General features: G+C 36.7%; 2 protein-coding genes across 2 annotated transcripts; both read right to left on the bottom strand.

Annotated features, from left to right (window-relative positions):
• Positions 1–5,065: 5,065 nt before the first annotated feature.
• Positions 5,066–12,281, bottom strand: LOC129281621 (gastrin/cholecystokinin type B receptor-like). Its single transcript, XM_064095818.1, has 3 exons — positions 10,809–12,281; positions 8,709–8,835; positions 5,066–7,955 (listed from the first exon to the last, which is right to left on the bottom strand). The coding sequence occupies exons 1-3, from the start codon at positions 11,406–11,408 to the stop codon at positions 7,528–7,530; spliced, it is 1,155 nt and encodes a 384-aa protein (XP_063951888.1). The 5' UTR covers positions 11,409–12,281; the 3' UTR covers positions 5,066–7,527.
• A 28,137-nt stretch (positions 12,282–40,418) lies between these two features.
• Positions 40,419–108,413, bottom strand: LOC129281662 (dynein axonemal heavy chain 10-like). The gene is made up of 71 exons (XM_064115260.1): positions 108,057–108,413; positions 105,795–105,926; positions 105,145–105,314; positions 103,862–104,086; positions 102,495–103,336; positions 102,105–102,303; positions 101,834–101,950; positions 100,896–101,144; positions 99,269–99,445; positions 98,425–98,629; positions 97,432–97,559; positions 96,737–96,823; positions 95,728–95,841; positions 95,150–95,293; positions 94,339–94,527; positions 93,373–93,533; positions 92,149–92,343; positions 89,857–89,983; positions 89,136–89,300; positions 88,435–88,710; positions 87,572–87,674; positions 86,553–86,731; positions 84,248–84,459; positions 83,662–83,818; positions 83,053–83,286; positions 82,362–82,484; positions 81,739–81,972; positions 81,040–81,263; positions 80,234–80,503; positions 79,454–79,637; positions 78,654–78,788; positions 77,978–78,130; positions 77,133–77,321; positions 76,304–76,450; positions 75,595–75,786; positions 74,887–75,005; positions 74,249–74,543; positions 73,487–73,744; positions 72,809–73,075; positions 72,404–72,619; positions 66,481–66,768; positions 65,515–65,706; positions 65,052–65,258; positions 64,477–64,641; positions 63,966–64,095; positions 63,196–63,387; positions 62,486–62,574; positions 61,897–62,139; positions 61,214–61,411; positions 60,275–60,508; positions 59,445–59,542; positions 58,752–58,917; positions 57,549–57,701; positions 56,263–56,480; positions 55,558–55,779; positions 53,664–53,811; positions 53,200–53,335; positions 52,226–52,380; positions 51,022–51,240; positions 50,268–50,541; positions 49,580–49,836; positions 48,766–49,104; positions 48,217–48,417; positions 47,609–47,914; positions 47,066–47,237; positions 46,222–46,353; positions 45,508–45,719; positions 44,817–44,984; positions 43,971–44,151; positions 43,119–43,264; positions 40,419–42,418 (listed from the first exon to the last, which is right to left on the bottom strand). The coding sequence occupies exons 1-71, from the start codon at positions 108,271–108,273 to the stop codon at positions 42,272–42,274; spliced, it is 13,998 nt and encodes a 4,665-aa protein (XP_063971330.1). The 5' UTR covers positions 108,274–108,413; the 3' UTR covers positions 40,419–42,271.
• Between the last annotated feature and the right edge of the window lie 35,766 nt (positions 108,414–144,179).

Below are 144,179 nucleotides of genomic sequence, written 5' to 3'. Positions count from 1 at the left end.
TGATGAAACGCTCCCCTGGTCCCTCAAATTTTAGGCTCATTACGTCACTAATAATTAGGAGAAAAAGAAGAGAGCTTGCAGTTTTCTGTGATTTTGAATAAAAGTGCATATTAATGAAGTAATTCTAGACCCCCAACAATTTCATAAAGCCATATAGAATAATGGAATGATTAGGAGAAAAATCGTGAAAAACTCCCCCGGTTGTCTCGAAAAGGTGCGTTATTTTTACTCCCTCCCTCAACCCACCCTTTCGAGAAAAGCTCCCCCGGTTTTCTCGAAAGGGTGTGGCTACCCCCGCTCCGCGAACGCAGACGATCGTAACAAGCCGGATCTTATAACTAAACCTGAAAGAAAAGTGTCAAATGTGGATAAATGTCTGGGGCTCAAAGTCGGAGACTTATTCATCGAGCCATATCACCAGGGGGGGGGGGGCATTTCATAAAGCTGTTCGTAAGTTAAGAGCGACTTTAAGAACGACTGGTGAACCTTTGTTATGCGCTAAACCATCTCCAATGGTGTATCCCCGCTCTGCGAACGCAGACGATCGTAACAAGCCATAAGATTCAGCGCTTATTTGGTAACAAAGCGTTGTCTGGTAACAAAGCGTTGTCTTTTTTTTTGTGCAAGGGGGAAGGGGGGGGGGTGGGGGAGTATGTCATCCAGATTTGACACAGGAGGTGATAAAATGGTAATAAACATAATCCACCACACTCTAAACAAATATTGGGTAAAAAATGTTCCATGAGGGTAATTATGTGTCCAACCAACATTGGGCATTTCTTTGGGGCATTTTTGTTTATCCAGTGTGATGAAAAAAATTGCCCATTCTAAAGTAACTGCTGCTTATTTTTTTTTAACCTTACTGGACAATATGCTTCCCGCATTGGATAAAATACTGCCCCAAATTGGTTGGACATAGTTTTATCACGGTTTTATCAAGCGCTACCCTTGAGGTGGTATGGTAGGCGTACACTAGTCTTGATGTTGGAATTGATAACACTAACCATAAAATGTTTCATTCCTTTTTATCATCAGATGGTGGGTGGAAGAAGAATTCATCCAAGAGCAGATCCAATCGATACATCGATGAAGGGTGTCGAGCATCGAGTGTTTATCCATTATCATCGTATTCATTCCACCGATTGCGTGCTCGAAACCTCGCATCGACATTATAAAAGGTGGGAGAGAAAGGATAAGATTGAGTTTGTGAGAGGAGGGGAGGGGGTAATGAGGGAGGGGATGAAAAGCAAGGGAGAGAGAGAGAGAGAGACGGGGGTTAAGGTAGAAAGATGGAGATGGATGTCATGTGTGTGTGTGTGTGTGCGAGTGTGTGTGTGTGTATGAGAGAAGGGGAAAGAGAGAGTGAGGGAAAGAGAGAGGATGTGTGCGGATGTGTGGGTGTGTATGTGTAGTTTGCTATTATATTTTATAAACAGTGCGTATAAAAAAGGGACAGTTTTTTAAAGTCTATCAAGATTTTGTTTCAAATTATAAAATGTATATTTTGATGTCAACAGATGCTCTAAAGTCTTATCTTTCTAATGCAATAACAGAAAAATAAGTTTCATTCATGCTTGAGCGCACACGGAACGTTTTTGCTAGGGATTCAAAAAAAGACTTGCGCCAAATGGAAGAAAATGAGAAAATATTAACGTTCAAACATTTTGCTAATCAGCAGACTTCTAATAAGCTTTTCATTATCTCTGCTAAATTATTTTCGAATTATGTTTTCAAAATACATTTACAGGTGAGCATTAATATACTTATATAGAAATTGTTTCGTATTTTCATTTAACTATGTTATCTTTTAATATTCTTTCATAATTAAAAAAAAAAAAAAACTTGTTTGTCAACCCAAGGAAGGGGATTTGCATTATCAATGGAGAGCTAGAAATTTATTCAAATCCTTTCATTGTGTGCTACAAAGGTTATGGTGCATTTGAAAGACATTAACCTTTTCGTGTAAGAATTGATATTGTCCTGTCAAGCACCATGGCCCTGGGAAGCGGGGGAGCTGGGGGGGGGGGGGGGGCGATGCGTGTTTTATTAATCATAGGCAGCACCCCCTGAAAAAACTGCTACGTATGTTAAAAAGAATATTGAACAAAACATTTACCTTGATTTTTCTAGCATAAAGTCTGTTTTCCTTGCTTGTCAAATTTCTCCTAATCGAAAGGAGTTTAATTTCTTAGTGAATTTTTAGCGTGTTAAATTTAAACCAGCACTCCCTGTAAAAAAAAATGTTCCCAACACCCTGTTAAGCACACAATTTAACTTGTTCAAGGAACGATGTCCCCTTGACAATAGGATTTGTGTCTTTCAAAGGCACCACAACCTTTGTTTTACACAGTAAAAGGATTTGAATAAATTACAAGCTCGTCTATAATACTAGTAAAGCAAATCTTCTGGCTTGGGTTGACATTTTTTCTTCTTACTTATGAAGGAATGCTAAAAGATATCATAGGTAAATGAAAATACAAAACAATTGGTATATTAGAATAATGCTCAGTTGTAAATGGATTTTGAACGCAGGAATTCGAAAATTATAGCAAAGATAATCAAAAGCTTAAGAGTAAGTCTGCTGATTAGCAAGATGTTAGATCGTCATTATTTCCTCATGATCTGCCATTTGGCGCAAGCCTTTTTTTGAACCCTATCAAAAACGTACTGTGTGCGCTCAAGCATGAATGAAACTTATTTTTTTTAAGTGCATTTGAAAGATCAGACTTTAGAGCATCTATTAACATCAAAATATACATATCATGATTTGAATTTTTTTTTTGGACTTTTCAAAACTGTCCCGTTTTTTTTATACGCACTGTATTGAGAGATGAATACTGTTAACCACTCATGTTTATTGTTAATATCTGCTGATGAAATCAGTAAAAAAAAATTGAGAAATATACTGTGAAGGGCTCGATCCTACGCCACTAATACTACCATTGAGCATTGTATTTCATGTACACTGGTCTTTAATTTATCAAACATCAAAGAAACGGAAAATGCATTCTCTATGCTATCATGCACACATGTTATTGAAAAAAAAGATTTTGTGCAGGTGTGAGAGAGTGAGTAATTGTGGGTGAGAGAAGGGGAGAGGGAAAGAAAATGCGATAGGATGAGAGGAAAAAAAAGAGAAGAAAGAATGAACAAAAAGAAGACTGGCAGACAGAAAGAACGAGAGGAGGGAGGGAGAGAGAGAGAGAAAAAAAGGGGAGGAGATTCAACCGTCAGTCGTTGGAACAAACAATATAATATGCAGGCTTGTTTGAACAACATGTTTGTAGCAAATTGCAATACTTTTACTTTCTATGATGAGCACGTAGAATATTCCGAGCAAATAGGGTAGAAGTCAAATCAATAAAATATACCTCACCAAGATATTGTTGTGTTTCTTACGTGATCTTTTGAGTCACACGCGCTCCTGGAATGTTTTTGTTTTGATCTGTTTTTTTTTCATCGGTATAGTTAAATGGCCGAAAGGTTTTTCTGAACTTACAGTGTGTCAACATTTCCACTATTAATATACAATAGCAGTTTCATGCCATGAAGGTCACAAGATGCACAGACGAATATTCTTATCAGAATTGTTGGGTGGTTTGATAATTTTTGTTGCCAAGATCAGATTTAGCTCGTTCAGTCTTGTCACCGCAACCGTGAAGTGTAAGACGGTGAAAGGTTGATTTGACATTTGTATAGGCTTGTGGTGTATCCGAGGTTGTTTCTTTAGCCACTTTAGGAGAAGGGGGTAGACGGGAAGGGATCGCAATCACAATTAGTCTTTGAATATCAAATTGTTCATTTTTATGTGTACAATAATTATTTACAAATTAATAACACAATTCATTGTTTTACATGCAATGCACAAATGAAGATATTCATAAACAATATTGACAATCTCTTCGCTGAAGTTATTTTTTTTTATATAAAGATAGAAACAAAATATAATTGCTTTGAAAAATTAATTTGAATGTCTTTCATACTTCATACAAATAGAAAATGAGACGTTAACAAAAAGCAAAACTAAATACACAAAATTAGCGTCACGTGATTGAACCATTGATATAAAAAAATAGACTTATAAAGACATGATATATATGTGTATTATGGCAATTAAGGAATACGTTAACAAATTATGACTAAAAAATAAATAAGAGAAAGAAGCAGACACTGGGTGGAAAGCCTAAAATAAAGCTTACCTATTAAATATCTTAAGAAACACGTCATATCATTTTTTTTTCATTCATGTTGTACATTATCTCATTCAAATAGACAATTCAAAGCAGGAGAGTAAAATAAAGTACTTCATGGAGAAAGAATCAACATGTCTTCCGTCCATCCGTTTGGATTATTCGTTACCGAAAAGACATACAGATTACATATTATAATCATCAAAATGTGGATCCCTATAAGACAAAAGAACTGACAATAATTATATACACACATCAAACATTTGGTATTCTGTTTTGGTGACATGCAACATAGGCCAACATCAACCGACAATTGAAAGTTATCCGCTGTGCTTTATCAAAAATTGTTTCATATCTAAGTTAGAAAGTAATGACGTACCTTTCCTCCACTCATCTCTCGTTCCGTATACTCGTTCTCACTAGTCCTGTTGTCTTGCACCGCCACACCTCCCGCTATCTCACCTTTCCTCCTCTCTTCTCCTGCTACCTAATCCCCCTTTTCTTTACCTTGTTCGTCCGCGTTTTTCTAACCGCTGAAAGGGGCGGCGCTACATGAATGCATGCGACAAAGACCCTCGTGATTTTTTAGTGATTGAAAAGGGATCGTAAAAGAAGAAAAATTGGTAGTAAGAAAAAAGAAAAAAAGGAGGAAATATAAAAAAGAGACGGATTTGTTGTGCAAATTTCCTTTATTCAAGAAAAATCAAATTCGCCTTTGTTCATATGACAACCGTGTCTGGCACCGCCCTGATCATGCTGATCAATGATTTTTTTTCACACGGAACACCTTCCTATGTCACTACCCCCCTTATTAATTACTTTCCATTTTCTACCCATTTTTCTCATTCCACACCCCCCCCCTTTCTCTCTTCTAAAGCTCAATAGCGAATGACGTGTTGTTGCAGCTCAGTACATAATTTCCTTTCCAGAATATTCCTAGCTAGCCAGTCAAAAGAACCCGCAAATTAATTTTATTTCAATAAACTTTATTACGTTATGGGTAATAAGATGTTCACAGTGCTTCCTCGAATAAAAAAAAGTACCATGCGTGATGAAATTGTGTGCTCACTAGCGTACCTACGGGGGGGCAGAGGGGACAGTCTGCCCCCCTGACGAGCCACAACCCATGCAAAGGACGTATCCCTGCCCCCCTGACGAGCTTGAAGACCTTTATTGCCCCCCTGACGACCTTGAAGCTCTTTTTTTTTCTTGTCAAATTTTTTGGCGGACGGTTTTGCCCCCCTGTGAAAAATCCTAGGTACGCCACTGTGTGTGCTTCAAGTATGGACAAACTTGCAATGAATGATTGATCGAAAATTAGGGATACAAAATGATAGTCACTGTGATATTATGGTTTTTTTATGTGATCATCAATCATGATTGTGCAACAATCGATTTGACGTGTAACTGTATAACGACTCTATTACAGAAGGTTTGAACGCGAGCAGACCACCTCTTAAACAACTTCAAATTAAATGTATAAAATATATTACGTCCTTTCTTATATAAATAAAAATATACAGTATTTACATTCTACTATTTTTTATTATCATTTTTTTTTTGGGGGGGGGGGGGAAGAGATTGTGAAACACAGGGGACTGTTGCTTTAACAGTTGTATTTAAGCGCAACTCAGAAAGCAAGTCAAACATGAACGATTCTGATTGGTTGAAAAGTAAATTGCGTTTGATTACAGATCAGTTCGCATTGGGCCCCCGGTGAAACTTTTTTTTTTTTTTTTTTTTTTTTGGGGGGGGAGGTCTCGTTTGTATTCAATACACTAACTGGCATTATTCCAATAAACATTGCGTGAACAACACTGTAAACTGGTGGTGTACGTAGTGACCATAATACATGTACAAGGTAAGAATGTAAAAAGTCGGGTGATTTCCCAAGTCATGATAATACACTTTTACAAAAATAATTATGTACAATGAACATCGTGATACCCCTTATTTTTTGCATCATTTTGTCAATACGAATAAATAATATAGACATACATAACCAATGTTCGACTATGTGCACAAGATCTTTCTATTCTTTGATTTTAGTGGCTAATAGGGTGTTAGACTACACTGTACATAATAGTATCTATACATTCGAATAATGATTGAAAAAATGAAGTAAAAAATAAATGCATGCAATTTGTAAATCGAGCAATAAATCAAAATGTAGCTTTAACAAAAAATCCCCGATGATTCGGTTCAGATTTGAAGTCATATTTCGTGACCAGATAATGGAACGTTTAAGCCTAAACAGACCGGGCGTAAAAAACACCCTATGAGGATTTTTTTTGGCTTATTGGTGGTAGTTTCGGTGGGGGGGGGGGGGGGGCACTGACATAAGAAGGCCATCGTCATTGTCGTACAGGGACATTCAACATGGACCTTAAAAATAATTCAGAGTCTCGCTCAGACAACCATGAAGTATTTTTTTTTACCCACTAATGAATCAAAATATTCCAGGCTATTCCAGTGTATCCAGTGTTGAAAATTGCACCCCCCTGATTTTGGCAAATTAGATACCCTTTTCACTAGCTGTACGTGGGTACATCGCTCAGCCGCTAAAATTCACCGTTTCACGTGCTTTCGTGTAGTTACGAGAGTGTTACCTACTTTGTAGTGGGTGCCCCTGGTCGGATGACGTTTGCCTTGACTCAATCACAGCCGGGTCTTTAACTGATTGTCAATATGGTGGGTTTTTTAACCACTACGAAGACGCTTTTTGGAACGCAGAGAACGTAGGGTATTGTCAAAAGCCCTTCATGACAAAGCAGCCTTTGTCTAAAACCTGTGAATATAAAAAAAGCAGTGTCGTCATGGACTCAGGACAATACGACATAGTTGCAATTTATCGTCAGCTCCGAATCTTAGGACGATCTGCTGTCCCGGTTCACCAATTTCCGGCAAAGACCTCTCAGCCATCGTGATTTGACGAGCATTATCAAACAAAATGTCAACGTTCCAGAAAGCGTCTGCGTAATAGTTGCGGAAACTTGCTAATAATAGGTCACTGAAAAACACTTCTGGAAAATGATCATGATGCATGAAGGCATAGGTTAGCAAAAAAATGTTGAACTTTTTAATTTTAAAGTTATAAATGAAAAAACAACCAAGAAAATAAAAATGAAAATTTGTGCAGAAATTGTCAGGTTATCTGTTATTAAAATATTTACTGAATGATGTTTCCCACGACTTTATAATTCACTTTGTAGGAGAACCAAACTATTCTTGGCTTTATTTTTTTTTTAATATAAAATAACAGACACATGTGACAAGTGGGACCTTGTAGCTCAGATCAATATTAACTTATGCCTTTAATTTTTTTCGGATTGCGCATTCACGAGTTGCTCGAGTTGAATGCTACTCGAGAGCTCGCCGTATTTTGAGTTGTGACAGCGGTCTTATCGGTGCTTCCCGCAGTCCCGGTTTCAACAACTTCATCAGCCGGCCGGACTCGGTTAGCAAACCGTCGAACCGCCTTCTCGCATCCCGCCGCCTTGGCGATGCCGTGTCTGAACTCCTTGTTCTTGAACACGTAGATGAAAGGATTCATGCACGAGTTGCAGATGGCAAGGATGACGGAGAAGTGGTAATACCAGGAGGCGAAGTCGACGTTGGCACCGAGGTTGAAAGCTAAGAAGATGAACTGGTTTGGCGCCCAGCAGATCATGAAGGTGACTACGACGACGAGAAGCATTCGCTGAACGTCTTGTGCGATCTTGAGTTGCCAAGCTTCCTTTTGTTTAAGACCGTTGCCATCGTTACCTACATAAAACAAATGCAGTGTGATATTATTTTTATTAGGCTTGTTAGATGAAGACGATGGAGACAATGATTATGATGATGATCATGTTGATCACAGGGTGATGATGATGATGACTCTGATGATGATTCTGATGATGATGACTCTGATGATGATGATGATGTTATTGTTGTTGTTGTTGTTGATGATGATGATGATTATTATGATAATGTTGATGACAGTGACTTTGATGATGATAATGATTATCACTTTAATGATGTTGATGACGGTGACGACGATGATGGTAATGATGCTGATGATCATGATCACGGATATCATGATGACAATGATGATGTTGATGACGATGGTGGTATTACTTTTGATGGTGATGAATATGATGAAGATAATGACAGTCAGTTATGATGATGATGATGATGAATATATAACGGTAATGATGAATGATTTGATTTACTGCTGTGTGAGCCTCTTATTCTTTTGAAATTAAAGATTATCACTATTCGTAAAAGCGATGATGGTTATTATGACGGTGATGTCGACTATAGGTCCTACTGTAATGTTGTTTATTTTGCATACATCTAATGTTGCTGCTGCTGCTGCTGATGATGATGATAATGATGATGATGCTCATGATAATGATGATGGTGTTGGTGATAATGACTACTATCATCATAAAACTTGTGATGATAATGGTGATGAGGCTTATCATAATGATGGTGATGATGAATATCTATGAACAGTCATGTGATTATTTTTACCTTGAAACATATTTCCGTCCAGGGCTTTAGCTTGCTGTCTCAGCGATCGTATCATCTTTGCGTGGCAAAACAGGTTCAGTGTAATGGGAATGAAGTAGATCAATAAGAAGATATATACTCCTATCACCTGTTATGAGAGAGAGAGAGAGAGAGAGAGAGAGTGAGAGAGAGAGAGAGAATAGGTTGATGGAGATATAGTAATGACAATAATAATAACACTACTACTACTACTACTACTACTACTACTATACTACTACTGTTACTGCTAAATAATAATGATAATAATGACACTAATATACTAATAATAATAGTAATGATAATAATAATAACAATAATAATCCGATTATTATATAACACTAAATACATCGGAAAGACGTCTTTAAGCATTTTACAGATATATCATTTTACAGAAAAAAATACATTCAGGACTATGTATGTGGAAAGTCTCGTACCAACAAAAAAAATCCTGAAGCAATAGTTTATGTCAAATGTTTTAGATGGGTTACGATTAGGCATTTTGTATAATAAAATCCACAGCATATAGACATGCACAATAGCAAAAGTGACTACTTTCCTCGAATAAAAAAAATCAATCATTGATGAATTCTCTGAATTAGTTAACATTTTAAAAGAAATTTTAAGATTGCTAAATCTTTATATTCATACCATTTTTAAAGATCGATATGATTTTTTAAAAATCTCACAAGGTTGTTGATATTTTCCTGTAAGGTGCATTTGTTAATCCACGGTAGAAACAAAAATGATTTTCGTATTTTTTTTTCTTAGTATCAATACCTATGATTGGAAATCAAGATGTAAATTGGATTTACATCCTTTAATCATATCTAATGAATAAACGAGAAAATTTTCCAGAAACTCGAATACTGATCTATCGAGGCGATATATTGAAATTGAACGTCGTCAATTACAATAGTTTGCTTTAAAATAAGGATGATGAATGATGAATGAGATTATTATCAGAATTTTGAATAACATGATAATTATCACCATCATCGGCATCACAGAATTTCCCAGAAAAAAACAGAAACCGAGAATAATCGAAGTGTTATCACATAACTGAATCAAAAATATGATTTGACACACCACTTTAAAGCTTAGAGTATCCCCGTTCTGCAGGTGTTACTAATGAATGAGTAAAAAATAATTTAAAGAAAAGCTACCAAACAGTTGTTGGGTGGGTAAAATCTGAATTTCAAGAAGATAATGTTTTGAAAGTTCAATATCTGCTCTATAAATACATCGGCGTCGTCTCCAAGCTAGTTCGATATGGGACGAGATCTGGGGCCTGTCATACAAAGCTCAGTAGTCTTCATAGAAATGTATATTTACGATTGATTTGCATTGACTACAATGTACAATCAATCGTTAATATCAAGCGTATACGATTTATCGCTAAACTTTGTTTTACAGGATCCAGGACTGAAGACGAATAGGCCTATGTGACGTCATTTTTCTACCCATTGATATATGATCATTATTGAGTTAAACAACCCAGAACTCTCATGTTTTCCGTCTTTCTTCCCATTTCTTGTCCCCTTTTCTCCCTTTTTAGGAATGGTTTAGATCCCCCTACTCCCTGTGGCGCCTCTCCTGTAAAATAATACCTCAAAGAAAATAATCATGAACTAACAATGCTCTGGGGGCCGTTTCATAAAGTTGTTTGTAAATTAAGAGCGACTTTAAGCACGACTGGTGAACCTTTCTTACACACTAAACCATCGCTGATTCAATATACCATTTACCACAAGAAAGGATCACCAGTCATTCTTAAAGTCGCTCTTAACTTACGAACAGCTTTATGAAACACCCACCAGGTTATTTTTGAACCTGCATTTATAAAAATACATATTTTGATTATAGGAACGTGTTTTCACTGATTGCCTACACCAAAGACTTATAGCTGATAATCAACAAACGGAGTTGGTGAAGTCCGTCAGCTAATCTAGTATTTCCTTTTAATATAAGGAAACTATAGAATGTAATCATTGATTTTCAAAACAGAACCGAACTTTGTGTCCCTTGGTAATTTTCTCTGCTCGAGTTATCATTATCAAAACCAGAATATATGCAATCTCTAACCTTTTTAAGAGAATCAGTTGGGTAGGGCACGAAATGGCATGCCCCATCCTCGAAATCGTAGACGTAGAAGAAAAACGAGTTAGATATCGCCCCCACCAACCAGCATCCGATCATGATGACGATGGAATACTTGAAGGAGAAAGTTGTCTTGTACTTAATGGGGTGAACGATGGCGAAGTAGCGCTCGAGAGTGATTGAGACAAGACTGTACACGGAGGCAAACACGGTGACCCACATAAGGTATTTAGAGACATAGAATCGGCACATGAGCTCCCCGGCAAACCCCTCAGGGATGGGTGGCGTGAACGGGAAAAGATGGAATGGTATCACCCAAAATGACGTCATAAAATCGGTCACGGCGAGATGGACGATGAATTGGCTCGTGCGGGTACGCAACGACGGGACGCGCAAGAGGACGAAGCAGACGAGCGCGTTGCCGCTCATCCCAATGATGGCGATAAGACCGTATATGGAACGTACTAAAGAGCTGTTTTCAATGCGACTCACAGACCAACCTTCGACGTCATCGAAAGAACTTTCTCCGTCCGGTGACGATGTCGTAGTCATGGCATTAATCTCGTTCTCTAGATCGGACTCCATTTTCTCAACATTTGCGTTTTCACATTCAATTAAGCAGATCGAGTTTCGCTATAATTTCCTAACATCATACTTTTCGCAGATGTAATTTGGTCTCTGTACTTCCGTTAGAAGTTTTGCAATTATCATGTGTGCACTTGACGTGAAATATGATTAGTTTCATTTGGCATGTCAACAAGTTAGAAACAGAATCATCGCTTCAGTATTTAAAGACAATATATTTGTGCTCATCAACTTCAATTAAAGGGGGAAGATAAGGAGCTAGGTAGAAGAAAGGAGAGAGAAAGTTTTTTTTTTTTAATACCACTGATAACCCTACAAAAAGCATTAAACCTTCAAATTGTCAGTTTATATGCGATTTCGAGACACGTAAGCGAGATGATAGACGTTGAACATAATATTATTAGAGTGAGACTGGGGCATATTACCAGGGTGAGTTACATCCAAACTGAAGACTCAATCGTCATCTCTAGCATTTAACCACCGAATCAACGTCTATCAATTCTATTTTCTACTTGTTGATGATAAAAGGAGCTGATAATGCACTTGAACAATGATGCAATGCTCATGTAAGGAAATTTTCTTCCCCTTATAGGCTTTCGTGTAAGCAATTAAATGAATACATGCGAATGGCCGAACAAGAAAAATAACGAAAATTTCGTTTTGAAAAGGCTTTGTGGACTTGGATATAAGTAGTCCGTATTATTTTAATGACAACGTCTGGCCTTGACACTGTGTATATCTCTCTATGCGACTGAATCCACGCTATATACAGTCAAAACGATGTCTTGATTCCGAAGACAATACCTTAGATAATTGAGATATGGATCTAAGTTGCATTCATTTCGCGGTAGCGTTATCCAGAACTGACCTGCAGGCAGAAAAAGATACAAAAAGACAGGAAAAGAAAAGATTAGGAGCGTGTTCATACATTCAGACAATATAATAGTTCATAGATTGTTTATAGATGGTATTATAGCTTATTTGCTGCTTGCTGAACTCAGTAAAAATGATGTTTAACTGTTTATACAATGCTGTTTACATATGAATCTTACCATTGCCGTACGCAGCAGGGGGCAGTTGCCCCCCCCCCCCCGAAATTTTGAAAAAACTGACATTTTTACTGAAAATTTTCACAAAGTTCACCAAATGTATGCAAGAAATTTTTCAATTACATTTGAGAAAAGGGCAAAAGCGCCCCAATGACAAGCTCGGTCGCTACGCTTCCTAAGCTTTTGATTTTTTTTTCTCAAAAAAGTTAATTCACAGTTTAAACAAAATTGAAAGGTATATTCGCCTCGGGTATTCGCCGTGCAGAAATTGTTTAATATCTAAGTTAGATCGTCATTTTTGTACGTTTAAAAACGAAACAACGTATTCTAAGAATACATCCCTGAATTAATGATAAATAGAAGAGGGAATGCTCAACTAACTACAGGCATGGCATTATCTGAAGAGAAAAAGCTAGAGACTTACTCAACTGACGCCAAAATCTACCAATGATGCGTTTTAATACCATCTTATATGCAGAACTAAAGAGCACGGAATCAACGGAAAAGTGGTAGATAAAACTGCCATACTTTGGCAAAAGGAAGCAAGTTACAAAAGTATACTTTGTTTTAAATTAATGAAAAATATGTGTTCGTCATTTACATAGACGTCAATGCAATTTAATAGCATATTTTTTTCAATATCTTTCCATAGAACGATAATTTCTTCCCCAAATTTTGCCTGAACTCAAATTTGACTGATGTCACTTGCTTCCTTTTGCCAAAGTTGGGCAGAAAAGTGGGGCGCTATAACTTAAGATAACTATTTTGAATTGGAACAAAAGTTAATTAGTTAATTCATTAAAAATGTAACACTGTGTCCCTAATGTCCTTTATATAGGTAAATTATGAGTAGTAAAGATAAATTAAAGTCAATCTATAGCAATGTCTATAGAATGATTATAATTGAGTGGGTAGGAACAGATTGTACTCAGTGAAACATTGCCACCACCCTTCCTACTTCGGAATTGTTGAAAACATGTTCCAGAAATGATAGTGGGGGGGGGGGGGGGTTAACAAGCCACTATGCCTATAATGCAAATATCACCTTCACGAAAATGATACTCCTACTTCCCCCTTTCATTTCGTTTTTTTTTTTTATTCCCAATTCATTTTTGTTTACAATGCCGAAATGCATGTGCAGTGCCTAATATTATTCCACACCGAAATGCATGCAGGAAAGCATGCTCCCGATCAAAATGCACGGATCAACCATCGCTACAGAAATGATCCCTTTGATAAGATAAAGATCAATATGTGTATTATTGTGTTTATATGTTCCGCAGGTGCAGGTGTTTTGATACTTCTGTCGCTTTTTTTTAATGTCACTTCTGAATTAGGCCTATAAACGATCGATTTATTTTGAACCATCTTAACTTTGAGGGAACATTGAATATCATGAATATGAGATATCATTGTGATACCACTGTCATCTCGAATCTTTACAGAAAATTTAATCGCTCTCAATTTTTTTTACTCGGTCGGTAGAGCGAGGGTTTTTGCAAGCCGCAACACGTTCCTCGGAGAGGATTTTACGCATTCGGTCCTCTGATTGCTTGCATGTGAACATGCTTTCTTAGCAGGTTAAACAAAATCATAAAATCATGATTTGTAAAGTTTGACGAGTTATTAGCACTCCATGCCAAAGCAAAGACATTATAACAATAATAATGATAATGATAATAATAATAACAACAACAATAATAAAAGTAATAATGATGATGATGATAATGATAATAACAATAACGTTTTATTTACCCAGGGTAGCCACTTCAGTTAGGAAACTGCTCTACCAGCGGGCCCTGCATAACATAATATGTTATTATTACCCTTCTCCAATCTACATGCTGAGCGCCTAGCAAGAAGGCAGAAGGTCCCATTCTTCGAACCCACGACCTCCCGTTCATGAGGCGGACGCTCTACCACTGAGCCACCATGCCCGGTCAATAATGATAATCATAATAATATTAATATTTATAATAATGATAATAATAATAATGATAAGGAAATTAATACACAAAACAAAAACTAGAAAAAGGATGGCATAAACTATCATCACAAAAAAAAGAGATAACAGTAAACGGACAAGTCCTACCTCTTTTTTAAAAAGGTATGGGTTGATTTTTTACCCCCTGAACCAATCCAATTCAAACCATTCAAAACTCATGGCATCCTTTAAAAAAATCCATCACAGCAAAAAATAAATGAGCAACAGTATTGATTTACGATTTCTTGATTTTACCAAACACTATAAAACATAATTATGCTCATATGCCAAAACTGACATCACCGAAAGAAAAAAAACTGAAAGAACGTATATCTTTAGAGTCCCTACAGACTTATGATACATTTACTGTTGCCATGGTAATAACAAATTGCACCCTAAAAAAAGTAAACCATGTTTATTCGATAAATTACATCCATAAGAAATAATGATGTACCTTTTCACAGAGTATAGCACTCATCTTGATAAAAAAAATATTTTCATTATTTGCAATTTGTGTAAACATGGGGAAATAATTTTTTTTTAACCAGCTATAACCTCATTTGCGCATGGTCTGGCATAAGAATGGTGGATGAACTTTCAGATTTTACACTCGACTACTTCACAGCCCCTATACGTTTACTTCAATTTTACTGCAATTACATTCCTTAATGTCAACAATGCTTAATAAAAAGGAAATTGAACTTTGGATTGAAATAAACCTACAGTACATGGGAATAAACAATATGTATTCAAAATCACATTTACTCCCAATAACGTGCATAAAGCTGAATTCATGTTGTAACTCTAAATGCCATCGATCGTTAACGTCTATCGTTGATTTTGTTTCCCCAAACTGTATGCTCCACACCCTAAATTATCCCCATCTTACTGTGCAAATAATTATGATAGTCTGTCAATAACCGATATATTTAATTTGTAGCTCTCTGGCTAGTGAAGCATAAAAAACATTTGTTTGCCGCAACCGAGGAAGAAATTTATTTTACAGGTTTGATATGAAAGATCTTCTGAATCTATTTTCACCTTGAGACAGAGGGTTATTCAGGCACAAAATTAGTGTTATTTGCTGTCAACGATATCATATACAGTACAATTTGCAATTTTTAACTTCAGATTTAGGCCTGTTAAAAATATATATATATAGGCAGTGGCGTACCTGGCATATTTCGTCAGGGGGGCAAGTGACAAGAATGAGCAAGGTGGGGGGGGGGGTAGTAGGCATGGACGTATATAGGCACAATTTTTTTCATAATAATTGCCCAAATATCAACTTCACAATTTTTAATTTTCGAGCGAACAAAGCGAGCAAACATTTTTTTCAATTTAGCCTTTTTACATGATGTGAAACCTGCAGAAATTATACATTCGGTCATAAAATTACCAATACACGAGGATATTTGGGCACCTCGCAGTACTCGTTGCCTGCATTTTGCAGCCCACTCCCCCCATACACCTTTGGATGTGTAGGTCTGGAAGCGGCACTGAAGGTGGGAAAGGTTACCCAGGGGCTGCCCAATAAAACAGTTGGGATCTTGCTACTACTGATATTTGCTATCGGGCGATTGCACTTTATTGTCGAAATTAATTCTTTTTTTTTGTATATCATTCCAGAAATGAAATGTATTGGATCGTGATCGATATATTTCTAATCAAGTGGTATATTGCAATGTTTATATTAAAATACTTCTTTAATTCCTCTTTGAAGGTGTTTACGTTATGTTCCCAATTCTGCTGATTTGGAGACTTTATAATAAAGGTATTTGACATTGAAATAAGTTAGAAATGATAATATAAAAATGATAATTGCGAGCGCGAAGTGTGTAGGTTATTTGACAATAAGGACTAACTTGACTGAACCATAAATGTTAAGCATGGTAATTCAACATGTTCAAGGAGAAATAAAACTTTGTTTCACAAGGACAATGAGGAGAAATAAGAATATTTCATATAATAAAATACAAAAGAAATAGTGAGAGAGTGATGTCATCAGTTCCCTCATTTTCGTACCGACCGGGATGTGCATATAACTGTTTTATAAAATTAAGCGAAACTTTAAAATATCATAACTTTCATATTTTAAACTGGGCGTTGTTGCGTGCGCCTATAATCCAAGCTATGTGGGGAAGTTACAAATTGATGCAGAGGTTTGAGGTTCGAGCCCTGGTCACGTCTTTCGGATGGTGACGTTAAAGGTCGGTCCCAGACGTAAATAATCATATCTGATTGATACACGTCTGACAAAACTCAAATACACACACACACACATTTTACATCCGATTTTGATGAAATTTTCAGTGTTATGCTTGTTGGATTTTTCACTTTTTATTCAAATCAATTTTTTTGGGGTGGACTTGTCCTTTAATTATGAACAGGATGGAATTTTATGCGTTTGCGAAGCTAGAACTGAAATTTTTGATATTCCGACATAATAACTTATATTCCGGCCTATAAGAACTGGATATTATAAGCACTTTTTGTAACCGTGCACAAATTGGTTTCTAACTAATCAATTGACGCGAGCGCAAATTGTGAGCTGAAAATTTTTGATATTTTAACCTGAAAACTAGACATTTATTTTAGGTATCCAACTAAAAAATTGATGCGAGCGCTTAGCGCGAGCGAAATTTTTATTGTTTTAATTGCATTACCTAAAAGTTGTTCTGTACCTTTTTCCTGTCCCTAATCAGCCCAGTCCGTACTCACTATCGGTACAGAGAGCTCTAAAAGTCGCATTGCGTAAAAATCACAATTTACCGATAAAAGTGTACAGTTTAATTGACATTTACCGACAAAGATGGTTGAACTAAAAAAACGATTCAGTTGGAACAGCCCCGTGTGCCCGACAGTTTACATTTTTTTCCGACAGTCTGCAGTCCAGTTTTTGTTTTCCCTTTCTCTTAAACTCTTTCTTCTTTTTCCCCTTCCCCCTTTTTTCTCCCTTTCCTTTTTCCTCTTTTCTTTCCCTTTTTTCACTTCCTTTTTTTTGCTTGTGACTCGTCAGGGGGGGGGGGGGCAGTCTGCCCCCTGCCCCCCCCCTTAGGTACGCTAGTGTATATAGGGTCGGTCGAAATATGATTTTGTGTGGCAAAGTTGACTGAAAACAAAAGTTGGCAAGTTTTACGACGGTCGGTCGAGAAACGGCAAATTTGTATTTTATTAGGCCTGATATGCAACAAAATATAGAGATGATTTGCTCAACAAACAAAAGCAGGAATAAAGTAAGAGCTTTAGCTCTATGTCTCTACACTCAAGGCTGTGTATATACTGAGTCCCGGGGGGGGGGGGAGGGGGGGGGATACGCAAATGTGCGAAAACATATTAAAGCAGTGAGAGCGAAGCTACCTATTACAAAGGCAAGTGTATTATCTCTTTTATTTGCATTTGAAGATTGAAAATGTAGATATTGGTGGTGCAGTTTGGTGAAGATTTGCAAGACAAATTACGTATACTTTTTTGGGGGGGGGGGGGAGGGAAGAGCGCTGTGATTACGATCGAAAGTAAATCTTCACCTATTTCCACGACATATCACATTAGGAGATTGAGTATAAGACCTTCGATGCGTTTCAAGATTTCACAACGATATATCACATCTGATATTGATCTGAAATGTTGGAGCAAATATGAAAAATATCATTCGGAATTCGCCCCTAATGCATTCTATTCATAAATCTATTCATGAGAAAATGCGTGGGTATACGATTTCAGTTGGAAGGTGGACGATGTGATCGTTGCTATCTGATTGTGCGTGCCCAGAGGCGATGTTGTAGGGTGAGAAGGCAGGGGCTGACAAAATGAATAGGAAGAAAAGTGAAAAGAAAGAAATGGGGTCGTTTTTAAGCCATCTTGAGCACCCCCATTTTCAAAGTACCCTTGGCCGCCCTACTGTGTAGAAGGGGGTATCAATACCCATGATACCGTATCATCATGATAATGGAACAACGTCCTTCGTCTGTTTAACCTCACATTATTGCACGTGTTCGGGTAAATGCTCAGAATATATTTTATTTGTAATGGGAGTCGGCTCAGAAATAAAAGCCCGAAACTCATTATCAACTGACATAAAATTCAGCACCCGAGGCGGATATTGTGGTCTTTAATATGAATCTTCTCTGAACACGCATCATATACAATGAACATTTCTTCTTAAATTAGATTATGAAATCAAATACATTTAAAAAGTATGTATTCTGTAATATGGCCTATAGAAAATGAATATAGTGGAGCACTCAAATTCTAACAAAATCAACACAATGAAATATATTTTACTGGTAAAAAAATTGCTGATTGTCGTCGGGTAGAGTGTTACCAATGTGAATTGACATCAGTACCAAATTAAATTGCTACTAATATCTATATTTATATTTTGGAAGGGATGGGCGCCTACGGAGCCTTTAAAGTGCCATCGACTTGACGACTTGGCGAGATACTTTATCTTGCCATGTCGACATAAAAACCTTATTATGTCGACATGGCGAGATACGTTATCTTGCCAAATTGACTTATAAAAAAGTTATATGTCAACTTGGCGAGATATTTGGACTCTCGCCGGGCCTTGAACACTTCATATCTTGCCATGTTGACATATAACGTTATATAAGTCAACCAAGTTGAACTTGGCAAGATACCGTATCTCGCCATGTCGACATATAACTTTTTTTATAAGTCGACTTGGCGAAATAACGTATCTCGCCATGTCGACATAATAAGGTTATTATGTCGATATGGCAAGATAAAGTATCTCGCCAAGTCGTCAAGTCGATGGCACTTTAAAGGCTCCGTATTAGGCGCCAGACAATATTATTTATCAACACATTCATAATAAGTTCATTTTTATTTCGTTGGAAGATAAATAAAATTCTGCTTCATGCAGTACAATGACAATGATTACCATCTTCATCATTGTTATAGATAAATATATACATTAATTTATTCGCCGTTTGAAATTTGTGAATATAGTCAATTCACTTTTAATAATCATACTGTAGGTCTTTTCATACTTGTCAACATATTCCCTTTATCTTCCGACATGGAAAGATTTAAGAAATGTGTTAATACATATCAAATTAGTTTGATGTAAGAACTTTCTATTACTTTTTACGATGCGTTGTAACGTCAGATCCAAAAGATGACATATCAGTTTGAATATAAATGAATGAAAGTCAATGATTTCTAATAAGAAATAAAAAGGTCAAAATAATATACCAGTGCACCAATAACTATCAACCGCGTAAAAGATAATAGTTCACATTTCGCCGTTTTGCTGTAGATTGATTGATATTTTTCTCTAGCTTTTCGCGATATTGATTAAAAATTATTAAACTAATCATAGCAACATACAGGACTATTGAAATCAATTGAAACTATAAACGCGCTTATTGTTGATAACATTTAAAAAAAAACAATGCCAAATTAAATGTTGCATGAATAATACAGAGAGCTGATTTAGTGAAATTAAAGATACATCAGGACAAGGACTGCTGTCAACATTTTGTTAGAAGATTTTCAGATAAGTCAGACCAAGAATGTATGTATATGGTCAAAAATACATTCAACTTCATCTTTAACGTTGAAAACTGCATGCCTATTTCTTCATAATTTTTGGTAATGTAATTAGTTGACTAGTATCGGCTGAGACCGCTTTTAATATAGCTAAATGACTAAACAAGAAGGTCATGCAAAACAATTCATGCTTAAGGCTAATGTCGTGTCGTTTGAGAAATATGATGTCCTTGCATCATGTTTAATTTTGCGTATTGTGCGAATGAAGTTTAGCTGATCATATATACTTATTATGTTTGAGTGTAATATGTTGCTAGCAGCTATTCACTGCTTGTATCGAGAAGGAAGCACCAATCCCGATATGAGAATATAAAAGGTTGGTTTCCTGAATGTGCTGTCTTCTATAAAGGGCTTTCCCGCCAAATATCCAACCGAGAATAAATAAAAGGTGAAAAGAAAACACACCAACAACTCGATCAGAAGTAATAAAAATATATCAAGACAGTTATAAGGGCTTAGGGAAAATTTACAACGAAGATCAACCAAAGTCCCTTTTCTATTTAATATTATAGCCGTGATTTGTTATCAAACATTGAAATGAAATATAAAATATGAATCGGTATTACCTGAATCCCTTTCCAACGCCTCGGTGAAATGAAAGCTCGGGGAAGGGGATATCGACTTCATTTGTCATTTCTTAGATATTTTGCGAAGAGGTAAAATTAGTCACGCTTGCGAACATGAGGTGTTATTTGAAAACAAATAATGAGGAGATTAACTTTATAGATAGCTTTAGTTTCGTAAGGTATAAAGAATTATTTTTTGTAAAATTATAATTTACATTTAAATGTCAATTTATTTCTTCTTTTAAATAACATCTAATCTTTGAAAAATGAGCTGCATCGAATGAATTAAAAAGAGGTTGCCGTATTACGAGGAATTGTATAATAAAGGTCGAGTCCACCCCTTCGACAATTTTGTTTGTATTAAATAGTTTTTATTGACAACTTCAATTCATATACATAAGAAAATATATATAACAAATAGAAGTTTGATGTCTTTACAAATTGATAAATACCTTGACAACTTATAAATTTAACATCATTTTTTTTCTTAAATGTTTCACTAAAACACAATGTCAGACATCTTCTAATACATTATTATAAATAACATTGATAATAATAATATGCATTAAGAATAAACTTCTACAATAAATTCAAAAGAGATTTTCCAAATACACAAAAATAATTTTTTTGTTTTTCTTTCTTTTCTTTTTTTCTTCATTAGTGATTTGAATCGATAGAGAAAAATCAAACAAGCATAACGCTGCAAATTTCATCAAAATCGGATGTAAATGTGTGTGTATTTGAGTTTTGTCAGACGTGGATCAATCAGATATGATTATTTACGTCTGGGACCGACCTTTAACGTCACCATCCGAAAGACGTGACCGGGGCTCGAACCTCGAACCTCTGCATCAATTTGTAACTTCCCACATAGCTTGGATTACAGGCGCACGCCACAACGCCCAGTCGGATGTAAAATAAGAAAGTTATGACATTTCTAAGTTTCACTTATTTTCATAAAACAGTTATATGCACAACTTAGTAATGTGGAAATGAGAGAGTCGATGATGTCCATCACACACGGTATCATTTATTTTATTGTTTGAATTAAACGATTTTTCATGTTTACAGATTTGACAGTAAGGATCAACCTGACTTAATCATAAACTGTTCATAAACTGCTAAAATAATGGTAATTCTACATGTTCAGGTAGGAATTAAATTTTGTTTCACATGACTATGAGAAGAAAATTATATATTTTTTATATATTTTATATGATAAAATACAAATTAAAGAAATAGTGAGTAGGTGACGTCATCAGTCTGCTCATTTGCATACCGACCAGGATGTGCATGTAACTGTTTTGTGAAATCAAGCGAAACTTTAAAATGTCACAACTTTCTTATCTTACATCCGATTTTGATGAAATTTTCTGTGTTATGATTGTTGGATTTTCTTCCTTTTATTCAAATAAACTGTTTGTTCGGGTGAACTTGTCCTTTAAGAATGAATGGTCTATTTTTTTTGTAATTTCATCAATCAGCTCGATCGACCTTGAAATTTTGTTTTTGTTTGTGAGGGAAAGTTGTTTCCTTGGAAGTTATCATATCAAAACTTTTACGTTTTCTCGTCCATTTAATCAGGGGTGGCCAATTTAGGTAATACAGGTCTATAAGGATCGAAAAGGTAATTGCTGTTGACTGTAGATGCAAAGTACACGGGGGGGGGGGGTAAGACGCCCTAAAAGTGACGTCATTTTCTATAGAATGACAGGGATAAAATAGAAGTTCCATGACATTTGCTCCGGCGACAATTGCTCCGCTCTAAATTCCACGCAATAATCGAATGACCCACTTCAACCCTTGGTTTAACACTGTACTATACCCTACCCTAAACCTAACATAACACCCTATAGCAACGAAATTAAACCCAGAGCAATTGTCGCAGAAGCAAATGTCATGTCACCAAAACGGTTTCATTTTTTTTTTCAATTTCAATTTCAATTCAACGTGATTCAGATTTTACTTTTCAATATCCTTATTTTTTTTCCTTCTCCGTTTCTCTCTACTCAAAATTCATGGGGAGTGGTAAGCACCCCAGCTGTCCCTAGTATCACTTCCCCTGACGTGCTGTAAGCGAATTGATAGGATTCTCACAGATTCAGGATTGTGTGGATTAGGAGATTTTTCAAAGTGTCCTGGGTTCTCAAATATTTGATGTCAAATTTATCATTGTGTTTTTTTTACAGTTTCAATCTATATCACTAAGAAATAAATGTCGGGGTAGAAAAGAGTAGGCCTACAGATGTCCTATTAATTCTTTTATAAGAATACAGCGCCACGGGTGCTGCAACAAAACTTTACATTGCTTGACTTCATACTTTCAATATGAAATTTCATAAAAATTTTGAGCGAAAGTATGTCGCGCCACTCTCGCTAAAAAGCAGTCACTAATTAAAATTGATATTTTCCACTTTCACTTGTTTATTGCATTGGGAAGCGAAAGTGCTTTTTAAAATCATTTCATCATATCCTTGGAAGGTAATCGAGTTTAAATGAAATTTAGCATTTTTACACTCCCATGTCTCACAGCAAACAAACTGCATATACCTAGTATAATCTGTCGTGATTAACATGTAGAAACACTATGTATTTTCAATTCAATTCTTTATTCCATTTCCATTCAAAACATAATACAAAGTAATACAAATCAAGTACAATTTTACAGATGAGCATTCTTACTTCGTAAAACAAAAAACAGTATAGTATTGGGCATAAATGGAAATGAATAAGTGTATAGAAGGGGGCTGGAAAAGAGGAAGCAGACGGTTGAATGGAGGTGAAGGTGGTGGTGGTCTGGTGATGATATTAATGATGACAATGATAGTGATATAAAAGGTGATGGTGATGATGATTATAATAATGATGACGATGCTAATGATGATGACTGTATTGATGATGGTGATGATGATGATGGTGGTGGTGGTGATGATGGTGGTGGTGCTGATTATCATTATGATGATGAAGATCTCTCCCATTATATCTGACATTATTCATTAATTTCTTTCTAGATAAGTGTTACATGATAGACAATACACCGAGCCCTTTATTCAGCTAAGAATGTGCATTTTGTCTGTCTGTTACAATCGTGGTATCAAAGATTTGAATATTTTATCTCACTTTACTTTATACCTTATTGTTGGTATATGTTTTATTCGAAAATATTTTGTAGGGAGACTTATTTAGGTGTTGTTTATAATAACACTGAGATGGTATAATAACCTAATCTATGTAATTAACATTTAATCATGAAAATATCTGACAATTTCTGTTTCTGTTTATGGTAAATCCCGTATAGGAACTCGGCAGGACAGCATTTTTGCTGGTAAACGCCAAGCTGGTATATAAAACCAATTACCTATCATGCCTATAGGAAACATTTCACGTCTCGGTTAATCAGTCATAGCGGCTGACCTTATAGACGACAGATATTACTCTCGGTCCTTTTAATCAAAGTGGAGACAATGGCAGAGTGGTGATTCGAACTCACAACCTTGCGATTATGAGTCCAATGCTCTAACCACTGGACCACACAATTTCAATTTATTTGGATAATAATTGCAAAAGAAAACCAGAAGATACTCAAGCGTCATTTTTATCTTGTTTCTCACCCTTCCGTGCCGGTGAATATTTCTTTGATTTGTATATGAATAGGAAGCCATGGCAACCAAATTCATGTAAAGACCTACCTCACAATTTAGTGACACCCTTATTCCAGTCAGAATAGTGTCTGTCACGATGGGGCTTAACAATCAGATTAAAAGAAATATATGTCAGGGACAATCTGAAACCCGTTTCATATAGCCTTGTTTCTATAACAATTTAACTATCAGCCAATACAATACAACATTTCAGTAGCTTTACATGGTTATTGCAAATTTGATATAATAATAAGTTTCGTGAAACGGGCTCATCTCTATTCAGGAAAAAAAAGGAGTAAGCGTTGTTCGTTTGCGATCACCATGCTCAATTAGCTCATTATCTAAACTCTAATTCAATAATCTACATGTACGCACAGAGGCGTCGATCCTGGGGGGCAGGGGGGGCGATCGCCCCACCAATGAAAATATTGGGGGGGCAAACATATCATTTTGCCCCCCCCCCCAATAAATCCGGATATGAATTAAAAAAAAAACAAGATTGTAATGTTCAGCAAGCGAGATTGAGATACACAACTCGTTCTTTATTTAAAATCGTGCTCAAAATGTCCGCTTTTCAGATTGGAATATAAAAATTTTCAGCTCGCGCTTCGCGCTCGCATCATTTCTGTAGCAAAAACCCATACTTTTCATGATTAAATTGGTGAATGTAAATGTCCCATTTTCAGTTCTAAGCCTCAAAAGAACTGCTTCAATTTGCAATCATCTTTTCTTGGATATATAGCTTGTTCTTTATCAAAAACGTCCAGTAAACTGTCATTTTTTCAGATCGAAATATCAAAATTTTCAGCTCGCGCTTCGCGCTCGCATCTATTCTCTTTTAGATACAAATCTTAATCATTGGTACCAAAAATGCTTAGAATATCAAGTTTTCAGCTCAGAATATAAAGAAATTTGAGCTCACTCTCGGCACTCGTACTATCTGTGTAGTGAGATACGTGTCTGTGTCTCATGAGTCATACATATATTTAGATATATACATATATATATATATATGTGTGGGTGTGTGTGTGTGTGTACATAATATATATATATATATATATATATATGTACGTGTGTGTGTGTGTGTGTGTGTGTGGGTGGGCGTTTTGTACGATCGAGCGCCTTTGGAACGTTAATGATTTCGCCCCCCCCCCCAATCTGAAAAATGGATCGACGCCCCTGTGTACGCATATACGACACCCTGATGGAAGCAACGAGTGAACGACATGGTGCGGAAACATAGCCATTTTAAATTCACACAAAATAACACACGTTCCTCCTTCTGCTCTCAGTTCTTCTCAAGATAATGAAATCAATAATGATTTCTCCATTTTCCCTGTTACTTATCCAAAGCGAATGTGTATAATGAGGAGATGTTAATTGCTTATTCCATAAAGTTCTGTTTAATTAATCGCTGAATTCTGTGTTGATTAGTTGTCTACTTGAAATAGATCTAGAGAGTAGACCAAGTCTCTACTATTAATGAAATGTATTTTGTACAGATCTGCATTTACTAAGTCTAGATCTATAAAATTGTAAGTACTGTGTTAGATTGTGATTCAGATCTAGTAGGTCATTTAAATTTATTATTAATTACTGTGATACATTGCAATTGTTCCAACTTTAGATTGTTGGACATCTTGTTTGATCATTGCTCAAGGACTATAGTTCTGTGTTCCAATTATTACCAATTTGAAATGACATTCATTTATTATGGCGCACTCTCTTGTACATAATTATCTTTTCCCTTGCACCAGTTATTTGTAACTACATGTATCTACTTATAGCACGCTTATAAATTACAACAATATTCCACGCAAGTCTTAACATAGTTATTAATAATGGTTAAATACCCATGTTCTATTTGCAGTAAGTCGGTAAAAAAGAACAAAGGACATTATTATTTACTGGATATTCCCAATGGGTGCATATATATTGTGGAAAGGTCCAGAAAAAGACTAATGATTCAGATGTACTCTTTGAACACTGGCTCTGCCCTACGTGCTTGATGCAACAGCTACCCTTTGGAATAATGTAGATGAAGTAAAAGGAAATCTTGACATCAAAATAAAATGCAGTGAGATGTTAGCAAGTACATGTATTAAAGGTGAGTGGAATATATAGCAATTTCAAATTAAACACAATTATAGGCATCAAACGTGCTCATCTCAATGTAAGGAGTCTAGTAAATAAGGTTGCTGATGTACAAAATTTGCTTAGTAATAATTACTATCAGAATAAATTTAAGAACTGTGGTAATATTAGAAGAATTTGAGAGTTCTTCCAAAACTTATACCAACGAAAAATAAGGAAGAAATAATGATATCAAACTTACAATGGAAAATGAAGAGATATACCTACCAAACAATTAGCTATTGTTTTAAACAAAGCCTTTAATGAGATTGCAGACTCCTTCGGATAATACATCAGCTGATGCATTAAGTTGTCTGAAAACATTAAATTTACCCGAATGTGAATTTAAACTCAGTGAAATAAAAAAAGATTACGTTTTTAAGGCATTGTCAAACATTGATTATTCAAAGGCTATTGGAGTAGATGGCATACAACCCAAGCTTTTTAAACTGGCTGCTCCTTTTTTTGTAGAACAATTGGTTATACAATATGACATTGCGAACACGTACTATTCCAAGAGATAAAGACGGCAAGAATTACTCCAATAAATAAAGGAGGATCGGATCATAGGATGTCGATAATTTTTGACCGATATCTGTTCTACCGGCCTTGTCTAAAATATAAAGAGCAATCCACAATCAACTTTATGAATACTTGAATTAACACAAACTGCTTAAACGAATTCCACTTCAGTTTTTAGACCTTTGCATTCTACTACTACTACTACATGTCTAACTGAAATTACATACTATTTGTTTGATAAAATGGATCAGGGGCGAATGGTCGGATGTATTTTTCTAAAGCGTTTGATGTATACCACACAATATCATTCTTGGAAAACTGAAGTATTATGGAATTAAGGGTAACTATTATGATTGGATGGAAGCATATTTAACAGACAGGAGACAGTTTGTCGTAGTAAATAATTATTGTATCAGTGAAAGTGTAAAAATTAGATCAGGCGTCCGTAAGGGATCCATATTGGGTCCATTAATATTTCGTATTTTTTAAATATCAATAATATATGTAACTTGAATTTGAATGTTAATTCAAAAATTTGTATTCATGCAGATGATACTGCTCTTGTCTGTCATTATGTAATATCTAAGGAGGTTAAAAAAAAATCTGCAAAGTGATTTTGATGTTATGTTATCTGTAAATGGCTATACCTTAACGGTGTGCATTTGCATTAAAAAAGTCGTGGCTTTTGGTCATAGGAAAAGATTGAAAAATTATGCTTTAATGATAAAATATAGAAATGAACCCAAAGAAAATGTGAATATAATCAAATACTTGGGTATATCATTTGACTCTGGTATGACGTGGGAGAACATGCATGTATTTAATATCATTGTTAAAATATCTCGTACGATAGGTTTTATAAAGAAAATCAACAATTTCTTCCGCCTATAGGATTCTTAAGAATTTATATTTTGACATGATTTTACCTTACATTGATTACTGTTGTACATCTTGGGGAAGCTGTGCAAAAAACCAACGAAAATAAGATACAAAAACTGACGAATAAGTATGCCCGAATAATGTTAAATCAGGACTATCTTACTCCCCAACATGAATTGTTGTCTACACTAAAATGGCAAACAGTGGAGGAACGTATCAAATATCAATATTGTGTTCTTGCTTTAAAAATACACAACGATTTAGCCCCAGTCTGTTTGGGACCACTTATCTGCAAACGTAATGTAACTTACAGAACATGATATTCTGAACAATGTCCCATGCAGGGAGCCTTTGGAAAGCAGTTTTGCATAACTGAACAGACCTACTCTACAGTGTAAAATAAAGAAAATAAATGAATAAATAAATAAATAAATTTATTAATTAATTGATCTAAAAAATGAATAAAAGTATACGGATTTTCATTGGGAGAGATGGTCTGTGGCATCAGTCATCATATTAATATATTATCGTCCAATTTATACTGTATATCTATAAATCATTCATAATTTGGCACAATATCAACAAATTAAGCTAAATTATTCAGGTGTTTGTTTCAATATCATGCGGTATCAAATTACCCGCTCCCTTCCCTATCAATAGCTGCATTGCAATCCCAATTTTAACGAGTAAGATGCATGGCATCTAAATAGATGAACGATTTTCACAACTTTATTACTCTAGTTTGAATAATAAATGAAGATTAAGGTATCATACACTAATTGTTAATATGGTATGTACTTTTCTTTTTAGGGAGATGAGAAGGAAACTTGCAGAATCTTATCTTATACTTTCATAATCAATATTATGAACAGCACACATCAATTCAACAGCGGAGGAACCATTATCCAAATTAGCCTAATAGTCATACTAGGTTAATAAAAGAAACCAACGAGAGATTCCGACTTGGTTATGTATACTTCATCGTCCTCAAATTAATTACTCTGTCTTCCCCCCAAAAAACAACAACAAAACAATAACAACAAATAAACCATATGCCTAAAGCCATTGAAAGGTTGAAATCCTATTTGTTATAATGGCGAGTGCTTTTCTACTTGAATATTGCGATAACATCTTGTCTAAAATATGAAAAAACAGCCTATGTAATCATATCTATATCCCGAAATGTATTGGCGTTGGGGTTAATGACATGAAGCCTCATGAAACTCCTCTGTGGTTGTATGAAGATTCGTATGCAGGTTTATATTATAATCTGTGCAGGTTCATAATATAATGCTCTATGAAGATTGTTGGTGATGATGATGATGAATGATGATGAGGATGATGATGATGATAGTGGTGGTGATGATGGTAATGATGATGGTGGTGATGACGACGACAACGAATGTTGTGATAGGCTTTATGATGATGAGGATAAGGATGAAAATGATGATGATGATGATGGTGGTGGTGGTGGTGGTGATGATGATAATGATGACGATGATTGACGTATAGCACCATGGTCCCATATTTGTTTTAAAACATTCACCGGCGTAAATATAGGAAAATGTGACTTGTGAGTGAAGCTCGATAATCCATAAAAATTCATATAATGATTTATGTCTGATTAGTGAACACTTAAGTGAGCTCTTTCTGGTACTAGACTAGACCCATTCTGGAAAAAGAGGCCTATATAAACTTTAAGAAGCATTTTGGGGTAAAAGTTGGGAACCGGACCATTTCACACAATTCAAATATGCTGAATCTGATTAGATCGGTTCCCAAGCTAATTTCTCATGTTTTGACCACCTAATGTGCATAAACAAAATGGCTGCCAAATTGACAATTCAGAATATTATGTCGACAATGTTCTTTAATTATATTCACTTTCACAGACATGAATACTACAAAATCCTGCATACATACGTGTACCTTTCGGGAAAACTTGTTATTTTTGTTTGCGGCTAATTAATCATGCAAATTTATGCATATTTTGGATCATTATGCTATAATTTGATAATTTCAGCTCAAATGTCTATATTTTGGTAAAAATAGCATTAACATCATTATAAATAATTGTACGGCCCTTAGAATATAATATCACAGTGAATAATATTGTATTTTATTGTTTTTGAATTTCTTATGTATTTCTTTGTATTTTGTACATTTTGTTTTGTACGTGTTTTATTATGGGATCTGACAAATTATTGATTATCAATGGCAGACAATAATTAGCTTCAGTGATTTAATTATGTAATCACTTTTTACATTTTTTATTCGCATACATACATGGGCATAAAAAAGATGCACCCACTCCCACACCCACATCTGCATACAAAGGTAAACTCCTGCACGGAGGGCTTCTCATTTAAAAGCACACTGATGGAGATCCAACGAATTTCATGAACCTATTTCTATTCAAGCGAATGTCACTATTAATTGCTTAAATTTTTATTATAAAATGGTATCTTGAATTATGATATCAATCAATTCATTCATATTTACAATTTTAGATGATGAATTATTAAATTTGAATCATAACGGTACTGTAATTCAGTTGCATTTAATATCATTTGGAGTAGTTATGTTCCCGACCAACAGAATCTGATCACATATACATATATATATATATTTAATGTGTTTTTCTTCAGCAAAATGAAGTGAAAACAATCTGCTGAAAATGAAATGACCTGTGTTTTTCTCCATTACGCTTGTCAAATTATCCCAATTTTGAAAAAAATTCTCAGAACTGAACCCACATATAATCCATCTAATTTCTCATTTTGCCTATCAATTAGACCTTTTTTCGTGTTTTAAAAGCCAGACTGTGTTATTCTAAAGTTTCACAACGAATAAGTCACTGCATATCCTTTTAATAACATTTTTTTAATTGGACTTCATTAACGGATTACATGTGCATCTCCATAATATATATTTTCCAATGCAGTACTACACCTGTCCTACCAAGGATTGCCGCTTCATCCAACTTAGAGGCATCCAGCTTCCCCCAGCTTGATATACACCTTTACCTTCGGGGTGTTGAATGATCAATGTCAGTTATCATCGATTTGGTGTTCCATTGGATGGCTTGATTGATAGGGCAGCCTCATATTATAAAAGTCATCTCTTATTGTTGAAATCAAACCAAATTAGTTATTAGTACAAGTATTCTGCGGAGGCAGTTCGTATCGAAGTCATCGTGTTTGTGTTCTTGAGATATGTCCGATTCTCATGTCACAGATCCATAGAGAAAACCCAAACCTTTGTCTTGAGAGAGAATCTGCTGCCTACCCAGATCTTTTTTCAGGTGTTAAAATGCTCGGAGTGCACTTTTTCAATACCGCAGTGAATTGTGTTATGTGTTCTAGGCCATTTATCGAACTTCTAATATTCACACATCTTCATATCTTCATAAGATAGACTATTTCAAATTGATAACGAAGATATCTTTCAGAGGATGGTGGGTTCCTGGCATGTTTGGCGTTCATGTAGGTGATTATTAATCCACTTCTTTTGATCGGTAGTAAACCCAACAGCATCCAATATCTTACTTAGCTCTGGTAGGCTGCATGCGAGTCTGAGATATCACCATCAAAGTCTAGGTCGAGAATTTCTTCGATTGTAGAGCCAGGATTTATCTTTCTGTGAGGAAAGCAGTTGCCTAAGTTATGTTTGACTTGTCAACCGGTTTTTATACCAGTGAACATGTCATTCTTCTTGGGAGACTTACAATCTGTTTTGGAATTGATGATTCTGCACTCCAATGGCAGGTTTCCTCTTACCTTGCCAACAGAGCTGTATGAAACTCCATTCATCACTGGCATGCAATCTCCTGTGACTACCCTTTGATATGGAGTTCCTTGGGAGTCTGTACTTGTTCCTTGTTCTTCAAACTGTACATCACTCCTCTTGGCTCTATAATGTGGCAACATGGTCTTGGTATACACTTCTATGCTGATTATATCCAGCTGTATACCTCACTTTTGATCCAAAAGTTAAAGATACAGAGGTTCGTGCAGCTGCTGTTGTTTGTGCTGCCATTGAGGATTCGATGATGGATGAAGGTCAACTTCCTGGAGCTCAACAATAAAAAGCGAAGTATCATGTTCTGTCATCTCCATATATGCGTAATTACTATGACTACAACTCAAGTCTCAATTGGTGAGGAAGCTATATATCTCCAGTATGCAAGGCTAGATCTCTTGGCGTAGTCTTTGATAGAACAATGAGCATGAAGAAACACACATCACATGTCTGCCAATCTGCATATTACCTGCTCCACAGAATTGCTGAGATCAGACATTGTCTTACATGAGGTGGTGCGAAAATATCATCCATGACCGGATAACCTCTAAACTGGACTTCTGCAACTGTCTCCATGCTGGTTTACCTTCAATAGGCACCTCTAGCACTTTTTAACCATAGGACACACTGTGAAAATTTGTTCTGCATTGGGCAGTGACTGGGCTGAAAACCTTCTTGTTTTGCCCATGTTTTAACCACGGAGCTAATCTGTGTTTAGCCCCTTGTTTTTTATCATTTCCTCTTCTGTATTCAGTATCGTTCGTCGAAGAATCTTCCAAGGCAAGGATTGGATAGAAGCTGTGGTTTTCAGTTATCACTTAGATAGTTGACTTGAGGAAAATGTATCGTTGCCAAATAAATAAATCGGTAATGACCAATAAAAAATAGTAAGTAATCCAGTAATACAGACCCTTTACATTTATTATAAATTGTTCTTTGGTTAACTGCCATGATTGCAGTTCTGATGGAGCTGAATCAAACATATAATTTTGCTACAATGATGTTAACAATGTACTGATACTTATATCCGATTGATAAACTACACTGCGTAAATCATACATTTAACTGATTATTAGATCCGTTATAAAACATTTTAATATATCTATTTCAAGAAATTTAAGTTCAGCCTGATTACAGGTTTTCCAACTTCTAAACTCTCTTTCCTTACGGTTTCATTGAATTTGGTAATTGTCATGATTATAGGATCAGCATCAATTTTTTTTTATTGGGCATGTCTACTATACCTTGCAAGTATATTAATTTATATATACAGGTGTGGGTGTGGGAGCATGTGTGTGTATTTGTTTCTGAGTACAATGAACAGTTGTGGCAAAAGAAGTTTATCAAATGATTAAATCATTGAAGCTTAATATTTGTCTGCCATTGATATTAGTTTTTTTAAGATCTCACATCAAACATATACAAAGCAAATGGCAGAAAATTCAAGAACACAAAAGAAACATCAAAGAACAATAAAAGACATATAAAAATTGACTTGAGTATTATATTTAAGGGACAAACAATTATCATAATGACAACAAATGATATTTTACCCAAAATAATAAACATTTTAGGTGTAATTATCAAATTATAGCATAATATTGCAAAATATGCATAAATTTGCATAATCAATGAGCCACAAACAGAAATAACAAATTTTCCCGAATGGTACATGTTAAGTATGCAGGATTTTGCAGTATCCATATTGGTGAAAGCGAATATTATAAAAAAAATATTGCAGAAATAAGATTATAAATTGTCAATTTGGCAGCCATTTTGTTTATGCAAATTAGGTGGTCAAAACATGAAAAATTGGCTTGGGAACCGGTCTCATCAGATTCAGTACATTCAAATTAGGTGAACTAGACCGGTTCCCAACTTTTACCCCAAAATGCTCCTTGAACTCAAGTTCTCCCCATATTGGTCTTGTCTATACCACATTCTCACATTTACGCCCACTCCATAGAATTCAAAATACTGCTGCAAGGCTTGTTACTCTTTCAAAAAATCTGAACATGTTACAACTATTCTAAAATCACTTCATTGGCTTCCACTACGCTAGCGCATCATTTTCAAAGTTCTTCTTATGACATATAAAATAATCAATGGCCTAACTCCTGAATAACTCTCTAACCTCACCCCCTTCCGCTCTTCGAGCTCAACCTTACAGCTAAATAACTTAAGGACCACGTACAAATACCATTTATGGTTTTTGTTTCAATCCAGTGGATTGAATTACCATATTATATCCACAATGCCAACTACCTTGATAATAAAGCAATTTAAGACCTGGCTAAAGACCCACTTTTTTCAATGTGTAGATATCAGTTGTGGGTCTGTCTATATGATTATGGAGGTGCACATCTTAGTAACGTTTCGTTTGTTTCTTTAAATTTTGTTTTGAATTCATTGAGACGACTTTTTATTTCCCCCGGTAATTGAATTGATAGGCAGATAACTGAGCGCTTAGAAACGTCTGTATTAAGCGCCCTACAAATTATTATCATCATTCTTTAAACAATAATTTTTGAAAAGCAACACAAATACCAGTGTACGGCACGAATTTACCATGTTTAACGTTTGGTGTTTCACTGTGATGCGAACCAATCAGATAACACAAAGCAGAAACTGAATCCCGATAGTAAATAAATAACACCCTACTACTAGTTTCCGAAAAATCTAAGTAATTTACTTAGGATTTCCCAAAACCGGAATTCGTTAAAAGTAGATGACATACCTCATTCGCTTATGCTCTGCCTTATTAAAAAAATGACAAATTTAATCGCAAAGTTATATGCCTAGAATGTCTGTATTCAGCACGAAATTGAAATAGGTCGCGCTAGAAGTATATACAATATAACAATATCATTCGAGATAAAAGGAAAATAGTTGAACTTTGATAAAATACATAACCATGTGAAAGACATCATTTAAAAAAGACAATTGTGTCAGAAAAAAAAAATCCAGTTTGATCTCAAGATCACTTTGACGGAGTAGTATAGGATGCTGTAAAAACAAACATTTAGTTTTGAATAGTTTTCTTCGTATTTTTTTTTTAAAGATCGAGTTTAATATCATGACTAAAATAAAGACGGTTATGATAAAGTCCGACCCACGATACCGACTTCAAATTGACCGATGAAATACCAATCGAAATAATTTAATTTTCCTTTTTGTTTGATGTTTGCTTTTTTTCTTTCTCTGCATTGCTTGTTTATTTGTTTTGGTGTTTTTTTCACTGTTGCTGTTTGGGTGTTTATGTGTATGGTGTGGCGTTTCCTGTCCTTCAGGTTTATACATTTTTTTTTACTTAATTTAATTCATTATGTATAAGGTAGACGAGTTTCATGACACAAATCAATTTGATTTAAAATATAGATAATTATTATTAACGATGTTTACTGATGTATATATTCTTGCAGATAATTTTTTTTATCAAGTGAAATGAATGATGAAACAACTATGTATATTTTAGGTGTGCACTTGTTTAATATATAACAAGTGCACACCTAAGTTATTTGGAATCGGTTTCGTTGGTGTGACTAGCTTTCAAACGAATAATATGCAACCGTTGCCATCAGTAAAGAGTACATAAAATTACAAACAAAATTGGACAGAAACACTTCGCTACACATGAAATGGAATGGTGAAACAAGAAATTAAATTACGTTTAAAGAAAAAAATATATACTTACTAATTTCACACTCCAAACTACATAAGCACCAAACAAGAAAATCACACTTGGCGCGAAAAAAAATGTGTACGTCATCGATGAGGCAGAAACGCTCCCGAGAGAGTGAATGAAATCGACAGAATAATTTGGGATTGGCCTTTATACTCGCTGCCAAAATATGACACCCGATTCGCGCGTCGCGGCTTCTCGTGTCTGCGAAACGGACATGCGCCCTATATCTCTGCCTTTCTTTCTTTCTTTTTTTTTCGCTCTCTCTCTCCGCCTATTCAGACTTTGTATATAAAATTGGTGCCGTCCTTGTAAGTTTGACATTTACAAAACGTATCTATTTTGTAAGGGGACATCAATTATGGAATTGTAATAATTTTTTTTTCTTCTTGAATAGGGGGGGGGGGGGTAAGAGTATATCTAAATGAGTAGATAATGAGGAAGAGATAGAATTAAAATTTAAAGAAAGGGCGGGAAATGGGGGAAAACAGAGAACAAGATAAAGTGGAGGAGAACGAAGACGGTTGAGATTGGAATACCCGATAATTTCTCTTTAGAATCGGAAAATAAAGAATAGTGAGGAGGAAGAATGAAAGGGGAAAAGGAAAATTGAAAGTTTGAAAAAAAGAGCAATGTTAAGAAAAGGAGGAGAAAAATGAAGGAGGGTGAAGATAATGCATGTTAATCAAATGTTGCATTTTAATCATAATCTGTAAATTGTTTTAATATCAAAATGTATATTGAAACAACTATTTATCTACTTACCTACCAATTTCCAATATATTATTCATAACTGAAGTATTTCTTATGGAGTTTAATTGTATATTTATATATGTATGCATATGTTTGTTGTGTTTATCATTTGAAAATGGAAATAAATGAATTGAAGCTTGAATCTTAAAAGGGAAGATATTAAAGACACCCCTACCGGCCATGCTTTTACACTGCTAGCACGAAACCATGGAGCTACATAATTTCAACCGTTATCCTTTAACTTCCATATAAATGAAATGAATCAATTTCAGGAACAAAATATTGGTAAAGAAAATCAGAAAATCGATTATCCTTCTGAGAATTTATATTGGTTGACTTATAGTATTTCTAGATTTATTCATCACATTTTCCATTAAAAAAACATCTGTCCTAAACGTTCAGCGTTCGTTAGCCTTTCTTTGATACCCCCCCCCCCAAATAAAAAACACACACACAAAGAACGGTTTTGTAAAGTGTTACATTTCAAGAGAGAATGTACAATTAGATAAGATATGTAACCAAACATAATTCAGGTTTGGGCTGTGCTCTGAATGAAGGCAGTACTATAATATATAATTGAGAAATTCGAGAGATGCGGCACATATCTGACGTCACACCGTGATCATTATTATATTTAATTACATGTGTAGTATCAGCATCCATTAAAGGCCAAGTCCACCTCAGAAAAATGTTGATTTTAATAAATAGAAAAAAATCAAACTAGCATAATGTTGAAAATTTCATCAATATCGGATGTAAAATAAGGAAGTTATGACATTTTAAAGTTTCGCTTATTTTTCACAAAGCAGTTATATGCACAGCTCAATGACATGCAAATGAGAGAGTCGATGATGTCCCTCACTCGCTATTTCTCTTGTTTTTTTATTGTTTGAAATATAGAATATTTCAATTTTTACAGATTTGATAATAAGGACCAACTTGACTGAACCATAAAATGTTAAGGCAACGGCAATTCCACGTGTTCAGGGAGGAATGAAACTTTTGTTTCAAGGACAATGAGGAGAAAATGGGAATAAATCATATTTCATATAATGAAATACAAAAGAAATAGTGAGTGAGTGATGTCATCAGTCCCCTCATTTGCATATTGACCAGGATGTGCATAGAACTGTTTTGTGAAATTAAGCAAAACTTTAAAATGTCATAACTTTCTTATTTTACATCCGATTTTGATGAAATTTTCAGTGTTGTGCTCGTTGGATTTTCCTCTTTACATTCAAATCAACTTTTCGTTGGGGTGGACTTGTCCTTTAACCATGGTAGGATGGCGTCTGCCCGGACACACTTACATTCACAATAATGACCTCTTCACAGTAATGTACTTTTTATAGGCTTATCACTAGTTAAAGAGATGGATAGAAAGATTTTGAACATTTATAAATGGACATTACTTCACAGGGCTTATATACTACTGAAATGGTATCATGATGTATAGAGGTTTATTCCTGTAGGAGTGTGTTATTCCTGTTGTATCTGAATAAAGTGATAAAAGTAAAGCATTCTTAGAACACAAACACACCCACACAAGCAATCAAACAAAAATATCTCATATGCAAATAAATTCGTTTTTATTTGTGCATATTTTAATGCAATCACTTAAAATTTCACAGATCTAAATTTAATAAAAATCAAGGGGAATACAATTCATTGAAAATTCTATTTGAACAATAAGCACTTCGGTGAATAACAACATTAATTTCATATTTGCAAAAAATATATCATCTTTCAACTTTGAATATTGAAGGTATCAGACCTGTTTTAGAAAGAACTCACAATTATGATAACTTTGCCTTTACTTGCAACTGCTATGGTAACAGGGGCTGACAGCCAATCGAAATGAAACATTTTATGGTATTCATCACAATGGCAAAGTTACTAATATCAAGTGTTTGTGAAACGGGCTCCTTTAGGACAAGAAATAATCAGCCCTCGATCAGGCGCCAAACACTCGGCGATTTCAAGTAGGCCTATGGAGTAGGTGCTATTGTTAGGAGCTGGTTGGACTAAAAATGAAATCTAAAAGAGGCTTTATTGAGAAAAAGAAAAAAAATAGTTATACTTTTAAAAACTCAACACCCAGTGGTGTTAAAGAAATAACACCTTTGTATGTTGTTGCTGGTGTCTGCATTGCCCTAACACCAACACCAGTGTCCAAATTCAAACTTGAAATCACAAAGTGGAGTGGAGCACATTGATAATTTGTTATTGAATTGATAAAAAAATGATGCATATACATGACTTGCTGGTCATTTTTTAATATCAATTTTTCTGATAAAAACCTTCATTACACAAATGAGGGCCTTGAATATGAATGAATGTGATTGTTAGGGACTAATGATACCTGCATTTTTGTCATTGGTCATACCAAGAAACATCATGAATAACAGATGTAGAAATTATGCGGCTAATGAACTAGTCTTGTCTCAATATCATTTTCATTGTGCATGTCTTTGTGTGATAGGTCATAGTCACACAAAAAGTACATCAGTGCCTGATAATTTCATAAGTTAATACAAAACAAACTTTTCTGATTATAACCGCAGGACGTGCCAAAGTTCTTCCAACAATTAAGGTCTTTGAACTAATGAATAATGAGCTTACACGTATTAGGTTTAATGACCAGCTAACCAATGTCTCAGCTTAACAAAAAAACACAGAGACAAATCAGATAATCACATCCCGTAATTTTCCCCTCATAACTAGGTAGTTACGAGCATATGTCACGGTAACAAATTATCCTCAGTGGCTCTTTTCTACTGGCCTTTTAAGAAAGCCAGCTTCATCTGCTCTAAAGACAGGTAAAAATTTCAAATTGTATCACCAAGGGGAAATTAACTTTTGACAATGCAATTTTGTAATCGCGACATCCCTGTGAAAGGACATAATTGTAGAAAAAAAAAAGAAGGTAAAGATTTTATCCTCGTTATAAGAGCATTATTACGGAGGCAGATCTTGCGGCTAATGAGTGTATTCAACACTAATTATCTGTGATATAGACAAGCATGTCATGATGTCCTTGTAATGGGCATACATTGTAAAATCAAACAAGATCAGTTGTTTTATCACACAGAGGGTGGGGGAGTTAGAAAGAGAGAGAGAGTGAAACAGACAGAGGGAGAAAGAAAGTCTAGAAAATAAATGATATCAATAGAAAACAAAGACTAATAGAAAGAGTGAGAAAGAGAAGAAAGTTTGTTTACAGACAGCACAGGCCTCACATTTCATATATACAATAATTTATTTCAAAGAATTGACAGCAATCATACAATTCATAAATCTGGCCCCCGTCTTATAAAGATTTACAATAGACCCAATCAACTACACCTATGGAGAGCCAGCAACATCAACATTTAAAATACATGTTTATTCAAAATATTTTCTAGCTATGTTGTATATTCATACATTCATAGTTTTCTTAAACATTCGGTCTGTTTTTCTCTCTTTTTTTTTCCAAAGAACCTTGTAAAAATGTCCTGAAAAAAAATTGACACTGGTGGATTTCTACATACTGGAGGTTGATTGGATCGATCATAACTCTTTATAAGACAGGGCCCAGGGCAACTTTGTGAATAAGATAATAACTTTTAAAGGGATACTCCAGGCTGAAAATATTCATATCTCAATAAACAGAGTAAAATTCACAAAGCAAAATGCTGAAAATATGATCAAAATCGGATAACAAATAACAAAGTTATTGAATTTTAAAGATTTGCATTATTTCGGTGAAACAGTTCTAGGCATGTCTTCATGAATATTCAATGAGCAAACTGATGATGTCATATCCCCACTTCTTCTTTTGTATTTTATTGTATGAAATAAGGTTTATTCAAAAAATTTCTACCAAGACCTAAACAATTGGATTCATTATGGATTGACAACTGATTAAGTGCATTAGTTATTTATTGCCGAAAATTATTTCATCATAATGGAGACACATCATTTACACATGTATGAAAAAATTATGATTTCATGTAATAACATAAGAAAAAGGAAAGTGGGGATGTGACATCATCAGCCAACCTAATGAATATTCATCATGATGTGCATATAACTTTTTTTCACAAAATATTGCTAAACTTTTAATTTCAATAACTTCGTTATTTGTTATCCGATTTTGATGAAATCATGATTTTCAGTATTTTGCCCTGTGAATTTTACTCAATTTATTTAGCCCGGAGTATCCCTTTAAGTGGTAGAAGACATACAGACGAAAGTATGAATAATTGTAGATGCTATTAAACTTTGCATAGCGGTCAAAGAAGGCTTCAATAGATTTGGGAAGTGGCTCTTTGTAAGAACATAATGTGAGAAATTATCATCAATGTAATGATAAATTAAAGGTGTTCTATAAATTCATTTTTTTCATACGATACACAAGAAATTGAAAGATATCACACAAATGTTCAAGGCAGTCTGCTAGAAATTTTAATTTCAAATGGAAGGAAGTCAGGAATAACCTATAAATATACAATTTCATGCAGAATTACTCAACCCCCTTACGTTTTTTGGACAAAGTAATCTTGTAAAATGAGTAATATTTGCATTAATAATAAATTCAAGTGGTTACAGATTTATTACTTTTCATACCAGAGCACAAGTCAACATTTTTTATTCATTGTCCAACAACTCTTGCATCTTTCAGGTTGCAAATTGAAGACCAAAATGTGAGGATGTTGAATAATTGTGGATGAAATGTAAATGCAAAAAATACCAATCAAGAAAGTGAAATATATCATTACAAATCTTCAAGGTAGTCAGCATAAAATCATGAATAGATAGAATTTAATATCTCATAACCAATATACATGAATATAAAGATAAATCGAACAAGAAATGGGAATGTATCAATGAGATATTCAAAGCCGTCATTCTCAAAATGTCCATATGAAAACAAATAATACAGAATCATTGCAATTATGAGTCTAGTTGAGCCAATTGTGAAGTACTATGTAACTGCAACAAAAATGCACTTTTCCAAATACTCAATATATTGGATTAGAGGATATGAAGAAATTAATTGGGAAAAAAAAATATATATATACATGTATATAGAAATATCTTCATAAAACAATAAAAACTGCATAGCAAGTGTGAAATATCAATCCAATTGGTATTAAGCATCTCAAGGTGAAGGTATGTAATATTCATTTGGATGGATGGATAATAAGATTAACCATGTGATATATATACGCCAGTATCACAATCATAATAGAGTCACTCTCAAACAAGCAATTGTAAATATATCAATATTTGAATATCAAGGTTGTTGTTGGATGGAATCGATTATCCTCATGGACGGAATATATACACATGAAATATGCATAAGTTTGGTACACATGTTATGAAATTCAGAGGCAGAGATATAAATATCCATATATTTTCAATAAATTTTTCATAATGTACATATAAAATTCATTTTCAAAATAGATTTATGCAATATAATGAATATAATTAAATGTTATGCAGATGAATGTACTTCTGAGAAGTTTAAATCACGGCACCATATAAGCTATAAACAAGAATGGAATTGCGAACGTCACAGTATCGCTTGGCAAACATTTAAATGGTGAACTGTGGAAAGTATTCATCTAAACACGAGGATCATAAAAGAGCTAATCATATTAGGTTTTTAATCTCATCTGAACATAATAAGATATTACCATAAATGTTGTACTATGTGATCAGTCATATTTGTTTCGACAGTAGCACTTATCCTGATAAGTAGAAGGCTCATGTCTCCTTATAGAGGAAGTAAATGAATGGCATTCAGACAATAATTTCAATCTCCATCAAAGTTCAAGTATTAGTATAAGCAGAGCTGCCAAGTTGTATTTTGCATTTTCATTATTCTTATGCCCCAAAATCAGTATTTTGACAAACAAATCAGTATTTTTACCGTGTGAGATAAATATTTTGTATTTTCCCCAAAAAAAGTGTATTTCATAATAAAATGCTTGGTGCACTCGCCCATCACGGCGCTCAAGCTGCATGCAAGCTAAAATGTGCACTGCTCTTGCTCTTGGTTTTAACAAAATAATTGAAAAAAAAAAACAAATTACCTGAAATTACATTGATCTAATAACCATATTTGTGTACGTTTTATGAAATAGAGACATATAGAGATGATTTTCCTCAATAAATTTCGATTAAAAAAAAAAAAAAAAAAAAAAAAAAAAATACGGAAAAATCGTAGTACTACTTGGCAGCTCTGTATAAGGCATCTCCCTGTATGATCATCATTCACTGGTGTTAAGCCTAATCAGTATTAAGCACCAGACAAACACCTTGTAACACCCAATGTGAAATGTGCTCGGAAGTAGCCAGATCAGCCTCAAACACCAAACCTACGCCCATGGCATTGCGACGCTGGGATGTGGTGTACACTGGTGTTCGGAATGTGTTCTGTGGAATTAAATAAAAGTTTGCATTTAGTCAAAAGCAATATGAAATGAATACAAATAAATATTCATCTTTGTTCTGAGCCAATGATAGCATATACTAGTATGCATTAATAGAAATGAAATAAAAACAAAAGTATTTGAATCAATTTATAACCACTACCATCATTTAGAGAAGGGTTGATGAGTGTTGAAATGTTTTCTTCTAACATGATAAAGAATGTAGTTATGAAGAGGACAACTATTGTGTTAATCTACACGTCCTCTCCGGAGTTTGATTGATCCACACTTCTCGCCACCTTGTAACAGATGTCGCTTGTCTCTGCAACATTTTATTTTATGCCCAACTTTGTACACAAAATGTTGCTGGCATATCTTGCGCCATGCCTAATTGAGCATTTAGTTGGTATGTCTACACTTGCTTTCATCCAAATTCCCGATTTGAATGAATAAAGACGAACTTTGAACTTTTCTGCCAAAGTCTTCCTTCTATATAAAGACTTCTGCGACCTTTGAACATGCAACCCAAAATCTATTCAGACCCTTATTCACATTTGCATATATGGGCAAGGTGTTAAGTTGGCCCTTGAAACAGTACTTTATTTACCCCAAAATTTTGATATTTTCAGGTAAATACTGGTAATTACATCTATGACCTTTCACCTTTGACCTCATGATCCCATGATGTTAGTAGATATACTCACCTGTAGTTTGAGTCTGTGTGCTTCGATAGGAATCACTTTGAGGATGGGTAGTTCTTGAATGAGAACCTTGGGGCGCGGTCTCATCAGACATGCATTATCAACGTCCCAGGCCGCACCCTCCAGGTACAGTCCAGTCACAAAGCAACCTGTCATACACAAATTAGGAGATCTTATTGAACGTTACCTGCTTAACAGAGTTTTTACCGTTACAACATCTCAAGGTTAGGACTTAGTAGTAGCTTAATACCCACTGATTGATGATCGTTTTGTTTCTTTTGAAACAGGGTATGCTACAAAGGGACTCTGCAATTCAAACATATTTTGTTTATGCTTAGTTCCTACTATGTATCATTATCAATGCAACACTATATTCTGTCAATTTATTTTTGTTATGCATGGTGAAAAATAAAACAAAGAAGCAAAGAATGACACCCTATTTCCTCCTTACGATGTTATCACTATCAGCATTATCCTCCACTCCAACATCATGGATATCATCATCACTATTACCCACATCATCATCAACATCATCGTCGTCGTCGTCATCATCATCATTTTCTTCATCATCAACATCTTCATCTTCATCATCATCATCATCATCATCATCATCATCATCATTATCACAACTATCATCATCACTGTAATCATTAACATAACAAACCATCTTGTCCTTCCTTCTACTCATCTTACTTTCCTCATTCTACCTTCTTGAGATGATGTTGATGATGATGATGATCCTCATCATCATGTTGATCACCATCACTATCATCATCACCACCAAAACCATCATCATCACCAATTTTCAAAATGTACAGCTTCATCAGAAGAAAAGTATCGTTTCAATTTACTAACCTGAATGGGCTCTTTCTGTGACCTCATCGGGGGTGACATAGTGAGTCACAGACGTATACAGAGTCGACTTGTCGAGTGGCCACCCGTTCTTGCGACACGTGGCTTGAACCAATGCCGTCAGATAGGATTCTGGGATGTGTAGACCACTGAGCCACATGACTGGAGGCTCAGCTTCATTCACCTGTGGGAAACAGGTCAGAAATAAATTCTTATAAACATCGTTCATTGACCAACTATAGCAAAGGACTACACATTTGGTTTTCTTACAATATTTGATGATTTCATCTCGCATTGTAAATTTTGGGACAACTAGCAAACAAACGTATAACAGACTTAATTATAACTGCTTACCCAATAAACCTGCATTCATATATTTGTATGAATACTAATCTTATAAGAAAATATTGAATAATAGAGACATAACTATCATATGTAATTTGTTACTCCTAATTGTTGTAAACTCTTTGATTCAATCTAATGGGCAAATTAACGAAGCCACAAAAGGATTGAATGATAGCTCATGCCAAACAACATCAAACAATCATTTTGATTTAAAAACATAAAAATAACACCAATGAAATAAATTACTTTCAATTAAACAATTACCTAAGGGTCACTTCATTTAAATAACAAATGATTCATACTCTTCTTTGACTAGGGTGCTTCAATTGACTTTTATGTCACATAATGGAATGAGAAAAGTCAAATATTAACAAAATCAACAAAACTTGGTATATGTTCATTTTCACAAGATGATGTTAACATAGTAAGATTTTGTGATTTGTGCAATCAATAAAAAAAAAACATGAACGAAAAGCATGAGAGCTAAAAAAGCGTGTAGCTTACCCATGTGGTGTACTGGTTGAAGCGTCGCTGGAAGTGTAGCATCCAGTTTCCTAGTGCTTTGAGGGTGTCTGGGGCTAAGCGTCTCCAGATATGAGGAATCTGACCGTTGAAGAGAGCTCTAGCAACGTTATCAAGCTCGTTGCTCATACCTACCTCTCCCTTCAAAGCCTAGGGATGAAAAACAAAAATTAACCCAGAAATGAATCATATACCAAACATTAAATTTTATTCTAAAAAACATGCTACTTACATCAAGTGATGGTAATACAGGACTAGGGCAGAGTTGCCAACCCTTACGGAATATTAAAGAGATGTGTTCAAATATAAATTCAGTGTTTACTTCCTGATTGAATGACTGAGAAAAAAAAATTGTTAACATAATTTGTCTTGTAAGAAAACATTTGGTTCAGCTGTTTATCACATTGTGATTTCTTATCTGATTAATATTCCGTAACGGTTGAATATCTTGGGAATACAGAAATCTGCCAAACGTTGGAGAAATTTGACTTAGATGTAAATAATACAAGCTTTGTAATCTCGTATGAAATATTGCTTCCAATTGCCAAACTTAAGCAGATGTCACTGTATTAATAACCATTGAAATGTTTGTATGTTACTATCTGTGACACAAACTGTTGCAGTATTGAGGCAGCATACGCAGAGTTGTTTATAAAATGAATAAGCCACTTACTCTCTGTAGTTCTGCCAATGAGCGAGCCATCCTGGCTATCAATCGGTTAAACCTCTCCAGCTCTTGCAGAAGTACGACTGTTGTAGGTGTGACGTCAAGACCATACTTCTTACGGATCTTATCAAGGTCAAATTGCTGGGGTAGCTTGTTCTGGATGTCAGATGCAATGCCAGCAATGAAGTCATCACGACTGATGCCTTGACCAGAGTCACCTATTCCCAGAATACAAAATGGATGATGACATAATCCGTAAAAGTATGATAGGGAATACAGATATCATATATCATCAACTTTATTGACACCCATGTAAATTATTACCATAATTTCATCATTAGATGATAGGGAATACAGATATCATATATCATCAACTTTATTGACACCCACATAAATTATTACCATTATTTCATCATCAGAGCTGTCGTCAATATGTATTAAGAGCTTTCATTACCATTAACAACATCACCATCACCACCACCATCATCATCATCATCATCATCATTATTCTCATCATCATTATTCTCATCATCATCATCATCATCATTATTCTCATCATCATCATCATCACCATTAAAGAGATTACTGGTGGTGCTAGCAACTTCAAATGAAGCCAGACATTTTTTTAAAGATTTTCTCAGGTAAACCAGCTTCACAAACTGTCTTTTTGTCTTTGTATACAAGCTTGATTCATGTATCTCAAGATAAATTCCTACTGACCTGTTTGAGGTTGTAGTTCAACTAGCTGTGACCACATATCTCTAGCAGCCTGTGTGTAATAGTTAATCTCAGCATTGGGATGTAGACCAAATACTTCTGGAGTGTTTGCTAGGGGCAGGCCTTCAATCAGCTCTGTGCAATAAAATTGACATAATATCATACATATCAATGCCTTGAGAATTACTCACATTGCACTTTTACTACATACAAAGTTAAAAACAAGTTGGGTATACTTCATTAGCTCAGAAAACAAGGACATATAACAAAAAGTGTGGATAACTTTTTCTTCCATTTCTATAATAATCATTCTACAAAATTATGTGATTTTAAAGAAAGCCATTAACATTGCAATGACACAGAAAAAACTTACATCTGCAAAATCATTTATTGAACCTGCTTCAACCAATTGCAAGTTTTACTTCTGTAAATTTAGGAATTGTCAAATCAGATTTAGAATATCCTAAACATTCCAATGAGGAACCTTTTCACTGTTTTTGTTATATTCTGATAATTACTTTTTATTGACACAACCTTATTGTTTCATCATGATAAAAATATTTGTTATCATTTTTCATGTTGCTTGGCAAGTTGCTCACTATTTTCAATTTATAACTATCAGTAATTTATATTTAATGCAAAAATACATGTGATTCAAATAGATAGATAGTGGAAAAACAATTACTTCTGATATCACAAAATTGTAACCCAGCGTTTCATTATTTCATCCATCATTATCAAGTCAAGGTTAACAAAAAATAACAAAGTAACACCTTCTATAATACAATTTGTAAGAGAATAATATGATTTGATTTGTCTCATGATATGCTTCTTGTGGCGGACTTACGTGTATAATTATCCTTTGGTCCATACTCTGGAATGCAGTAATCTACCGCCTCATTACAATAGAAATGGAATGGTTGGAATGTATCAAAGATGAAGTCTCCCATGTATTCATCCATATAGGTGTTCAGGATACGTCGGTCAAAGTTATCAATGGCTCGACCACCATACATAACCTACAGAAAGAGATAAATAGTGGTTCTTATTAAATCATTGTATAAACATGCTATGATTTGCTTTAAGAAGCATCAATGTAAGGTACATGTAAAGGGACAATGACCAAAGCTGCCATACAAGGCCCTCTTAAAAAAATCTAATATCAACGACAGATTCTAAATATCTATGAAAAAAAAAATTCACAGGTGAAATCAGAACTTGTGATTGCATTGGTAACAAGTTTTATAAAAAAATATTTAACATATCTTAACATTTTATTTCCAAGGATATTAAAGGAAGATGGTAACTGAACATTTTTTTGGCAAACTATTAGTGGGTTTTAAGATGGCAGGACATATATGTGTTATATATCTAGCAATATAAATCTAACCTCTCCAATCAGGTACTTCAAGCTGTTCCATGGGATCTTGGTGTCTCCTTGCTCAAAGGCTTTGGTCAGGTACGTTCCAAGGATCTCCTGGCACACCCGGAAATCAGATTCGTTGAAGTCATAGGGGACGTTCCATCCAATCTTGCCATACTTACGCCTCTCCTGGACCACAGCATGGAAGAAGGCTAAGACAAAGACCAATGGTTTGAAGGCTTCGTGAGGACAGTCCTCAAGGACCTGTGCTGAGATCTTGTGGAAGGTGCTACGTAGGTTCAGCTTGAGACCATTGGGAGGTTCAGTTACAACCTGTTCAAGGAGAGAAATCATGAAAGAATCTAACCAAATCTTGAAATCAGCACCAAGTGGGATTTGATCTGCAACCCTCTCTGACTAGAAGGTAGAAATCAGAACTAGAACACCACAATGCTTACAAGATTCTAACAAATTTTACAATTCAAATGCAGATTCCTATGACTGGGCAAATAATAAATCCATAATGATTTATAAGACATTGTTCTGATGTGTCAAATGCTTCATACATGCAAAAACATATTATCATAATTTATCAACACCTAAGAATCTGAGGAATATTTTCAATTGCGACTTACCTTAAATGACCTCTGTAGGATGCCGATGGGGAAAGCTGGGGTAGGGTCGGTAGTCAGCCAGAGTCTGAAGTCAGGATGAGGTTTGACAATCCTCTCAAGAGCCTTCTCCAGATCACGGAGCCACTTGGCCAACAAGTGGCAGTTCTGCAACATCAGCCACTGTCCTCTGGCTATGGCTGTCTCAAGTAGTTGAAGGGCAACCTGACAGAGATACAAAAATTGACAGCATTGTTACTTTACAGTTAGAGTGACTCGTATAAAGGCCTTCATTAGATCACAGAGACCACTTGACCAAGAAGTGACAGTGCTGCTACATGACCCAATTTTTTTCTTAAAAAAAAAACATTTATGGAAGAATAAGCCAACTCCTTTGCTGAATTTCTTACATAGAGGAAACAGTCTGGTAAAACTTAGTCATATATGTACGGTCTCAAACTATATGTTTTAAGTTTCAAGAAAAACCCCAACCAACAAAAGATTCTACTGTATACCAAGATTTAAGTTCTCTTTTCTTCACTCTCTAAAAAAAAAAAAAAATCAACATCTTACCTTCTCCTGACCTTGACCCATAGAAAGGAACTTCAGTTTGTTACCCCCGAAGCCAGACCTCTCAGCCAGCTTGGTAAGATCACTAGCAGGATCTGAACCAGGACTCAGGATGAAGACGATGGGAGACAGCGGGGAACTCTGTTCAAAGATGGCCTCAAAGCTGATCACAGGAGGAGTGACATATTTCTCACCCATACGGGATGTGACAAAATCAGTGATGGCACGGTAGACGCGGTCCACACGGAAGCAACGCAGCAAAAGGAGGCGTTGGAACTCGTTAAGACCATCCTTGTATTTCATAGGGAAGGCCACCTGCTCTGGGGCGTCTTGGTCATACCACTATAGGCAATACGAATAGACACATATATGTTTTGTAATTACATGATCTAAAATAATACAACAATTCTTGTGTAATTTTCAAAGAAAGAAAAGAAGATGCACCTAGATTTCATCAAAGCCAGGTCAAATGACCAAGTTAAAACTATACCTGCAAATTGCTTAAAGATGTTGCTCCAATTTATCAAGTGCTATGCTTTATTATTATCAATAATTATTATCATAAAATATATACACTTCTCCATGCTAAAGCTTTGAAAGTTGCATTAGATCATTTGGTACATTATAATTTGTGAATTGGTGCATATCTAGGTGCATGATAAACATGAATGAATGACAGACGGAAGGTAATCCACCCAAGTATATTGCCATGGATTGGCTGTTTATTAAACATTAATCAATATGAAAAGGAAAGTTTCATGCCACAATACTGTGAGTTTGAGTGTTTTTCAAGGATGACAGACAATTCAGCTCTTACCTCCTTCCAGATTTTCTCATTCTTCTCCAGGTCATCCGGTAGAGTGTGGAAGACATCGGCAAGCTCCGTCAGTTTCATCACGTCCTCCCAGCCCTGCTCCGGAATCCACTTATGAGGTCGGCCACGACGGTTCTTTTCCAGGGACAGGTTGCCCTTGATGAAGAAATCCAGCTCCTCCTGGGGCAAGTTGTCCTCTGATTGTTCCAGCTTGATGGTCATTTGGAAGGAGAAGAGAAGCTTGTGCTTCTCGAACAATCCTGCAAGATGGAGTGATGTAATAAAATGTAGTTACCTCTCAACAAAAAAAGGCAAGAATTTGTTTTAATCTCTCTCACTCTTGGAACAAGTTGTTGAGCCTTCCAACACTGGTTGCCTACTCCAGTATCCACTGAGAGGGCATCACTTGACAACAGAAAGTTCTTTAAAAAACTAAACAGATGTCTCCGAAACCCTGTACAGACTTATTCTACTCCCTGATGAAAACAAAATTCTTCAACCATCATTTGCAATGGTATATTAACCCATTTTTTCTTTCAATCTGTACAGACATTTGCTTAATCTATTGATTCTTTTGTCAACACAATTCACACCACCATTACCCTATGATGAATCACTTCCCACAGACATCAATATCATTGAACAAGCAGTGATTCCCTCACAACTGTTATCACCACCACCTCATCCTTACCTGTACATGCATAGTTGTAGATGTTATGCGTGAGGGTATCCATGATGTTGCGGAGTCGTTTCACCAGGATGGAGTCCGGGAGACTCTTCTTGAGCGAGAGCTGGAAGACTTCCAGGAAGGCAGCCAGTGAGTACTGGTACATGCTGTTGATCAGCGCCATCTCAGACAGAACAAAGAAGAGGATGGCTCCTCGCTTGGCGGCAGGGCGGTAGCCGTCACGAAGCTTGTCGATGTCGATGGCGGTGGTGGCAGCCAGCTTCAGCTTCTCTGTAACCTGTTTGGAGGTTATAAGGATTTTTACTTGTTTGAATAATTTACATTAATCTCCATTAATCTTTTTAACCAATGCACGTTCAAATATCTGGGAGGGGACAACCAAAAAAGACAAGGAAAAGGCAAGTTTGGTTATTTTAAGAATAACAAATTATATGATTGATTTACATTAACTTTCAATATTTTTTTTAAAACCTGAAATGCATTTAAACATCAGGGAGGAAACAGCCAAAGAAGACAAAGGAAACAAGTAGAGGAGAGTAAGAACAGGCACTGATCGGGATGAGGTGGGCATAAGAGGCGTTTGTCCCAGTTTTTGGCTAAAAGTTGAACAAAATAAGTACCCTATGATGAAAAAGTACTCCCCCTTTTATTGTACATAACTTGGAATTAGAGTGCAATTTTCAGTCACACATAAATCTTTGTGAAAAACCTTCCTTGTAAATTAGATAATTGCACAGCTATTATAAGAGACACCTACCTCAGAAGCCTTAGACTTGGTCTCCTCCAGAGTAGATACCAGCTCCACATTGTCCAACATGTTACCAGTGGATGTAGCCAACTCTCTGAGCAGGGAGTCTTCAAGATCTTTCAGGAGACGCTTGTTATCGCTAGTCTCCTGGATCAGACGTTCTCTCTGCTCCTCAAGCTCCTTACGCTCAAAGCCAACGATCACACTGAGTAGCTGGTCTTCTAGACCCTGTCAAAATCAAGATGGTTAAAGAACAGTTATGCATTGGCCAGGGTTAAAAAATTAATATCAATGATTCCACTGCTTATTTAATCACAATCGCAACTCTTTCCATCTAACAGGAATGGCGGGAGCTTTATAACACAAGCGATAAGTTATTCATCGAAGAATGGTTCGATACCCGTACAACCATAGTTTTCTTCTGGCAGGCACTGTCTCCATGTCATGTCATACTGCTGGGTGCTGTTAGAAACTGTGTATGGTGAACCTCTAATATTTTTTGCCTCTTTTACATAGTTTTGCCTTTTTACACATTTCATCTAGATAGTTCAGCAGGGGAGCATTTCATCAACATTTTTATCCCACAATTTGTCAGATCTGACAACTTTCCTTGATTATGATTGGCTGAGAGGCACTGTTACTGTTACCATAGTAACTGTCAGATGAAACAGTACTTATCGGATAAAACGTCTGACAAGCCCTTTCGTGAAACGCTTCCCAGTATTTTTCATTATACGCAAGGAAGAGATGCAGTATACCTCTCATATTGAAACACACTTTTGCCAAATATAGTACACAGTGCAACACACTTTCATTTTGCACACACTCCGGATGATGAATCTCTGTCACAATAGCTCTCAGCTTTTAACTTGAGATCACAATCAAATGCAGAATATCAACCTATATTGGATGTGTAAATACAATTTACCATGCGATTTGCACTTATCAATCAGAAACAACACTACATGGAATAAAGAATGTTATCAAAATCCCAATTTTGTCACTGCTTGCAGTGTAACAGTTTAGTTAATCAATAGCTGTAGCCTTGCCAAAGAATGTTTGTGTGTACTTGGGGTTCAACAGCTTAGTGTCCAGGTAATAAAATGTTATATTCCACCTTTAGACAGGCAATACCTGTATAACATCAACTCCAGATCATGTACTTGTCTATATGCCATGGCAATAGGAATAAATATCATGGATTGTTCCTTACTTTGAGAGTCACAGTATAGTTGATAACCATAGCCTTGCCAAAGACTGCTGGTGTGTACTTAGGGTTCGATAGCTTGGTGTCCAGGTAGAGACGGAAGTTTGGATCATAGTCAACCTCTTTGTCTCCAAGCATGATGAACTCCCTACCAGCAGCACCTACACACAAAATAAGGGTATAGAATAGAGTGGAATATACAGACTCTGTAATTTCAAGTTTGGTTTTGGTGTGGGTGTTAGAAGCACAATTCAGATTGTCTTTCCTCGCTTCAAAACCTATTATGGTATGTTTTCCTTCGGCAAGAAATTTACCCATATTGTGCTGCACTCAACCTAGGTGAGGTGAATCGGTACCCGGCACGATTAATTGCTTGAATGCACGGAATGTTGAAAGGCAGCTTGAGATAAAGCCGGGATAATGATAATAGTAACAATGCGCCTTAGAATAAATTATTTCTATAAAGATGGCATCATATAAATGCCTGTTATTGTTATTAATATTATTAATTCGAAAAAATGTTCCAAATCATATCATGGAAGGGTCAACACCTCGTGCGATATGCCCAAGGACCAGCTTTATTATTAGATCGGAGATGTGGCGATGTAAAAGTGAGTCTAACTCCAACCCCAAAAGATCTTGAAAATTCCCATTGTGATTGGCAGATTTTGGATGCTCTATTGCTAATAAATATCCAAATTTGCCCAGATAATTCAACAAAATTGGACTGAATTTCCTTAACCAAAATTAAATTAGTCAATTAATAATCTTTGGGTTCAGATGCTTGTTTAAAACAAGAATTCAATCTACAAAGATTGTATTTTAACTCGAGCAGATGGGAAGAAATTTGATTGAGAATCTGATTGGCTCCCCCATGATATGTTGCGCATGAAAATCAAACTTACAGAAAGCTTTATGGATCTTTTTTCTGTAAGGGTTGCTATGAATATGACTAATGCTGAGAGTGATTGGTTTCTCACCTTTAATGTTCTTCTCAAGGACATTGTCAATGACAGGATCGATATACTCATCTACATCTTGGAAGAGGAATGGAAAGCCATATTTGATGGCCAGCTCAAGTTGTTTCAAGAAGTCTGGATCGTTGAAAGTACACACCTACAAAACAATAAATAAAACAAATGTGAAATCTGTCTCTAAAGACAACACAAGGGGGACAAGGAAAGAGGTCTTCATGTAAACATACCTATTGTTCCAAATGAGAATTCAAATTAAAGGAAATATGAGGAAAATCTTAAATGCTGGAAGTGTGACCCTCCCCCTATTTATCCCCCTAATTTTTTTTAATTTTTAATTTACCTTTTGGTGGGGAGGGGGTGTATCATTTGCCCCTCCAACCCAAAGATAACATTTTTTAAATGTTTAGGACAATGGGGTCATTAGAAGACTATTGAGTGAATATATAAGATATGTCTGGTTAAGATACCTTGAGATTATTAGGTTCCTCTTTCTTCTTGATCCAGTTAAGAGCTTGCTGTTGAGGGTCAATACACAGAGGGAAACGACTAGCTCTCGTAGTCAGGATACCATTCTGAATAGACAACTCATCAGGGGGTAGACCTTCTGATCCCCATCTAAAGACAGAAGATACAAAGTGACAGGTTTAATAAAGAATTCTTTAAGGATCCAATTGGTATCTTGATTTATTGTGTACATTACAATAGCAATAACCTTTATCGCAACAATCTTATTTCTTTTGATTTACGACTGAAATGAACCACTCTTGACCATCATCACTGATTATCAATTCACAACAACAAAACAATTTAATGATAACATCAATGCTTAATAGATTATGAAAGGATTAATTTTATAAGGTTTAAATCAGCCTCACCATCAAATTAATCACAGTCATCATTATCAATATAGTAATCATTATCAATATTCAAGCATCCTCTTCATCCTCATCACTAATAACATCATCATTATCACTCTAAACATCACCATGATAAAAATTATCAATAATATCAACACCACCAACACTACAGTGCGTTTCAGAAAAAAGGTAATCCAAATCTAAAGGGCTGATATTCGAATCATATTTAATTTTGTGGCATTATTATGCATGAATATAAAAGAGAAACTCATCAGCTTTCCATTGATACCCTATTTGCGCCATTTGCGATATGCATGGCCTAATTAATTGATGTTGAAGACAAAAGGTGCAGAGACCACTTTTTCCAAGTTTTTGAAAACTTGATGAAAAGGCAAAGGCTGATGTAAATAAGTTAGATGTAAATACTTTTATCGATGCCTGAGCTCGCATAAATCTTTTGATTGGACCCGTTTTGCTTCCAAAGGAGTGTAAATAAGTGAATGAACTTGCACACCATTAACAAGGAGATCGTACCACAGTTGGACCAACATTTTGAGAGACAGTTGTGAGGTTTACAGGCATCTTAGGTGGATTCAGGATGGCGCTCCTGCCCATCGTTCCAACATCATTCGTGACAGACTCAGAGAACTCTTTGGACATAGAGTTGTTGCCCTCAACCATGGCATTGAACGGCCACCAAGATCATCTCACAGCCTGTGATTATTTCCTTTGGAGACACTTAAAAATAAGGAGTTTGCAACTCCTCACCAAGATATTGTTGACTTGCAGGGCCAAATTCGATATGAGGTGGATGCTTTGCACAATGATCCGGCAGTGCCATTGGTGAGACGAGCATATCCTTCCACGGTTACGGCTTTGTTTTCAAAGTAGAGGAGGACATGTTGAAGGTGTGGGTAAATAATAACAGGTCCATGATAAGTCATTAACCTTTCACTCATCATTCCAGAGAAATGCCTCAAGTAACACTTCATTCCAAAAATTACTTTGGAAAACATATTATTCTATCAAGTGCAAATTTTTCCCTCTTTACCAAAACTTGGAAAAAGTGGTCTCTGCACCTGTTGTCTTCAACATCGATTGATTTGGTCATGCTTGGCACAATTGGTACAAATAGGGTATCAATGGAAAGCTGATGCGTTTTTCATTTACATCCATGCAGAATAATTTCATAAAATCAAATATGATCAGAATATCAGCCCTCTAGATTTGGATTACCTTTTTTCTGAAACGCACTGTAGAACCCTCTTCATCACAACTACACCACCACCACTATCCTCCTATTATCATCTTCATCATCATCATCATCACCATCACCACCATCACCACCATCATCATCATCATCATCATCACCATCACCATCATCATCACCATCATCATCATCATCATCATCATCACCATCATCATCATCACCATCACCATCATCATCAACTTCAAGAATTCAGTCCCATGGTATGGACTCATATCAGGTCTAACCAAGCCTTACTTGCTGATCTCGACATCATCGGTCAGGAGGTTATCCACCTTGAACGGGTCACTGATGGGGATCTCCCTCTCCTTGATATCCTCCTGCCAATCATTGTATACCATCTTATCACGGAAGTCCCACGTGAACGCACCCACGTAGCTCAGGAAGGCCGAGGACACTAAGCAGTCACCCAGGAGACGGATGCGACGCTGACGCAACTCCTCCAGATCCTTGGTCCATCTGCAATAATCAGAGACGAAACCTCACTGTCATAAATGAAAAACTATTTTCTGGAAGTTAATCTGTTGAAGAAGCCTCCAACCTCACTTCACTTTTTAAGATCCCCTTACGACTGACTCATCATCAGATCTAACCAAGTAAAGGTAAATAAGTCCATAAGAGGAATACCCCCACCTCATCATAAATCCTTCCTAATGCAACCTTTCATGTAATATTTTCCCCCTTTTTTATTTCATTTTGATTAAAATACTATTAAATGACATATGAACCCATTTCTTATTCTCAAGAGGGTTCAACCCCTTCCCCAAATCATTATACATCAAGTAAATGTTTCAAAGCACCAATATTTATATTCATATTCAGATGTCTATGGTCAAGTGTGTAACACTAAAATTGTATTTCTTTGGGGTAAATCACAGGATAAATAACCCTATAAATAACCCTATACCAAAACTGGAGCCGAAAGAAATCTAAAAAACCCACCTGACATTTTCCGAGCCCAGACCAGAGATGAGCTTATCAGCAGCGATGAGACGTCTCTCCATGATCTCTGCTTCTTCCTGGAGGGTCTTCTTCTCCGACATGGCATTCTCATACTTCTGACCGAGATCCTTGAGCTCCTGCTCCAGGGAGTTCACCTCGGCATTGATTCGATCCAGGTCTCTCTTGGCCTGGAAGAATGTCTTCTCCAGTTTGGCCACCTAGAAAGAGAAATAAAGAGAAAGATGGTAAACTTCTTGACCAATTGGTATCAACACAGTGCTTGGACTTCTTCTGGGAGTCTATTTCCTCAGCTCTACTTTTCCCTTTTTTGGGCTCGATTCGATTCATTTACTACTTTATTTATATGTTAGTGACCATTGTTAAATGTCTTGTATTGTATAATGTGTTTTTTTTATTCTTAAGGTTGCCTCTTATTCTCTTTCCAATTTTCACCTCTTGCTTTCCCTTCTCTTTTGTCTTATCCCTATTTCTTTCCCTTGTCTCATCCTTTTCCTCTCCTCTCCTCTTTCTTCCTAATCTTTCATTCCCCCTATTCTTCATTGGTGACACTTTGTAGTAATTATGTTATGGCGTTTGGTATTCACTTATGATACATTTCTTTTTCATCTGTATGAATTTGTATTGTATTTAATATTTATTTATGTTTACTTTATATTTTGTTATATTTCTATTTGTACATGTAAACATTCACTCATTTCAGTCTCTGACTGCTTGTGATTGTATTTTGATAGTTTTTATTGCAATAAAATCCAATATATATATATATATATATATATATTAAATGTACTGAGGAACTTTGTTTGAGGGAGCGTTCCATGAAAGGACTTTTCAGATGATTTAGCCAACAAACAATGTTTTCATCAGACAGTTACCATGGGAAGTGTGCTTCTTTGTCAACCAGAATCAAGGACAGTAGTCGCATCTAACAACTTGTTAGACAGATATGATGATGAAATGCTCCAAAGGATAAAAAACCAAAACCACATATTAAATTTTTTTTTAATGTGCAAAGATTGTGACTATCCTCTAAACTGGACCTCCATTTAACATCCTATCCAAGGGATAAAGTTTTTTTTCCTCTGTAACACAGTCTGGTCTCTGAAACAGGCTTAGGTCATGTGTCTGGGATGGACTTGGACCCACTATCTTTGGTTCAACAGGCTGACTCTTAAAGGTATACATTCCTAGAATTCAAGAGGGTGCTTTTTCTCGCAAATAATCGTAAGTTTCTTGTAGTAAAGTTCTTTAAGTCAAATGTTATTTACCTTTTCTCTCTTTGGTTTGATTTCTCTTGCTACAGAGCAATAACCAAGTACAGCAGAAACAAACTTGAAGAGACCTGCACCGGCAAAGGAGATAGTCTTCATGTCCTCATATGTGGTGTCAAGATCCTTTAAGAAGTTTCTCACAGTCTTCACCTGAGATTAAAAAAAAACATAAACATGATGATGAATATATGATCCACAAAAGAAATATTGTGGAAAATGATGAAATTACCAAAACTTCATCATATCCTAATAATTGTCATCTATTAAATAACGATGATCATCATCACAATCATCACGACCATGACCATTACCACCACCAAACATAATATCTTACACCACAAGAGCTTTTAAACAATCTTTATCATCATGATTATGATGACAACGATAATAATAATATGCAGCATTGATATAGCACTTCATATAAAATTTAGCATTTCAAGGAATAAATTCCTACTGGGTACCCATTCACCTCACCTCGGTCAAGTGTGGCATAATCATCGGCATCATCACATTTACCAATCTTTACCAACATTACAACTTCATGTATGACCAACAATATCTTCATAATATTCACCAACATCACCATCAATACCATCATCTTTGTGATCATAATCATAATCTTATTCCTCATCACTATCACAAACATCTCTACCACCCCCCATCATCAACTTCATCATCATCCTACCAGCAATATCATCATTATAACATCATCATCATCATCATCATCATCAAAATATCTATTTTTAATATCACCCCCCAACACCACCATTATCATAACTTTCATCATCAAAATCATCATAGACATTAATTTTTATTGTCAATCATCATCATTGTCGTCGTCGTCATCATCATCATCAATATCATCAGTGTCGCATTTCATCATTCATATCAGCATTATTATATGGCGGTAAGTTTTCACTCAGGGGTGTGAGTGGTCACAAATAAAAAGATCTGAAAAAAGCTGAAGAGTGTTGAAAAAGTCTGAAATAGAAAGAGCTCCCATACTTTTTGTACAGAGGAAGGCCAAAAATAAGCTGAAATTAAGCTGAAAAAAAAAAGAAAAAAAAAATCTGAATTCTCACACCCCTGTTTTCACTGTAATGCACAACAAAATGCAACCTCCACCACTGTCGCCACCACCACGACCTCTATCACCATCACTTCCACCACCACAATCATTACAATGAGAGATGACCCTACCTGTGTCTGTGAGATACCATCAACATCTAACTCCTGGAGTGACTTGAGGAAGTTCCCCTCGGCCATCATCCCCTTGGCCGACTTCCAGGAGACTTCACGGATACCACGGAGTACCACGATACACTCACACACCATCTGTACAGCTTTTGGAGGTTTAGCAAAGGCCCTATTGGATGAGCAAGAAGAAAAAAATATCAATACACTCTGACTTTATTAGTATCAAATAATATAATCAAAATATTGGGGCTTCTAGATGAAATCAGGACCCAGTAGCATAAAAGTTTGTGATTAATTGCAAAATGACAACGGCAAATCAAAATAATTGTTGCATAAGCATACGGTTCCTTTAACCAATCAGAATCATTGTTCCATATTTGCATTTGATTGCTAACCCTTGCACAATGGATTCAGGGCTATGCAACACAATAATTAATATCATAAGCATAACATTTCTTAATCATAATGAAAAAGCATGCACATATTGTTCAAATAATCAATATCAACCAATCAGATTGTCTTTCTTGAATTTGTGATTAATTGCTGATAGTTGTGTACCAGAGTCTTGTTTTAATTTGATTGGGTTCCATTTTACCCCAATACTTAAAAAATGATCTAAATTTTTTTTCTTCTTCACTACACTGTTTATTACATCTTCACCTCCGGAAATTTTGCTACGGAAATGAGTAGACCTACCTGATTTCTGTAACGGATGATTTATCGAGATCCGAGAGTGCTTCTCTTGCTGCCTCTAGCGCTGGCATGGCCTCAGCCAAAGCCTCTTCAGCTTCAGCCTGTAGATAAGATTAATACAACATGATTGATTCATGAGAAATTCCTTAAAGCGTGTATATCAGACCCACTATATGTGGGACCTTCCAGAAATAATTTGTCTTTGCTTTCTAGTTCAAGAAAATCGGTAATGGGGTCAGACACATAAGAGGTTTGATTATTTTATGGATTGCCCTTATACGAATCAGTATCTTTCAATTTTCCTAGATTCATGGAAAATTCTTATGTATCAAGCATTTGTGACTGAAAGCAATTTTTGTTTTAGATTGTTAAAATAGGGCAGGCTAACATTTCAAAGTGATCTCTTTTGGATTTTATTCATCTAAACATTAGGACACTACAGCTCATAATTAAATCAACTTGACCAGGATAAGCATACTGTAATATGAGTAAAATGAGTAAATATGGTATGGAAATGAGTAATTTGCTTATTTATGTTAGTTTAGACATTTAAATTTAGAAAGTTGAAAATAATCATTTATATTTTCATGAAAGAAAGGACTTTTTCACTTGACATACCACAAAGTCATGGCTGCATTTTCCCCACTTCAACTGGGCAGTGTTTCATGGAGGAAATGGTCAGAGATTTTTTCACCCAATCAGATGCAAGGATTTCAGTAGCTTATAACAGATATCAGTGAAAACAGTGTTTCATGAAATCCTCCCCTCGATGATCATTACATGTAGTAAGCTATTCTGTATGCCAACCAAAATAACATAAATTGTGTATTTACCTTTTCTACTTTGATAACAACACTCTGCTCCTCGATATCCTTTCCCTTCGCCACAGCGAATGTCTTCTTCTCAGTGGCTTGAGCGGTACGGGTTGTGATTTCCTCCAGGAGAATCTCACAAGCTTCGTTCTTTTCCTTCAAGACTACCTTCTGTACGGCCAGCTTCTCGTTGAGTTCGTTCAGCTGGACGCTGGCCTCAATAAGCTTGGCCATACCACCCTCAAGACGCTTACACTGCAGGAGAAAAGAATCAAGGTTAAGTCATTCATAGATAAAGGCAGAATAAATCAAGAGATCACATGTTTTGTGTTGAAAACTGGAGTTACTGTTTGGGCAGCATTTACACCAGCCCCCAACATCCAACCTGGAGTGAGACTGATATAAATACTGGCTTCAAAAGATTAATCATCACACTCAACACTATTAAACCAATATGGTGTTTGAAATAACCTGAAAGTTTATCACAAGTTTGATTTTGAATGCAAGACCCAACTAAAATGGAAATGATGTTGGAACTGAGTTTTCTCAGTTACTATTAATGTAGCTGGTATAGTTTATCTACACACAAAATTGGTACAAATCCTAGGTTCGAAAGCTCAATCATCACTTTGAATATAAATGTATATATTGAATTACATTACACAATAAATCGACATTTCAGCTATTGCGAGATTCTTTGTCATAGGCCCAACCCATTGGTAATATCAAGGATGTTTACTGCTTACTCAATTCAGGCAATTTTCAAACTTTCAAACAACAATTTTGCCTGGGTTTATTGTTTTCACACTTTGGCAAGAGACAAACATCTATCTCTACCTTTGAAGGAAAAAATAGAAATATTGCCAATATGAAGATTTATCCACAAGATAAGATTCTTGTCCTGTAATTTTCAACATCATTCTTACTCTTAGAACACAACACTCAGAAAAAATGTGTTACCTGAGAGAGGATATATTCATCTTTCTCATCAAGCAGCTTGAGATATGTATTGATGAAGTCCAGGTAGTTCTTGGGTGTCACATAGTTGTTCCTACGCAGCTTAAGAGCAAACTGCGTGCTGTAGTCACTGACAGACTGGTGTACAAACACAACGTGGTCTACTACACTGTCACGCTTGTCATCTGGGATGCTCTTAACCTGTACAGGAGATATGAGAGCAATGTATACAAATCTAAGAAATTCATAATGACAGACTCATTGTCAATTTAGAGGTGGTTAGACTATTACAAACCAATACAGGTAAAATATACATATTTGGTACAATTAATTTTTCTCAAACGATTTCCTTTTGTTTACATCCCAATTATTTTGGGTTTATCTTGGTGTTCTTATGATTCATTGCTAATGATCACAATAAGGTGTATTTTTCAAGCAACACGATTGATTAAAATGCATTGTACGATATGAAACTTAATTTGCACATTGCACTGCAAATATGGCTTGAGCAGACCAATGCTACCATGGCAGAGCAGGAAAGCAACAAAACTGTGCCGCTTTTTTACAAAACAAATAATGCACTTGCTGTGCCATGTGTGAAAGTAAATGCAGTGAAAGCTAGATATTTTTTCACTCCACTTACACACTCGGTTCTTCCATTCAATCTATCCTTTCTAAACACTCACATCTTCATGTCCAAGGAAGACGGTGGCTACCGCTTCCAAGGCCTGCTTGGGCCACGCCATGAACCAATCAATGCTGCAGTTATTGACCAGACCAGGGAAGTTCCTACAGCGGGTGCGCAGGGTGTCCCCTACAGGAGACATGGCTAGGACCACATGAAGGTTGTTGATACTCTTCGTGATGAAGTACTGCCAAATGGCTTCCCTGATTGGCGGTACACCCTGCTTGGTCGCTTCATCTCGCATCTAAGGAAATTATAAAAAAAGACAGTAATCATGAGAAAGAGTCATAATAGAGATTTTCCACAGACCAATGACTACAAATTGGAGGTACAGGTATGCATGAGTTAAAAAGTGACTTCTAAAAATATCACAATAAAGTTTGATGGGAATTTACATCTTCATCATGCATAATCCAAGGAACATCTTTCATGGTAAGTATATTTTTCCTTTTTACATTATTCTGACACCTCTATAATTTACACTTTTATTGCTTTAATGTAAAAAAAGCAACTTGTACACTTTAAATCACAGGTACAACTGAAATGTTAGATTGCTGATTCATGTATAAAAGTAAAGATAACTGACATACCTGCCCAACTATGGCCTCTTTTTCATCATCAGCAAACAGAGCTGGCACCATGCCGGATGTCAACATATTGTTAATTAGCTCAAGGAAACCTAAATGTCAAAATATGAAACAACAATTAATTCACTCTTTAAACAATTTTAAAAATTAAAATAAGAATATAACAATGAAAATTGTACTTTTCCAGGTAGATGACACATGATTTCCAATACGGTAATGTGTGGGGTTGAAAATTTGATATGATAATGGTATTCCGATTTTAAGTAGAATGAGGTATTTGGAACATTTCAGAAATATTGTTTCCCAAGTCATCACATTTTGCTTGTCTGCACACACATGAATGCCCGTTCTGCACTCCCTAGGGAGCATTCTCTAGCAAGAGCTTCGAAACTCTGTCACTAGTCATTCTACATTTGCCTTTCGTTTAAAAACTGCAAGAACGGTACCAAAGCGTGAATTGAATCCTTGAAAAAAAGATGTTTGGCTCCGTCCGGTGGGATTCTCACACTTGACCTCTTGATTACAAAGCAAGAAAGCAAGAGATAATTCTGTTTCCATGTACAAACAAAAACATTGATTAAAAAATGTATGCATAATCTCTTGTGCCGATAGTCAGCATCTCTGATCATCAGTCAATCCTTCAACATGTCATATACTAACAAAGTAAGGACAATACTTATTTGTGAAGGGGAGGGGGGTTCTCTTAAACCTACCTTCTTGTGCAACATGGGCATCAGTGAAGAGGAATGAGACCTTCTTATTCTCAATGCCAAGTTTGTTGTAGAGAATCTTGAGATCTTCCCTGAAGTTGCTCTCATCGTAGCCTCTGCTCAGGGTGATCTCAAAGACTTCACAGCCGGCGGTGAAGGATGCTAGTCTGGTCAAACTCTGTTTGCCACTCCCACCTATAGGTTTAGAAACACAAAAACCATCAATGAATCTGTATATATGACTCAACCAAAGAGCAAAACATCACTGGGGTATCAAAAATCTCTCATCTCAAAATAAAATGACTTTGATGACAAATCGGGAAAAGCTTGATTTTAGTGTTATGAAATAAGTAGCAACCTTCATTTGCCTAGAAAGAGTTCTAAATAGGAATTAGGGGATCTTGTTTTTCAGACAAGATGGTGCCAACATTGCAATATTTCTAAAATGTAGTGATTTCTGTGCTTTAAAATTTAAGATACAAAGTTTTAACACCCAGTGAAAATAAATGGGCAACAAGTTCTTTTTTTTTTTTTTTGCATTTGTGATGAAGTATATCTCATCTACAAGCTATCAGATACATTCTATTTGGTCTCAATATTTGACAGAGACATGGGAATTTAGAAAAAAAAAAGACCAAGAGGGGGAGAAAGAGAGAGAGAGAGAGAAGGGAAGGGGCAGCAGGGAAGGGAGGAGAGAGATGGTGGGAGGAAGGAGGATGACAAAGAATTAGTCTATTAAAGGCAAGAGGCAAAAATGCAAAAGTATTTCTTACCGACACCAACAAGAAGAGCATGACCTTGATCCATCCTGATAACCCTATGAACCCGGGTCAAATGGTCAAGGGCATCGTCAAAGAGAACCAGGTTCATTGGGGTATTACTGTCATTGTACTCTTCAAGAATCTACAGCAAAATATAAACAAGGAAAATTAATTTAATTATAAGATACCATACCGTAGAGCTCCATGAGCTTGATTTCTCTTCATTACGAACTATTCCAATCAAAACAGGTTGATATGCAATTTTAGAAACTATGTAACATAATCCTAATAACATGTATCTATGACAGGCCAAATAGAACCACATTGTTATCAAAATGTCTGCTGAAAGCAGACAAAGAATTTTATTAATTTAGAAGAGATTTATTCATTATTGTGGACGTGCTCTCCTTTCAGAGAGTGGAATGTGATGAAGCATGCCCAAATAATCCTATACAAATCAATGAAAATACACAGTGAAATTGGCAGTAAAAAAAAAGAGAGAGAAAATTTCAGAGAAGTCTACCTCTTGAAAGAGTGCCTTAGCTGCATCGTAATCCTGTATGTCTTCATAGAGTCTGGCTTCACCACCATCGAGCGCAGTGCGATAGTCGCCATACAGGAGTGGCTCACGCATGGCGTTCTCAGTATGTTCACGGAAATGCTCGTCAAGAATATTCTTGATCATACCCTATCAGAAAACACAATAAAACACAGATAAATCAGAAGGAAAAGAATTTGCCACTTACAAAATACAACTTTTCAATAGCAACTAGGATAATGTATCACAAAGCTCATAAAAAACATAATCTTTGTGATTTCTACAATTCTGGCTGTCAATAACTTGACTACATGATATACAATATCCATAGAAGTTCCCAAGATAAAAACCCTGTTTTCAGATATATATTAAAAGCAACAACAGAATTATTATTTTTCCTTTCATTATTGTGTTTTGACCAATGTAGAGCATAATGAAAAACAAATAGTAATTTGTATATTCACTTTAGATAGGTGAACAGATGATGTGTTTCATATTGAGGAAGGGAAATTATTCCAGAGTTTGGGTGAAGCTCTGACAAATAAAAAGTCAAGGAGTACCTGCACTAGATCTTTGTCATGCTGGTTGATCAGACGATCGTGGAATACCCGAAGGCATTCATTGCGCCACACACGGATGAAACTCTTTGCATCTGAGAAACGATCAGGGGTGGTCAGCAGCAACCCTTGACTGACGCGAGACAGATCACGAAGATTAAAGATGTAATGGAACTTGGATGGGGTAGGAGGCAGATCTACAACAATCACCTGATGTCAAAAGGAGATAAAAAAAAAACACAATTAATTTAACTGATTTATCCCAGCCATGCGCATCTTATGAGACTAACTTTGTGAAGCTTGGATACTTGATTCCGAAGAATGAACTATTTTGCATTTTCACTTTCAACTAATATTGCTAAAAAATGTACAATACCAATACAAATAAATAACAAATTGAATGTTTCATAACTTTAGAGTCCCCTGTGATGTTAAAAGAAAACACAAGGCAATGTTGATTACATACCTTGTAGAGGTCAAGGGTTGCCTGAGTGATCTTGGGGGTGAGTTTCTGGATGCTTTCATCGAAGGGTTGCAGATGGCCAGCTAAGATGGATGAGTAGATGTGATTCAGGGTTTCCTCCGAAGGGAAGGTAATGTTGAAAGAGCAGAAGAGAGAGATGAAACGAGGATCGACCTCGTTCCTTCCTCCGCCAGCCTGATAGGGAGGAAAGAGAAATATTGATTAATAATGGAGTCAGACTGCAGCTAGATAGCAGAAAGAAAAACGGCAACATGTGTTACAAAGATCATAGGGGACTTCAGATCCGCTTAATAATAGTATGTTCTGCTGTTGTATACTGCTCTATATCACATCAAAACGATGTCTCAACGCACTTTACAGATATATCATTAAAAGAAAAGCCGACAATAAATGTAACTAACTTTCCCCCCACCATTTCATTCCACAAAAATGTATACAATTTAAAACAGGTAGGAAAAGATGTCTATTTTAGACCATAGGACTGGTTATTTAAAATCTACTATGAAGACTAGAAACCTAGATACAAGCAATTTACTGATAGAAATTAATCATTGTAAATGGCTACTAAGAATTTTAAATATTTAATGAATGGATAATCTAGCTAATAACTAGGATCTGACTGCATAAATGGTGATATTAATAAAATACATTTTGATTTAGTTGTTTCTATTACTCTAATACTTTTTATCAAGTTTACTAAAAAAGAAGCAGAATGAACACTGTATACAGCTGTGCTGTATAAATCAAACTTATTTTATTATTTATAACACTATCATTTTAATTTCATTCAGCACCAACTTCCTTCATCTGTACAAGGTGCTCCAGAGACTGCCACCCCAGAGTGGAACTCTACAGCCACTCAAGAAAATGTAACTCCATCCCCTAGCACCACACCATCATCTCTCGAGACAAAAGGATGCAGACAACGATTATTCAAATCATTCTTACCTTTCCCATAGAAGCCAAGAAACCGATATCCCTGATGTACTTCAGGATGAGGTCCTTTCCTCTGTCATACATACCCCCTTTCTCCAGGAGCAGTTTGAGGAGAGCGATGGGCTGTTGGGTACCATACTCGTCCACCTGTGGCATGTTCATGTCATCCATGAAAACGAGGAGACGGCGGCCCGGTGGCGGTCCATACGTGTCCTTGGTACGCTTCTCAACGTTGGCTTCCAGGTTGCGTTGGACGTCCATGGAGGTGGTACGAGACGAGAAGTTGATGGAAAGGATCAACTGTATAACAGAGGGGTGTGCAGACAAAAATATTAATCACGATTCACGACTATTCAACTGAGGAGTCATATAGTTATTCCTCAGTATCACACAGTCTGACGAAGGAAGGCAAATTTGAATGTATGAATTAGCAAGATAACAAAATATTATGCTAAAATTGCTTAACATTCGGACAGTTTCTCTGGCGATCGGTGTGGCTTGGGGTTTATATATTCCCATCATCTACAAGGTCTAATTTCCACTTCATCTAATAATTATTAAGCATTTTTAAAAATAATAATTAAAAATAATTTATAAACAGTTCTTCTAATCATTTAGACTAAATGGTGTTTGACCAAGTGGAAACTAGATGAAATGCTTATATAGCCTAACTGGAAATTCTATACTAGCACATCAATGATGTGGAGCTCATCTGGCATCTCGCAACGAAATTTAACACAATTTTAATTTCAGCCCAGTTGACACTGTAGTGAATGATATTGGTGACATAAATTGAGGATATAGAATTGAAATTAATGAAGAAATGACATTTTTTGTGATCTATGAATAAATTTCATATAAATCAGCATAAATAATTTTCTAGTCAAAATTTCTGAACTCTCGTGTAGAACCTTGATGAACCTCATGTAGCTCGCAGATGGAACAAAAATAATCAAAATCAATCTACAAATAAATAAGTATTTTTTGTGAGTTTTGAAAATATATGAATAAATTAGCATATTAATGAGTTTCAAAATTTTGTATCACCACCTAGAGCTATCATATAAAGCAAACAAAACTTAAACTGATCAACAAATGAAGGAGAAAAATCATTTTTTGTGATGTATGAATAAATTTTGCATAAATTAGCATTAATAATTTTCTAGACAAAATTTCAAAATTTTGTGTACAAGTTTGGTGTTCCCCATGCAGCTCTACCAGATGGAAGAAAAAAAAAATCAAAATTGGTCAACAAATAAAGAAGCATTTTATATGAATTTTTAAAAATACGCATAAATTAGCATAAAAAATTTACTACTCAAAAGTTCAAAATTCTGTGTAGAAGTTTGGTGAACCTCATGACGCTCAACCAGATGGAAGAAAAAAAAATCAAAATTGGTCAACAAATTCATCAGAAGAAGCATTTTATGTGAATTTTTAAAAATATGCATAAATTAATTTTGCATAAATTAGCATAGAAATTGTTCTACTCAAAATTTCAGAATTTTGGTGAACCTCATGAAGCTCTACCAGATGGAAGCAAAAAATTCAAAATCAGTCAACAAATAAGGAAGAAGCATTTTTTGTGAACTTTTAAAAATGCGCATAAATTAGCATATTTAATGAGTTTCAAAATTCTGTGTAGAAGTTTTGAATCCCCCACCTAATGCTATCATAAAAAGCAAACAGAATTGAATCAGACTTGAAATGACGAAGAAGAAGCATTTTGAAATTCAGTCAACAAAGAGGCATTTTCTGTAATTTATGAATTTCGCATAAATTAGCATAAATAATTTTCTACTCAAAATTTCAAAATTCTGTGTAGAACTTTGGTGGACCTCATGAAGCTCTACCAGATGGAAGCAAAAAATTCAAAATCGGTCAACAAATAAAGAAGAAGCTTTTTTTGTGAATTTTGAAAAATGCGCATAAATTAGCATATTTAATGAGTTTCGATATTCTGTGTAGAAGTTTTGAATCCCCACCTAGTGTTATCATATAAAGCAAACAGAATTGAAATCAGACTTGAAATGGCGAAGAAGAAGCACTTTGAAATTGTGGACGGATGACAGACGACGAACGCCACGCCACAAGCTCATCTTGCCCTTCGGGCCGGATGAGCTAACAAGTGGAATGCCTCTGGCCGTCTCACCTGCATCACGTGATTCAATATAGCAGCAGTGCTGATTTTGAAAACTACTATAACTCGCACGAGATGTTCAGTGATACTTGGTTACTCGTATTTCCACGTTTTATGAATTAGACCAATACACTTATAGAGATATGATGGCAATTCAACAAATACCCCCAACGTGGCCAAAGTTCTTTGACCTTACATGACCTTTGACCTTGATCATGTGACCTGAAACTCGCACAGGATGTTCAGTGATACTTGATTACTCTTATGTCCAAGTTTTATGAACTAGACCAACACACTTTCAAATTTATGGCTGTAATTCAACAAATACCCCAATTTGGCCAAAGTTCATTGACCCTAAATGACCTTTGACCTTGATCATGTGACCTGAAACTTGCACAGGATGTTCAGTAATACTTGATTACTATTATGTCCAAGTTTCATGAATCAGATCCATAAACTTTCAAAGTTATGATGGTAATTCAACATATACCCCCAATTCGGCCAAAGTTCATTGACCCTAAATGACCTTTGACCTTGGTCATGTGTCGTGAAACTCATGCAGGATGTTCAGTGATACTTGATTAACCTTATGTATAAGTTTCATGAACTAGGTCCATATATTTTCTAATTTATGATGACATTTCAAAAACTTAACCTTAGGTTAAGATTTTGATGTTGATTCCCCCAACATGGTCTAAGTTCATTGACCCTAAATGACCTTTGACCTTGGTCATGTGACATGAAACTCAGGCAGGATGTTCAGTAATACTTGATTAACCTTATGGCCAAGTTTCATGAACTAGGTCCATATACTTTCTAAGTTATGCTGTCATTTCAAAAACTTAACCTCAGGTTAAGATTTGGTGTTGACGCCGCCGCCGCCGTCGCCGTCGCCGCCGCCGTCGGAAAAGCGGCGCCTATAGTCTCACTCTGCTATGCAGGTGAGACAAAAATGGTGAATGGGCTACATGGCAATTAGACCAAATTATTACAAGACAACCTGGTTGGAGATGAGGCAGCTGTAGACCAATCAGCAATTTACCTGATTTGGCAGCATAGGTTAAAGAGATTGGCTGTAAGCATTTTGTCAGAGGGTCCACAAACATGAGGGAAATGTTTCTTTGTTTGATTTTTCCCCTATTTAATTTACTAGTATCATTCACAATTTCATTAGTAAATAGCAAGGATCCAATTCCTTAAATATGGAGAAAAATGTTCTAATGGAAGTATTGATTTAATCTTTTTTAAATATGGAATTCAATGATTCCCCTTGATTAACAATTATGCCATGTCAGTCACATTTTACCAATCGAACATTATCATATCACCCATATCATATTTGAATATTCTTGGTTAGAATATGAAATTGTATGATTGTTATTTTGTGCCTTGTTAGTATTTTTCATTTTTTTTAATGGAGAAGCTGTATGATTAGAGATTGAATGGGAGATTCAATTTTTGATGTTAATAGAATATGAAGGTACTGATGAAAATGGAAATAGAGGTTATCACTGATTTGATTTTGCTACTAGTATCTTAGCAGTTGTCAAAAGGTTGAGATACGTAATATGACCTTAATGGCAATATGCATTTGAATATAAGACAAATTCACTTTTAAGGTGAACTAGTACACAGGCTTGATGTTGGGATACAAGGACTAAATCTAAACTACTTCTATACGTATCTAGTACAAAGGCAAGACACTGTAGCTACAGGATATACATATACATGTAAAAAAAAAAAACCTGACAGAATAAGATACTGAAAATTCACTAATCAGCAAAAAATATATTTTAGTATACTGCTAGAAGTACGAAATTAATTGCAATGAACATACATGTAAACTAGTATATTATCAATGGTTTAGGAACAAGAATAACTAAAAATAATTTGGTTGTGTCATACTCCCGAGTGGATACCAGAATGTTGATAAGTATACTTGAGAAGTATATATTTTTTACAAGTAACTTTGAAGATCATAATTTGAATGAACTATAATGACATTGATCCCACAAATTTATTTAAGGGTGATTGGTGGTACACTCTTATCTTATCTCCACTTTGTATGTTTGTCATTTTGCCTCCGACGAAGATTCTGCTAGGATCGAAAGCTTAGGCCCCTTTTTTACTTTCTAATTTACTCCATTGGCTCTCTTTTATTAGCTAAGCAGTTTTCAGCAGCTTCTTTTTGCCACACTCTTATCTTAGCGAGTAAATTTATCAAGGTAAGTACAATATAAGAATTATTACTACCTCATACTATTTTGTCCCACCATGGACAAAAATATCTAAGTTCATAAACGACAACTAAAACAATAGTGTAAGCATATCATCTCGAGTCCGGGGGGGGGGGGGGGGAGGGGTGTCTCTCTTTTACAAAGTTTTTCATACAATTATGTGTATCTATGACGTAACAAACAACTGGAACATCTTCTGGCATGCTACATCAGATTCTCAAACATCTTAATTCCTATCAGCTACGCTTGAATTATGAGCAGTAGATCCAACTTCTGGTTGTTCTTAAGCCTTTCAATACAAAGTCAACAACATTGATCAGTGTTATAAGAAATTCAGCCCAACTTTGTTTAAACACTGCAGAAATTCTGAGTGTTTCACATATAACACAAGTACATGTACCAGTTGATAAAGAAAGTCATGCATAGCTTACAAACTGCAAATATAAAACAGGCCACAGTAATAATTAACAAAAATCTATGTGCAATCAATTTATCCAAGGTGGATATACAAATATCCTATATTATTATTATTGTCTATTGTGATATATGCTCAATATATTACACAATACCATAGTAAATATAAATTAAATACATAACAATATTCTATTATCTACACTGTGCATACATACAATAATATGTTGATAAATGATATGACAGATATAACACTGATAATATATTGAATATGGTCATGGATAAGATGCCATTCTATTGAGCAGTACAGGTACTGTTGCTAGTATTGTTTTACTCACTGTCTTCAATTTAAGACGACCATAACTCTCATTTTCTGGCTCTTTCTACAAGTAACCAACATTATTCAAAATAAACAGGAAAGAAAGCCAAGAATGATTAGTAGAAATATAAACATCATAGAAAGTGAGATGAGTAGGGTTGGTATTGTGCTATATCAAATAAAAGTTAGAATGGTTAAATAAGACAATGCTATAATTTCAACATTTACAGGGCCCACATATACTTTTAGTCTTAATATGCCAGCTCTCTCCCAAAGGAAATACACGACGTATGTCACAGACATGACGAATATCCCTGACAAAATGACTACGACAAAGTTTGTTAACATCGCTAACTAACAAATGCAAAAGTAGCTTCATTTGCATGATTTGCATCAAAGTAACCCAAGCTAACCCAACCATATGTTGGTTCCCGTATATAACTTTGATTGGCGGGGCTAAAAAGGGGAACAAAATAATCTACACCAAATACTTGTGAAGAGAACACTTGTGATTCAATCTGTATTTAAATAGGATGTACTTGGTTATTAACATAGTTACAGAAAAAGACCTATACCAAGGTTTTATAATGTATCAATTATAAACAGAGGTGTGAGTGGTCACAAATAAAAATATCTGAAAAAAGATGAAGAGAGTTGAAAAAGTCTGAAATAGAAAGAGCTCCCATACTTTTTGTATAGAGGAAAACCAAAAATAAGCCGAAATTAAGCTGAAAATGAAAAAAAAAAAAATCAGAATTCAGCTAAAAATCTGAACTCTCACACCCCTGTATAAAAAAATAGGAAGAATGAAAAGTCTTTGAGACTTACATGGCTGTCTTGGTCAAGATTCCTGAGGAAGTCCTGGATGGTGGCTGTTTTGGAAGTACCAGTGTCCCCAACAAACAAGACTGGCTGCTTGACAGACAGCATCTGCTCCAACACCCAGGTGTTACGTACAGTGTCCACAGTCGGCACAAGGATCTCATTGAAACGCTTCTCAGGGTCATGGACGTACTTGGGTACAACCTTGGACCAGGCAATCCACTGAAAGAGGGACGATGAAGGAAATTCTTCTCAAATACAATAAAAGTAAAACAACATGATAGGTTAAAAGGTGATGTCATACAACTTTGATTGTTCATATACGTACTTAGGAACTAGTCTAGACCACCAGATCCACTGAAATGGAAAGAGACAAAATGAATACTGTGAGCCACTATGTTATTTACTGACCTTATTCTTCTGCTTATCAAAGAAGTATTGATAGACCGTATCCAGCACACCGGGTAACTCCCCAGGTCCAGCATCCACGCTCTCATCAGAGACAGTTGGCATAGAAGCAACGTTCTTGATGTAGCTATCAAACTTGATCCGTCCATCCTCCAGGAGTGCTGCACCAAGGGACCAGTACAATGCCTCCAGGAAGTAACATTCCAGGACATCGGATTCACCCAGTTCCTTGACCAGAAGGGCATCAAGCATTCGGCTCAGTTGGTTCACCTGAGTTGATTAGAAGATGAGAGGAAACATGCATGCAAAATTCAGATGCATTAAAAACAAAAGTTTTGAAAATTGTTACCAATAGGAGGTACATTGTAAGTCATACAAGAGCTAACTTTTAAAAGATATTTGCTACAAAATTTGTGGTTCAATCCAGTAAATCTACTCAAGAAATCTATGTTCAGAGACCCCAAAATAAAATCAAACAAGAAAGTAAGAAAGCTATACGGCTTTTTAACCGGCTGATTAACTAGTGATAAATATGTAGGCTCAGATTGTTAAGAACAATCTCAATCTACAGTGGAACTTGCACTACCAATAAATGATTAAGAAGTCTATATGGCTTGTTATAGTTCAATTATATTTTAAATATAAACAGCATTATGAATCACCCCAGTCTTGAATACTCACCAAGTTGAGGGCAGTGAGGGGTACAATCATCTTGAGCTTCTCTCCTTGTTTGCCATCGGTGACACCTTCCAGGATCATGTCCAGGCAACCAGGGACATACTTCTCAAACAGCCTGGTCAGGTCCTGCTGCTCTGCCTTGTTAGTACGGGCATTGACCCAGCGCTGCCAAAAGGGAATGTAGCCGAGGTTCTTGGGATCCACAAACACCATACCACAGCGGGAGACGGTAGCGGGGGAGGCGTACTGGAGGTCGGAAACCTAAAGCAAGGATATCAAACGGTGAATGATTGGTTATTCATCCCCTGTCTGAAGCAGCTTCAACATTACAATTACTTGATGAACCTGATAACTGGTCCAATTTGAATTCAGTTTTAAATCTTCTGATACTTTATTTTCCCTCTCAATCAACATTACATTGATTTTCCTTTTTTAGATAAATTGTCCTTGGCAAAATTGTTTTGAAATAACTGTAGTGTCAAGACAAGACATGTGATCATACCAATTGATACAATTTGGTGAGGGGTAAAACAAACTGAGGTTGTTCACATAGCTTTGGAAATACCTCCTGCTACAAAACTTAGATCCAAAATCAAGTTAGAAATAAGTCAGAGGGAAGAGTAGCAGGAAGGAAGGAGGAAACACACATTCAACTAGGAAAAGATGTCAAGAAATGGAGTGAACAAAAAAAACACAAAAAGTGCACAAGAATGGTGGAAGATATACAGTTAACTGGAAGAGGATACTGGTAAAGTCTAAACTGACCTCAAAGAGCAGAGCACAATGCTTCTGGAGGCGGATTCTCTCTCCGTTGGCAAGAGTCAGGAGCCTGTTGTCGTCCATCACAGAGTTCATGTTCTCCACCCAAAGAGCATCTACGTCACCATCAAAGAGGATATACTTGCGCTCGTTCTTGTCCGTGGGTCTGTTGATCTCACGGAAGATGTTGGAGAGGAGACCGTCGGTCCAGTCACGGGTGACCGGGTCCAGGATACCATAAAGTTCTATTACACTCATGGCCTTGGGGTTCATCACATATAGTTTGGTGTGGATTCCTAGCCTGATATAAAAATATAACAAAAATAAATTTTAACAAATCAGATACAAAACTAATTCACACATTTATTTTCTTCAATGTCATATGGAAAACAAATTGTCTCAAAATGTTCATAGATTACAGATAATTTAAACAGGTCATACAATTCTTCACATTTTCCAAAGTGTTTTTTTTTCCCCTGCCTCATAATACCATTCCGAATTAAAGAAAGGCATAATTACAAGATGACAGACAAAACATTATGACACTGAAAATAGCACAAATTAAATCCACTGCTTGAAACATCGCACCACCAACCCTCATCTATTTGCCGAAGAGAAACACCAATGAAGCACAAATCACTTACTTGGTCTGAGACTGACAGAGGGTGTTGATGACCACCGTCTTGCCTCCTCCTGTAGGCCCAACCACCATAGTGGTATGACGGGTCAGCATGGTCTCGTACATCTGGACTACCTTGTCAACCTGCAACAAGGATCACAGTTAATTATTACTTGGTCATGACCGATCAATTTCGCCTCCTATAACTGGGCTCCAACCTAAAACTTGCTATCAAGTTGAAATGGCAAATCAAATACATACATACATACATGCATGCATTTTTTTATCATACATATTATCATTCAGCCAGAATCTGTGTTTGATGTTTGCAAAGGATTACAAGCCTTTGTGTAACAGAGCCATTGACTCCCACATCAACCTAGAACAAGAGTTTCAGTAAAATTGATTTAAAATGTAAAAACTTGCAAAATGATGGGCATTTGATGTTAACAGGTCCCTAAATTGAGTGCGACGATTAACTGATAAAGCACTAAAAACATATAACAATTGAATTGTTCAAAATTATGGCCATATTTTCTATTGCTTTTGTAAGTTGATTAATCTCATCAGATAATAATCTACTCTGAGTGTCAAGCAGATGTTAACGTGGGGCATTACTTATATCCAGGCGATTCCCAATACTTCAGTAACGTGCACATCGTGTAAATGCTTTACTACCTTCAATTTGTAGAATAATACAAATGAATGTTCCCAAGTTATCCGTATTGCATACCTGGTGATCTAGCAGGATGTAGTTGTTCTCCTCAAGGACCTGTTCCACTGCATCATTGAAGTTAGGATACCTGACCCGAGGACAGTCTAGACCAGGGAAGAGATCAGAGATGAGACCCAAGAACAGAGGAACGTCCTCAAAGACAAACTTAGGAAGGTTCATGTCACGGAGGGCTCTCATCAACACGACATCCTGATGGGAGGAAGGAGAGAAGGTATGGTTAGAGAACTAGACATCCTAGGGTTTTCAAATTTCTTGGACGTTTTCATTCCAAGGTACATCCTTCACTTGCCATTTGGCATCTTTTTTCTTAATTTTTTTAATTTTGGTTTTTTGTATAGACATCTAACAATTATTGAAACATGCACTGAAATACAGCAATGGGTTTATTGTGCAAAGTTACCTTCCGTAGATTCTTTATCCACTACCCCAGTACTCACACATTTCTGGATGCACTCCTGGTACCTTATACAAAGAATCACTAAGATATTTTTAATTTCTTTCCCGCATTCAAATGCATTTTAGTCAAATTCCATATTTTTATACTAAGTCTAAAAGTTGTGTCTGATAGCAAAAAAAGTGATTTACCATCACAATAAGGACAGAAATATGTTCAACACTAACAATCTTTGTACCAGTGACTGGGCTGGTAGCAAACATCCAGACAACTGAGGTTCAATAATCAAGCAATTAGACATGTCAGGTTTACCTCTGGCAATTCTGCAGAGCCTCTCTTGAGTTCACCGGCCATGACAAGGACAGACTTGAGAGCTCTCAAACCAAAGTCATAATGGTACTGCTTGGAAAGCTGCTCCTTGGCAAGTTTGTACAGCACGGTCATCTTCTTGGCCAGCACCTGTAGAATCAAGATCAGAAGATGATTTAAGTTGTTTTCCTCCATTCTAAGCAGGCTTGACGATTTACATATTCAACATCTTCTGACTCAAAGGGCATCTCAATACAAGAACACAGTAACTTACAGTCATACTGAGAGATGCATAAGCTTCTTCCATATCAATATACATTAAGTCTGAAACATACAAATCCTATTTCTTTACTATATTTAATTGAGATCAACTGCAATTTGAGATTTAATTGAATCTACAGCACCTCTCTGCAAGTAATACGTGGCACAGGGCACCATTTAGTGTCAGCACTAACAGGTTCTCTGACAGTTACCATAGCAACAGTCATAGACCTGGTGGGCGTTTCATAAAGCAGTTCGCAAGTTAAGTGCGACTTTAAGAACGACTGGTGATCCTTTCTCTTGCGCTAAATAATCACCAATGGACATTTAAAGGTGAATATCATTTACCACAAGAAAGGATCACCAGTCGTTCTTAAAGTTGCTCTAAACTTACGAACAGCTTTATGAAACGGTCCCCAGTACTTCTTAGCCAATCAAAACCAAGGATTTCACTGACTTGTCAGAGCTGACATTTTATTCAGAGCTAACAACTTTCATGAAACACCCCTGTTTCTCAGTTCCAGTATTACTAGTATTATTTCTATCTTTGATAGAAGTGAGTGATACCTACCTTAGCAAAAAGGAAACCTTCAGAGAACAACATGATCTCACAGATCTGCTGAAGATCAGGAACAATAACCACCACTGGTCTGAAGAGGGCCTTCACGCTCTCGGGAAGCTCAGTGCGACCAGCGTAACCAGGGTTCATGGTGATGAAGATACCCATACGATTGTCCATTGCAATCTCCATTCCTTCAAACTGTACAAAAAGATTTGAAGCGCTCAAATTAGTAATTGCAACACTGTTTGAAAGCGATATAGACTTCTAAATTTGACCTTCAATAACACTCTCAATAAATAAATGTCTGCTACACATCTGTTCTTGATCATAAGCTGAGCAGGGCGGCTAAAAGAGTTTTAAAAGTATGTGCAGCCCTGTGAGGGTCTTGATGAAAACTATTTTCCTGAGGGTTGCAGCCCCAAAGGAAAATGGTTATGCTTTGAACCAATCAATCTGCCAAATTATTTTCATCACAGAAAAACTATGCTTTATTTAACCAGTACCAAGGGCAATTACTGAAAGTAGTAGAAACCAAGTTTGCCCAAAGGTTCTTCTTTGAGGTTAATAACAGGTAATTTTTAAGCAAACTTCTCTCTACATGCAACGTTAACGTTGATTTCTGCTTAAACAGAATATATCTTAACTCTGTGGGTGTGTGCAGCTACCCTGATAGTTGCCCCCTTTAAAAGTAGCACCATTTGCTGTAAATCTCTGAACAAACATTTACTGCACAGTGCAGACCATGTTAGTGTACACCAAATGTGGTAGAAATCCTTGTAAATGTAATTAATCTATATGTAAAAATGCCTACGATCTGCAAGTTGTTTACATAACATTCATTCTTTTTTTTTTACCTGGAACCTCTTGAGGTTATGGATGAGAGCATTCCTAATAGTTTGAATCTGAGATGAGATGACGGAGAGTACTGAGACATCAATACGGTTGAACTCATCAAAACAACCCCAGGCACCGCACTGGGCTAGACCAGAGAAGATCTTACCAACAGCCTGCAAAGAAAAACAAGTTCATTCCATTAATGATTAACAACACAAAGATCTTATTTAACAAAATTCCTTCACTTCAATGTGTGTTGTGTTTTAGATTGTTCATGTGGATAAAATATCATCCAGGAAGAAAAAATATATATGTAATTGTGCAGACATTTTCAAGAGATTTGTGACAGAAAAAGCATCATTTGATTTCAATGCTGGGGATTCTAAATATGTAGTATATGGAATTATATTTACATTTTTTTCTTTCACTATTTTGAAGCACTAAATAATGATTTTCAGGTGAAATTTCTTCAGGGCTCATTTGTACAACATCACCTACACTAATAGAATCCTACAGCATTGAATGTTTAAGGTTAAAACAATGCTAACCATGGCCTTTGATCTTTTGATTCTCAAAGTGAATACTGTTAACAACTGTACCGTGCAAACGAAAAAAAACTCCATCCTTTCTGCAAAGCCCCTCTGTACCCCTGAAGAATATTCATTGTATAAAAAGAGTATTAAAATGATGACTGACCTTGTAATCCATGCCCTCACCACAGTTGGTGACGACGCAGAGAAGACCTAGAGCCTTGGCCAGATCCTTGGTTGTCTCTGTCTTACCAGTACCGGCAGGACCAGCTGGGGCACCACCAAGCTGCATAGACAGGGCCTGTTCACACACACACAAAAAAAAAACACATTGAGAGTGTTTTCAATAAATACCAATACAATAATTTTACTTAGTCTTTTAAATGCAATACCTGCTGATTATATCAAATTACCTTTCAATAATTATCATTGTGTATTGCTCTCATAAAATAACAAATCACAGTTATTCATGTTTTCAAGGAGGACTACATCCTTTAAGCTCAGGGGGGGCGTTTCATGAAAGGACTTGTCGGACGTTTTATCCGACAAGTCCCATTTTATCCGACAGTTACCATAGTAACAGTACCTCTCAGCCAATCAACATCAGAGAAAGATGTCAGATCTGACAACTTGTCGGATGAAAATGTTGATGAAACACTCCCCTGTTGTTTTTGGTGACCCTCCCTCCTCCTCAAATTTCAATATCATGATTTTTACTGTTTATGACGTTAACTGTATCATCAATGGAAATACGAAATATTGAAAGTGGAACAAAATAATTGACTGCATTGGAGCACTTGGATTTGTCACAAAATTCATGGAAATTAACTACCATGAAATGTTCAGGTTCTGAAGTAGACTCAATATACAGAAGCCTAATGTCACTTGTTGTCACTAGAGGGTAATTCAGGAACTTGTTATGCACAAATAATTTAAAAGACTGGTGACAAAATTCATATGACCTACCTGTGTGAGGGTAAGATAGATTCTGTCTGTGAGAGGGGTGATCACCAGTCTACCATTCAGTCCCATGTATTCATAACCATAGCCGAAGGTTCCTGTGCACTGACGCACGTTGAGCTCATCGGGCTCACGGTCCCAGTAGAATCGTAGCTGACTCTCCCATTCAAATTCCTTGGCATCAAGGATACTGAAAGAAAAGATATTATGAATCTTAATAACATATACACATATTGTATTGTTGGTACTATTAACCCTAAAGTATAATGCTTTGATCTTCTAATTTGATATTACATTAAATCTATTATTCTCTGCCACCAACCATTTGTCATAAACATGTTTTAGTTATTCCTTCATAAGTGAAATTAAGGTGAGACAACCCAAATGGCAAAGAAAGTGTTTTGCAAAGTTACAATATAAATAAATAGAATCTTTTGATCTTTTCTGAGGCTGAGGATAGCTATCGGAATGAAAAAAAATAAAAAAATCAAAAGCCTTTAGTTTACAGCAATCTCCTAATTTGCTAAAAAATTGTAACAAATAATATGATTGTGATGACGTTATAACCATTTTGAAATGAATTTGCATATATACCTATGAAAGGGAATGAAATAACAATACATTTTTAAGTATGTAGTCATATATTACAATTCAGGAATTTGAACAGCAGTCCGTTTTATGTTTTAATCTTCTGATCAACTGCCATAATTATCAAAACTTTTGGTCTTAGACCAATCCTAAGGTGTGTAGTAGATGTCATCATTGCCTCGAGTATTCATTCATTACCTGTCTCTCACAAATCCATCAATGATGTCTCTGGCGTGCACATCGATGATGAGAACAGTGTTGAACTTCTTCCTTTCATTCTTTGAGAGAGGTGATCGGACCTGGACGACCAGGTCATCGATCTGTTGATGCATCCTCTTGGCATAGGTCTTCATGGCGACCTTGTCACCCTGTCTGACCTTCTGGAAGACATCTTCGACCTCCCATGTCCACCAGACCTGGTTAGTGGCCAGGACAACCATACCTTGGTACAGGAACATCCACTCAACCCTGGAATGGTCAAGATGAAATTCAACAATACTTGTATCTTATGTCATTGTTAATCTTAACATAAACCCATAGGATGGTATGTGGGTAATTAAACCTAGGTTTAAACCCTAGTATGCTGGCTGCATAATACTTCTGTCTCATTCATTGAAATCATTATGGACCACTTAATTCATAACAATTCATTATATTTTTTATTTCATGTTAGTTCCATTTCATGACTCATTTAATTTTTTACAACTGTTTGCAGCAGGATGAAAATAATTTTTGATTGGTGAATAGGTTGGCAACTAACACGTCATAAAAGTGTGGTCTAAAGTAACCCAGGTTTAACTAAACCATGGCTATCAGAAAACCACCCTTGTAAGTTCTCTGTTTTCTAATATGCAAATTCTGTGCTATTCGGTAACATGTATAAAACATTTGATAAGCAATTGTGAATATTGAAAAACATAAGTGTCTATTTTATAAATATACTGCAGTATGTAATGAAATTTCAGCCATGCTACACGGCAAAAAGATAGAATACCATTGCTCACCTGGATTTGCTTTCACAGTAAGTAAAGATGGCTTCTTTGGTAATGAGTCGATTGGTGCTCCTCATCTCTTCCAGGACACATGTCATCCAATCCTCCACCCTGCCTTCGGCTGTTACAACCTGTCTGTAGCTCATCATCTCTCCTTCCGCTGATACCATCGCCAATGCGACCGTCTCCTTGTTGTTACCCTCTTGGAATTTCAGTGAAGAAATGTTGTCAAACATCTGCCGAAAGGAGGAGAAATGTAGTGAATTAAATTTTTCTCAATTTTGGTTCCCAACAAATCTTTAACACAGCATACAATACCATAATGGGCAAGAAGACTCTTAATAGCATGCCATCCCCCCCAAATTGGCATGCGCTAACAAATGCAGCAATGCATCAAATACAGCATGCAACTAAATCTTTAAAGCAGGCAACTCAAATCTTGGTGAAATATTACCAGGTTTAAAAAATGTTAATTGATGCTTACAAATTAAACAATATATTCAAAACTGGACTTTCAAAGCTTTCAAAAGCTCCCCTAAAAAAATCATGGGTTCCCGTACAAACTATATCAGGGGAATGTTTTATGTGGCGTCATGTCAAAGATTTTTACGGGCAAATTTCCTGACAACCATCATATGCAAGGATTTTAGTTCTAAAACTTGACAGTAAACACCATGAAGTCAATTCATGAAACCCTATCCTGAATGTCACCTTTATCATATGTTCTTGCACGCAAGTAGCCTCACTGCTTCCGAGGATTGACAGCAACTCATCGTCAGAGATGAAGAAGAAACGCGGGAAGGCATTCCTCTTGGAGTCTAGGTAGTCGTTGAGACTTTTCTGACACTTCTCCAGACCGGTGCTGATCATCTCAAGATCCTGAAGACGGTTTGGGGCGTGGCAGGCATCCTTGATCTTTGGATTTGCCACGGTATCGTGCATGATCTAAAGATGGGGAGAAAATTACAATCTCTAAATCTATGGACACCATATACTTCCTGTAATCCTTTATGTAATTATGCCTGTTGACTATTAAATGAAATATGAATTTCCCATAGGCTTCATAAACAAATCACAAGGTTCAGTAGACAATGGGTTTTTCTCTCTTGAAAGATGTCCATTTGATACCTAGAATATTAGGCCAATGAACTTGGTGTCCAACTTCATATGTACTTCCTTTGTTTTTTAATTCACTTTTCATGATGTAAATTTTCTTTCTTCCTTCATGCACAAAATGACGTACTATCTTGCTATGTATTATGCACCATAAAATCACAAACTAAGTAGTTTCACGATCACCACAAATGACTGAATGACAAGGTTGGTTTGTTTACCTTCTTGAAGGTCTTGTCGATGGCATCAAACTTCTTGGCCTCCTCTGGAAGCTGGGATCTGATGTCACCACCGATGAAGATACTCTCCAGGTACATCCATTTACGCTGTACCACCAGCCAAACCTAGAGGTGAAAAACAATCAGGATTAGATCAGTATCAACCTTCCTTGAACAAAAATCTATCTTTAAAAGACATTGCCATGCTGGCTTGAAGCCTGCATAATATGACTGGTTTCTTGTGGGAATCAAATATACAAATAATCCAGATATATAAGGTAGAGTGATGGATATTGGCAATGAAAACACATTATTGATTTCCTTTTACTTATTTCATGATAGAAATGTGTAAGGAAGAAAACTGACAATGCCTTTGCCACAATAAAGACCTTTATATCTACTCTGTGACAGGTAGCAATCTTGGTATGAAGGAATTTATATGTTTAATTCCACAAAGATGATCAAATATTTCTACTGTAACTATGCAACGATAGCCCATATTTAGAAGTTTTCAACAGAATATTTTCACAAAAAGTGTATCAAAATGTAGGTGGGTCAGGAATTTCTGCACAACACATTTTCATTAGAAAAATATTTCCCACAATGATGCAGGGTAGTGAGGGGAATGGGATATTACTTCAGGCACACAGGAATGTAGTCCCTCCTGAGATATTGAGAGATCAACAAGCATTACCTCAAGGACTTCACCAATCAGGGACAGACTCTTCTCCCAGGTCTGGACTTGGTTGAGGAAAGGACCGATGAAGCGTGAAGCAGACATACTCTGAAGGTTCATGGAGTTATCATCCAGAATTTGCATGACTTCGTCCACGGCTCCAACGATATGACCGCGCTCCTGGGTGCCCTTCATGTACTTGATGACGTTGAACTTCATGCCTTCCCAGACTTCAGTCACTTCCTTGATACCCTGTGCGATCAAACCATGACAATAGTTTGTCGTCATTCATGTCATCAAAAGAATCATTTAAAATATCATCATCATCATCATTATCGTCATTGTCATATTCCTCATCATCTTCATCATCATCACCTTTATTCCTTATTGTCACATTATCATCATCATCACCATCACCAACAAAATCATCATCATCATCAAAATTATCATCACCATTACCTTAATGTCACATCATCATCACCATCATCAAAATCATCACCATCATCAAAATCACCACCACCACCACCACCATCATCATCATCGTTGTCGTCGTCATTATCATCATCATCCTCCTCCTCATCATCATTAGAAACCTTTAAGTTACAGGAACCAGAACAAAATACTTGCCTTTTCAATGCTCAACTCTTTAGAAGCACTGGTAACGATATCAGCAATCACTTCCTTGAAGTTGTGAAGCTCCATGGCAAAGAGGTTGTCCAGCGTGAAGGTATCAGGGTTCATGTCAAAGGACTGTCCTGTCTTTGTCATCAACTCCTTCCAATGGCTGTCAAGGAAAACAAGCATTACAGTCAGTCAGTAGCTCAAAATTTTAAATCCATTTGTTTTCCTCATTGAAAAGAGGTGACCGGATTCACCTCACACTTGCAGCAATCATCCTTGCTCCCTCTCTCCACTGCATCAGGAGTAACCATGTTTACACAGAGTAGCCATTACTTATGGGTTGGGAACAATACAATAAAGATGAATTTTTTGCAGAAGAAAATTAGTGACTGGATAAGGAAATTGAATTCACAGCCTCTGATAGAAAGATGAGAGTCAAAGGCACTACACCGGGATGCTTCAAAGACTATTAAATAAAAGAAGAAAACGTTAGCCCAACTCCCATGCCTATCATGTCTCTAACCCATAACAAATAAAATAAGACGCAAATCATGTTAAATCTTTCTAATCACACTCTGTAGGTGCTGCTTACCGATCACGTAGAGCTTCATTCTTGAGGTCCACAAAGAGCGGGATAGAATCCCTGAACTCCTTCATACGTCCTTCAACCATCTGAGCCGTCCGGGAGCCCTTGATGTCACGGGGGAGCTTCTTGAGTGACTTGATGAAACCCTCGATACCATCAACCAGGTGGTTCACATTCAAATTGGCCCAAAGGGTCTGGGCCCACTCTTCACGAGCAGCCTGAACAGAATGACATAAGACAACAATTACTTACATAGTAGGGTTGTATCGTATAATATTTTGCCAGTTTTCGAACTTATGGCAATTCACAATTAATACCAAACTCTAATATATAAAGAGGAATATAATTCTGTAACATGTGCTCCAATGGAAAATCTGCAAGTTGAGCCTCAAATCTAAGCTTCAAACAAGTGGAATGCCTCTGGCCGTCTCACCTGCATCACGCGATTCAATATAGCAGCAGTGCTGATTTTGAAAACTACTATAACTCGCACAAGATGTTCAGTGATACTTGGTTACTCTTATTTCCACGTTTTATGAACTAGACAAATACACTTATAGAGATATGATGGCAATTCAACAAATACCCCCAACGTGGCCAAAGTTCTTTGACCTTACATGACCTTTGACCTTGATCATGTGACCTGAAACTCGCACAGGATGTTCAGTGATACTTGATTACTATTATGTCCAAGTTTTATGAACTAGACCAACACACTTTCAAATTTATGGCTGTAATTCAACAAATACCCCAATTTGGCCAAAGTTCATTGACCCTAAATGACCTTTGACCTTGATCATGTGACCTGAAACTTGCACAGGATGTTCAGTAATACTTGATTACTATTATGTCCAAGTTTCATGAATCAGATCCATAAAATTTCAAAGTTATGATGGTAATTCAACAGATACCCCCATTCGGCCAAAGTTCATTGACCCTAAATGACCTTTGACCTTGGTCATGTGATGTGAAACTCATGCAGGATGTTCAGTGATACTTGATTAACCTTATGTATAAGTTTCATGAACTAGGTCCATATATTTTCTAAGTTATGATGACATTTCAAAAACTTAACCTTAGGTTAAGATTTTGATGTTGATTCCCCCAACATGGTCTAAGTTCATTGACCCTAAATGACCTTTGACCTTGGTCATGTGACATGAAACTCAGGCAGGATGTTCAGTAATACTTGATTAACCTTATGGCCAAGTTTCATGAACTAGGTCCATATACTTTCTAAGTTATGCTGTCATTTCAAAAACTTAACCTCAGGTTAAGATTTGGTGTTGACGCCGCCGTCGCCGCCGCCGCCGCCGCCGTCGCCGTCGGAAAAGCGGCGCCTATAGTCTCACTCTGCTATGCAGGTGAGACAATAAAACCTTTCACAATCCTCTCTCTGTAAGCCTGTTTATAAACCTACCTTTTGGGCTTTGTAGATATCACAGATCATATCAAGTCCAGAGAATAATTTCATGAAGCTAATAGACACTGATTTTCATTGACTTATTAGTTGATCAGATACATACAGTACAAGGAGTTTTATCTGTAATTTTCACCAACTAACTTGCTTTCACTCAATCAGATGTACAGTAGCTGTTGTCAATGAAAATCACAGACTATGGCCCCGAATTCAAAAAGGTGGTATTTAAAACCTTCGGTTGAACCCATGGTTTCTGCAGATATCCTGTATAAATTATGCTTATTTACTGCATATATTAAAAAATGTCCAATGCTGATGCGCGCTTTTGTCACAGTGCGCCAAATTGACACCTGTTGCAATGGTTAAGTACGTCATTTTATTCACGAGTCCACTGTTATAACAGTGGGCTCATTAATCCAAAACAGTGGACTCATGAATAAAATAACGTACTTAACCATGGCAACAGGCATCAATTTGGCGCACTGTGACCAAAGCGCACATCAGCATTAGATACTCTTCAGTATGAGCAGCAAATTAAGCGTAATTTATAAAGAAAATCTGCATAAACCATGGGTTCGACCAGTGGTTTTCAAAACCACCTTTATGAATTCGGGCCTGTATGTTTCATGAAATGGGGATGATGAGATCACTAAGTACATAGGGTAGTCGGAATTATATTAAGTACAAGAACAATCATTCACACAAGGATGCTGCTTAGAACTGAAAATGAAAGCGTGACAATCATCCGGAAGAACCCACTCTGTACACAAATATGATTTCTTACAGCCTGAAAATAAGTTGATAAAGCCAGAGTTCAGGCTTTAACTTGATAAGTAGCAGCCCTGTTTCAAGAAAAACTAAAAAATTGTAAAATATTATGTTTCTGCCTACCTTCTGAGATTTGTAGATGTCGTAGATCTTATCAAGACCAGACATTTCCTTCTGGACTTGAAGCAGTTCAGGATACATGGTGATGGGCAGATCAAACAGCTTCTCAGCATTGGCCAACTCCTGTCTGTCTCTCTCATAGGTAGCCATTTCTTTCTTGAATTGCTCCAGCAGTTCCACACCTATTTTTGATCAAGAATGAAATAAATGATTATTGCATGGTCGGGTGTTAACCCTGTTCAAAATGGTGTCACATCAACTGCAGAGCGATTGCTTACTTACCACTCTGGTTATTTACTAGACATGGTGAATGATGTGGGTAGTGTGGATTTGGATTAATATGTTTGAACAGTTCATTGGTATTTTAGATGATCTATACCACTTGACTGGACCCAGGGCTTCAATCAATATATATTGACTTGGTTTATACAGGTAGTTAGTCTCCTTCTAACACCAAATAGGCAAAGCCCATTTGGGCTACTATAAACTTGGTTGAATTGCCATTTGGTCTACACTACACCGGTGACAATAATGGCAATTCCACACATCCAAGGAGGGATCAAATTTGCTTCCCATTATAAAGAAGGAAAAAATATAACATATTTCATATAATGAAATACAAAAGAAATAGTGTGTGGTTAATGGCATCGGGTGGGTGTTTCATAAAGCTGTTTGTAGGTTACGAACGACTTTAAGAACGACTGGTGATCCTTTCTTGTGGTAAATGGTATATTCATTGGCAATGGTTTGGCACGTAAGAAAGGTTCACCAGTCGTTCTTAAAGTCGCTCTTAACTTACGAACAGCTTTATAAAATGGCCCCCGGTTCCCTCATTTGCATCCCAACCACGACGTACATATAACTGTTTTGTGAAATTATGCAAAGCTTTACAATGTATTAACTTTTTTACTTTGTAATCTGATTTTGATGGCATTGTTAGCATTGTGCTTGTATTTCTTTTTCATTCAAATGTTTTGTTTCCCTTCTGTCCCTGAATTCACGATACAGAAAAATATTCCTACCTTTATCTAGATCATTGCCCACTGCTCCAGGGCCATTCATCTTGAAGCGGTCTTGGAAGCTATTCAGTTCAGTGCTGAAGCCACCTATCTGTACTTGAGTGATCTGTCAGGTACAAAGTCATGAAATGAATATCACCTTAATTCATAACTCTGACCAACAGAAAGAGTCATTCACAAATGGCATGACGAAGCACAGCAATGTTTTATTTCACATCAATGAATATTCAAAGTTTTTAAATAAATAAATGTCTTCTCCCTACATATTATAAACTGCCACAAAGTTGTTTCAGATGTTGATTGAAAACTGTTTAATTTGATTCATAACTTGATAGCATGGATACAGAGTAAAGCAAAATAATCTAGGAATTAAATGGAGCCAAAGCCCAATGAAAGACATAGAGTGTTCTGCTCCCTGGAATAAATATTAAATTTTTAAAAAGGCTTGTCTTTAAAAAAAAAACATACAAAGGAATAAACGTAATACGTGTTTATTATCTCAGGACTGAAAAAAGGGCAAAAATTAATATCACTTCATAATTTGAAGATTGAATGCTGATATCTTTGGGGTTGTTTGCTTGTGAATGGTGATTTCACTGATGATGGCATAAGGCGTTAGATCAAGCATGCCCCACACCCCCCCCCCCCATATGTACAGTTCACCCGAGAGTTAACACCCTTTTGCATGACCATGAAGAATGAGAAGTGTCAAAAGTGTAAATCCTAATGCCCTTCTGCAAGCCAGAAGATGACATATGAAGCATCCATGGCAACGGTCATATGGCTGCATACCAAATCTCAAGTTAAGTTGCCAATAAAAAATGATGCGGTATATTTTGAGGGTACAGCGCACATGTTGGACATACCTCAGTGAATTTTTTCTTGACAACCACCAGACTGGCATCCACATGTTTGGACTCTAAGAAGAGGTCATCCCACATCTGTTTGATGTTCTGACAGGTCTCTGTCTCTTCCTCTGACACCGGGAGGTTGTACATGGACAAGGTGCGGTAGCGCTCCAGGATATCGGCGATGCGCATCTCAACGGTCAGGGACATGTCACGGATGTCAGAGATGACGCGCAGGACAAACTTCAGATCCTCAAGCGTGTCGGGAGCCCTCTTCAGGTCAGAAGCCAAGCCCTGAGATAACATTCATTTAAAAACAAATATGTCAAAAGATCCATTGTTTCATTTCTGATGTCACAACTACAGGTAAAACATGATATTCTTCAACTATGAGCGTTAATATGTGAAGTAAATTTTAATGCTATTAAATGAAAAAGAAGAGAAGGATTCTAATTCTAAAACTCAGACTTTTGATCTACATTAGTGTAAACTGGTATATAACTGTTAAGGTATCTATACATTTTCAGAAGATAATAGGAGCAGATATGACAACACTTTTTTGGGACAAAAATATCCAGCTAATAAATTTAGAATGCATTTATGAGAAAACAAAATTATGTTAAAGAAAATAGAATACATGAAAAAATAATTACCGTTGATCAACACCTTGGAAAATATCATACTGCATGCAGAAAGATACATATGGCAGTGAAACTTACTGTGAGTTCAGTCTTGAGGCCCATCAGGTCTTCCTTGACTGCATCCTGTAGAAGCTGGCCAAGGGACTCCACCCACTTACGGGCGTGGTCTCGGACAGTATCAGCAAGGAGCTTCATGTGGAGACGGATACAATTATCATCCTTGATCTTTGGCTGGTTCCCAACCTGAACATATTAAGAGAAGTTTGATGCAAGAGAAATATTTAAGGATTGATATCTTGGGATATCTATGGAAAAATATGGCTTAAAGTTGTATGGCAGAAATGTTTGCTTTTCAAATGAAATACATGCAGAAAGAAATGCCCCGTAACATGAAGAATGCAATTAAAACCAACAACTGGTTGTTACTTTATGTACATGGTTTGCTATATACTTGCAGTTATCATTAATTTACCAATAATGTGTCAACTTGTAGCATAAAATATATAGTAAACTATTTATTGCATATTTTGTGTTACAAGTTCAATACACAGCTTTGAGTCGGATAGAAATGTCCCATGTCCCATTCCACTTAACCAATAAATTTGATAGCTATGTCATTTCTTAGAAAACCTTTTCAACAGAAGTTATTCCTCATGATAGGTAAACCTTGGCAACGTTCACGGATTTGTCGTTCAATTAAGTGTTACACTCTATGTTTCCGGAAGTCGAAAGAACATTAAACACATAATAAAACTTGCATATTCAAAGCTTCAGAAAAACAGGGAGGTTTATGGCATACCTCGGTGGCCAGGTTAGAGTAGAACTGTAGCTTGTCATCATAGGCAACACAGGTTGGATTCTTAACGGCAAACTTCTCCAGCATTATGGTCTTATCCAGCTTCCACAGAGGCCTGTACCGCTTCCACCTAGGTCACACATGAACATAACAATGGATTTACACCTGAAGGCCAAGGGAGCGTTACATCAAACAAAACTATATTCATTGACCTTTGTTGTAAGCTACCGAAATCCGTGCATCTGATTGGCTCAAAGCAAATTTGTTATGGAAAATCACTGTGACTGCCTATTTGTTTCGTGAAACAACAAGGTTTATTCAGACTTGGCATGACAATGGTCAGCAACATTTTTGTGTACAAAGTCAACGGCCTGTATTCTGAAGTCAGGTTTAATTTAAACCAAGGTTTAATTTAAACCAAGGTTTAATTTAAACCATGGTTTAAAGTTGTGGTTTAACTATGGATAGCCAACTGTGGCATAAATGTCTAACAGAATAATTCAGTACAATTCTCTCTACAATAATTTTTAACTGTTTTGAAAGGATTAATAAGATAGCTTTCTTTACCATTCACCAGTTAGGAAAGAGCATACATGTAGTAATCATAAGAAATATACAATGTAAAGAAAATGTTGACATTGTTGGCTTTAAAAGCGCAGAGTTAGACCATGGTCTAAATCTGACTTTAGAATACGGGCCAATGGGTTATAAGGCATCAACATCAACAAATGGAACGCCTCTGGCAGTCTCGCCTGCATTACGCAATTTAATATAGCAGCAGTGTTAACTTTGAAAACTACTATAAAATAATCATTCACAAAAACATCATTCATATAATGACATAATACCACGTTCATTGACCATAAATGACATTTGAACGGAGACTTAAGATTGTCAACTACACCCATGTCCACATTTCATTCACTCTATCCATAAACTTTCAAAGTTATGATGGCACTTCAACAATTACCCCAACATGGCCTAAGTTTATTGACCTTAACTGACCTTTGACCATGGTCATGTGACCTGAAACTCACAGGGGATGTTCAGTGATGCTTGATTACTCTTATATCCCAAGTTTTATGAACTAGATCCATAAACTTTCAGAGTTAGGATGGTAATTTAACAAATACCCCAAACACGGCCAAAGTTCATTGACCTTAAATGACCATTGACCATGGTCATGTGACCTGAAACTCGCACAGGATATTCACTAATACTTGATTAACCTAATGTCCAAGTTTCATAAACTAGATCCATAAATTTTCAAAGTTATGATGGTAATTCAACAAATACCCCCAACTTGGCCAAAATTCATTGACCCTACATGACCTTTGACCTTGGTCATGTGACCTGAAACTCAAGCAGGATGTTCACTAATACTTGATTAACCTTATGTCCAAGTTTCATGGACTAGATCCATATATTTTCAAAGATATGATAGTAATTCAACAAATACCCCCAACTTGACCAAAGTTCATTGACCCTAAATGACCTTTGACCTTGGTCACATGACCTGAAACTCAAGCAGGATGTTCACTAATACTTGATTAACCTTATGCCCAAGTTTTATGAACTAGGTCTATATACTTTCTAAGTTATGATGTCATTTCAAAAACTTAACCTTCGGTTAAGATTTTGAAAATAATTTTCCCAACATGGTCTAAGTTCATTGACCCTAAATGACCTTTGACCTTGGTCATGTGACCTGAAACTCAGGCAGGATGTTTAGTAATACTTGATTGAACCTTATGTCCAAGTTTCATGAACTAGGTCTATATACTTTCTAAGTTATGATGTCATATCAAAAACTTAACCTTAGGTTAAGATTTGATGTTGACGCCGCCGTCGCCGTCGGAAAAGCGGCGCCTATAGTCTCGCTCTGCTATGCAGGCGAGACAAAAATGTTGCAGAGGAAAGCAACTATTCTTTTGAGGCAAAGAGAGAAAGACTGCGGACCAATCAAATTCTTTTACAAGGTTAACCCAAACTTATAACTTCTAAAGGCAAACTTATTTGTCCAGAGTTGCACACACACATAAAAATTATGATACCATTCTGGGTAGAATATTCATCGAATGAATAAAGCACAAATGTTGCTGGAAGTAAAAACAGAATATCAACTGAAGAAATCTGGAAGTGCTTTAAGACATTAGTGCATGTGACATGCTATGTAAAGACATAATCAAGGTTTGCTAAAAATCACAAAGGGTGTAGTGACTGAACCCAACATACAGCAAAAATACTTTGAGAGTTTTGGACTCTAAAGAAGAGTAGTTGAGAAGAAAGACCAACCTGTTGAGGTATTTGGTAAGATTGGTCAGCGATTTCTGCATGGTTGTTGAAGACGTCTGGACGAGCTCAATGACCGCAGGATCTGCCGAGATGTCTGAGAAGAAACTGAAGATGTATGGTTCATCCTCCCCATCTACATTCTGGGGCGGGGTCTCAATGCACGTACCATGCATCCAACGCACAAAGTTCTTGGTGCTGCAAACAGACAAAACATAAAAGAAAAAAAATAACCATTTTATGAAAGGAATTGTTTGGTGTCCCCCCCCCCCCCCGGACAGAGTCTGCTTTATCCGACAGCTACCACAGCAACAGTCAGATGTCTGTGCTCTTTAGCTATTAATCAAAATGAAGATAAGTTGTAAAATCTGACAACTTTTCAGATGACAAATATTAATAAAATGCTCTTCAATTCTTGTTAGATGACTAACAATACATAGTCAAGGAAGTTGAAGCTTGACATACACATTCAAATAAATTTACTCTAGCTTTTTGCTAACCAAGGATAGCTCATATTGTTGCACTCAGAGCACATTATCTTTGATTTCATTTCATCTTATCAGTATAAGTATTCACTAAGTACTTGTTATTACATTAAAAAAAAAAGAAGGAAGACAAAATGATAGCTTCTTGAAACAACTTGGGATTAATTCTTTCATCACTTAAAGTATCTAGCACCCTTTATTTACATATTATGAGGGCAATTCCATTAAGCATGTTCATGTGACCCCTGGGATGCTGGCCCTTCCAGCAAATGAAGATTAAGAATACCATGTGCTATATAAATACCATATGATTACGATCACTATTATTATCAATGAATTATTATCATTATAATTTATTTATTTATTCATTAATTAAAACATCTTTCAATAGGATAAAACATTTATCAGCTCGCAGGCTGTTTCACATAATGGTCCTGCATAAAGAGAGAAATACACATATTAAAAGGAAAGATTACAAATAATTAGGAATACATGCAATTATACACAGCAAAACTAAAATACAAATAATGCTAAAAGTGAAACATCAAAAAGAAAAAAAAGAACAAATAGCAAGATTTATCTCATAGTAAGATAAAGAAGTGAAGGAAAAAGAAAAGTTTTATACATCGATATCAAATCATGTTAAAACAGGAATAGGCCTCAATTTAAAGAATTGTATCAGTATTAATACTAATAGGAAATCATAATAATTGATAATAATTATTAACATCATACTCCTTACCCTTCAACCAGGTCTCTAACACACTGCATGGTGAGTTTATAGATCTCATTAGCAGCTGGTGCTAGGATGATCTCTGGAGCGGAAAGCATGGCTTCTATCTGGAATAGAGGCTTGTTGGTTACCAAGTCTTGGTTAAACTCCGACAGATTCCTAATCACCATCTAATCACACACACAATGAAAAGAGAACCTGGTGTGAACAAATGTGATCAGTGAGTAGGCTTTCAGTTTAAGTAGTAGGATGGGGGGTCGGGTGTCAGGACACTTTATATTTTTGAAGGCTTCTTTTTTGTCTTTGGATTACATTAAAAATATGATGTTGTAATCATCTTCGATTTTTTGTTCTCTATTATATTTCCTAACATAGTGTACTAAAAATTGATGAAATTTCGCTTGTAAATTTTTCCAAATGGCTTTCTAAACTTGATCCTCCGGACACACAACCTGTCCGGACACACAACAGCTAGTGCATCGAGAAGGAAAATGAAAAATGTTGTCAATTACGTATTGAAACATATATACCAAAATAACGGTAGAATTGCAAATTCATTACACGACACTAAAAAAAGGGGGATATAACTCATACTACATGATAAATTGAACAAAATGTCACATAACAGCTTCCATTTATTATAAATGAGTAGACAGAGTGAAAAAAATAAGCATAAAGCCGACTGAAAAGGGTGAAGTAATTGGAATGACATAAGATAAAATATAAGGCCTTATATTTTAATCATTGGAGGGATCGGAGGAAAGATAATAGCATCATTTGTATAGCGCAGCTACTCTATGCATATAATCTACATGCTGAGCCACCATAAAGGTGCTAAAGCTTTAAGGGAATTAATTTTGCTGGGTTTGAACTCACAACCCCTGTTTGAAAGATGAGAGTCAGAACCACTAGACCACATTGTTACCAGGATGGCTTCACTCCATCATATAACAAAAATGTCTTTAAATATCTTACCCTCGTCAGAGTTTCATAGACTCTCCTCTCCCAGAAAGCGTAGTATGCAGCAAGACGTGGAGACTTCCCGGTGTTGGTATGGACGACCAGACCTTCCATCTTGGTTAGCAAAGGACCTATGGCTCGATACTTCCTGGACAGAGTCTCGTACATGTGAAGCCTCTCTCTCTCAATGTGGTCATAGAATTCCTTGAAGAAAGGGATAACATAACAAAATGACTAATGATAAGTCTTGGAAAGGAAGTCTGACCCCACCGACAAGAATACACTAATGGCAGAAATTGTCCACATGCAGGAACTATCAGCTGGAACCAAACATTGCATTCTCTTTTATGAAGCAATGTTTACAGCATACCCTACAACATAGACCTATCAAAGTGCCTCATAATTATCATTGTTGTCATCATCATCATAACAATTATCATAATTGATCATAATCATCATCACCATCATCATTTCATCATCATCATCATCACCATCATCACCATCATCACTACCATCTTCGTCATCATCATCATCACCATAATCATCATCCCCATCATTATCATTATCATCATCATCATCATCATCATCATCATTACCATAATCATCATCCCCATCATCATCGCCACCATCATCGCCACCATCACTGCCTTGTCCACAAACATCATAAGCAACATCATCATCTTCCTCCTCCTCATCATCATCACCCTCACCGCATTCAATGTCACCATGCTTAGAAGCAATCACCTCTCCACAATTCCCAAAGACAAGGATAACTTTTGCAACTTTCAAACACGATGCCGAGTGTAAATGTAAGATACTGACTTACCTTACAACTTGGTAGGATGTCCTCTTTGACCTGGGGTGGAGGACCCTTGAACAATTCAGCTAGCTCCATAGCTCGGAGACGAGCATCAATGTCCTTAGCATTCTTCTGGATTTGGTTCACCAAGGACTCAAACTTGGATATTGCCTGAGTTAAGTGGAACAAGAAAAAGTAGAATGGACAGTGAAAGCTCATGGTATCCGTATGTTTGCCGTTTTTAGTGGTTCAGTAGTGTTTATTATTTAGCCAATTGCTAAAAAAGCAGCATAAAATTTTTGACATACATGTATTTCTACTTAAAACTTATCATCTTAAATGAGGTGAAGGGTGACATGGCATTTGCTCCTGCGACAATTGCTCCGGGCTTTATCTCGTCTAAGATTTAAGGTTAGAGTTGCAATAGGGTTTTATGTTAATGTTAGGGTTGTGTGTAGAGTAGGGTGTAGTGTTACATCCAGGGTTGAAATTAAGTCATTTGACTAATGTGTGGAACTTTTAGCAGAGCAATTGTCACTGAAGCAAATGAAATGGAACCCAAAATAAAGATTTGAGTGTATGTGAAAGTTAAAGATAGTTCATACCTGTTCACATCTTGTGTTGTAATCGGCGATACCGAGTGAGTTCCAGTTGAGCCGCTTATGTCCTGGTTTGAGAGTACGTCTAAGGTCTTTCAGGTGCTCATCGAGGAGTTGGGTCTGCAATAATAATTTTTTTTACAAATTTTTATTTTCAATTCAACCTACAATTATCAACAGAAAATTTCCACAAGCATACTATAATCATATTCCCATGTTGTATTTGTGTATCAGTAAAACACTATTTTGAGTTCAGTGCACACATTGTTGTCAAAATAAATTACTCGCCTGCAAGTATCAGTTTAAGCCCAGACAGTAACACGGTGAAGACCAATAAATTATCCCTCACATCACAAAAAGGAGCTCCTGGTTTCTGTGATAAATTCTTTTTCACAGGAATGGGGAATCAACCCATTGCCCAACCACCAACCTGGAGGACCAGTGGACTGAATCTTGTCTGCTCTCTCCCCAATGACCAAATTGTCATGGTTAAACCTGCCAACATAGCTCATTGGTTCATTGAAATTCGCAAGCCCCTCCACCATCACAAGGTACCAGTCCAAGGAGGAAATGGAAATAAAGGGTGAAGGCCTTATGTGCCACACAGCACAAATGAGGATAGTAGTAGTAGTAGTCACATAAAGGCAGAAACTAGTTAAATCCTAAATAATTCCATAATAATTTTATTTATTTAAATTTTTGTTGACATCTTTGACAAACAACTTTAACTTCACTAAGTCTCAGATCATAAAATGTTTTATTGTGTTCACATACTGATTAACAATTACTCTCCCTGTGAAACAATAAGTATAATAAATGAAAATTAGAACATCCAGGAGTGACTATCATGGAAATTACATTTTTCAAGCACCACACTTTTGCAAGTTTTTAAATGAGGGATGAAAAGTAGCCCTTTTTCTTCACCAGTCGGTTGAATAAGAAGTAAGGTACTGATATTTAAAGGGAGATATTGCAATTTACGAAAAAGGGGAAGGGATGACAATAAGATGATTACCTCAGCAGCATCGATGGAAGAAATCACGCCATGGTATCTCTGTAACATATGATTCAGTCCATCTTTCCATCTTAGATACTTGTCTTCCTGCAAGAGAGCAAACATCATAAGTGGATTTATATCCAGTTGGTCTACTTCTTCTCAGATAGTCTAGTACCACATGGGCTAACCTCAATTAACGAAGCTTCATTGAACAATGTAATGCCTGTCAAAGGACTCCAGAAAAGTATTTGTAAACAAGTGGAGTGCCTCTGGCAGTCTTGCCTGCGTTACATGATTCAATATAGCAGCAGTGCTATAAAATATTTATTCACAAAAAACACCAATCACATAATAACATCATACTACGTTCATTGACCCTAAATGACATTTGACCTTGATTATGTGACCTTCGACCTGTGCAAGATGATCAGTGATACTTGATTACCCCTACAATTGTATGTCCACATTTCATGAACTATATCCAAAAACGTTCAAAGTTATGATGGCAATTCAACAATTACCCCTAAAATGGCCAGGATGAAATCCACTCTGTAGAGAGCTCAAGGCACACGATGCATTGGAAGTAAATCTAAAGGAGTTGGAAAGATTTCTGAAAGGGTCAACAGAGATACATCTTTCAAGTTGTCAGAAAGGCTTTTCCACAGGTTCTATTCTTTAAACTTTGATTCTAGAGGTAACCTGCATGACCTTACCTGTAAGGCTACATTACGAGCCAGCTCGGGGATAGAGAAACCCAACTGCTCCATGTACTTCGTCTCAGTGATGATCTCTGACAGGTCTGGAGCAAAGTCTACTACATACTTCGTATCTGTACCAAGACCTGAAATAATACAATACAGAAGTAATAAAACTGTCAGATGTGTATTTAAGAAAACCAGATGTAGCCGAGGTCAATAATTGATTTCAAGAAAATTTTCTTTCAAAAATTTTCCAAGGACTATAAGAAACATGCATAAGAGAGAACTTGATTTCACTGTTCATATACAATGACACTCTTGAAATATTGTTAAAATATCAGTATTACTTATTCAACTAAAACTAATTGTTATCAAAATTCTGCTCATAATAATGTGCAATTAGCCTGTACAAATTTGTTTGTGTATCATTTAGGTTTTTTTTTTTTTACTTGGTAAATAATGCATACGGTTTTTCTTTGTAGCTAAGCCTTGGTCACACCCTAGTCTTCATTGACTCCTCCTGTGTACTGTCTACATTTCTCACATGGATCTACCTAGATCTATTTTGCAATAAATGAATAATGAATGAGCCGGATATCCTTTTCTTTCTCTACAATCCATCAGGCGATTCTAATGCACTAATAACTGCTACACATAAAACACAATGCACATGTAGCATAATATAAAAAAAATAAACATATATATACTATAGAACAGTATATATTCAGGAGAGATTTTTCACAAAGATTAAAAAAAAAACACACAAAATCATGCTTATATTACCAGTTGCATCTGGTACACGTATGTAATGCATCATCCGATCATGCAAGGGGAATGTGCCATACTGCATATTCATCAATTAGACTCTGTGTTGTATAACATTTGTGCATTCACACTTATTAACACTTAACGGAGCAGCCCCTTGTACATATACAATTATGCATTTTCCATTCCTGACACAAGGTAAAACCTTTTCTGTCAGTTTTAACATTTGAACTATGACCTTACCCAGTGACCTGTGTGTGTCGTCACCATCATCACCACCCGAGGGTTCGTGGGTCTTTCCAGAAGGCAACTGGTCTTGAGGTCGGGTCAGGAGATTACGCTTAAGTAAGCCAGGTAGGATAACCTCAACATGTTCACGCCACACCTTATACTTCTTATCCTCATATTCTTTCATCTGTCTGGCAACACCTAGGTACTTAGTCCTTGCCTACAGGAATCATGCATGAAGAGAGAAATGATAAAGATCAGAGCTAATGACCTGAACAACAAAAAAATCAGTATTTTAACAGCTCAAATTCAGTATTAGGGTGAGGAAATCAGTATTTTCAAAGAAATACCTGAGGACATCACATAAAAACTGAATCTTGAGAAATCAGTATTATGAATGAAACCATCAGTATTCTTCTCATTTTTCAGTATTAATACTAAAAAATCAGCATTACTTAGCACCTCTGTAAAGATGCATTAGATAAGTGTGTTCTAGAAAAAAAAAAATATACTGTGAATATTTGACTTGTATCCATGCAGAGGACTTATGACCATTTCAAAAGTATGCTAAATCTAAGATATTGTTCTGACTTAAAATTTTCACCTTAAAGGTAAATAGTATCTTACTTCTGGGAACTGTTAAAGAAAAAAAAAATCAAGATATCATGAAGACATTCATTTTTTCATTCATTCTTTTGTTCGATGAGGGCACTCTAAATGATGAAATGGTCTAAAGCAGCCTTAACTCTCTATCCATGTACATGAAATATGCATTGAATATTATGTAAGAGATTAATGAATAAAGAGATTATAGCAAAATGAATATGTAAAAAAATTCACTGAATGGGGAAAAACTTACTGCTTTGCCATATTCACTGGAGAGCATATCCTCCATACTCTGGAACCTGATGATGGTGTGTTTGATACGATGGAAGAGGGATCGTTCCCAAGCAATGGCTCCGGCTACAGGAGGTTGGTTCTTGGAGACAGGTGGGTTGTGCTGGTACTGCTTGAACAGAGCTTGTACTGTGTCAACCTGTGTATAGAATAGTGATTTAACAAAATAAAGAAGAGCTAACAAGCAAAAGAGACGAAATCCATTTTCATAATTTGGCATATGTTTGCATGTTTAAAATTAGAGACTCACTCTGTGCATCAAACTGACTATGATAAGAATCCCAAGAGTTTCAAGAAGTTTATTACAAATGGACATGAAATTCATGTTTTCAGGCAAAAGGGACTAAATCCAAAAACACTCTTAATGCAAAAGGGAAATAGAACCTCTTTTCTAGACCCTGTAACCTGATTGGCTACAGCCAAACCATCACTAGTCTAACTGGCCAATCACAAATCACCACATATACAAGCTACTTGTGTGTGTGAAAGCACAATGAAATTTTCTTGGGAAAACCTGATGGATCCAAAGTCCTGAGAAAAGAGGAGGCGCTAAGGAGACTGAAAAAAGAATGAAGGCGGAGAGGATCAAATCTTGTGAAGACCTTTCCATGATGAGCAAGCCATTAAACAAAGCTCCACACAGAAAACAAAAATTACTGTGCACCCTCAGTATTCATTGCATGAGGAAAATGTACAACTCTGAAAACCCAATGCATAAAGCAAATTACTTTACCTACTACAAGTAATTGTTTACCGAGTTTAACCTTGGCATTCAGAAATCAAAAAGAAAGATGTTTATTCCTTTTGTGTGACACAGAAGATTAAGATAGCGAACAAGAATGATGACTTGAGGAAACACTCGTGACTGAGCTACTTATCCACTGATGCAAAGCAAAGAAGATCTATGACCTTGTGCGATCCAGCGTCGAAGATGACACACTTTTTATCACATTCAACCTTGTAACAAAATCAGGCCTAGCTCCCGAGATGGAGAATCATACTATATCCGGCAGCTGGGATTGTATGTCATGGGTAAAATAGAGAACAAACTGGTGTCTAAAGACAACAAAATTCCGGGGACCCAAGAGCAAGACAAGGTGCTCATCAGATTGCCAGCCCCCTTGATGACCTCCTCAACAAATGCCTCTCTCGAGATCCTACCATCAAGAAAGTTAAGCTGGAGAGTGACTCGTGTGTTGAACTGAACAAAAATTAAAATTTGCACTTAAATGTGTCTTGCATGATTTATTTTTGCTTGAACATGCTATTATGTTGATCATTGTATTTTGATTTATGGAAAATAAAAGATTTAAATAGTGATTGAACTTGTCAATCATTAAGATGATGCATATAGATTTCTTATTGCATTACCACTGTATGTCAACTGTTATGGGATTAATTTGAAAAAGTGAGGAAATAGGGTGCACTGAATAAAGTAAAGTGGGGAGAGATGAGGCGAGTGCAGTCTCTGTTAATCTGAGGTGAATCTGACTAACCCCATGGTTGGGAACTAAGCCAGATTTAAATCTGAATTTTTAATGACTGAAAGAAATAAATTTATATTTTTAAAATGGAAAAAATGATCTGACCTCTTTGCCATACTGCAGGAGAATGTCATTAAACTTCTTCATCATCTGTGAGTTGATTGCCTCCCGGGAACGGATGTGCCTGAACTTGAGCAGCATGTCAAAAGCACCCTCTGCTGACCGCAACGTCTTGAAGGATTCGTCAATAAAATGCTTAGCCTCATCTTCTATGGCGGCTACCTCCTTGTTGAACCATTCCATGACCTTGCGCCATTGCAGCTGGTGCTTCAAGCTGAAGGGTTCAAAGTTGACCTAAATATACAAAGCATATATAAGACATAAGTGTATCGTGTATCAAATACATTATGCGATCTTCACATATTTCTCTTTCATTCAACAACATGCTATTCTTGTATAGTACATATCAATATAGGTTGTCATTATGAAGCTCAAACAATATTACATTGTATTATGTTACATATATGTCTCTAAAATCGATATTAGGATATTATAACCCATGCTTTAGCTGGAGAATGTGTAGTGCTTCATTTATTTCAGGAATAAACTCTAGACAAAGGATGGAGCGCAACACAATATTTCACTGAAGACTCAGGATTACATACAGTTGTTATCAGCACTGAACTTTCAACTATGACTTATGTCTGGACTATGAAATATAATAGTAATCTACATTCATTACATCTACAATTTAAACACATAATCAAAATACTTTAGTCAATGAAATCATCACATAACATTTGAATTGAAAGTATAATTTCATCCTATGTTCTCCTGTTATATTACAAAAGTATGTTGTTTATTACAAAGGAGGAAAGCTACATTCCCTTCCTTCATGATGGGACTTTTCTTTCAAACAACCTTCATACATGTATTACACAAAACATAACCATCTGTACTTCTCATGGTAATGTAATTTTCTGTGCAGCATGTGAATGGCTCCATTACAATCTTTTAAAATAAAGTCAACAAGGGTAACTCACATCTTGTATAGGTTCAACCAGACCATCGACTCTCTTGAGTACATCTTCAATGCGCTGCGGATCTCCTGTAACAGACTTCAGTTCAGGTCCAAAGATGTTATAGAATTCCTCTAGGACCTAAAAGAAAATAATTCCAAAATGTAAAATCCATTGGTCAATTCATCATTCAGAGCATCATTATCGAGAAAAACCCCCAGAGGATTCTGATATAATTCTTTTATTGTACGGTTAAATTACAACGCAGTAATAAGCAGAAAGATGAATATTATACCTGTGCAACATCATAGATGTTCTGGCAGATGGTAGCCATGTAGTCTGTCCGCTCAAAGAGCTTCTTACGGTCAAACTCCCAGCGGGCGTCACGTCCAGAAGCTTCAATCTTGGCTCTGACCTCTAGGTAACATTCCTTCCACATCTCCAAGGTCTTCTTGGCTTCTGCAGTCTTGGCTTTCACTTGCACAGGGGAATCTCTGAAAAATACACAAGCAGAAGTAGTCCACATTTCAGTCAACCTAGTCTGATTAACCAGACAGTGATCTCAAGATGAATCAAACAAATTAAAAGTTGCATAATGAAATAAGAGTCGGGATAGAAACTCAGTTCAGGTAAGTTCCACCACTTTAAATATGTAATAAATTCTCGATTTGGAATGAATTCTTACTTGAATATGGTCCTGATGTTAATGACCTTCTCAACTCGCTCAGCCAGTTCCCAGGCAATTCTTTCCATCAGGGGAATCATACGCTCATCTGTATTGTAATGCCTTGAGATAATCCAAACCATTCGCAAGGCATTCATCATAGATGGGATGGTGTCCAGGACAATCTGAAACCCTGCACCATGTGTTAAGTTCTTGAAGTGCCTCTCAAGAGTGCTGAGGAAGCGGACATTGTCCTTTGCCTCTACGTAGTACTTGTTCAGCTCTGCCCTGTTGAGATCAAAACTTTGCAGGATGGCATGGTCACCCATGGCATCCTTCTTGGCCAGGATGTCTAGCATTTTCTTGACCTTTGGCATCTTGATCTGCTCACTGAGAGCGCTCAACGCTGCATTCCGCTCTCGCCAGAAATCAATCTCAGCAAGTGGGCCATTACCATGAGGAGTCTTTTTCAGCTGAACCTCAACGGCACTAGCAATCTGTTTTGTCCATTCAAGTGTTGTGTTCTCAATCTCATGTATGAGTACATCATCTTTGGCAAGCTCAGTTGGGTCTCCATCGGTTAGGAGATCCGGAATGTCCAGTCTGACCTCCCCTTCAATCTGTTGGATGGTACGCTCAATGTGTTTGGCAAACTTCTCCATGTTGATGAGGAAATCATCTCTCAGGAGGGCATGTTTCTGAAGTTCAGCCACATTGACCTCTTCTTGTTCTTCATCTGAATCATCAGGTTGGATACCAAGACTATCCTTCGAGGATGATGAGAGGGCAGCAGCCTTCTGTTCTGCTTCTGTTGGAGCATCCCCATTTTTGTGAGCGCTGAAGGATAGCAAGGGGATGTACACCTGCAGGGGTATTGAATGACAAAAATGATTTCATTGTTTTGCTTCTCAGCTTCATAGTTGGAGTATAGTGGGTACGGGATCTACCCCAGACTATATGATTTATTATACTGGAAAGAGCTCACTTCAGCCTATCAGGTAAGATTTCTATTTCCTCAACATAGGAACAGTTTTTTCATAAATATAAACGAAAGCCCAAATTCACAAGGCAGATTTATATTTCCTCCTAGTTATATCGTATTTTAAAGCAATTCACATACTGAATGTCATAAAAAAATATATATATTTTCTTCCAGTGCACAAGCAATGTCTCCCTATCTATGCTTGTACGTTAAATGGAGTTATCCCCTCACATAACTTTCTGTAGCACCATTAAGAAATTTCAAATGCTTGTATATCATAATTTCTAATATTTGAAAAACTAAAATATAAGAACAAATAAGAACACTGATGTATCTTGAAATGCTTGTTTTCTGAAAGGACAAAATACAGTCACCATTTCATCAAATGTTTAATTATTATTCTCACCTGGGTAATAATCTGTTCCAGCATGACTAAGGAGTGACCGTTGAGGATACCATACTCAAAGAACTTTGGCAGCATATTCTGTGCTTCATCCATGGTGTTGGGAAGGTCTACCATTCCCGGCGTGTTTCGGATGAAGTAAATGCAGTCTTCCTCTGCTACCTGCTCAGGAACATGCCCATGGCACATGTACAGCAATGTGCGCATGAAGGTCTCCCTGATGATTTTCTGATGAAAAGTAAAGTATTGGGTTGTTCTGAATTACATGTGAGAATTAATATATATCCAGTCAGCAATTTACTGGGTTCAGTCGAATCCTTGGAGTACCAAATAGGAAATAAGAAATGATAATAGCAGGGCCCACTGAGAGAACAGTTTTCAGAACTGAAGTGGCTACCGTGGGTAAATATGCAGTTATTATTATTATTGTAATGAGATAGTTTTACTTACTTTTAAATATTGGGTTTCCTTTAAATTATGTGCCATATTGGTCAGCTTTGACACAGAATCTTGACATCAAGACTAGGGCCTGTATTCTGAAGTCGGGTTTAACTTAAACTTAGGTTTAAAGTTGTGGTTTAAGTATGGGAAGCCAAAAGTATCAAAATTTTTATTAAGTTGTATGTTTCTTATGTATACTGTGCTCTTTCCTGATTCATTGATGGTGAAGACAATCATCTATTTATACTTCATAGACATTTAGGAATGATTTGAGAGCCAAATGAGCTGAAGTATGATACCTCTACTGTTAGTGATTTATGTAACAATTTGCTTACCATACTTAAACCACAACTTTAAACCCGAGTTTAAATTAAACCCGACTTCAGAATACGGGCCTAGCACTTTATTCTTTATCTCACATACTTGCAAACTTTCTTTAGATTTCATTATGCTATTACAGACAATGCAACCCTAGATTTAAGTGTGCAAGAGGAAACCAATGTAAAATCATTGTGTTACAGGTGCATATATGTACTTCTTAAGGTCCATGCTGTTACCTGCTCAGTATTATGATGACATAACAATCATCCAGCCAATGTGCTTGGGGGAAATGAACATGTATTTAAATAGACAATTAGTTGGCCTAGAACCGCTATGAGAAACGAGCAAATGCGAAAAAAACTCCTGAGCAGCTGCCTCGAGTATGCTCATTTAAAAAATTTTGGCCAAATAGGTGCATCACAGAAGTTTGTTAAAAAATCTACAGCTCCCTAATCCGAAAGTCTTGAACTCTCATGACATACGAGTTAACCAATGACTGAGATTTTCATAGAAAGAGTACATACTGTGGTAGGCTGTTTTTCTGGGGATGGTGCATCAGGATCACCTTCTCCACCCTCTGCTGCCTGGGCAGGCTCAGGTTCAGGGGGCTTAGGCTCTTCACGAGGAGTCTCGGGTTCTGGCTGGGCCTCTGTCTTTGCCGATTGATTCCTCTTTCCTTTCTTTTTCTTTTTCTCTGTCAAGGGTTAAATTAAGTACCATAAGGCTGTTATATATTCTTTAATATGATAGTCCATTTACAATAGCTTATTCAAACTTTTCAGAAACTCTCTTTCAGCTTAGGCAGTTTCGGCTTGTGAGATGTTACCTGCTTCATGTTTTAAGAGCCTTGAAATTTCCCTCAAAGACAAAAGACATTTTACCGCAGGATAACTCCTCCCAGGACATACAAGTACAATAAAAGGGCACCCCCTCCCCACCCATGCCATCCAGCAAATTGCCCTGACAAGTTCTATTGCATAAAGTTACTAAATACTTTCTTTACCATCAAATGGTTACTTCCATGAAATTTGCCATGGTAGTTCCTATTTGAAAGCAAAGTTCCAATGACAGAAACTCTTATTACGCAAAGGGATCCAGGAGAGGTATCCCCTTGGTAGACGCTCCAAAAAAATGTTCATTGACATGCCATATCCTTTCCTTCGCATAAACTTACTTTTCCCCTTTTCTTCTGTTGGGGTTTCAACCAGCTCTGCAGGTGTAGGTGGAATCTCTTCAGCAGGTGTAGCACCCAACAAACCTTCATCACCTTCAATGTTTTCAGGGAGGCCATCTGTCTCAGAAGGTTCTAGCAAGTGGAGAGAACAATTTAATCAAAATAATTTTCATTTCATTCTCTTGCAATGCTATATCAATTAGATATCTCTTATTTTTTGCCTTATCTCGATTTCTGAAAGCTCACTTACCCCCCCCCCCCAAGTGTAATTAAATCCATCTTTAGAGCTTTTTTCTAAAACCCAATATTTGTGTCTATCTGACCAGAAATTGTTTAAAAAAGAATCAAGTCCGAATTAATGTGAGTTTCAAGTCTTCCATGTACTTGTCTGGGGTTTGAATCATCACGATACATGTATGGCAACCTAATATAAGTATTATAACCTTGTAAAAAAACTTCTTTTGGACGAGATCAGTATTCACAAAAATATTGACAATATACTGGCAAATTTGTCACCTCTGGTACCCATTCCAAGAAAAATGTCAACTTTTCAACAAAATTTAACCCAAGATTAAACATGAATTTCCATTTATTGCACAAAAATTTTCATTTGAGGTTTGTTATATTTTATGTCGGGGTGCCGTGGTCTACCGGTCAAGACTCTTCTTTCAATCTGAGGGACGTAGTTCGCTTCCCAGACATGGAGCATTGTCTTTCAGCAAGAAATTTACCCACATTGTGCTGCTTTCAACGCAGGTGAGGTAAATGGGTACCAACAGGAATTAATTCCTCAGAAAGCTATGAGCACCGGAATAGGTATACTAGCTTAGTAAGGGTAATAGGAGCGCCTTGAGCACCTAACAAGGTGGATACACACACTATATTAATCCTATATATATGCCCAAAATCTTATAAAAGTTTGAAAGAAATATATTATTCTCTTGGTTGGAAAAAAACCTGTCATTTTCAAATTGAAAAAAAAATTGTGCATGTCTGCGTATTCATTCACTTTACACACAATTTGGGGAATTTGATGAAAAAGGCTGTATTATTTTTAGGCTGTCACATGAAATGCCTGAAATTAAATAGTTTCCCACAATTTTTGAGTCAGATATTTCAATGAATGTATGCAAGTGTAAACTTTGTGGTCGTGGCATATTTCTTTTATCGCGCATACCGTAAGGGCACTAGTATTCAACCCGTTTCCTCAAATATATAGAAATATAGAATTTACCTGAATTTCAGACCCGTCTTATTTCCAAGAGCAAATGCTGGTTATTCTTTTTCCGTTATTTTTTTCTTCAACCAGTTGACTGTGTGCGCGGGCGATCGAATTATACGGCGACGGATTTTGGTACTAGTATTCAACCCGTCGGCACTAGTATTCAACCTAGCGATGAAAGATGGCCCTATCTCTCAATCTGCCCTTGTCCCATCCGACTATGGACTAGACCATTTGAGATGAGACCAAACAGGGAATTAATCAAAGCCAGAGATTTACATAGATCTAGATCTAATTTAGCAATCTAAACCCTTTTGAGATTTGCTATCAATCCTCACTAGGTTGAATACTAGTACCATTCAGTGCAAAAGGCCATCGCCGCATAATTCGATCCTCCGCGCATACAGTCGACAGATTGACAAAGAAAATATCGACAACAGATTACCCTGGAAATAACAAAGGTGTGAAATTAAGATAAATTCCCTATTTCTAAATATTTTGGGGAATATGTCAAAATCTTTGAATTATGCCGGGTTGAATACTAGTACCCATACGGTATACACATATTTGCAGACAAGGCCAGGGGGGGTGTACTGCGGGTCTGCACAGATTTTGGCACTTTACCACATTCACTAATTATTCAGGCTGAGTATGAATCACGATTTCAGCCACAACAAAATATATTTTTATTCTTAACATGAATGATCTTTTCATTAATAAAAAAACAATATCATACTACGCCCAGGCTATCAGGTGTAACAAAAAATCATAAATCCCATTAGTAAGATTGAAAGAGCATCATGCCTGCACCTGGCTAAAATTCTTTTCTAATTAAGTTCGGATGGACACGAAAGTGCAACCGCATCAAAACATGTTTAGCGCCAGCGGAGCTCCGCTCATACTCAGCCCGCCCGGCTCGGGGCAATCGTTCCTCTGACCCCGGCGAGGCATCGCAAGGCCTGAGGATCAGTAATAATGGATCTAGGCCTAGATCTCTTTAAACTCTTTTGACAAATTTTCTATTGGTCCTGTATACAAACCTATTTCTATCTCAACTTCTCTTTCTTCTTGTTGGACTCTTTTGTAAAATATAGCAGCTGATCTTCCTTCTTCTGGAGTTTCATTGAGAAATTTCGCAAGGCTTCTCTCGTATTCGCCGTCATCTCGGTTCATCAACTCCTCAAACACTTCAGGATCAGTAATGTTTAAGGCATGGTAGACCTTGTCTCTCAGCCATTCAAAACGAATATCATCCATGGCTTTGTCTTTTCCTTCTCCGTTCCTCAAAATAATTATATTATGTTGATATTTTCAACATTTTCCACTAACTTTTGGTTCCAACAAAATCGCGATACACATTCGAAAAACAAAACCGCAGTACGCACCTCAACATGTTTACACATTCGCGCAATAATTGATTGGTAAAATACGTCCAAATAATCCCTGAAATACAAATTAAACCTAATTATAAAAATCGAATCATCGAGGTTGAATTTTATTTCATATTGATATTACATTCCATGCTCTCTGGAAAATCTGATAAAATGCAGATGAATTCGATAAAAAATAACTTATTAAATTACTCTGTATCATTGCGCGCAGCTGGCTGGAACTAGACTGGAATAACTAGCGTTCGTGACTACACATGCAGAGAAATGGTTGCTAGGCAGATTGAAATTGTGATATCCGAGATCGATTTTAAACATTTTGACAAAGATTAACTGAGATTCAAGAGAAATGTTGAAAGTTTCATTTTTACAAAATATATCATAACGCTCAACTATAAGAAAACAGGAAATGAGTGCAGAAAAATAGCAAAAAAGAGGGAAAAAAATCCACTGTATTCAGAACATGTATATACTGTATACGTATCTGCGAGATTGCAATCAAGTGAGCCGTTATAATCATAATGCATATATTTGGAATCATCGTCGTATTTCTGTACAATTTCACAAAAGAATTTTTTTTCGTTTTATTATTATTATTATTTGTTCTTTCCTTTCGTGAACTTTGAATGCAAATCTGGCTATGATTTAGCTAGGCTATCTAATCTATCTATCTCCATCTATCTCTATTTATTTAGTTACTTGTTTATTCATAATTTATTTATTTATTTGTTGATTCACTTATGTAGGAATTTCCTTCAATGTGCTGTCATTTTTTTAAATCACTGAGTGACTTATTTACTTTCATTTATTTCTTTTTATTCATTCATTCTTTCTTTAAATATTGACAGGGTCCCCTATTTATTTATTACTATTATTTTTTTCTTTATACATTGAACTATAATATGTAGGAATTAAGAGATAAAGAGAGCTGATGCCTAAACATGACCTATACGCATGAATGGTCTTGAATCACCGCTACCGCCAGTCCCATGCTCCGGCGACAATTGCTCAGCTCCAAATTCCACACATTGCCATGGAATGACAAACTTAACCCTGGATTTAATATATACCCTATCTTAAACCTAAGTTATAACTCTATTCTTAGAAGAAATAAAGCCCGGAGCAAATGTCGTGTCGTCACGCTACCGCCATCGTGGTTTGAAAACGGGTCGTATGATAGTGAGGGCGGGGGGTAGAAATGGCGATATGGGATAAAGATAAGGCCTATATTAATAATAAAAAATATCAAACAAACAAAAACTTAATATATATATTAATATGTAGAATCATAACAATCGGTGCCTATTTTACGAAGGTATATACCAGGGGCGGATCCAGGAATTTCCAAAAGGGGACACATTTTCCCGAGGAAAAAATTGACAAGCAAAAAAAAGTCTTTGATCACTTTCAAAGGGAGGGGGCACACTTCTGTTTTAACGGCATTTTTACATTATGAATTTTAATTGTGCATCTCAAGGGGGAGCACGGGTCGGCTTTGCCCCCCCCCCTGGATCCGCCAGTGGTAGGCCTATATAGGACTCTTACAGGTATCCGATACGCCATACATGTAGGCCTTGCCTATATACCATTATTTTTTTTTTCAATATCATGGTGTATCAAAAAATCTTCTTGCACGGTTGGCTTTAATAGCGTTTATTTCATTTCATTTATTGGTTTCTGCAACACTTTTTCATAAACACATTAACAAAGAAAATACAATAATAATATACGTAGGCCTATAACTGACAAGCAAAACATTGAACATATTTGCATTTTCTATTAATATATATCGATTGTTAGAAGGTTGCAGGGGTTGCCACTATAAGCTAAGCTTGACTGCGTGGCAACCCCAGAAAACAATAATTATAATTCATCCAACATATCTTAGCGTAAGGGTGCAGGTGCGAAATGTATTTTTTATTTTGATTCTTGATTGTTTTTTTTTTCTTGTTTTGAAAATTATGTGTTTCATTAGATAAAGAGAAAGAGCAATTTTAAAATTAACTCTGGGAAAATTTATTCAATAATAATGTTTCAATACCTTTTTTAAAGGGATAAATGAATCTCAACTGTTTGAGTGAATCTGGCAATGTATTCCATATGTCAGGCCCATGATGTCTAAGTGTTTCATGTGCTAATAGTGTTCTAGGACTGTCTAAGTGAATATTCTGACAAGTCCGTGTTGGGTATGAATGTAAGTTGCTATTATATGAAAAGAAATCGGTAAACACAGGAGGAAGCCAGGTCAGGACCAATGCCCGTGAAAAAAAGATTAAACGCTTGAGCAATTTCAAAAGGTTCAGTAAATAATTCATTTTCAACTTCAAGTTCTTAATTTTTTTTATCATGGGGTTTATTTTTGTTTATTAATTTGTTTATGACATTCCAAATTGCATTCAAATTCCCCTCTGCGTTTTTTATTTCTTTTGAATAATATATTTTTTTCGAAGATCGAATTACGCCGGTGAGTGTATTGCGATACTTTTTATACTTGATAAAATTATGTTCAGATCTATTAGAAATGAATGATTCATAAAGTTTATTACGTTTTTTGATAGACTGTAAAATTCCTCGAGTAATCCATGGATTTCTGATTTCATTTTTACGCTTCTTGCTTTGAACAAGTGGTCATTATCATAGTAATGAGTGAATTTATCAATAAACAATTTATAAGCAACATTTGCATCATTTTCTTCCAAAACGTCATTCCAATTCTCATTGGTTAAATCTTCAATCAAAGCTGAAATAGTATTTATATTTTCTTTCCTGTATGTTTTTCTAATCTTTTCTTTATTTACACTAACTTCATATTCTGAAGAAATAAAAAATATTGGCGAATGATCCGTAATATCATAAATAAAAACTCCACTATTGTTATCATTGCTAAAGAATTTGTAAATATATTATCGATCAATGTTGCTGACGTGGACGTTATTCTAGTAGGTATGTTGATGCAAGGATGAAAAGCATATGAGGAAAGTATATTGAGAAATATGATTGCATTATTATTGCTATTATGATTCCTTACTTTAATAAATAAATATTAAAGTCACCCATTATATAGATTTGTTTATTTTCACGTGATATCTTCCCAAGTTCTTTATCAAAATTATCGATAAAATTGCCGATGTTGTTATTAGGGGGTCTGTATAATGTTCCTACTATTAAATTTTTACCAAATTTGTTTTCTACTTCAATAAAGAGAGTTTCTGTATGTAAAAAAGTGGGCGTGGCCTATGACGTCGATTTAAAAAAAATGCCCAAGGGTGCCCAGTGGAACCCGTCGGATTCTTGAAGTAGACACCCTATTCTTCTACTTCCATCAAGAAAATTGCATATACACCCAACTTGACGGTCATGTTGTGGTTCTAATGGACTATAATGTACACTGTACATGCATCCAAGCCACTTCTATCCAACAAATCAAAGGTATGAATAATATCTTAAGAGCACTCTTTGATCACTACCATGAGAATAAATCGAGAAAAATGCAAACAAACGAGACAAGTCATGTGTAATCACTTCCGGACATAAAAAAAACTACCAAACCACCCTCCCACTCAGAAAATATGGCATGTTCCCAAATTTGTTCAGTACACTGTACGGCTGAAATGTATGCACACATGGCATCAAGAGATATTAATCAAAAAATTAAACAAAGACTAGCATGCATTAATACAAACTGTAACCAAACGGCACTCAGACTGAGTAAATACCAAACACATTACATGTGCATCTCAAACGTAATAAATAAGCACCAAATACAAGACCTGCCTATACTTAAAAGCATAAAACACTCCACTATAAACAATATGGGGATTGGTCCACATTGAACGCACAAACCTTTATAGTAAACACCAAAAACACGCATGATGGGTCATAGGCATGATACATTTAAAAAATAAAAGCACTAAAATAAAAATGACACATCAAATGAAAAGCGAAAACATAGCTCCTCCTTTTGCACCCAATCTGTGTAGTAACACATTTATATTTGTTTTTCTGGTAAAACCATACAAAATTTCAAACCAACTGCAACTTAAATACTTGTATATATATAGATTTTAAAAAAAAACGAGTGCATAGGAAGTACAGAAATAGCCAAAACCATACCTGTATCACAAAGCAAAACATGAGTAACAATATAGGAAATGAAAAATAAAAAAACCATGATACAATAACAGAGGTAAGATGGATACAATATTTTAACAAAATTGGCACCCCTGTAGATATCACCAAGGGGCATGGTGGGGGCTGTGCGACACCGTGCATGCCAAAGCACCAAGAGACAGAGCTCAGAGGGCAGTCATCAGAAAACGGCGGAAAGTGTTGTATCACTGTATGAGCCAGAAAAAGTCCAGAAGGCCAAAGTCGCATGACAATCACACTAGGACCAGAAAAGTGAGTTCCATCATGGGGGAAGGGGAGCATGCGAGGTCCATCATGGGAATAGGGGATCACGCGAGTTCCATCAGAGAAGGGCAACAGTGGGCGAGGTCCACGAGTCCAGAGATGCCAATCCTGGTGTTTGATTGGCCCGACGCATCTAGGCAAAGATCCAACGGGGGGGGGGCTGAATCTTCAAGGGCTGATCAACGACAGCAGGGGTACGGACTGGGTTGGCCACTGGAAACACGGTGTGTGAAGAACTACCATGACATGGAGTAGGGGTGTGTTACTGGGGGCCTCTTTTCTGTCCTCAAAGAGCTGGGTGGTGGGAAGACTAATCATGACATCATATGCAGAGGACTGGTTACCAGAACAGATGCAGTCACACATGTAAGATAGCATTAAAATCACATCAGGATCCGTAGCATGGTGGATAACAGGCAAGGTCAATCGAACAGGAAGATTCTGAAGTAGACATCACGGGAATAAGGCAGGGTGCTAGATCCTTGTCTTTAGCAATACAAGCTACACAGTCCAGGTAGGATCGATGACCAGATGATTCTAGTTACGGAAGGCATGTGAGCTGTACAGCCACAGAACACCTCATAAGGTAAGATACTTGTAAAGTTATGGTGACTATCAGTGAGAGAGAAACACAGCACAATATCAAGGTACACATCTATGCGGTAACACGAGGCACCACAAACATGCCTGGGCATATCATGATCACGTGTACAACGAACGAAGCCGAAATGACGAAAACGATCTGTATTGTGGATACTCTCATTGACGAACTCTATGCCTGATGGAGAGTCAGCGTTTCGGTTTTCAAGACAGTCAGGGATATCGCGAATACGGTTCTCTACTGTAGCGAAAGGAAAATCAAGGCCATGCGAAAGCGATCGAATGCCGGCGCAATGATCTGTTGAAGTGAAGTCAGAATTATGTACATAACCTGGAACAGCAATACTAGGCTCAGCTTCCGAAACATCATTACTACCAATGAAACAAGAGCATACTACAACCAGAGCTATGTTCACTACAAGACACAAGAGAGCTAACTGAAGGCCCATTAAAAGACACAGCGGGAAGGCTTAGTATTAGAGCTAGGCTCAGTGTCAGGGATGCCAAAGCTAGGCTCATTACCGAGAATGCCAGAGCTATGCTCAGTACCGGGAACACGCTAGGCTCGTATCAGGAACACCATCATCATCCTCTTTCTCCTTATTGGTTTCTTAATTGGATTAGGTTCCTACATTTTACTTGACACCTTACATTCACTTCAGTTTAACTTGTTTATAGTTAAATTGTATATTGAACATCCGTAATGTTTCTTGTCTTAACTATTCGATTCAGGGCAAAGCTAGCCCATGTCAACCAAAATAAACACAATGCAATACCAGACTTCGTTCAGTTCGCATCATTTATTCTGCGTTTTCTGAGTTCTTTACCTTCAATTAGATTTATCTCCCGTTTTACATTACTTCTGTCATGCATGACTCTTCTGTTCAAGTGCTTCTGTTTGAACATTAAAAGTTTTTCCCGTGACAATGATAAAAGAAATGCAAATCGATCACGCTATCATCATGTAACATTTTAAGTGCACATCTTAATTATTTGTACATGTAAGACATGGGAAATACGATCACAATCAAATCACACAATGCTTTGTTTTGTTAAGGAATCAAATCATATCACGATATCTATAGGTAATTATGAAGATTGGATAAGAAAATTTATACAAATTACATTTACAAAAGATTTCGTTTTTCGGGAAAGAAAAAAAAAGAGCAAGGAAAAAATGGCAGAAAACAAGCGGACACCCCTTCAGGATCCCGTGCAAAGTATCTGTTCTGTACAAACACTATCCACGTGTCACACAAAACGTTAAGTTACTCCTGGCTTCCACTAGTACACTCTTCGCACTGCTCAGACTGCTGGCTAGGTGTCGGAGAGTGCACAACTGAACCAGGGATGTTGAGTTCTGTCCTTGCTCTGGATGGATGTTGAAGGCTGTGAGAGTGGAGTGCTGGCAGAGTAGGTGGTTGGAGGAAACTGCATGTGGTCTGACGGCAGGTTTTTGCTGGAACTGTTGTTGCACCCACCTGGCCTCCTGGGAGCCCCAGACAGAAGTTTGGTCGTGGACCTGCGCCAACCACTGTGAGGGATGAGGCTACCAGCCCATTGAAGGACACTGCTGGATGCCGCGGGCCCTGGGTTAGGTGCAGGTGGGTAGGGTCTACGGAACTCATCTTGTTGCTACTGCTAGCTGCTGAGTCTGCGTGGGAAGCTACTGGTGAAGCTCAAACTGGTACTTCTGCAACAGGCTGTTGACTTAACTCTGGAACCTAAGCCACATTGGGGTAGGGAATGTGTAGGTGACTTCCTTCATGAAGTCAGCAAACGTATCCTTCTGGCGTTGCAGGGGTGACTTTTCAGCGTTGGAGAGCTTGTTCAGCAGCTGTCTTTGCAGTTCAGCAATGTTGCTCCTGGTAGCCTCAATGTCATCAGTAGCCCTGGAGCTGGAATCCAAGGAGATGTCTGCATCACTCTGAGCGGCTGAAGGGGGGTGTTGATCAGCGGTTTCTAATTCAGACTCAAACTGGGGACCTCCTTCTGCTGCAGCTTGAGCTTCCCTGGCTTGGATTTTGGCCTTCATCTGGAGAAGAATCATTACAAGTAAAATGAAAATGTGTGAATATCTGTAGTTTTATCAGAATTATCAAAATAAAAAAACACGAAAAGAATCATTAAAAGATAAAATAAAACTAACAGTGACCCTCTTTTTGCCCTGGACGATGATGTGGGGACTTAAAAATTCGAAGTGGCGCAGGATCCAGCGGTCTCCTGCAGTCAGTTCATTGTTGCCAGAACCTGAGGGAATCTGCTTCAGCTTTCGATCCAAACCTTGATCTCATGTTGGCGTACCACTTCTTCAGCTGGTCACTGGTCTTGCTCATCTCCCTGGCCTTCTGCTCCACGTGCGTCCTTCATGTCTTTCTTGGTGTAGTTAGGGTGCTTCTTAATTGTTGAGAAGGCAATCTTGCTCAGGGGCCTGAAGCCAGTCAACCATCTCCTGCTCCTCGGTGAAGTCCGTCGTCACCAGCTCCCTCTTTCTCTTCTTCTTATGGATCTTGGTAGCCTCACTGGGAAGAAGTTCATCATTACTGTCAGAGGAATACTGTGCTGTTGGATGATGGACCTCGATCGACAAATTCTTCCATCTGGGAAGCAAGGGGTAGGCTATGGGCTCGGTTTCATACTCTAGTCTTAATGCTGGAGCATCTTCATCAACAGGAGCTGGCTCTTCAGAGGCTTTTGGGGCTGCATTACCTCTGCCCCGTCTAAGGTGGGCTACCTTCTTTCTTGGCGGCATGACCTCAATACTCCTCAGTGACTCCTCGATCAGTGCTGACTGATATTGCAGCAACAGCTAGCCGTGCTTTTTATGCGATTCGATTCTCCCATGAATGCGATCGGAATGTTTCGAATGTTGTTGAAATGTCGTCAGAATATTTGGAATGCAGTCAGAGTGCTGTTGGACTGCCGTCCGATATTTTTCCAGTTCGAATGCACCTCGAAGGTTTTGAGCATGGACACAAGAATGGACCCGAATATTTGGAATGCACTCAGGATGCAATCAGAATTTTTAGAATGCACTTCGAATATCCAGGAATGTGCCAAGGATTTTCATTCCGACGATATTCCGGCTCATTCCGCCTCTAGTATGACTAGTAGACGGGTCAATATACGACCAAAAATACCCTTACCCAGAACAAATTGCAACAAATGATTTTTCAACGGTTTTTTGTACTATTTGACCTCAGGAATAACATACTAAAAATCTACCAAAATCCGCATCCGGGAAAGTGGTTACGTTCAAGATGGCGTCCAAGATGGCCGCCATTCACTGAAAATGGATACAACTGACCAATTATCCACCCTAGAATCCTATTTCAATTCATATTCCATGGTTTAGGGGGTAAAAATTGTTGATACAAGCTAGAATGAATTATAAGCCCTCCAGTGTACCTGGCAAATCCAAGATGGCGCCCAAAATGGCTGCCGTAGGCTGGAAAATCCACAATTCATCTTAGTGGCTTTAATTTGGTTTTTATTCAATGGTTTTAAGGGTGAAGTAGTGCATTGAAACAAGTTACATGGACAGCCAGTGGTCTGGTGTGTCAAAAATCCAAGATGGTGTCCAAAATTCTAAGATGGCTTCCAAAAATAGAGTTTAAAATTGACATAGTTCATTTCATATCCACCTGAGACATAATGATTTGGGTATCTAGACCATGTTTTCAATGGTCAAATAAGACATTGGGACAAGTTTCAAGGACAGTCAGTGGTCCAGTGTGTTAAAAAATCCAAGATGGCTTCCAAAAATGGAGTAAAAAATTGTTGTTGCTCCAACATAGTTTGCTCAATTATATCCATAAATATGATTTTGTTTTGGGTCTATACCATGGTTAAATGGGTCAAATAATACATTGGGGCAAGTTACAAGGAAAGTTAGTGGTCTGGTATGTGCAAAAATCCGCGATGGATTCCAAAAATTGATTCTGAAATGGCTGCTAATACTAAAAGCGGACATAGCTTATTCCATTCTGGCCTGGATGATGTGATTTTGATGTCTAAACCACTGGTTTCAAGGGCCAAATAATATATAAAGATAAGTTACAAGGGCAGTCAGTGGTCTGGTATGTCCAAAAATCGAAGATGGCTTCCAAAAATTGATTCTCAATAGACTGCGGTTACTTAACCCTTACTAGGCCGGGCTTTTTTGGCTGTTCTGTGGCCGGGGGGGTTGATTCAACCCCCCCCCCCCTAAGATCTCGGCCGCCGATCGCGCGAGCGCCGCAAAAAATTGCACGCTGGTAGTGTGCGATGTAATCTACAAGGCTGTATGGTAACATTTTCCAAAATAATGAGATTTTATTTTTTGTGAATTAATTATGCTAATTTATGCATAAATCATACTTTTTGGTCTAATTCACTAAATAAAGCTCCTAGAATGCTATTTTTTGGTAAAAATATTCTTTGTAGCATTCTTAACAATCGCAATTGAAAAAACTTCGGTTTGGAAATCAATTTCTTATGAATTTTATTGTTTTATGAATTTCTTATGTATTTCTATGTTTTTCAACCTTTTGTTTTCCTTTGTTTTTTTTACCAGATTTATTGCACAATCTTTTTGAAGCATAATTATGCTAAATTCAATTGATTTTAGCTGTTTAAAGTAAAAATAATCATATCTTTATGAATAAGATGAGAAAACTCAATTTGCATTGACTTTGTACACAAAATCTAAAAAATTTTGGTCTGACATGCACTTACGAAATGTTGCGTAATTTTGAGACCGCGTACCCGGGCGTCGTAAATTTGATCTCAAAAGATGCGCGAGATTTAAAAGTATAAACTCTGCGAGTGGCGTGTTCAAAAAATTTCGCGCGGCGGAATGATCGCAGAAAATGTTGAGGGGGGGTTGATTTAACCCCCCCGGCCTGTTTAGGGTTAAAAGTGGCAAAGCTCATTTTATATTTACCGGTGACATATGATTTTGGTGTCTAAAAAACGTTTTAAGGGTCAAATGATATATTAGGACAAGTTACAATGACAGTCAGTATGTCAACAATTCCAAGATGGCTTCCAAAAAAGGAGTGAAAATGTCTGATGTTACTTGTAAAAGGACATATTTTGTTCAATATCTGTCTGGGGAATATGAGTTTGGTGTCTAAACCATGGTTTAAAGGGTCAAGTAATACACTAGGGTAAGTTACAAGACTTTGAGACTGGTTACCATGATATGCTGTTATCCATTTTGCCTTAAAAATCCAGGTTGGCTTTAAAAAATGGGTTCCAAAGTGACGGTTGTTACTTAAAAATGGACATAGTTCAAACAATATCCACCTGTAAGAAATAATCTTGGTGCATACACTTAAATGCATGGGGATAAGTTACATAATTATCGTTTCAGGAGTTGGTAACAGCACCCATTTTGATAAAAAAAATTAGAATCCACCATGGATTTTGTTGACAAAATGTAATACTAACCATCCTTGTTACTTGTCCGAATGTATTATTTGACTCTTCAACCACAATTTAGACACCAATATTATTTCTTACAGATAGATATTTCTCTGACCATTATTGAGTGATATGAGTTGTTTTAGATGCCCTTTTTAAAAACCCTCTTGGATTTTTAGACAATCTGAACAACTGCATATCAATGTAATCATTCCAAACGTATTATTTTAACCATGAACCATAGTGTGGACACCGATATTACATCTCCTTGGTGGATTTTAAATGGTTTATGTCCATTTTTAAAGTAACAGCAGTCATTTAGACTCCGGTTTTTGGAAGCGCTCTTGGATTTTCGACATACTGGACCACTGACTGTCCTTGCTACTAAATTTCTGACTTTTAAAACCATGGTATTGTAGACATCAAAATCATATGCCCTTGACGGATATTGCATGAACTATGTCCATTTGTAAATACCAGCGGCTAATTTATATTATTTTTTTAAGTCACCGTGGACTTTTGGACATTCTTGACCACCCATCGTCCTTGTAACTTATTCCAATGTATTTTGACCCATTTAACCGTAATATAGGCACAAAAATCATATTCCCGGATATTGAACAAACTATGTTGGTTTTTTTGTATAGCAACAGCATTTTTTACTCCATTTTTGAAGGCCATCTTGGATTCTTTAACATACCGGACCACTGACTGTCCTTGTACCTTGTCCCAATGTATTATTTGACCATTGAAACCATGGTCTAGACACCAAAATCATATCTCCCAGGTGGATATGATATGAGCTATGTCCATCTTAAGTATTAACAGCCATTTTTTAACTCAATTTTTCGAAGCCATCTTGGATTTTTTGGACACACCAGACCACTGGCTGTCCTTGTAACTTGTCCCGATGTACTACTTCACAATTAAAACCATTGAATAGAATCCAAATTACAGCCACTTAAGTAAGTAATAGATGAATTGTGGATTTTTTTTAGCCTACAGCATCCGTTTTGGGCGCCATCTTGGATTTTCCTGGTACCCTGGAGTGCTAATATTCACTCCAACTTGTATCAATACATTCGTTTTTCCACTGGACCATGGAATAGGAACCGAAGTAGGATTCTAGGGTGGATAATGAGTGAGTTACATCCATTTTCAGTGAATGGCGGTCATCCTGGACGCCATCTTGAAAATAACTACTTTCTTTTTTAGTATGTCATTCCTGAGGTCAAATACTGCTAGAAACAGTTGAAAATCATTTGTTGCAATTTATTCCGGATCAAACCATATATTGACCCGTCTATAGATCAAGGTATAGTCTAAGAAATGTCAACATTATAACAGGTTAAGGGTTCACAGAAATTTTTAAAATTCAGAGCTTCAACGCCATTCGCGGGAAGGAATAGGGCCTATTTCCTTCCTGTATATACCCGTCTTCTACTATGTTTTGCGACTTGAGTTAACTTGAGTTAACGAAATTTAAATCAAATCTGATGTGACCAAGGTAGGCATTTTATACCACTTCTGTTCTCAATTTTTATAAAACGTTTTTCGCGCGGTAAGAGGGATTATTTCGAATTCCTCAATCTTTTCTCATTTTTGGGGCGCTAATATTTTCTTAAACAGTTTTGTTTTAATTACAGCAAGTCAATTGAACTCGAGTTAATAAGGGTACTAACGTCGTCTTCTTTTGATTTGATGAGACATCTTCGCGCTTTGCGAGCATGAATATTTCCTCCGTGCATAATGTATACCCGTCTTTAACTCTGTTTTGCGACTTGAGTTAACTTGAGTTAACGAAATTTAAATCAAATCTGATGTGACCAAGGTAGGCATTTTATACCACTTCTGTTCTCTCACACACCTCGCACAAATCAGACTCTAAACACGTAGTGTTGACTGTTGGGGTAAAAAGTACACCCTATATGAATCATTTTAGTCTTGTTTATACCCTCGCAAATTTGACTCTAAACACGTAGCGTTCCGAGCAAAACAAAATGATAGATACAATTTTGTCATTATTTCAGTACGTGTTTTTGTAACCATTATTACGTTACGTACAACGTGCCCTATCTTGAAAAAGACATCCTTTTTACGTGTTTTTTGGGTCGCGCATGGTATGCACTCGTCAATGCAAGTGGCCCCCCGGAGGAGTTTGAATTTGTTCTCCCGGATAAACTTTTATACAAATTTAGTGTGAGTTGAAATAATGACAAAAAGTGAGTTAAATGCTTTATTGAACATATTCTTAGTAGTTAAATGAAATAGGCCTACTTTTGTGACATAAAGAGATCAATACTTACATTTTTAATGATCATACACAAAATGTAGGTTTGCATTTTGTTTTAAACTTAAGATCAGCTTTAATCTGATCCCTTTTCTACTTTCGTCTTGAACGATATTATAGAAACATTGTACTTGTACTTGTAGATTCCCTTCCTCCGAGGTGCGGATATCTTTGTCGAGAATAGAATAGAAAATGCTCACATCTCCCTTAAAACAAGAATTCATTTTTTAAAGAGCATCCCTGAGCAAAGAAATCTTCTTTTTTTGCATTTTAAGGAGTATATTTTGATGATTGTTTCATTAAAAAGTTCCGACCATTAAATATAGATCATACACTGTAAATGCACATGTCATATGCATGTTTGTTGATAGGAAATGACCAAACAGTGTCTGTTACAAAGTAATCACAGCTATACTAGAATAGATTATATGATAAAACTTATTGCTTCTTCATGATATGGATTTTTATTAGACAGAACAACGTATAATACTTGTCATTCTAGTACTAATCAATATTCATTGGAAAATCACTCAGCTGTTACTTTTTTCTAGATGTACCTACATGTTGAGCAACAAAAAAAACAATTGAATATATTTTTCAACTATATTACCTGTTATCATTTCGCCAATAATTGGTTATTATAAAAGAACTATTATAATAGCACGTACATAAAATGTGAAGTTTTTATCATCTTGATGGAATAATTCATATCATTTTGTGCAAATTTAATACAAATTCATCTCTTTACTGGCAGTGCTATATTTAACTAACATTCAATAGCTAGTAGATTGGTTATTGTTCAATTATTCAAATTCTTTATTTTGCATTCAATCTTTTACTCTTATCGATTATCTTGAAGTGACATGTTTAACATGCTCTTACACAGTCTTCTGTTGAAAAAGTCTAGATGCTATCAAGAGGAGAATATTCATACCTAACCTCTAACTTCGGAATGAATAATACTTTCGAGTACCTGTCTTCTCTATAACAGTCAGTTAGAATAACGACCTACTTGCTATAACTTCATAAATCCTTTAAGGGATGGTCCGGGCTGAAAGTATTTATAGCTATATAAATTGAGTGGAATTCACTAAGCAAAATGCCGAAAATTTCATCAAAATCGGATAACAAATAACAAAGTTATTGAATTTTAAAGTTTTGCAATATTTTGTGAAAACAGTCGTCATGAATATTCATTAGGTGGGCTGATGATGTCATATCCCCACTTGTTCTTTTGTATTTTATCTAATGAAATTAGGTTTATTCAAATTTTTTCCTCCAAGAACTAAAAAAATTGGATTGTCAACTGATTTAGTACATTAGATATTTTATTGCTGCAACTTATTTCATTATAAGGGAGACATATTATTCACACAAGTATGAAATAATGACAAAATTATGATTTTATGTAATAACATAAGAAAACGAAAAGTGGGGATGTGACATCATCAGCCCACCTAATGAATATTCATAACGACTGTTTTCACAAAATATTGCTAAACTTTAAACGTCAATTACTTTATTATTTGTTATCCGATTTTGATGAAATTTTTGGCATTTTGCTCAGTGAATTCTACTCTATGTATTAAGATTTAAATATTTTCAGCCTGGACCATCCCTTCAATATACATCATAGCAAAAATATACATTTTTAAAAATGTATTTCCAACATGAAAATGATATACGGGACCTTGTCCGTTGGATCAATGTATGCATTACTCGACCAGTAGTTCTGTACATAAACAGAGATCAGATGATATGAAATATTAAGATACTGATATTAAAAAGAATACAGAAATTAACATACCTACAGTTACGTCAAAAATTCGTACCTTTTCTTCTAAATTTTGAAGGGAAATATTCCATGATCGGAGTAATAATATACTCTAGTGATCAGTTTACAATCTTTTTAGCAATTTTAAGCTGATATAGCAACGCTTATCGTATGCAATGTATATATATACTCTGTAGATTATCATCTACATCATGTAGTGATACATATATTTTTGAATCTCTCTTTTTGTTTGATATCTTTGAAATGAACTGTACTGTTTATAGGTCTGTGACAGTCATGAAGATATCATGTCGATATTGTTCATTCATGAAACAAGTATTATAACTATTATTACGTATTGACATACAATAGATGTTTGTGATAATACACACATTGTAATCAGCCTAAAGTCTTAGTTGTTTCAGTTTTCTTTATCAATGTCCTAATCAATCCGTGAAGGACTAATGCACTGAAATCTATATCATTACAAGAATGTCTATAAAACTCCGCCTTTTCCCGTCAACTAAAGCATGAAATTGGATAAAAGAGTGAGAAGCTCATAATCCATATCCTCTGGTTTGAGTAAATGCACACTGAAGCATCTGACATAAAAGTATAAAGTACTATCATGAACAATGTGTGTATTACCATTTTTTGGAATTGCCATATTATGTAAGCCAGCGAATATATAAGATGTGGTAACTACTGATACTGAAAACAAATCACTAAAACTACCATAATGTTTAAAAAATTGTACCATTTTCTCCCAAAAGTCGTGGTATAGATATCACAGAATATTACATAATCTAGATAAATGGCATAACTGAGTATAAAGTCGATATCTCTATTATTAGTACGACTCTTTTACAGAAGAGGTTAGATTAACTTGAAAATTAAATTATTGATAAGAACATTATTCAACTGTCACTCTTTTTTTCTTCATGGAAATGGTACAGCGCTCGATTTTCAAAGGTATATGTGAAACAATGCACCTTGTAATATCATCCTCCACAAAAGCATGTATAAAACCGTAAGCACTATTTTAAATAAATCGTTTTCCGAAGTGAATAAGACATCCTTTTGCAGGAGAGCTCTATTATGTGTGCACGATAATTTTGCCGTTCTTACTATATACTGTAAACATAAATTTATGGCATTTTATTATTCAATACATTTTGATATAACGCTGAAACACAATCTTTCATGTTTGGTCGTTGTGTAAGTTAAATCTAATCATTGACCGATGAACTGTGTCCTTAAAGGAGAATGAAACTCTTGGAGCAAGTTAGCTTTTGTGAAAGCAGAAAAATCAAAGAATAAGATCAACAAAAGTTTGAGTAAAATAGGACTAGCAATAAAAGAGTTATGAGCATTTGAATGTCGAGATCACTAATGCTATGGAGATCCTCCCATTGGCAATGCGACCAAGATCTATGATGTTTCAGATGAACAACTCTCCCCTTTTGGACACTGAAAATATACCCCAAAACATATCTTTTTGTTCATTCTAATCACATGACAAACGATTCATCAATGATATAATGTTGTGAAACCTCTGTACTTGTCCTCTCATAAAGAGAACACCTCACCTTGTGATAGACTCTATAAAAGTGAGAATATAAGTGAAATAAGTACTAAAGTAATGAGGGAGTTGTACGTGTGTGACATCACAGATCTTGGTCGCATTGCCAATAGGAGGATCTACATGGCATTAGTGATCTCAATATTCAAATGCTCATAACTTTCTTATTATTCATTCAATCTTCCTCAAATTTTCAACAATATGTTTCTTTGATTTTTCTCTTTGATATGGATTCAGCTGGTTTCAAGGGTTTCATTCTCCTTTAAATATGACTTTCATATTTTACGAAATAAACATGTCATGTTTGGTATCAAATTAAAGCTAATGAAAATCAAATGCAATATATGGATCACTGGGCATTTAAATCACACTTTTGTCAGTTAAAGGTCATTTTAGGTCAAATTGCATTACAAATGTAAGTAATACATATGAGGCGAAAAATATCATGTTTTAAATACAAATAAGTAAGGAACTATATGCATTTTTTTGCTGAAAGTTAAGTTGAGGGTGTGCATTTTAAGAATCCGATGGGTGCGACCTTGGCATCTTGAGGAATTTTATTTATGTGACGTCATAGGCCTAAACCACAAAACTTTCTTACATTCCTCTTGTTAATTTTCTATTGGGTGGATAAACATATCATGTTTGATATCAAATTAGTACAAATGCAAAATCAAATCCACACATCTGAATCACAAGGCATATAGAACGCATTCAGGGCAATTAAAGGTCATTTAAGGTAATGAAAGGTCAAGTTAGCAATGCAATACTAATGCGGACTATCTCATGTTTGGAATACAAACAAGTTGAGCATTAAATTTATTTTTGGCTGATAGTTATGTTGAGGATGTGTATATTTAGAATCTGACGGGCTACTTTGGTACCCTTGGGGCAACGTCATTTTCTGACGTCATAAACCACACCATCCTTTTCACATAGGTCAACCTCTTAATTATGATTTACAGTATCTCTTTTCTAGTGTACGGAATAAACATATCATGTTTGGTATCAAATTAAAGCTTATGGAAAATGGATTGTACATTTATACAAAAATAAATCACATGCCAAGGTCACCTTTAGGTCATTTTAGCTCATGGAAGGTCTACTGAAGGCTGGAGTTTATCAGTACTTAAAAAAGTGTAACATATTTTGTATTAGATCAGTCCATGTGATTCCAAATAATCTACACAAATGTAACATTTTACACCATATCCTCCTCTGTCCTCTGTCCCATTCCTCTTCGACCAGATGCTCGTCGGACTCCCCTTCCTCAACAATCTCGACTGCATGTCTCTGCCTTGGCTGTATACTTCGTCATGTTCGTTTCACACTTGTAGTATGAATTATGAAATACATGATTCGACGACTGGGCAGCAACTGCATTAAGCCTCATAGAACAGGGTGACACTGACTCGCATCTGCAAGCAAGTTAATTCATTAGGAGCAAACACTGTGTCATGAACAAGTACGGGTAGGCCTAATGTCCTGTTCCACGTCAGTTATCTTCTGAAGATATCATGGGAGTAGAAGCATTTATAATTTTCTCTGACGACACTGGTATTTCTGTTCTACCAGACTGTTCTCCTTTTAGGGTTTACATGTCTTCTGCATGCTAATGAAAAAGTGATCGATATGGTATTGAAACTAGGAGAAAAAAGGTTGGCTGTGCACAGACAATATATTAGGTTGGGATACCATATTGTGCACAGCCAGCCTTTTTTTCTCCTAGTTTCAATACCATACATAAAATTGATTACATTTTCATCAGTATGCAGAAGACTTGTAAACCCAAAAAGGAGAGCAGTCTGGTAGAACAGAAATATTAGTGTCGTCAGAGAAAAATTATATATATATATGCTTCTACTCCCATGATATCTTCAGAAGATAACTGATAGTACATGGAACAGGACTTTAGGCCTACCCGTACTTGTTTATGACACAGTGTTTTATTTTTCTATAAATGTACATTCCATTTTACATAAAATTTAATTTGATACCAAACATGATATGTTTATTCCATACACTAGATCAGAGATAAGTCATAATTAAGAAGTTGACCTATGTGAAAAGGATGGTGTGGTTTATGACGTCAGAAAATGACGTCGCCCCAAGGGTACCAAAGTAGCCCCTGTCAGATTCTTAATATACACATCCTCAACATAACCTAAAGCCCAAAATACATATGATACCCACTAGTCCGCATTATATGTTGCATTGCTTAAATTTGTGACCTAATTTGACTTTTCATGACCTTTAGTTGCCCTGAATGCGTTCTAAATGACTTGTGATTCAGATGTGTGGATTTTATTTTGCATTTGTACTAATTTGATGTCACATATTCCGTTCAATAGAAAAGTAGTAAATTCAGAGGAATGTAAGAAGGTTTGTGTGGTTTATGATGTCAGAAAAGTACAAATTCCTCAAGATGCCAAGGTCGCACCCATCGGATTCTTAACATGCGCACCCTCAACTTAACTTTCAGCAGAAAATGCACATAATTCCTAACTTATTTGTATTTAAAACATGATATTTTTCGCCTTATATATGTATTACTTACATTTGTAATGCAATTTGACCTAAAATGACCTTTAAATGGCATAAGTGTGATTTAAATGCCCAGTGATCCATATATTTGCGTTTAATTTTTCATTAGATTTAATTTGATACCAAACATGACGTGGTTTTTTCGTAAAATATGAAAGTCATATTTAAGAGGTATGTAAAAAAGTGGGCGTGGCCTATGACGTCAATTTAAAAAAAATGCCCAAGGGTGCCCAAGTGGAACCCGTCGGATTCTTGAAGTAGACACCCTACACTACAACTTTCACGAAAAAAAATTGCATAAATACCCAACTTGACGGTCATGCAATAATTTTTATCATATCTACCCGACTATTATGTACATTTTTTGACCAGACAGTGAATTTTATTTTATTGTTCAAAACATGTGTAGCATTGTGCATGTAACGTAAGCAAGGGGTAGTTGGGATTAGTGTATTGTTATATATCTTGAGGTCTGTTATTCATGACTCGTATAGTGTACTTGTTATATGTCCTTCATTCATGCTGTACGTATATTGCCTATTATTAGAGGTGTGGATTTGATCCTTATCATTTGCACATTCATAATGATTATGGGCAGTTTTGGTGTACCAATTGTTTAATTGTTACCCTTACATTTGTAATGCAATTTGACCTAAAATGACCTTTAAATGGCATAAGTGTGATTTAAATGCCCAGTGATCCATATATTTGCGTTTAATTTTTCATTAGATTTAATTTGATACCAAACATGACGTGGTTTTTTCGTAAAATATGAAAGTCATATTTAAGAGGTATGTAAAAAAGTGGGCGTGGCCTATGACGTCAATTTAAAAAAAATGCCCAAGGGTGCCCAAGTGGAACCCGTCGGATTCTTGAAGTAGACACCCTACACTACAACTTTCACGAAAAAAAATTGCATAAATACCCAACTTGACGGTCATGCAATAATTTTTATCATATCTACCCGACTATTATGTACATTTTTTGACCAGACAGTGAATTTTATTTTATTGTTCAAAACATGTGTAGCATTGTGCATGTAACGTAAGCAAGGGGTAGTTGGGATTAGTGTATTGTTATATATCTTGAGGTCTGTTATTCATGACTCGTATAGTGTACTTGTTATATGTCCTTCATTCATGCTGTACGTATATTGCCTATTATTAGAGGTGTGGATTTGATCCTTATCATTTGCACATTCATAATGATTATGGGCAGTTTTGGTGTACCAATTGTTTAATTGTTACCCTACTCATGTTATTCTGTTACTCGAATATTTTTGTTGGTGTTCATGCGTTTTGAATATTATTTCATATATACAGTCAAATTGAATATGCTTGGTTTTGGATCTGTCAAAGACTAAAGAGAGAAAAGTAAGAAACGTAATCACACCAGTATGATTTATTGTTTAATTGTGCCACCACAAGTGGCTTACCAATACATAGATGTATGCGGCCAATAAATATCTCAACACCTATCTGAAATCGTCTGTTGTTTTCCCTTTTTATCCACTTGCGATGCATTCTAAATATTCCTACTGTGTTCCAACTACAATCGAGCTGCATTCGAGAGCCAATAAACCCGGAATGTGCAAGAATCTTTCAAGATGGGTTCGAAGGACATTCTAAGTATTCGAACGGCGTCTTTACTGCCACCCCCCCCCGGCTACGCGCCTGCTTAAAGGTCAAGTCCACCCCAGAAAAATGTTGATTTGAATAAATAGAGAAAAATCAAATTAGCATATTGCTGAAAATTTCATCAAAATCGGATGTAAAATAAGAAAAGTATTACATTTTAAAGTTTCGCTTATTTTTCATAAAACAGTGATATGCACATCTCAGTGACATGCAAATGAGACAGTCGATGATGTCCATCACTCACTATTTCTTTTGTTTTTTATTGTTTGAATTATACGATATTCAATTTTTTACAGATTTGACAATAAGGACCAACTTGACTGAACCATACTTTATTAAACAATGCTAATTCCACATGTTCAGGGAGGAATTAATCGGTGTTTCACTTGACAATGAGGAGAAAATTATAATATTTCATATTTCACATAATAAAATACAAAAGAAATAGTGAGTGGATGATGTCATCAGTCTCCTCATTTGCATATCGACCAGGATGTGTGTATAACTGTTTTGTAAAATTAAGCAAAACTTTAAAATGTCATAACTTTCTTATTTTACATCCGATTTTGATGAAATTTTCAGTGTTATGCTTGTTGGATTTTTCTCTTTTTATTCAAATAAACATTTTGTTGGGATTGACTTGTCCTTTAAAGTGCCTTAAGACAGAAAAAAAATATTGCCATCCGTTGTGTACTCACTGCATTTTGTCGATGGCATTAGCAAAGTTGACAAAAGTACGAGGGAGGGTTATTACTCGTCACCCCCCCCCCCCGCGAGGCACATGAGAGACACGTCCGTACCGAAAACCAAATTAGAGGGCGACGAAGGTAGTCCTCGAATCCTTTAGACCGAGATGAAGAGTCAGGACTAGTAGGATTTGAAACACGTTATCATATAAAAATAAATTTATCGAATACAAAATAATTTTAAAAGCGCATCAACCTGCATAAGGAAGCCAATATTCCAAAGATTATGGCGTGAATTAGCTTGGAGAAAAGCACCATATACAACAGGATTGCATATCAGATATATACGTAGAAAGAGTAAAACAAGTGTTTGGATTACTAAAAGGATGAAACAAAATAAAGAAGAATGAGATGGAGACGAAAAAGCCAGTGGTACGATGTGGCAGATGTGTTGACTTAAGAGGGAATATAGAGACAGCAAAAAACAACAATGACAACCCTCAATGGTATGACAAAAATAAAGCAGTGGGTGTGACGTATGCCCGTCGATCAGAACTTAGCATGCTCAAGCTGAATACTAGGATGGAATCATGAATTATTAAATCACTGCGAGGAGATCATGCGGCGAAGTGTCGTGGTATATTCCTTCAAGCAAGTCTCCAAAGAATTTCGACATTGTTTTATATAACAACCCTGGTTTCATTTTCGATTAGTCTCTGCGATGTGATCTCACACTTTGAAAGACGTGCCGGCTGGGGTAAGAGTTTCTATTTTTTTCTCGTAAATTCAGCAAAGATTATTCTAGTAAAGAGTGATAAAGTACAATGCGTCAACGACTGAGTTCATTTATTTTAGTAACACAAATGATAAGAATCATCCTTTACTTTTTTGCATAAAAATGACGATTCGAGACGTTGATTAAAAAAGACCTTTGTTTGAAGCTCAGCTTTGTCTAAATCTGACCCGAAGCAGTACGTAAGAATATAAGTAGAGAAAACAGACCGAAGGGCTTATTTGGAAATTATCCATATAGCTTTGGCAGGAATTTACAAAAATACACCCGAACGGGTTGAGAAAGAACGTGATTTTTGTTGGCAAACATCATAATGCGTACACACTTTACGCAATGTTTTGTATTACCCAACAAGTTTGCTTGGCTATTTTTTATACTCAACATTGAGGAAATTTGTACCCACCCGTCTTTTTGTTTGGGGTGGAGGTATTATACATGTATACAAAACAGCGAGAACCAGGCTAAGTTAAAAAGAAAATGAATTGAATTTCAGGAATATAATTTGATATAACTATTTTATTTTGTTTCAACCGATCATACAATAATGCAATTACGGAAAGGTGTATTTTGGCACATACGCACATACACACCCCTCACTCGTGCACACACCCACACCCACAAAACAAGGGAATAATCTGCTAGAAATAGGACTGCCAATTGGTCCTATAATCCAGCGAAGAATCTGACTAGATCGAACTCTGGCAAAAAGTTACAATTATGACTTGTTGGCCAGAAGTGATTTGTGACTCATCTGTGGGTAAAGGCCCTTATTTCAAGTACCAGTTAACAATATATACACACTTAAAATGTTGGGCAACATACTGTCCAATGTGTTGGGTAATGTATGTTGGTAAAATAAATATATATATATATATTCTGGGCAATTATTATCCAATTGAGCAAATATATTACCAAATTATTAGTTTTTATTACCCAATTTGGATAGATTTTAACCAATAGTTGCATGGACAGTATGTATATAGGAACAGTGTATAGCACACTCTTAAAAAAGATGTTGGGCAACATACTGTCCACACAACAATTGGTTAAAACTTTATCCAATTCTGGGTAGTTTTAAACCAATAATATGTGCTTTGGGTGAAAACTTCACAGTATTGGTTGAAAACTACCCAGAGTTGGATACATTTTTAAACCAATTGTTGTGTGGACAGTGTGTTGCCCAACATTTCAAGAGTGCATACAGTTTAGCACAATTTCAGGTAGAAAGGGATATCAGCAAATAAAATAACTTAATGATTTTTTTCAATACACTTAAACTGCTGTTTAAACTATCAAGCATTGGTGTCAAAGCCACTCACTCTAACAACTATATGTTTCAACTGTTAAAAGGAATAATGGCTAAACAAACAATCGCCCGCCACGATTAAGTCGACCATGTGGGTGAAAGAAACAAATTTCCAATATATTGTTGAAAAAAATATTCCGTTATATTCATTGTCCTTTCCAACAGTGTTTTATGATTGTCTTTAAATTATTGCCCAAAATGTAAACAGCTCATAAGTTTCGAAATCAGTTTGAACAATTTGTTAACGTAGATGGGTTTTCACTGTGTAGTTTCTACGATAATATACATTATAACTCGACAGGGATATTGTACACTCTAAAAAACTAAGAGCTAATTTAGCTCTTATAGAGTGTGTATAGTGACTGCACTTCGGAGCGCTGATTTTTCTCGTTCAAATTTGAACGACACAAATCAGCACTCCGAAGTGCAGCCACTATACACGCTCTTAAAGGCTTAAGTCACAACTCAGAGCGGCGACCGACCGATTATTAGTAGCCTGCTCGGGCGCCGCTGGAATTTAGTCATCGCCAACCGATTTTTTTTAGAAATCGAGCGGGCTGTAAAAATACTTAGCGGTGGCCGAGCAGTGCCCGGTCGATTGCCAAATCTGGGTCAAATCGAGGTACTTATCTGTTTAGCGTCCGAGCAGTGATCGGCTGACGACCCACCGAATCCCGGGCGGTCCCCCACTGGCCACCGGCCTATTTTTATGCGTATCAGGACAACTACCCCCGGACTATTACCCCCCGGACAATTACCCCCTGAGGACAATTACCCCCCCGGACAATTACCCCGAGGACAATTACCCCCCGGACAATTACCCCGAGGACAATTACCACCGAGAACAATTACCCCCCCCCCTGAGGACAATAATCCCCTAGACAATGGGAGTGGACAGGGTCATACGACGGCCGTACGTTTGACGTAAGAAGTACTCAAGGCATTCTTGAGTATTTCTCAAACGAACGCCGTAAGAAAGCCGTAAAAGTGAGCTCCATCTGCAAATCTTTACCAGACCCAGAATTCGATCATTATTATTATGTCACCGTCGCATAAGATCATTCGTTTTTAGCAATCTTCACAGTGGCGTAGCTACGGGGGCCAGGGTGGCACATGCCCCCCCCCCCCCCCCACTGAGATTTAGTATGCCCCGAGGTGCCCACCCCCCGAAAAAAAATTGGCAGAGCAAAAAAAAAAGGTGGCGAAAGAAAGAAAAAAAAGGGGAAAGATATAAGAAAAATAAGAGGAGGAAGAGGAGTGAATAAAATAAGGTGAGGGGAAGACTTTCTTTTTATGTCACTAGTTTTCGCTCACACTTCGCGCTCGCATTGCCTGTTCGATAAGATTCATATCTTGCTTAATATAGGCTGATATGGAGCTTAAAATATCAAGTTTTGAAGTCAACATACAAAATATGTTTCAGCTCGAATATCGAGCTTTCATAATTTTTTAAAAATTTACTAATTGATTTTTTCAAGTGCTCTGTAAAATGTCCATTTTATGGTCTAAATATTAGTATTTTCAGCTCAGGCTGCGCGGTCGCATTATTCGATTTGCCAAGTTCCTATTATGTATAGGCCTATTTTAAAAATTCTCACAAACCGTCCTTAAAATGCATCTTAAACGAATTGTATATACTTAACACTATCATGATTGCCAATTTGTATGGAGAACACTGTATTTGATTATGTCATATTGTTTACAATTTAGTAATTTAGGTACTTAATTCCTTCTTTAACGTTTAATTGCTTTCACCCTATAATAATACACACAAGAACGCCTTTTAATTTTACCATTTAGGACCTAAATGGAACTGTCTTAAGTTATAATGCCACAACTTAATCTGGAATGTGCACCAATTGTTTCATAATTACTAGCTTCTTGTTAGTTGAATTGTTTTAAAATAACAGTTTTATAGGTCCTACTTGTCAGTGTTAGTGTCGATGGTTGCGTTATCGACTTTCAATATTTCTACCTTTGAAGGTGTCTTTTTAACGTTTTATCTATTTGCCTGATTTTTTTCCCCTGAAATTAAAACCCAAATAAATAAAAAAACAAAATCAGATCACTTGGAATCAGAGATATTCAGTATTTGTGATTATTATGTTTAATCGTGTCTTTTCATGAATGTTCAATTGTTCTATGAAAACTTAGTATGAGGGCCAGTTTACATATCTGATGCATATTTGCATAGCCAAACGGGAGGTTTGGGGCGCAAGGCCCCCACCCCCATTTTTCATGATGCAGAAGGCGCTGCTAAACAAAAAAAAAAAAGGAAGAAAAAAGGGGGAAAGGAAGAAAAAAGGAAAAAGCAAGGAAAAAGAGCGATATAAAACAGAAAGTTATTAGATAAAGTAGAAAATAACATTTCAAAAAACCTGTGCCACCGACCAAGACTAACAATGGGTCCCGCTTGATTCTAACATGGATGCCAGAGAGAATTAAGGGGGGATTTTCCAGGGGTAATTGTCCTCAGGGGGTAGTTGTCCGGGGGGTAGTTGTCCGGGGGGTAATTGTCCTCGGGGTAATTGTCCTCAGGGGGTAGTTGTCCGGGGGGTAATTGTCCTCGGGGTAATTGTCCTCAGGGGGTAGTTGTCCGGGGGGTAATTGTCCGGGGGATAATTGTCCTCGGGGGGGGGGTTGTCCGGGGGTAGTTGTCCGGGGGTGATTGTCCCGGGGGTAATTGTCCTAGAACAATTTTTATGTATTAATCGCCCGTCCGATCTTGAATTCGCCGCGAGATCATCGACCAATCTCTGACCGGCCAGCGGCCGATGATCACTCGACAGCTGTTGATCCAACGAGTTCAACTTTTGACCTAAATCGTTCGACGGCCACCGCTCGATTACGTCGGCGCCCAGACGGCGACCAACCAGACGCCGAGCGTATTTCGGGCGGCGAGTGAAAAGTGAGCAGGCGCTGCCAGAATTTTAACTCCGCGCTAAATCTTGAGCGGCGAACGAGCGATGCCCCAAAATCAGTGGTGCCCGGACGGCCGACGGTCGGTGCCCGGGCGAATTTGGCTAAAAACTCGCCGCCCGGTCGCCGAGCAGGCTAAATTTTGGAGTTGTGACCTTAGCCTAAAAGCTAAATTAGCTCTTTGTTGTTTAGAGTGTACAATTATTCAAAATGAATGAACAACTTGGCATATAGATATTGCATTGCATAGTGATAAAAGATAAATCATTGATCCGAGATGACATTAATGACATTTTTTGAATCTTTGTTCTTAATCTCTTTATTATTAAACTCGGATAGAATGAAATAATGCTTTTTATGACTTTATTCATACACATTCGCACATCAAACACAATTTGATGTTTGTGTGTTTATCGATGACCTCTCAGTGACCTTAGACCTTGATCATATGACCTGAAACTAAGACAGGATCTTTAGAAATACACTATTACTCTTAATGTCCAAGTTTCATGAACTAGGTCCATATACTTTCTAAGTAATGATGACATTTCAAAAACTTAACCTGAGGTTAAGGTTTCGATATCGATTCTCCCAACATGGTCTAAGTTTATTGACCCTAAATGACCTTTGAACTTAGTCATGTGACCTGAAACTCGGGCAAGATGTGTGGTAATACTTGATTACCCTTATCATACTAGGTTCATATACTTTCTAAGTTATGATGACATTACAAAACTTAATCTTGGTTAAGATTTCAATGTTGACGACGCCGCCGTCGGAAAAGCGGCGAATATAGTCTCGCTCTGCTATGCAGGCGAAACGAAAACAAAATAGTGAGTAAGGGACGTCATCGACTCACTCATTTGCATATAACCGAGTTGGGCATTTAAATGTTTTGTGAAAAATTAACAAAACTTTGAAATGTCTTATTTTACACCCGATTTTGATGAATATTCAGCGTTATGCTTGTTATATTTTTCTCTATTGATTAAAATCAACATTTGTCTGAGGTGGACTTGACATTACGTAAGCCAATTGTGGCACGACATGGTTTTCCCTCTAAAACTTGTTCCCATTAGTAACTAGCTCGTTCCCTGTACTTTGGTGAGATAAGCCAGTTCACGGTAAAGGCCTGGTCCCACTGCACTTACGGATGCAAAGCGGATGTAAAGCTTAAAATCTTGCCATACGTTGGAAAACGCGTATCCGTCCACTGTGATTTCATCCGCGCAAAAAAATTTGAGCTGCACAAAACTTTTAGAACGGATGAACTTTCCGCCGTGTACGATGTAAATCCGCAACATTACGAGAAACAAACGTCCCATGTCCTTTATCACCCGTTAAACGTCCGCTGTATCCTCTCTGCATCCTCGCAAGTCGCAACTCATATCAACTGCAGCGGAACAACGGAAAGAGGGAGGAAAGATAAGGTACATGGAACGTCTATATTAGTAGCGCGGAAATAGAAAGGATGTAAGCGTATGCATCTCGTATAAAAAATATTCAAAACCTCCGGTAAAGGCCTGGTCCCACTGGCCGACGGACACAAAACGTACTCATAACGGATGCAGCGGACAAGCAGGATTTCGGGATGGCTCCATCCGTTCTCATCCGCTCCAGACAATGAACAAAATGGGCGAACAATGAAATCACAGTGGACGGAAGCTCGATGGATATAGATCATATGAAACACGCATGCAAACAGTTACGGATACATAACGTTTTCCAAACGGATGGCAAGATTCTTCTCCGTTTTACATCCTCTCTGCATCCGTAAGTGCTGTGGGACCAAGCCTTATAGGGCCCAGCCACTGACAAATCATGGGGAAATTGAATCAATACGAAATTTGCTAAGGCCAATTGACTTGCATAATATAATCCGTCCGTCATGAGCGCCCGTCGGACTAATGCGATAAAAGTTCGGACAGCACGAATTTGACCGAACTCGTGATGGTTATTCACTTCGGATCATCTTAGTTCCAGTTTCCAACAATCCCAATTCTTAGACTCATAGCAGGTCTCTTGATTGCTTAACCAAAATAAATAACCTCTGTGAAGTTACATGTTTCAAAGTGAAAACACACAGTTTACTTCTGGTTGGTTAGTCTACTAACTATTACTCTCCTATAGACCTCCCAGTCATGCCGGCGTCTATTACATAACACCCACAGGCATGTAGCCGAGTGAAAGACTTGAATCCTTTCTCTGTTCTGAGATTAGCCTTGATTTCCCTACGATTTGTCAATGAAAGGTCGCTTTAAATATTACCAACGTCCTTATTTTCCGCAATGTTTTCGCAAATTTTGTCCATTTCTGGAGCGGATGAAAACGGATGGAGCCATCCCGAAATTTTGCTCGTCCGCTGTAGCCTTATGCAAATGTTTTGCGTCCATCGGCCAGTGGGACCAGGCCTTAAAAGCCTGGTCACACCGCCCGAACTTTGTTGGAGCGTTCCTTGAACGGTAGGAAAAGGGGTCGAATTTCGACAACGCTCGTCATCGCGCACAAAATAGGGGAAAAATCGAAAACACGGGCATTGCCTTAGCGGTGCATCGCTGAAGCCGGCGTTGCTTAAGCGTTGGTTTAACGGTAGCGAGCGTTGATAGAGCGGCGTTCTGCGCATGAGGGTGTTGGCTCGGCGTGGGTTTAAAGTTGGTTTAGCGGCATACCGCTTCTGACTACGGAGTTAAACGGATCTCTTTGATAGAAGATCTGATAGATTCCAAATGGGTTCCTGGTCCATTTTCCCCCGTATCTATTGATTGCTAAATGCTGATCCCGGTCCGACACCTCCATACCAACGTCAAACCAAAGTTCATCACCGCAATTGATCGCTGCTTCAACGCCCGACACCAATCCAGCAATTTCGTGTCCGCTCGTAAACGCTTACAACCGACCCACCAAAGTTTGTGCAACGTTTAATCACCGCCCGGGCAAAGCTGGCGAAGCAGCGGTGGTCCAGCGTTCACTTTCTGCGTTGGCCTAGCGGACCTAAGCGTCCACGAACTTGCGTCTAGCGGTGCCAAACTTTGACTGGGCGTCGTTGGAGCGGTGGTGAACTTTCCTGGAGCGGAAAGTTGCCCGCTCCTCACCGCTCGCAATATTTTGTGCAGCTAAAGGCCTGGTCACACCGCCCGAGCGTTGTTGGAGCGGTCGTGGAGCGGAGAGAAAAAAATCATCACCGCTCGCTACCGTTCACCACCGTTTAACCAAAGTTGGCCTCCGTTAAGGTAACGCCGAATACGCTCGGCCACCGCTGATGGTCCCTCCTACCGCTCCGAAAGTTTTGAGCTGCTCAAAATTTTGCGAGCGATGAGGAGCGGGCAATTTTCCGCTCCAGCAAAGTTGACTACCGCTCTAACAACGCCAAGTCAAAGTTTGGCACCGCTAGACGAAAGTTCGTGATCGCTTGGGTCCGCTAGGCCAACGCAGAAATCTTGAACGCTGGACAACCGCTGCTTCGCCAGCGTTGCCCGGCCGGTGATTAAACGGTTCACAAACTTTGGTGGAGCGGTTGTAAGCGTTTTCCGAGCGGACACGGGATTGCTGCAACGGTGCATTCATCCATTCATTGTTAAATAATAGCAATGAAGGGATGTACTTTTGTCTACCAGAGTAATTGTGGCGAGTACAATGCGTAGCTGCATAAATAGTACACTCTCTTTGTCATCATGATCATAGTGCCAAACCCCGTCGAGCCGAAGCCCGCATGCGCAGAACTCCGCTCTATCAACGCTCGAGTCACCGCTAAACCAACGCTCGCGACCGCTCGTCACCGTTAAACCAACGCTAAAGCTACGCTGGCTTCAGCGGTGCACCACTTAGGCAACGCCCATGTTTTCGATTTTTTCCCCAATTTTGTGAGCGGTGACAAGCGTTGTCGAAATTCGACCCTCTCTCCCTACCGCTCCACGACCGCTCCAATAACGCTCGGGCGGTGTGACCAGGCCTTTAGAAACTTTCAGAGCGGTAGAAGGGAGTCCCAGTGGTGCAACTACGGGGATAGCACGGGGGCACGTGCCCCCCCCCCCCAATCGGTTGGCAAAAAAAAACGAGGGAAAAAGAGAAAAGAGGGAGAAAGAAAGAGAAACATAGTGGGGCAAGAAGGAGAAGAAATCATTGTATATTATGTTATGTATTATATATTATTACATTTCATATATATATTTTTTCATAGCTTTATGAAACATAATTTACTTAGGGCCTATGTGTCCGTCACTCTTGGTGCTCGAATCGTCTCTTTAATGAAATAAATAATCCTGTTCAAGGGGATTAAATGTTAATAAAACATCCCATTTTCAAGTCAATATACACCAAATATATTTCCTCGCACTTCGAGCTTTTATTATGTATTGACATATGCTTTTGTTTCATAACTACTTAAAGGAGAGTGAAACCTTTGGAACAAGATAGCTTGTGTGAAAACAGTTGAATTAAAGAAACAGATCAACGAAAGTTTGAGAAAAATCGGAAAAAATTAGAAAGTTATGAGCATTTGAATATTGCGATCACTAATGCTAGATAGATCCTCACATTGGCAATGCGACAAAGATGTGTGATGTCTCTTGTGAACAACTCTCCCCATTACTTTAGTATATCTTTCACTTAAACTGCCTCTTTTATCACATCTATCAGTAGATCATGTTTTCTTTCTATAGGAGGGCATGTAATACAGATTTTTAAAGAATACATCATGGATAAAGAGTTTGTATCACCATAAGAAAAAGCAAAAAGAGACATTTTGGGGGTATTTTATAGTCCATCAAAGGGAAAGTTGTTCACATGTGACATCACACATCCTTGTCGCATTGCCAATGGGAGGATCTCCATGGCATTAGTGATTTGAGTACTCTAATGCTCATAACTTTCTCATTATTTGTCCGAATTTTCTCAAACTTTCTTTGTTCTTATTCTTTGATTTTTCTGTTTTGACACAAGCCTACTTGTTCCAAAGGTTTCACTCCCCTTTAAAGTGATTGTCCCCTTTTAAGGTCTCAATTTAAAACATTTTCAGTTCGTGCTTATGTCTGCTCTTTAAAAAACCGTCCTTAAAATGTCCCTTTTTTCTGGTCTGAATATCAAAAATATTCAGCTTGCGCTTCGTGCTCGCATCATTTGGTTAGTGAAATACGTATGGTCTTAATGAATTCCTACTAACAAGCCTTAGAATACCCCTCTTCAGGTCTGAATATAATATAGTTTTCAGCTCGCGCTTGGCGCGCTTGCAATATTTGATAAGTGAGATAGCGATACGTATCTTGTCCATGATTAAGATTCTACAAAAAATGCTTCATGGGTATAGATATAATTCTTAAAAAAAAATCAGCACCCGCTAGGCGCTCACATTAGATGGCTCAGGTAAAATATGTATGCTCTTCATGAATTCCTGAAAAATTTCAGCTCGCGCTCGAATGTTTGTTCAGTGATATACTGGTACGTATCGTGATTACACAAATTTGCTTCTACTGTCCCTTTTTAGGTCTGAATATAAAACATTTTCTGCTCGCAATATTTGATTAGTGTGACACATATTATCCTTTTAAAATGTCTCTTTTATGTCACTATACCTGGCTCACTAAGTGACTTAATTTTTTTTTACTCGTGCCCCCCCCCCCCCCCAATTCCGTGACCCACGGTACGCCACTGGGAGGGACCATCAGCGGTGGCCGAGCGCATGGGCGGAAATCCCAGGGGGGACGCGTCCCCCTACCCAGAATAGTAGGGGGGACACAATATCAAATGTCCCCCTTCTATTTTTGGTCATTGTTGATGGAGAAAAATACATCACTTCACGATCGAAAAAATATATTATTTTGGACTAAATGACCTTACATTTTGGGTGAAAACCTTTTTTTTTTTTTTTTTTTTTCCTTGTCAGATTTTTTTGGTTAAAATGACTGTACATTTTTGGTAATAACCTTTTTTTTTTTTTTTTTGGGGGGGGGGGGGGCTTGTCAAATTTTCCAGGCCCTGGTCCCCCCCTACCTTTGGGGACAGATTTCCGCCCATGCTCGAGCGTATACGGCGTTACCTTAACACGAGCGGTGATTATTTTTTTTTCACCGCTCCAGCAAAGTTCTGGCCGTGTGACCAGGCCTTTATCTTTTCTCATATTAACTTTGCGATTTTTCATTAGGATAAGCACTAAAATTTTCAAATGAAGATGTTCCGAAATCTTTCCCGGCAAAGCATTCAAATTCTAAGAACGAAAGGCATTGTATAGACCAGGTTACTAAAATAGTATACACCAGGGGTAAAGTGTGGAAATATGTTTGTTATATTGTCTACTTTTGTCACATTTGGCTATTGTTTGGGCTATGGAATACCAGTGAATATGAAGAATTTGTTATATAGGCCTACTCTTCGATTTGGATGTGATGAAAAGAATATTACAAAAGGAATACATGAACAATCATCAAATCACAAATGCCTATATGTAAATTTGAAAACCACCTTCATGGTTTATATCAAAAGACCCTATTTCACTGCTCGTGCGCAGTAAACTGTGAATAGGCTTAATTATTTCAATCGCATCTGTCGGCATGTAAAAAAATGTACTGAAATCATTACTTTTGTGGTCAACAAATCTATAAATCACTCAAAAGAACATAATATTGGGATGAAAAAACCCCGATTGCATGAGACAAAATACAAAATGAATACAAAAATTGAATCTTACGAGGGACATATAATATATACCACTGTTAATTGCAACGTATGTTTCACTTACGCTACTCTCTACATATGCCAAATCGATTCGTTGATTTAAAATTGATTTCATCGACCGCTTCATAAAATCGCTTCATGAGATTTTCACCGCACAGTGCGTGCTTAAAGTTGGTGATTACAATTGAGCTATTTAATATTGAGCATATTGTTTCATTTCATTTTCTTTTGGTAATGTACTATCGTTACTTAGAAGCTGAGTTGTAAGAATGACAAACATTGCGGTTTTAAAAAGAAAAAAATATAGCAGAGACGATAATGAAGAACATCAAGAAGATGAAGGAGAAGAAGAAGGAGAAGAAGAAGAAAATAAAAAAAGAAGAAGGAAAAGGATATGAAGGAAAAGAAGAAAAGAAAGGAAACGAAGAAGAAGATAAAAAGAAGGAGGCGGAGTTAGAAGAATAATAATAAGAACAAAAACATGAAGACTGAGGCTTTCATAATGAAATAAATTAAGATAAAGATTTGTACAGATTATGATAACCTGAAATGAAACAAGAACATCATAGGTAATATATGTTTTTTTGTCGATGACATTTGAAATGTAACAGACATTGCCAAATGCAAAATAAAACGAAAAGAAGAATGTTAATACTGTATGATGAAACCATATTTGCGGCAGTGATACGACAGGAAGGCAAACATTCTACAAAGAGCATGTCTTACGCTTTGGTAAATCCCTGTGGCTATCACCATTCCAATCAATAAATCGATGATATGAATAATATGTATACCTTTAAACTTTTATGACCTAGAGGAAATGTAATAAATGTGTTTAACTCGATAATTTTTGCGATTGACAAATGAAAATCTGAGTGGTTTTTTTACGATATAAAACCAATTCCATATCATTCAGTGGGCTGAAAATTTCAAATATTTAAAGCCAATAGTTTTTTGTAGCTATCAGCTCTAGAAAGGGTTCTTCTCCAGAAATTTTTACCCATACTATAAATAAAATTAAAAAAACTCAAATTGTTGTTAATGATATGATGCTATCGCTTTGTCCGATATTACATCATTTTCTTGCCTAAGATTCTTTACAACGTCTTTCGAGGATTTGATGATAACCATTTTAACGATTTGAAGAAAAAAAATGCATTATTAACATTTTCGTATAGTATGAATATAATGTACTACGTCTTTGAATTAAGTGCATGATGTACTTGATACTACCCTTGCATGTCACGTGTCCATCTTATAGAAAATGAAACGTGCATAAGCTGTCAATAGGATTCTGATGTTCACTCGGTGCCTAACATGCATGGAAAAAATACAGGAAATGAAATGCAATGTCTCGGGAAGTACGGTATACGAAACCGAATTCAAATCAAAGACTCGGGGCCACAATTCCATTAAAATTTCATGAATGAGCTTATGAGAAAAGACTCAGTGGCGTAACAGGCGGGGGGGGGGGGGGCAGGGGGCAAGCTGCCCCTCTGGCGGATTTCACCGGGAAAATGAAAAAAAACGGGAAAAAAGAAAAGAGAGGGAGAAAGTAAGAAAGGGAAGGAAAGGGGAAAAGTAAAAAGAAAACGAAGAAGAAAAAGATATTTTTAATGGAAAACATTTCATAAAAAACAATCATTCTGAAATAGGCCTATGTAATACAACAGCATGATGGGAAATAAATTAAAAGATGACAAAATGGTAAATAATAGCGGGAAATGAAGGTAGAATGGAATTAGTCAAAAGCTAAATTAGAAAACAAAGAAAAGGGACAAGAAAAAAAAAACCTTAATAACATGACCGGGCTGCCGATAGAAAATAAAGAGCGGGAAGAAAGATGGACTGCATACAACAATGTTCTATAAGCTTGCTAAATTTTATGCAAATAAGCTTCCGGGGCTTTGCCCCAGACCCCACGCAGAAGGGGCTCTTCATCTATAACCTTCAAATGGCTCTTTAACGCCCCCCTGTAGGAATCCTTCTTACATTAAGCTTTACGTTCAATCACTGGCGTACAGGCGCGGGGGGGGGGGGGGGTCTTGGTTCCACACCCAAGAGGAAATAAAAGAAATTATAGGAGACAACGTATAATGAAATGAATGGATACAATGCAATGTGTTATTTGCAGAATATAATGGATATCTATCACATAATTAAAATTTAGTTTCAGTAGGCATTTTTTTCCCAGCTCGCTTTGCTCGCTGGCGACTTTTTACAAATTTTCCCACATTGCTATGTTTTGCCCCCTCAAAATATTTGGTTCAACTTGGTTCAATAAATGTGTTGTGTAAAAGCTACATTTTGTATATACCCGCGATTTGATTAAAAATAGCGGCAATCTGCGAGGTTTTAATGGCTTTGATATCAAGAAGTTCCGGGGGCTCCAGACGGACACCAACCGCACAGCACTGCCGTATATGAGTATGGAAGGGTTGGGCCATGGTCCCCAAAAGTTCTACAACCAAGAAAAAAAAAAGGAGGAAAGAAAAGCGAAGGGAAAGTGTAGGATATGATTTTATTTACTGGATATAATGTCAAAAAATATCTCAAAGTTAAATTCTCATGAAAATATGATTTTTATTCTCGCTCGCTTCGCTCGCTCGGGACTTATATTAAGCAGCTTTTTAGCACATGCGCCATACTGCGCCTCTCGTTTTTTACTCTTCACGCTACTGACGAAAAAAATCATGTTCACAGTGGCATACAGACCACAAAAAAGGAATGGAAAGAGAGAAAAGTGAAATATATTATTCTCTGGTTATCATGTCAAAATCTATCACAAAATTGGATTTTTGTATTAAATATGTCAACATTTTTGCTCGCTTGCTTCGCTCGCTCTCAACTTTTGTTAAAAGATAAATTCTGCCTGATACGCAATGTCTGGCCCTCTCAAAATCGTCGCCTCATTACACCATTACGCCTGTTCGTATCATGATATGACCGGGAGATGTTTGGCACTTGCCCCCCCCCCCCTGGCCACCGACCCCTGTTACGCCGCTGAAAAGACTGACATGAGACGAGTCTCGTCTTGAAAAAAATATTTGCATGATTTGCATCACCATCCTCCAGAATATCCACCCTTCTTACCAACCCAAGTAGGCCTATATAGTATTATGATTGTCAAGATTGTTCCATAAGCTGATGCTTCAAGCC

Source organism: Lytechinus pictus, chromosome 2 (assembly GCF_037042905.1).
Source record: "Lytechinus pictus isolate F3 Inbred chromosome 2, Lp3.0, whole genome shotgun sequence".
In the NCBI taxonomy this organism is placed as follows: domain Eukaryota; kingdom Metazoa; phylum Echinodermata; class Echinoidea; order Temnopleuroida; family Toxopneustidae; genus Lytechinus; species Lytechinus pictus.
Note: the sequence above shows the minus strand (reverse complement) of the source record. Positions and strands in the feature narration are given on the sequence as shown.

What these genes read in the sequence shown, in the direction of transcription:
- LOC129281621 (XM_064095818.1), bottom strand. Translation starts at nt 11,408, where the DNA reads ATGGAGTCCGATCTAGAGAACGAGATTAATGCCATGACTACGACATCG. An exon ending in CAACTGATTCTCTTAAAAAG is followed by an intron (nt 8,836 to 10,808) that starts GTTAGAGATTGC and finishes CTCTCATAACAG; the next exon opens with GTGATAGGAGTATATATCTT. An exon ending in GGACGGAAATATGTTTCAAG is followed by an intron (nt 7,956 to 8,708) that starts GTAAAAATAATC and finishes TGTTTTATGTAG; the next exon opens with GTAACGATGGCAACGGTCTT.
- LOC129281662 (XM_064115260.1), bottom strand. Translation starts at nt 108,273, where the DNA reads ATGGATGATATTCGTTTTGAATGGCTGAGAGACAAGGTCTACCATGCC. An exon ending in ACAACACAAGATGTGAACAG is followed by an intron (nt 95,294 to 95,727) that starts GTATGAACTATC and finishes CACTTAACTCAG; the next exon opens with GCAATATCCAAGTTTGAGTC. An exon ending in GGGCAATGATCTAGATAAAG is followed by an intron (nt 86,732 to 87,571) that starts GTAGGAATATTT and finishes GATCAAAAATAG; the next exon opens with GTGTGGAACTGCTGGAGCAA.